Source organism: Ceratotherium simum, chromosome 26 (assembly GCF_057802395.1).
Source record: "Ceratotherium simum simum isolate JZ-2026a chromosome 26, ASM5780239v1, whole genome shotgun sequence".
Lineage (NCBI taxonomy): Eukaryota > Metazoa > Chordata > Mammalia > Perissodactyla > Rhinocerotidae > Ceratotherium > Ceratotherium simum.
This window is the reverse complement of record NC_141925.1, coordinates 863,461-1,002,906: the sequence shown is the minus strand read 5'-3', so window position 1 is coordinate 1,002,906 and position 139,446 is coordinate 863,461. Positions and strand designations below refer to the sequence as shown.

Sequence of the window (139,446 nt, the reverse complement as noted above, 5' to 3'; positions counted from 1 at the left end):
GAAGATGGGAACCTGAACCAACACACACGTCCACAGTGGAGGAGACGCAGCCCCTTGCCAAGAGAGGCCCAGCCCGCCACCCCACAGCTCTGGGTTTTGTAAGACTGATTTTTCAGCTCCATTGAACAATGTGGGCCTGGATGACCATTGCCTAGAGAGACGGTCCCTCCACAGCCATCAGCTGCCACGGGCTGCCGCAGGAGCAGGGTCTGGGACCAGAAGGCATGCAGGGATCCTGGTCCGTCTGAGGGCCAAGGAGATGGGGATAGTCCTCGCTGTTCCTGGACACCCACCTGAAACAGGTGTTTGGTAAATGGAGTCTTAATTGAAACAAGCTAGGGAATTCTGCCCCACTTGGTGTTTGCAAAGCAAAGCAATCCACCTACTATATGAGTTGGGGGTAGCCCACGCAGGTGACACAGCCCTCATCTCAGCCCACAGCCCCCATCTCATTCCACAGCCCCCATCTCATCCCATAGCCTCCATCTCATCCCACAGCCTCCATCTCAGCCCACAGCCCCCATCTCTGCCCACAGCCCCCATCTCTGCCCCAGCTTGAGGGCTCCATCCCGCTCAGGCCTGGGGCCCTTGGAAGCAACCCCTCGGCTGCCCCGTGTGCTCCCTCTACCGTGGAGGCCTGGCTGGCGCCGCCTTCGCTCTGCATCAATATTGACCTGGCCTGGGAGTTGGGGCCATGGCCCCCAGGGGCCGACAGGGTGGTCACACGTGCCTGCCACGCTCCCCGGGCTCCTGGAATGTTTGTGGAGGCCGGAGGCACCCTGGGCACCACGAAGGGCACTCACATTGACGTTGGGAAAAATAACAGGTTTCTTTTTTCCATGAAACGTTCATTAACGGCTTCTGGAGGGAAAGAGACCTTGGGATTACACCTTCCAGGAGTGTGAAACACCATCGCGCCTGCAGCGCAGCCGGCAGGCGCGGAGCCAGAGGCGGAACATTCCGGGGCAGCTTCTCCATCGAGGCTTCTCCTCAGTGTGCAGTTTGCTCAGATTTCAATGCCAAGCTTTGGTCTAGGGGAGGGCCAGTTGTGAGACTAGCCACCATGTGTGTCCACGTTGTGCTTTGCACAGAGTAGTGTCGGCACAGATAGCGTGGAACCCTGCTGGGCCTGTCCCCGGGGAGGGGCTGGTACTTCAGGGGCTCAGAAACCTCTGGAAACCCTCCCAGAACGTGGCCACGGGCTCCCTTAAATCACATGGCACTTGACCTGCAAATATTCTAGAGGCTTCTGTCTGCTTGTGCTGCCATGACCAGCACTGCAGACCAGGCGACCCCAACAGGAGAAACGTATTTCCTCCTCATCCTGGAGGCTGGTGTAGAGGTCAGGTTTCAGCCAGGCTGGTTCTCCTGAGGCCTCGGCATGCAGACGGCCGCCTTCTCCCTGTGTCCTCATGTGTCTCCCTGTGTGTGTCTGCGTCCTGGTCTCCTAAGGACACCAGTCACACTGGATTAGGGCCCCCAACGACCTCATTTTACTTTAATTACCTCTTTACAGACCCTGTCTCCAAATGCAGGCACATTCTGAGGTCCTGGGGGTTGGGAATTCAACATGTGAATGTGGGGGGACACACTCGGCCCATGAGGGCTTCCATCTGACAATCGCCCCAGGCAGTGGTGACAATAAGAATCACTGCCCTCGGCGCAGAGCTCTGCCGTTCACAAATCCTTCCAGCTCCATTGTCCCCCTTCAGCCCCACGGGCAGGGGCACTGACTGTCTCCCCATTTCCCAGGCCCGAGAGTGGGGCATGGAGATGGGGATGCAGCTCTCCAACACGGGGAAGAGTGGAGGGGACACACCCACTGTCCAGGGGAGCCCGGGGGCATGCAGGCCCGCGGGTGGTGGGAGCGGGTTTCCCACCCCTGGAGTCCTGAGGCAGCACCTGGGCTGGATACATCGCCTCTCTGAGCCTCAGTTTCCCCACCAGAGTCCCCACTTGGAGGTCACACCTGTGTCCTGAGCAGGGTAAGTATCCTTCTGGGACAGCCGTTATTACCACCAGCATGTCACGGGTCAGGAATCATATCCAGGGAGCAAGGGCAGCAGAGGGTGTGTGGCCCCGGCCAGAGGCAGCGTCCAGCAGGCCTAGGTGACTAGCGCCCTGGAAAGGTCCACCCCCTGCCCCTCGAGTGGCTGCCCTGCCCAGCCCCAGCCCTGCAGGTTCACCCTGGCAAAGTTGGGGCCTGGCCACAGAGGAGCCTGCCTGAGCCGCCAGGGCCTCCTGGGGCACCAAGGCACCCTGCTCCCCCTGGGGTCCACCAGCCTTTGAGAAACAACAGGGCCGGACAGCACTGGCCCGTTAACAAGGCCCGACAGCGGGCGAATAATGAAAATGGACGTTATGCGTGTGGACTTTCCCAGAGGTGTTGGCCTTGTACAGCGTCCAGGGGCTGCCGTTAGAGGGTGTGGGGCATGTGGGACTCTGGGCCACCAGTGGCCACTCCAGCCCCTTCTGGAGCTGTGTCTGGGTTCCTAGCCCAGCCAGGCGGTGTGAGGGGCCCCTCCCGGACTCCGGCCATCGGCAGCACCTTCCATGAAGCCTGGAAAACCTCTTTGGGGCCTGCTTCTTCCTCGGAGTGTCGTGTGTGACTCCGGGGGTAGACGAGCCCCTGGGCCCCACAGGATGGCGTGGACGTGTGTGGATGAATGTGTCTGTGGTGCTCACTGTTGTGCATACAGCACTTGGGGCCTGGACGTCGGGGGGAGCCAGTGGGAGGTGCTCTGGATCCAGCATTGGCTCCTCATTCTGAGCCGGAGTCCTTGGCTCTGGGCAGGGTCCCCAGGATGCTCACCAGGCCACTGTCCATGCCGCCAGGGAGGCAACGTGCCCTTCTGCCGCCTCTGCAGCATCCTTCTCCACGCCAGCTTCTCCCAGGAAGGGCAGTCCTGGCTCTTCACCCCACACCCCCCTGCCAGGCCGGGCCCTGACAAGGACTTCCATTTCTCCAAACTCCACGCTGTGCCCTGACCTGGGAGGGCCGAGCCTGAGTCCACTGCTTGTGGGATGGAATGTCTGAGCTCCAGGCCCATCTCCCACCTTGGGCGAACCCTAGCCATCGGACTGGACTGGAAGCCATGATCCTCCAGCTCTCCACCCCCCTCCCCAGCCCTCGGACGTCACTTGGGTCTTCCAGCTTTTGGGAAAAGGTCAGATTTTTCTCTAAGTGACCACAATGCAAATGGTCTGGATGAGTCACCCCCAAACCTGAGTCATCTTGGCTGCCACAAATCTTTCTATTTTGATTCATGTTCTTTATTGAGGTGAGATTCACACAACATAAAATTAACCATTTTAAGTGAACAATTCTGTGGTGTTTGGTGCACACACAGTGTGGGGTGGCCATCACTTCTATCAAGTTCCGGAACTTTCTCATCACCCTTGAAGGAAATCCCGTCCCTATGGTCAGTCACTCCCCATCCCCCTCCCCCAGCCCCTGGCGCCCTCTGGTCAACCTTCTGTCCCTGTGGATTTGCCTCTTCTGCACGTCTCATAGAAATGGACTCACACACTGCGTGTCCATCTGTGCCCGGCCTCCTCACTGGGCACGACGTCCTCAGGTTTGTCCAGGTTGTAGGGAGTGTCAGAGCTTCATTCCTTTTCACGGCTGAGCACTGTCCCACTGTGTGGATGGACCTCCCGTGTTCACCCCAGGGCCTAACCCTTGTCGCCCAGTTCTCCCAGGACCACAAGAGGGAACATTTCCGAACCTCTGCGCCTGTCCCAGCCCACATATTCAGCCACCGCACACCCGGGCATCCATTTTGCAGAGTTTTGTCCTCGAGGTGTCCCTGAGGAGACAGGGGACAGGACTATCCAAGCACGGTTCAGATTTCACTAATTTTAAACAGCCCAGGTGTGGTGTGTCAGGGTCCCGGGGGCCTGACCAGCTGCCCCCTCTATATGGAGACACGGACTCCCATTCATGGAGGTCACTCCACGACTACTGTCCCTCCCTCCAAGGGACAGGCCTGTCATCCCAGAGGCAGGCTTGGAGCCAGACTGAAAGAGCTGCCTGTGTTCTGTCACCTGATCCCCCGGAGCCCGGTCTGCACACAGGTGGAGAGACGTGCCTGAGGCCGCACGGTGACAGGCAGAGCCGGGGAGGCCACGTTCCCCGCCCGCTCTACGGTCCGAGCCCCCGTCTCTGCTTCCCCTGACTCCCAGCTGGTCTTCCTGCTGGCATTCCAGGGAAAGGCGAATCCTCCTGGGTGGAAACGGCAATCTGTCCAAATGAGTTTTCTGAGTCTAGTTTAAACACTTTGGGAAGCTCTGGGAGAGAAAATATGGTTTTGATTTCCTGGAGCCGGCACAGACCCTGAGCCCGGCCCACGTGGCCTGGGAGCCGTCTGCCGATTCTCACCCAGACGGCGCGTCACGGAGCGTGTCACGGGGCGAGCCGAGCGGGAGCTTGCTGGCAGGTGGCCTCTCTCCAGAGCCTGGGGCTCCTCTCCGAGGGCGCCGCTCCCTCCAGCCCTGGCCGCGGACACAGCCTGCTGTCTGAGCTCAGACAGGCAGCTTGTCAAGGTCACTAAGAGACTTGGGCGGGGGAAGAATTGACTCCATGGGGCTTCAGGGGAGATCTCGGCCCACCCTGGCAGTCACAGCTTCCTTTTCCAATCCCTGTGGTGGGGTGGCAGGGGGATGTTGGGGGCCCCCTCCCACCAGCGACTGCCGGGCGGGGCAGTGAGCGCCCCTGTGTAGGAAGGATGCGGCAGCCAGGCACGTGGACAGAGGTGAGGCCCTCCTGAGCACCTGGACCCATTTCCCGTCTCATCTGAGGTCAGAGGTGTCAGTTGTGCTCACCTCTGGTTGGGGGGGTCCCAAGCCCACAGGCTGCAGGGGGTGTCCAGCCACCCAGAGTCTACGGTGAGGGGTCCCTGGGGGGCCTCCTGCAGACTCTCCCAGGCTAGGATTTCAGAAGCCCCGGGGAGCACATGGGGGGAGGCTCGCCAGCCTCCCGGGTCTGGGGTCACAGGGAAAATGCCCTCCTGCTCCCAGGGGTCCCTGGAGGTCTACACACCTCCCTGTACTCCACGTCAGCTAGAGAACAACCCAAGAGGTCTCACGGGTCTCTGACGTCTTATAACCCGAGACCCCAGTTCCCTATCAACCCAATGATGGGGACCCCCGCTGGGCAGGGAGTACAAGAGACAAGAGACGGAGATATGTCGTGTGGGGCACTGACAAGCACTCAGCCACTGGGGGGGGGTGCGAGCCAGGATGTGATCCAGTGCCTCCTACCCAGACTCTGCCCCGAAACCCCAATCCACCCCTCTGTCACTTGAAGCTGCTTGGCAGATCACAACTGCTGATGGGCAGCTGCATGTGCCTGGCATGAGGTGCTGGGTCAGCGATGACCAGAGTGGGCTTGCCACTGCCCTCTCAGGGTTCACGGTGTGTGGGAGGGGACGACCGGGACTCTCACAGCCCCACCAGGGGTGGTAATTGTCGACGGTGACAATCATCAAATGGGCTCATTGTTCAGGGCTTGGACGGCTTCTTGGAGGCAGCAGCATGTGAGCTGAGAGTGAAAGGGCCAGCCGGGGAGAGGTGGGAGAGGCACGTCTGAGGCCCAGGACACCCAGGGGCATGGGGCAAGGGACACCACTGGCCTCTTCTCTCAGGAGGGGAGATGTCCCATTATGGCAGCAACTTTGGGGACAGTCTGGCTGGTGTCCTTTCCCCTCCTCCCCCACGCTGGACAAACAGATGATCCGCTCCATCCCCATCCGGCCTCATGGGAAGCGGCTTCCTTCTCTTGCCTTTTCTTTCTTTCGGGTCTTGGGTGCAGGGAGCCTCGTCCTGGGCCCAGGCCTCCTCCAGGCTCTCGGTTCACCTCATTAGCCTTCTCCCTCCTTGCCGGCTCCTCTACCTCCTCCCACGCAGGCATCGGCCTAGAGTGTCCCAGCTCCCCCTGGGGTGTCTCCGTGGAGAACCCGCCAGGCCAGCTGGGTGCTCACTGCCCACCAGGAGCCAGTCCATACATCCCACAGTTCATTGTTCCCCACTGTGGCAAGGAGCCCCACGCCTCCCCCAGGGTGACCTCAGTGGCCCCCTCAGCCTGCTTCGGAGTCCAGGGTCTCCTGTGTGTGCCCCCGGGTCTCTGGGTAACAGCCAGGTGGGCTGGCGGGGCCATTGGGCACGTGCGTCCTCTCTACTGTGGGCGTCTTCCTGGGGGCCACCCAGCCTTAGAGCACGGCCTCAGCACTCATTGCTCCGCTTCTCCACCCCTGACTGTGAGCGACGTCTCCCGTTTCAGTCTGGTGCTCAGGCTCCTCAGGGCCCAAGCCTCTCCTCACTCAAGCTGACCGCCTGGCCACCCTCTCCTTTCCCTTTGGCTCCCTCGCCCCTCTGAGGGCCCCAGGGAGGGCCCCAGGCAGGCAGCACTTGGGTGCCCATTTCCCTGATGGGTAAACTGAGTCTGAGCCTTCCCGGACGTTCCCCGCCCGGGTAACCAGCAGGGACGGCAGAAGCAGCCTCTGCCTGGGGTCCCTCCATCTGTCTGACGCTGTGTCCAGTCCGGGCAGCAAAGGCTGGGGAGCGGTGGGCTGCGTTTTGCAGACTTGAGCTTCAGGGACTCCAAATAGAGGAGGATTTGGGTGGGGACTCTCCGGGGTCTCCATGCAAATGAGCCTGCACTCCGGCTGTTTTGTAAGACGGCATGGAGCAGCCGCGCCCACGCTCCGGATCTGCCGCCTGTTGCCACCCACGAGCCCTCGGAATTAGCCGGCAAATGGGAGGAACAGGTGACAGGGCGCCCGAGAAAGGGGAGTCAGCCCCCCGATCGCACACTCGGGGTGTGCAGAGCGGAGGCGGAGCGAGGGCCCCGCGACCCCATCGCAAATGGAGATGTAATTCGTCTCCTTTCCAAAGACACCGAGCTGGCTGTGTCCCGGCTTTGTGAGAAAATGACTTTCCTGCCAGATGGGAGCAGGACGCCCACCTCCCACAGCTCCAGCTTCTGTCCCCCCAGCACAGCGCCCATTGGATCCTGATGCTGCGCACATTCCTGAAGCAATGAAAACCCCCGCTCCACCCGAGCCTGGGGCCGCGCCTGTGACATCCATTTCCCGGGAGGTGGGGCTGGGCTTGGTGTTTCATGGAAGGAAATACTCCAGCCAGTGCTTCCTGCTCAGGTTGCCTGGCGTCCCCGCTGCTCCCGCGGGGCCCGGCAGTCACAGTGGCAGGGGCCAGGCCAGGCTTGGCATCCAGGACCTCACCCCTGTGTGCACCCCACACCCACTTGCGTCCCAGGCCAGCTCCCAGGGTTTCCTGGGGCCCCCGTGGCCTCAGGGCCGGCCTCAGCATCCAAACATGCCTGCTGCCCTCCCCAGGGGGTCCAGCAGGAGTCTGGAACCTCCATCAGCCTCAGGACTGTCCGCTAACCGAGGCGCCCAAGAATGTGTCCTCTGTGGGTGTTGCCAGTGCGCTCTGGTCACCCGGCAGGCCTGCTTGGGGGCTGATGGGGTGGCGGCACCTCCAGCATGACGTGTGCAGTGGCAGAGCCCAGGAGGAGGGTCTGGGCCCACAGCTGACACGGCAAGGGCCCCTTCCACCTCCCAGAGAGGGCTGGACCCCGCACTGTTCAGATAGCACACAGGTGTGGGCATGCCTCGTTAACGGCAGTGGAGCCTGCCCATCCGCCACCTGGGCCGCCCCCTTTGCTCCTCTGCTCAGGGCTTGGCCTGGGGTCCCGGCCAGCAGGGTGACTGTGGGGAAATCACAGACCCTTCAGGCCGAGTCCCCTCATGTATTAAATAGGGCAAGGACAGATGCCAGCCCAGCAAGCCTCTGAGAATTTGCTGGGATGCCAGCTGAGCACGGGCAGCCTGGACACCCTCCTTACCCAGCGGGCGTCCTCAGGTCATGCTGGAGGTGCCCCCACCCCATCTCGCTATCAGCAGGTACCCCACCCCCTTCTGCACACTTGTCTTGCCCCCGGCCCAGGTGCCAGGGTGCTCCCAAGGTCCCGAGGAGCATCAGCACCTGGTGTTCAGGTTCCTCTAACAGGACGGCGTTCTCCTGCAGGGACGTTCCCTCTCGGGGGGATCTGGGGCAGTGGTGAGTGAGCTCCCATCCTCCTCTCCCCTCCTCTCCTTTGCAGATGAGAGGTGTTCCAGACACCCTGAGAATTTACAAAAGGCTGTCATCACTGCCACTCACTTGTTTTCTTTCCATCTGCTGAATAGAGAGGAATGCTCCAGAATGTGGACCCCCGGGGACATGGATCCCTGGGCTCTGGAGAGAAACGTTCCAGGGACCTGGCTTTCCACACAGTGGATCAATATAACTTGGGACTAATTTTGGAAGCAATCCCCCTGAAATGTTTTTCTCACTGCCCTGCCTTAAAAAACAAAAATAAAACAAAACCCAAAGACCCTGTTAACTTACATAAACAGGGTCAGGGGCTGTGGCTGTGCATGACCTCCACCCATGACCTAGGCTAATGGAATCTCGCAGAATGTTCTCTGCCTACTGGAGGCTCTGTGGTGTCTGCGTTCCTTCTCATGGCCAAGTTGGATCCCAATGTATGAAAAGACCATAATTCATTTATTTACTCAAAGGGCATGCAGGAGGCTCCCAGTTTGCAGTCTACAAAGAACCTTCTAGTCTTGTGGTGAACGTGAGCATGCCTTTCGGCTGGGTGTCCACACCTGGGAGTGGAATTGCCAAGTCGTAGGCCACCACACATCAGCTGTGGGTGGGACTGCCATTTGAAACCGTTTTGAAAGATGAGGCCCCAGTCGCCCACTTCCTCGCTAGCAGTTGATATTTTCCCTCCTCTTAATTTTGGCCATCCTGGAGGTGCCACGCCCTTCAGAGAAGAGAGTTTGTCACATGCTTCAGCTGTTTCTTGACAACTCAAGGTCACAATCACCATTGTTAGTTGCTGTCCTAAGTTAAATAGCTCACAACACACTTGGGCTGAGCAGACCAGCCCTCCCTGTGTCATGCACTCAGCACCCCCCCATTTCACAACAATGCACCAGGCATAGACCACCAGGCGGCCGACCAGAGATGCCCGGCTCCTGAGGCCTCACCTGTGCCTCCAGGCCTGCCAGGGGGTCTCCTGTACAAATGGTCCTTGCCATGTGAAACATGTGAAGAGAAAGCAATGATGGCCCAAGCCTCCTGCTCTGCTGCCCTGCCCATTTCTGTTTCCACTGGGCCTTCATCTGGCTTAATGCTTCGAAAGAGCTGACACTGGGCTTTGTCCCCTCCGGAGTGAGTGTGCCCCAGCTGCACCTTCATTCATTCACAGACTCCTTCACTCAGCAAATACTCCTTGAGTGTCTGGCCTGTGTCCAGGATAGCCTAGGTCATGGGTGGAGGTCATGCACAGCCACAGCCCCTGACCCTGTTGAGCTCATAAGGCCACCCAGGGGCATGTTGCCCACGTTAGGAGGGGATTGTCCTCCACACCGTGCCCCTACCCACACCACAAAGTGAAGGTTTTTCCACAGACAGGCACAGGCCTGCCTGTTTACCAGGGTAACCACCATCTTGGTTCTGCTGGGACAGAGGGGCTTCCCAGGACACATGACTTTCAGTGCTAAAACTGGAAAGGTCTGGACAAACTAGGGTGAGTTGGGCACCCTACTGCTCTCCAAGCCCTGGGACCCAGAGCTGTGAGCGGATGCACCTGGGTACAGGCCAGTGGCTCTGCCTGCCTCGGGCGTGGCTCAGACCTGCCTCTGTGGGCCTTGGTGCTGCTGCTCGCTCATGTCCAGCAAGAAAAGAGCCAGCTAGAGTGGCCCAGGTGGGCTCCTGGGGGCTGAGTGAAGGAGAAAGCGATGATACCATTTACCAGGACCAACACCAGACAAGGGGTGAGCTCACAGACCTCTGCTCAGAGACAAGATGCAGTGGAAACATCTTAGGGAGTTGCAATTTCCTCAGGAAGCCTCCCTGACAACTTGTGGGGCAGGCTTGTCCCTGTGTGCTTCCTACAGTGCCCTACACTTGTCCTGGGTGACCCTTTCCTGCTGGACCAAGGAAGGGCAGGGCCAGGTCAATCTCCTTCTCCTTTAAAGCCCAACACCTGGTGTAGGATAGTCACTGGATGGATGGAAGGAAGGATGGATGGATGGGTGGATGGATGGATGGATGGATGATGGATGATGGATGGATGGATGGATGGATGGATGGAATGAAGGATGGAAAGATGGATGAATTGATGGATGAGAGATGAATATATGAGTGGATGGATGGATGGATGAGAAATGGATGAATGAGTAGATGGATGCATGGATGGATAGATGGGTGGATGGATGAGTAGATAGATGGATGGATGGAATGAAGGATGGAAAGACGAATGGATTGATGGATGAGAGATGGATATATGAGTGGATGGGTGGATGGATGAGTGGATGGATGGATGCATGGGTAAGTGGATAGAGGGGTGGGTGGAGAACATGTCAGCCCTGTCCAGCAGGCCAACTCCTTGCTGAAGTACGAGTCCTATCACTTTAGCTCAGTCACAACTTTGGGTGATGTGTATTTTTTTTTTTAAAGATTTTATTTATTTATTTTTCCCCCCAAAGCCCCAGTAGATAGTTGTATGCCATAGCTGCACATTCTTCTAGTTGCTGTATGTGGGACTCGGCCTCAGGATGGACAGAGAAGTGGTGCCTCGGTGCGCGCCCGGGATCCGAACCCGGGCCACCAGCATCGGAGCGCGCTCACTTAACCACCAAGCCACGGGGCCGGCCCTGGGTGATGTGTATTGAGTGGCTGCTCCTAACCAAATCCTGTGCTAAGCACCTGCCCACATGTATCTCCCATGTTCCTAAGCACTGTTCCTAGGGAGGTGAGCATCGCTCTTCCTTTACAGACGGACCACTGAGGCCAGAGAGGCTGGTAACTTGTCCAAGGCCGTGTACCCTGGGGGGACCCAAGCTACCAGACACCAGGCACCATGCCCCAGGGTGAACTTTGACCCTGTCTTGACACCCTTCTCCCTGTTGGGGAAAGGGTAGAAGACACACGTTTCTAGAGCCAGGGTCACCCAGGACGTCTGGCCACCTTCATCCCTCCCTCCTCCTTTCGTGAACAAGTTCCTCAGAGGACTTGAGTGACCCCAGGAAGTGGGGGAGCAAGAGGGGAGGCTCCTCCTCTTCAGGGGTGATGCCCAGTGTGCCCAGGGCCCCCTTAGTCTCACACACGTGTCTGAGAGGGGACACACACACAGCCATCAAATGGATGGTTGCAAAAGCATCGAAAGTGCTTCCCAGTGGTGTCTGGATCCTCTGCCACCCTGGGGACACTTGTTACCTGGAACCAGGAGTGGCCTCTGTTCCATGCAGCCCGGACTTGTGGTGGAGCACCCTCCACCCAGGGGCACCCAGAGCTTGCCCTCTGCCTGCACGAGGGGCTGTCCTCTGGACAGAGTAGCCCCCTCCCCGTGAGGGTCTCAGCGACCCAGCAGCAGCACCTGGGACGTAGCCTTGCCATCCAGCCCGGGTTCCAGTCCTGGAACAAGGGACACGACCTCGCACTCATGTTTTCTGTCAGTCAGGGCTGCCGGCGCCTCCCTCTAGGATCCATGCAGGTCAAAGGAGAGGATGCTGGCACGGCCTCTGCTGGAGATGTGCCACCCACAGCAGGTGTGAGGCTCTGCAAGGTGTCCCAGTGCTGGTGTCACCTGGCCCTTAACATCCAGCCCAGGGAAGGTTGTTGACTGACTGGCTAACACACCTGGCTTGTTCTCCAACATTCTGATCACTCCTAGGGTAGAGGAGACCCCTCTCCCAATCTGTCTGGGTATTATCCCCTCTCTCCCATCCCCGAGACGACACCCAGAGGGGAGAATGGACCTGTCAAGAAGCAGCAGGAAGCCAGGGAGCCAGGGGCTCAGGGAAGTTTTCAAATCCAGCCCCCAGGTGGCTGCCGGGTCATAGGGATGGGACGGGCTGGGCCTCCCGTGGGCCAGGAGCCGTGGGCAGCAGGGCCCCACGATGTACTCCTACCCCACAGGCTCTCTGCTCTCGTCCCACCTTGAGGAGTTCAATTATCCTGGTGGGAGAGCGGATCTGTGGGTGGCGCTTTTTCCTGGTGACGGCTAAATAACCATGACAGCAGCAGCTAAGGGTGGTGCAGCCCGGTGCTGGGAAGTTTCTTCTGGGTCTTCAAGTCTCCCGGTCTCTCTCCTTCTCCCCCTCCCCCTCTCCTTCCCCTCCTTCTCCCCCCCACCCCTGCCTGCTACTTCTCACAGTATGGGGAGCACCCCTACTGCCAGCCTCTGACCCCCAAGCCGGGAAGTGGAGTCCAGGGGCCAGAACACCCATCCCAAAGTCCTCTCTGCATCTAAATATTTACTGCTGAGTCTGCACACAAAAATTAATACGCTGATTTTGTAGGCAGATCCCCACTGCCCGCCTGGCCTTTGGAGAGTCAGACTGCGGCCGCCCGGGCCGGCCACAATGGCAGTGCCCACAATGCCGCTCAGAGGCCGGCTGGTCGTGCATACAAAGCACCCGGCCCGGCCATTATCATTCCGGAGCCGAAACCCACCCGGCGCACATCTCCTCGGTCATTCAGCAGCCTCTAATGACATGTCAGTTCCTTGCCCTGCTATTTTCTGTCTAATTAATTCTTTTATTGTGCACCGGATAAAGACAGACAAAGACTTCCCGGCAATAATGATTCATTAAAATGCAGCGCTTTCGCCCAGCCCTGGCCCCGCACCAGCGGGCTGCTCTGCCCTCGGTGGGCACGGCCGTGGCTCTCCCCGCCAGGCCTTGTGCCCCTTAACCCTTTGCAGGTCCTCCAGGCCGGGCAACTGGCTGCACCTGTGCATGGGTTGCTGGCCCGCTTCAGCCCTGGGGGAGCAGGCGAGGGGGGCTCCTGCAGCTGCCTGGGAAGAATCCCAACCTGACCAATTAGGGAGCCTCTTAGGAGGGCCCCACGGAGCTCTTGATCTCCCCTGGCAGCCTCTGTGGGACCGAGCCCCGGGTTCCAGCCCCAGCCCCCTGAGGAAGGCTGGGGCTAAGGAGAGTCGGGCGGCTTGGAGAGGGGCATCTACCACACACAGGACCCTGTCAGGGACAGCCCAGCCTTCGTCGGGGGCAGGGAGGCCGCACAGGCCTCTACCTGCTGTTCCGGGGCTGAGCTGAGGCAGGCAATAAGTCACTGTGAAGCTGAGGGGATGCAAAGGGAGAGGAGTGAAGACCCCAGTGGTCCGGGGACAAGTCTGCCAGCAGGATGGGGCAGGAGGTGCCTGTCACATGTGTTCGGGTGCTGGCCTCGGCCACACCAGGTTAATCCTCAGGGTGCCTCGCTGAGGTGTCATCCCATGGTCTTGAGGGGAAACTGAGGCATAGAGAGGTCAACTGGCAGGTGGCAGAGCTTCCAGCCACTGGCCGGGCCTGCCCTGCGGGGAAGCTTGGAGGACATCTCGGTGCAGCAGGAGGGACCCCAGAGGCGGAGGCCGGGAGGGGCGACACCCAGCCCCAGCCTTGGAAGGCGCACTCTGTTCCCAATTCACTCTCACTTCATTTTCTCACCAGCAAACTCACCTTATGTTGCAGACGAGCACAAAGAAGCGACACGTGATTGGAGGCAGGAACAGAACTGCCAATTGCTGCTCTTAGGCATCTGCGCAAAACACTCATCACAGGCAGGTCCTAATGTCCCTGAGTCTCCCCAGCACCCCTGGGGGGTCGTTCCCATCTCACAGATAGAGAAACCGAGGCCCCCAGGGGGAAGCCAGGTGCCCCAAAGGCAGCCAGAAGCAGCAGAAAACAGGATGCTCCGCAGAGCCTGGATGCCGGGGACAGGCAGTGCAGGGGTGGGCAGTGCTGGGGCAGGGTGGGCAGTGCCCGGCCTCAGCCCCGCTCTCTGCTCCAGGACGGTCCTCACGTGGAGGCAGGGCCCACTTTGCTCCTTGCCTCCCCAGCTTGTCTCCTCTGAAGGCTCCTGCAGCCCTCGGGGAGCCCCAGGGTCCCCACAGCCCCATCCTGGGAAGACGTCGTCTGCAGATCTGCTCCCTCTTGGGCACGGGGACCCCAGAATCAGGCAGGCCTCGGCCTGAGTGAGACTCAGCAGCAGTAGGCACTGGGAGATGAAGGCTCTGAAATGCAGGATGCAGATCACGCTCCTCCCCTCCCCCAGCAACTCTTGGGAATGTCGGGGCTCCCAGGGGGAGGGGACCCGAATGGGTCCCTGTGCTCCTGGGCACGCCCTGGTGGGGGGCAGCAGGTGGTCAGGAGGCCACAGCACCCCCATCTGCAGTGGCTAGCTTGGCTACCACCGTGTCCTTGGGACAGAGCCAGGTCCACAGTGCAGGCTTTGGGGAGCAGGGGCAGAGGGCTAACCCAACAGGGAGAAGCAGGCGCCCGGCCTGGGGAGCCCCCTGTGGGGGCAGCGTGTGGCTGGTCTCCTGCCCTCAGGAGTGATTCCTGGCCTTGAGGGCATGGTGGGGGCCCCGTTTCCCTTGCCTTGGGGTCCACACTGGCCCCGGGTGGGAGACTTGGCACCGCTGGCTCCACGGCGCTGAGACTGGGTCCTTGTTGGCACAGGTTTTTCATGAAGCCTGGTGGATGGTGTCCGAGGAGGCCGTCCACACAGGGTGGTGAGGGCTTGTCTAGTGTCCGGCGGACGTGTTCACCCAGAAACATGTCCCCCTAGCCCCGATGTGGTGGCCTGCAGCCCCTACTTGCCTGGTCGGCCAGAGACGGGGTCCACAAAGACCCTCTGTCCTGGGCTGGCCGGAGGCTCTGCACTGGTCACTGAGGGGAAAAGATTGGGGTCCACACACTGGGCTGGGCCCCCGAGTCAATGACGCCCGCCCTGGATGCTGTCACCCTAAATGTGGCCTAAAGCAGCAGCAGGCTGATTGGGTCTCAAGTCTGACCACTAGGACAGGCCTGGAGAGCAGGGGGCAGCCTCTCCCAGCAGCTGCTCCAAGGACACAGGCCCTCCTGGGGTGGAGAGCCACGCTGGCTGTGAACTCACACCAAACAGAAAATCCACTGCTGAGAGCCGATCTTGTCACAGGAAGATCGATTGTGCACAGGACCAGAAGGGGCTTTTCCAATCCATCGGAGGAGGGGCTGGATCATAAACACCATTTCCCCTTTCTCTGACCAGGGCTTTCTGTGCAGCTGAGATCAGAGGCAACGCTCTCTGTTCTGGGTGAGGAAATGAAAAATGAGGAACTTTTCCCACCAGCCCATCCCTGGGGATGGGCCGATGCAATGCTCTCAGTGGGAATGGGGCTCCCTACAAGCTGGGCAAACACCCCTTGGACTTGGGGTGGGGCTGAGGCCAGCCTTGTGAATAATGTTAGCCGGGAGCTTGCCAAAAAACCCTTACCAGCTGGAGGACCAAGGCAGCCCCAGGGACCCCTCCCAGCAGCCCTAACCCCTGGGCATCCACCCCTGGCCCCCTCCTCAGAGTGTCACTGGGGGCCTCACATTCCCAGAGACACCCTTGGCCATGGGCTCAGCCTCTGATGCCTGAGAATGCTCTGAGGGGGAAGCCACCAGCCAGGCCCCCGGAGAGGAGAGGGGAGGGGACTCCAGGAGGGGCAGGGACAAAGTGCAGGACAGCAGTGCCCGTCCTTCCTCTTCTCGAAGCTTCATGAGCTCAGATGTAGGAAGCCCATGGGAGGCTCGCCAGGACCCACGGGGGCTTTCACGGCAGGGCAGGCCACCAGGATAAGGGCTGGGCCCCTGGGAGTTAATACGCAAGAGCCCCGCCAAGTCCAAACAAAACTGGCAGGGCTTCTGGCCTCAGGAACCTGGCAGGGCCAGAGTGAATCCTGGAGCAATGCAGGGGCAGCCATGCCCACTCTGTCAGCAGGCTGGACGCCGGGGGTTTTCCTTGGTTTGGGGTGTCAATGCGCGAGCTCGTTGGGCCATATGGACCTGGACAGCCCTTGGCTGGATGCAGGACGGGCTGGGCCGGTTCCACGCAGGCGTCGGGCTGTGAAGGCCCCCGGCGTCTGTGAGCCTGGCTTTCAGCAGCCGCTCCGAGACCCCGCCTCGCCTGAGTGGCTTGGCACGCCCCGGACCTCATAAACCCAGCAGCTCTCCCCAAACGCTATTCTTGGCAGGCCCTGGACGCAGCTCCCAGGGCGGGCAAGGGACGAAGCTTGAATTGCAGCCACGCGGGCGGCTGGGCGGGCGAGGGGACAGGGTGGGTTCCCCCGCTACCCGGGCCACCCCATTAAAATTGCAGAGGCAGCTGCGTTTTGTATCTGCGTTCTCACGAGCAGCACTATCCTCCTCTCCCCACAAGAGGCATCTCGAGTCTGCATAGCCTGGAGGCGGGTGCCCAGGCCCCGTGACACCCTGCACAGCCACGGGTGCGTGTGCCGGGGAGACCCAGCCCAGGGGTGAGGCTGCCCCTCGCTTGCTGTTGCTCCCCACAACCGTTTCTCCCTAGAAATGCTTTCCGCCAACCAGACAACCCTGTCCGGTTCCCACAGGGCGGCTTTCTTCCAGCTCCCAGCCTGGCTCTGTGCCAGCGCCCAAAAAATGCCGCCAGCCACCCAGAAACCAACCCTGGGATTCGCCTAGAGGAAACCACAGCCCAGAATCTGGCCCATCTGGACCCATTTTGCCTACTGAGGAGGCCCCCTGGGAAGGAAGACGCATTGCCAGCTTCCCAGAGGCTTCTGAGATCTGTCATGTTCAAATTCAGACGCAGCGCCCGAGGCGAGGGTGGTCTGTCTGCCCCCTAGGATGGGGAGCCGTCTCCACCCTCGGTGGGGTTTTGGGTGGGCCGGGGGTTGACGGCCCGCTTCTTCTGAGGGGGCTCGGAGTCGAGCCCTCACACAGCCCCACTCCCGCCTTGGCCGAGCCCTCAAAGTGAGACCCCATGGCACCGGAGCCCCACAGCCCCCCTTACAGAAAGCAACACACAAATTGCAGCCAACGTAGATAAAAAGTGTTTTTTTTTAATTTTATCAAATCGATCTGTACAAAAGTTAGCATTGCTTGGTCAGAAAGTAGCGAAACACAGCAGGTAAGTGACAGCGAAAGTCCAAACTCGACACCAAAAAACAGATGGCATAGAAATGGGTTTGCTGTAAGTTCCCTGCCCCCACCCCCAGAAAGAGATAGGCCAAAAAAACAAAATTTTTTTTCTAGAAAAAGGTAGGAAAAAGTAGAAAAAGTAAAAAGAAGCAACTTCTCAGATGTCTTTAAATTGACAAAGTCTTAAAGGCACAAGTTTCCATGAAGTAGGCGGTTATCTTTGCTCAGCACACAGCGGAAGCAGTGCAGGTAAGTCAGGAGTTACTCATCTAAAGCTAAGAATCTACAATCGTTTAGTGGAGAAGGTTTCAGTTTCACAGCTTGGAGGTGGCGCCCGGTTCCTAAAGCCGAGATTAACGTGTGGTGCAGCCACCACATCCCAGGAAGTTCCCATCTCTACCACTTGGCACAGCCGTGGGTAGGGGGGAAACTCAGCGATGCCCCTGCCCGCTACACCTCGACTTCATCCCTGGTGCCGGGGCGCCCAACCTGATCAGAGACTACAGGCAGATGCCTTCTCCTCCCTCAGGGGCCCAGCACCTCTCAGGGCCCTCTGCGGCACTCCCAAAACGCCCATAGCAAAGGCCCCAACCCATCTGCTGTCCTCACCCTGCCTCGGTTCCCCGGCTTCCGTTCTGTCTTAAATTCTACTCTCTGCACAAATTACTTCACTAATTAAAGATAAAATAATACACAACATAAATACATTTTAACAGCTTCCGAAACCAATCAAACACATGTAAGCTTCAAAAATTAAAATTAAAAAAATAAAATAAAAGGAGAGAAGTATTAATCACAGCCAAACCTTGCTTGGGAGAACCCTAGCTACAAGGAGCCCCTCGGGTCTGACGGGCTGGCCCCAAGAGGTGCTCCTGTAGACACGTCCCCACCAGGCTGCAGGGGCTGTCCCACCACAAGGACGTCATCGGTGATCCTGGGTGTTCTCAGTGCCAGGGCCGGCGGGGACCTCGGAATGCAGGCGGCCGGAGACCCCATGCCCCTTCCCTCCTTTAGTCCTTTGGGCTGTGGCTGCCGCTTTGCATCCACCGAGACACAGAACAAGGTGCGTGTCTGCGCGGAAGAGGGACCCAATGGCCGTCCTTCGTGTCGGAGTCACTAGTCCCCGAAAAGAGAGAGAAGGAAAGGAGGGCTGTGTCCTTTGACGGGAGTCTGGAATCTGGAGCAAAGTGGCACCGGCTACAGAGCCGGCTCCCCGCAGACCCCAGCAGGCACTGATGCAGCCGCACACGCAGAGCGCGCCTCCCCTCCCCTCCCCTCGCTCCTTCCTCAAGGCCTCGGAGGCCCTGCCCGTCTTTGCCAAGATAAAGGCTCTCCTCCACGGACACGGGCCCCTCCACACAGCCAGGGCGCCCTCAGGGTCTGGTCAGGGTGGTGTACACGGGCTGGTCCCAGTTACTGGGGGGGCTGTGGGCGGGTGGCACGGAGAGGCCGCTGAGCAGGGATGAGGCATAGGGCCGGCGGGACGAGTGGAAGTAGGGGTGTTGGTAGAGGCTGGCTGGGTAGCCAGGGTACGGGCTGTAGTAGCTGGGGGCCTGCAGGTCGGTGTAGTCGCACTGTGAGCTGGTGAAGGAGCTGGCGGCTGCGGCAGGGGCGGCCGTGCTGACGCTGGCCTGGGCGCTGTAGGAGCCGTAGTCAGCGCGGCCCGGAGAGCCGTGCGACTGGTCACTGTAGTGGCTGGGGCTCAGCTGCTCCGTCTTGATGTGTGGCCGCGGGGGGCCTGCCTCGGTGGGTGATGACGAGGCCGATGGGGCTCCCTTATGGGCCCACACGGGGGACGCCCCAATGCTGGAGTGCGAGTAGGAGGCACCCCCATAGGAGCCAGCGGTGGTGGGCTGGTCTGTGGGCAGGGCTGAGTGGCCATTGAGAGGCAGGTACTGGTCAAACTCGTGGACGTCGAAGGTGTCCATGTTGCTGATGACCTCACTGCTCAGCTCCGAGATGTCCACGTTGCTGAAGTCGATGTTCTGGCGCCCGCTGTCCACCAGGCGGCGGCCTTCCAGCTTCAGCTCCTGCTTGCCCCCGTGGTGCAGGTCTGTCTTGGGAGTGGTGGGCGGGGTGGGCGGCCCATGGGTCTGCCCTGGGGACAGAGCACATTTCAGGGATGAATGCCCCTTCTGTGGGGGGCGGGGTGGGGCTGCCAGAGCTGGCCAGGCTGGTGAGGCACGCATGGGAGGAAAACCAGCCCGCTAACCGCCACAGGTAGGAATCAACGGCTTTTTGTTCCTGTACGTTTCCCAGAAATTCCAGCAAAGCCAGAGCCAGACCTCACGCCTCAGCAGAAGAAATTCCTTGAAGTACTGTTCTGGGGGAAGACCTGGGGCCACGAAGTCCCCACGGTGAAGACCACGGTGGGGGAAGGAGACCCCAGCCCTGTGTACACAACAACAGCGCAACCCACACAAAACCTGTTGTCCCCGAGGCTCACAGCTTTAGCCAACTTCACCGAGACTGCTCGGGTGACCAGGACTCCACCCAGGTCAGCCTGATTCTGAGCTGGGCACTGAGCACCATGCGGGCAGCACGAGTGAGTCCTGGATCAGAACCAGCAAAAAGGCAGAGCAGGCAGAAAGGCCTCGGGTGGGACCCGAAAGCATCTGGGTCACAGGGCTCCTGGAGGCAAACCAAGACCCTCGGTGCTCAGAGGGCGCTACACAGGCCCCCCACCTGCATCAGAAATGGCTGCCACCGGGGGCTCTGGGGGCTTTTTGGGTACCCGAGGAAGGCTTGGTTCTCTCGGGGGTGTCTGCCCCTAGCCCCCTCGCTCATCTCAGCCACGGCCAGAACCCCCACTTCTCACGCTAGGGACTTCCCGAAGCTGGGGGCCCCGGGAGCCCACCTGTGTGGTCGCCGTGGTGGTGTGCGTCGCCGAGGCCCGTGTCGGTCTTGTACACGGCACCCCCAGGGTGGTGGCCCAGCTCGGCACCCGAGTCCGAGTCGCTCTGGCCTGTCTTCACGCTCTTCCTCCGGCGCGGCTGGTACTTGTAATCTGGGTGGTCCTTCTTGTGCTGGACCCGCAGCCGCTCGGCCTCCTCCACAAAGGGGCGCTTCTCGCTCTCACTCAGCAAGCTGCAGGGCAGGGGCAGAAGCCGGACGGCGGGGGTGCCAGGTGAGGCGCGAGGACAGGACCAGGACGACCCCCACCAGGGAGGTCTGCATGCATCTTTATGCCGTGGTGGCCGCCAGGCAGACACTCTCCCTCGCTGAGGACAGGCAAGCTCAAGCCGGCCGGCTGTTTGGTGAGGTCTGTGCTCACTGGGGTCAAAGGAACGAACTAGAACAAGACCCAGACCTTTCCGTCTCCATCTTCCCCCTCTTAGCTCCCCCATCGCTGAGCTGTCTGTCCCCCAACTTCCGGGCTTTCTAAGGCAGGCGGGGGAGGAGGGCAGGACCCAGCTGAGAACACACTGTGGACAAAGTGAGGCTCCCCAGACCCCTGGAAACACTGGCGAAACCCAGTGGTCCTCACTGAGGCTCAGAACACACGCCGGCCCCTCAGACCCTTCCGGAAGCTCACCTCTAACTGCCTGGGGGACGGGGTATGGGGGCACAGACCCACAGGCGCCAGGGTCCACAATGCCCAAACCGGACAGAGGCAGGAGCACAGAGAACATTCATGCAGACTCTGAGCACCCACTCACGAGGCAAGGAACAAGACATGGGGAACCAGCGCCCCGAACCCAAAGCCATCCATTTTACACCCAAGTAGGGAGCACTTGGTGGAGGTGCGCTGTCCTTAGCAACAGCTCTGCCACTGCTGCTGTCCTACTTTCTGCAAAACCAAGCAGTTTCACCATGCCCAAGTGGGCACAATGCAGGTCGCTGCTGGACACCCCTTCACCCCCACTCCTTCCTTGCTGAGGGGTACAGAGGCAGCAGGGGACAGGGAGAAGCAGTGGGGTAGGTGCCAGCCGGGCGGACATGCACACCCTCCATCTGCCTTCTGGACTCCCTCTGCACAGTGGTTGGGGAGAGGAAGGGGAGCCCTTTCCCAAGAGGGGGCACCTCCAGAGATCAGCACAGTGCCTGACGCTGTGTCCTGCTTCCAGATAGAAGCCACATTTCCTACAGCGGGAGAGACAGGCCACCAGGAGCTGGGGCCACTCACAGGTGGGGTCCCCAACTAGACATGCCAGCCACTGCCTTCAGCAGGCTGTTCCCGGACTCTGTGAATGTGCTAGACAGCTGCACACTCGTCCCGCTGCCCTCTACCGGCCCGGACCGCTTGAGTACCCCGTGCCTGGTCCCGGCTGGCCAGAGGGAGTTTTTCCACGAGGACTTACCCTGGGAACAGCCACTGGGAGCAGGGCCGAGACCGGGCGCGGTGCCAGCTCCCCGAGCCCCCGCGCACCCCAGGACCCGCTCACAGCCCGAGGGGCCGGGGCCACCGTCCCCGCGCCCGGCCTGGGGACGAGCACTCACCGCCACAGCTTGCCCAGCGTCTTGCTGAGCTCGGCGTTGTGCAGGTGCGGGTACTGGTCGGCCAGCTTGCGGCGCGCCGCCTGCGCCCACACCATGAAGGCGTTCATGGGCCGCTTCACGTGCGGCTTCGCCTTGAGCGCGCCGCCGCCGCCGCCGCGCACTGGCATGGGCACCAGGCTCCAGTCGTAGCCCTTGAGCACCTGCGACACGGCGTCGCGGATGCAGGCTGGGAAGCGCTCGTCCGCCGCCTCGGCCGCCTCGCCCCGGCCGCCGCCCCCCGCGCCCGCCGCGCGGCCCAGGCCCTCGGAGCCGGCGGGCGACGGCGGCGCGTCCGAGTCCGAGTCCTCCACGTGCGACATGGAGCTGGCGGTGCCAGACGGGCTGCAGGGCGGCTGGGCGCGGGCCTCGCTCATGTCCAGCATCGGGCCCGCGCTCGGAGGGGCGCGCACCGGGGACGCGCACCGGGTCCGAGGCCCGGCTGCGCTGCGGCCGCTCTGGGACCCGAGGTCGCCGCGCAGTGGCCCGACCTACGTCCCCACCACCGCCGCCCGACCCCTCACTCCTGGGGCTGCCGCTGCCGCCGCCGCCGCCGAGACCCAGTCCCCGCGGAGGGACCCGCAACAAGTTTCTTTAAGCGGAGGCCGCGAGACTCCGCCCCCCGCCCGGCTCCCCATTGGCCGACGTGTGCCCCGCTGCCCCGGGGGCGGAGCTTGGCGCCCCCCGCCCCTCCCCCCACCTTAAAGAAAGCTCCGCGATTCCCGCGGCGCCCCCGCCCGCCCCGCCCAGCGCCGCACCACGTGGGGCCTCGCCCGCCCGGCAGCCGAGGACTGGAGCCCGGGCTGTGCGCCTGACCGCTCGCCACCCCACGCCGCGGGCCCCCCTTCCAGGAGGAGCGGGAAGAAAAAAGGGTCAGAGACGGGAGCAGTGGGGCGCTCTGGTGTGCCCTGCTCCCTCTGCGGGCACGTCTCGGCTCCCGTGCGTCCCGCCTCCGGTCCTGTCGCCCAGCCTCGGGCAGCCCGTTCTGCAAGGAGGCGGGTCCTCAAGGGCCTGCCCCCACCAGCCCGCCTTGAGCCTCGGCGTCTCGCCCGCAGCCCAGAGGCGCCGGGGTCAACTGCTGCCAGCCTGCGGCCCAGGGGAGGGTCGGCTGGGCCGCGTAGCCTCAATGCCCGGGCTTCCCGCCCGCAGGGCCGGCGCGACGTGCAGGAGCCTCCAGCGCGCCCCAAGTGTGCGCGCCGCGCACGTCCAGGTAACGCGCCCAGGGGCCACTGCTCGGAGCTGGGTGATCCCAGGTTCCCCGCCCCGACCGGGTACGAGCGTGGAAAGCGCTGGCGGGGGTGCGGTCTCAGGAGCCGCGGCAGCCGCAGGGGGCAGGAGCGCTGGGCGGGGCCGGAGCTGACCCTAGTTGTTGAGTCCCTGGGGCCGCCCGGCGGATGGCGTGGCCGGACGCGGGGGCCCAGAGCCTTCCGGGCCTGACCCGGGGGGTGGGGGCGCGGAGGCTGTCGGGCGGGGCGGTCCTGGGTGGTCCGGCGGGGGCGGAGGCCACTCGAGGCGCCTGGAGTGGAGGAGGTGGGCGCGCCCGCCGAGGAGGGAAGGGGGTAGGGTGTGCCGCCCTGGGGGGGCGGCGGGGTCGGAGAGGGGACATTTCCCCTGAGGCAAGCGCCGGGTCACGGCTCGGTGTCCCCGCCCGAGGCCGCCCCCGCGAGTTGGCCTTGGGCCCGGCGGTCCCCGAGGGTGGCTCGGATTCTTTGGCCAAACCCGCTGGGAGGCCACGGACCGGCAGCCCAGAGCTTCGCTATCCCCGTCTCGAGCGGCCGACTATGAACACGCGAGTCTCCGAGTTTGTGACCCGCGCGACCCCGGTGACCCTGGGCAAGGGCACCAGGCTCCCCAACCGCACACTTCCGAGTCCTGGACGGCTGGGCGAGTGGCCGCCGCAGCCGAAGGAGTGATGCCGTCTTTCTGGCAGCAGAAGGGGCTGGTCTGTTACCAGAAGACTCCCAATCGAAAGTCGGCGGGTGGTACTGAAGCGTCTCCCACGCACCTTTATCGATCCAGGGGCCTCCACCGCGCATCTGACCTCGCAGGACGCACGTCCTGCCCCCATCCTGGCGACAGCCTGCCCCTGCGCCCGGGGCTGCGAATTCCGTAGAGACGAAGACGCTGCGCACTTTGACGGTGGAGCCAGGTCCTGTCCGGACCACCCGTCTGGGGACGAGGCCTTCGCCTCGCTGGCTCCGGGGCTGCGCAACCTTGCATCTGGAGCGCCAGCGCCGCTGCCTCTGTGGGACGCTGGAGGCCTAAGAGAGAGGGGCCCGGCGCCTGGGCTGCCCAGGTCTCCTGCCACCTGCAGGGTGACCCGAAGGCCTGTGTCTTTGTGCGTTGGGTTAACCCCCTTGCCCCAGGCGGTGAACGGGACCTTCCACCTTCCAGGAAGGAGCGCTCCTCAAGGTGAACAGCACGCTGGGAGGCCTTTCCTGAAGGCCAGGGGCTGGCTGCCCCGGTGGCTTGTTCTCCTCCTCCCTCTGCTGGGTCGCCTAACATGGACCACTTTTCACTTTGGAGGTCTTGCTTTCCACTTGGGGTCCTCACTCTGCAGTTGGAGGACACTGAGGGAGGGCTTAAGTGGGGGCACCCACTGAGTTTACTGGCCCAGGTACCCCTATAAGTGAACCAGGGGGTTTAAGTAAAGGAGCAAAAATGACGGACTTGGCCCAAATGGCCCTGCCCCCAAACCTCCCCTCCCCAGCAGATCCCACCCCTCCCTACGCCCCGTGTGCCATTGGGTACCAGGTCTGGGTTTTTAAGAAGAGTTCTGCTTTGCAGAGGAAAACGAAGCACAGGTTGCATTGGGTACACCAGGCAAGGCAGTCTCTCCCTGCTCCCCCCGACCTACAGAGGCACACTGCACAGCCATGTCCCTAGGACACAGGTGACCGCTGGGACCCTTGGAGGGAAAGAGGCCAAGCTGGGGGAGTCCGGAGCTGGACCCTGGTGGCACAGTAGTGTGGCATGTGCAGTCCTAGGCCCCACCGTCAGTTCTACCGGGCTGCAGTGACCACTCTGGGGACTGGTGGAGGTGCTGGCGGGCAGCCCCTGTGGAATTTGTGCAGGTCACAACTCCCACGGAATGGTGCGGGGGCAGAGCCCTGCCAGAGCATGTGTGCACCCTTCCCGGGAGGTGCATTCAGGGTGCAGGCCCGACAGCCCTGGGCAGCTGTTGACAAGTGGGGTGGTGCCCAGAAGTGCCCCAAAGCCCCTTTGCTGTCTTGAAGGCCTCCAGAATTTGCCAGTGAACTATCCAGCCTCATTCTCCATTAGCTGACCTTGGTTCATGTTCTTAGCTGCTGGGCCAGCCCTAAGTGGACACTAGGACATGGCCTGCAGAGGAGGAGGTGGCCACAGTTGCTTCGTGTGTTCATCAGTGTTGATGAAGCACCTGCTTTGTGCCAGGGCATTTTCTGGACAACACAGTACAGAAACACACTGCACGGTCCCTGCCTGGAAGATGTTGGAGTTGAAGGGGGCCGACAGTACACACACCACGGGCCACTCACCACTGGGGGCAGGAGGGGTCCAGGAAGGCGGCTTTGAGGAGGCAAGGATTATGCAGAGACATGAAGCTTCCAACCTCTCAGAGAGGAGAGAACATTCCCTTTGAGGGGTGGGCAGCATGTGCAAAGGCCCTGAGGCAGCAAAGAGCACAGGGTATTTGAGAACAGAGTGAGGCCACAGTGACTTGAAACTTGAGTGGCAGCTCTTTCAATCATCTCTCAGTCCACCTCCTGGCTCCCCCCTCTTCTCTTAGCTCCTCCTTCCTGCCCCTACTCTCCCCTATCCACATGACCTCACCTTCGTCTAGTGGGCTTTGTGGGTTCAGGGAGATGAACCGATGGGCCAAATTTAGGCCAGGTGCCTGGCCCTGGACCATAGGGCATAGGGAAGCTGATGTAAACAAGGTTTCTAGACCCACACCCTGGCAGAGGCTCCAAGGGCACCTGCAAGGAAGGAGCTGTGGGCTGGCAGGCACCCCTTTTGCCTATGAGACCTGAGACCTGGCTGTCTAGGCCTGGAGGGCTCCTGGGAAACCTCTTCCAGGCACAAAGACCCCGACCCACCCTTGGCTTCTAGGGACGGCAGTTCGGGAAGCCCCCGTGTGTGTGTCAGGCACTGCAGATGCTGAGCGGGAAGGAAAGGGCTGCTGAGGGCTGAACACCACGGAGGAGGGCATCCAGCTGTCACTCCTTGCCTCACCCTGCCCAGCCTTTGCCCAGCCTCTGCCTGGCCCTCATCTTCCACAGTTAGGGAGGCTGAGTCCGTGGTTTGTAGTCTTGAAGAGAAGGGCGTTGGGGGCAGGCCACATGGGCCCACGAGCCCCAGGGCCGGCATGTCCCCTGTGTGTCCGCAGCCCTTGCCTGGGCCTCCAGGAGCCTGCCTGAGGTGGTTGGCATCACATCCTGGGAACCCTGGCTCGGCCTCAGAGATGGATTGGTGCTTTTAATTACTGGCCAGTCTGCAGAAACCAGACAACCAGCACAAAGATGAGCCAGTGGCTCTGTAAAGGCGGCCTCGTCCTGTCCTGTTGGGTCTCCACAGAGAGAGGAGGGGGCTCACGTCCCCTGGTAACAGACTCTCAGGGCTCTGGGCCAGCTGGCACGGAAGTTCTGGTTTGGGTGGAACTCGGCCCGTTGGTTGGGCTCCTGTCCACTCGGGAGCCCGCCGTGTCCGTTCCTCACCCTTCAGTGCATGCAGAGGACACCCAGATTCCTCCCCTCTGCCCACAGGACCAGGATGTTCTGGGCCAGCCTCTGCTGGGCGCTGGTCCCGTGCAGCCTGCTCCAGAGCTGTGTCACAGCTTCAAGCTGGTGCGTCCTCAGGATCCTCCCAGCCTCAGGTCAGGGCGGACATGCTCCAGGCTCGCCCTCTGCACCTTCTCACCCGCTCTGAAGCTTCGTGATAAATGAACCCACACTGCATGGGAGTGACCACTGACAGCCTGGGGGACACCCTGCTGTGGCCGTTCTCCTTTGAAAGGATTTGGTGAGAGGGTAGTGCTCAACCTAGGGAGTCTCTGCTGTGCTGTCTGCCGGGGATGCGTGCTGCGCAGATGTGTCAGGAGCAACTGTGGCCTCTGCTCTGGCCTCCACTCACCCCCTGCTGGTCGCTGTCCCCGAGACCCCGCCTGTGCCCGTCCATCTCTCTCTAGTCCGTGGGCTTGGCAGAGCCGACCACCGGCAGCTGTCAGGTCTCGGCGCATCTCTGAAGGCGGGCAGGGCTGCTTCTGCAGCCAAACAGTGTGCTCAGGCAGGGTCCTGGGCATCTCAACATGCAGCCCCCCTGGGGTGCAGGCAGCACCAGGGGGTCCAGGCCAGGCGCCAGCAGTGTCTTCTACGGGAGGAAACTGGGTCTGCTGAGGCAGTAGAGACTTGGGATCAGGCTGGGCCTCTGGACGTTTCCATCTCTAAGCTGATAAATTCCATTGTTCATGCAGAAGTGCTCTGCGTGATGCCAGACTCCTGGACCCCAGACCCCAGCCCCATTCTGGGCCGTCACTTGCCTGGACCCCAGATCCCGGCCCCATTCTGGGCCCTCACTCTCCTGGGCCCCAGCCCCATTATGGGCTCTGACGACCCCGGACCCCGTCACCATATTGGACCCTCACTTCCCAGGACCTGCAGACTCCAGCCTCACTCCAGATCCCCGCTCCTTCGGACGCTATCCTCATTCTGGGCCATTGCCCCCTGGACCCCAGTCCCCAAGCCCCCTGCCCTTGACCGTCCCCTGGGCCCTGGCACGGTGCACCAAGCTCCCCTGAGAAGCGGCGAGGCCAGGAGAGGCCTTCTTGGCCCACGTGCGGAAGGGGAGCCAGGACGCTGAAGCTGACTCGCACTTCAGAAAGCCAGCTCTCTGAGCCCAAATAGGTCGCCAAGCCCTGTGCTTATCCTTCCAAGCTGGACTTTCAGATCTAGTGAGGCTTCTTGTTCAAGATGTCGGAGTTGAACCTTTCCGAAGCGGAGCCTCGCGTCAGGTGTGGCTGGGAAGCGCCTATGGTGGCTGGAAACGTGTCAGAGAAAATCCTCTTTCCCAGCGAGGGCTCTGGCTGGCTGCAGGCCCTGACGGCCTCTGCCGTGACAGAAGGTTCCAGAGACCCATCATGCCAAAGGCAAATTAAAACACACCCTGTCAGGAGATTTCTGCATCTCCCAAGTATTTATTTTTCTGAGCGTGTTGAAGGAGGGTTTAATTAAGACGTCCTCAGACAGGAGTGTTGGGTGAAGTGGGAGCGAGCCGCGTGGTCCTTGTGCAGTGCGAGGCAGATTGCCGTTATGAAGGAGCCGGCGTCCAGGAGGCTCAGAGCAAGAGTGGCACAGCCTTGCCTCCCTGGGCTCCAGGTGGGGCAGGACCTTCCCGGCTCTTGTTTGTGTTGGTCCCACGTGGCCTGGCGTGGGGAGCAGGTGGGGCGGCCACTGGCTGGCGCAGACTCCGGCTTCCTCGGCTGCAGCCTAACATCCCCTTCCTCCTGGGACGTGGCGGGTGTGGAACAGGACCCATCCCAGGACCTGAGGACTGTGACACATGGTCCAACTTTGCTGCTCAAACTGGGGGTTCCCACCCTGTCACCTTTGGTGTCAGTCTGAGAAGAAATTGGCTCCTGGTCATCAGAGGAGGGAGCTGAGACCTCGGGGAAGGTGGACTGGGGCCTCCTATTTGGGGGTCCATCCCTCCCTCTCCGATTTCTAAGCAGAGGCCAAGTGTCTCCCCAGACAGAGGGACGCTGAGTGGGCTTTGCAGAGGTGGGCGAGGCCTGGATGAGCTGACTAGAAAAGTCCCTGCTGACGTACCCCCTGAGTGTTGGTTGGAGGTGATGGTACAAGCTGAGGGCTAGAAGCACGTTTCTGGCGGCTTTTGACGTGACAGATGACCATCGTGAGATGGAGGGAGCCCCCTCACTCGGCCACTGCAGGTCCATGAGATGAGATCCTGGAGGGTGTGTCTGAGCGCTTTCTGTTCTGTGGCTCATTCTGCAAACATTTCTGGAGCTTCTACGCCATGCCAGGTGCTGGACAGAGGTTGACGGCCCTCAGGGGCTCTGCCCTCCAGAAGCTCGTGCCAGCGAAGTGTTCTAATACAGTGTGACAGGAGGGCCATGCAGTGGCTTGTGAATGGGGCTGCATGCTGGCTGCCTGCCCCTGCCTCCTGCCCTTGGGTGTGGAAAAGGGTAGGAGGGAGTTTGGGGCTCCCCTAAGAAAGGAGGACATTTGAGGTCACAGGACTTGATGTGGTCCTCTATGGCCCTTTGACTTTGGCGAGTCATGGGGTTACTTGGGGCGGCAGGGGGAGTGCCCATCTGTTCTGTGGGGCACTGCTGGGCCTTCATGAGTTGACGTACATACGAAGCCAGGTGTGCAGTAGCCGACACCTGATGTTATTGTGTTTTTTCTGTTTGTGAACTCGTCACCCCAAGCTAGCAACTTTCAGAGCTCATCTCCCACTGGTGGGCCCATCTGTGGACACCTTCAAGGAGAACGTGTACCGGGAATACCCCCACTCTTTCCAGAAATGAATTGTCAGCTTGAGTCACTGGACGAGAGTCAGAGGAAGGTAAGACCTGCTGATGGATGGCGTTGGGCACAAGCTCCCAGCCCATCCCTCAGACCCCCACCCCTAAAATAAGAGGTTTGGGCCAAATCAGGGATCTTAGACTCAGGTGCCTTCAGGAACCAGACAGGGAGGGTAATGTGGAACCTGTCGTGGGCGAGCCTGTAGGGAGTAGTGGGGCCAGAGGATGGCTGAAGAGAGGACCCGGTCATCCCAAGGGCCAGCCACGGCCCCCAGACCTCAGCTGACCACAGATGCATACCTGAGCCTGGCTCGGATGGGCATCACTGCCCGCCAACACAAAGACTTGTGGTTTTGAGGCTGCCTGTTACGCAGCATCATTGTGATGATCGGTAACTGATGCAGCTCTGTGGGCAGAATCCAGCCCTCAGGCCTCCTCTTTAAGACCCACAGCCTAGACAGTTTCCAAGACTACTTCCGCTTCAGAATATGACTCTAATAAAAACCTGCACGTTCTTTCCCCCGGTAGGACTCTACAGCCGAAGACTGTAACTGCACTGGGGGTTTATGTTTTGCACTCTGCCAACAGTCATGGCTCACCAGCTTGCAGGGCCACATGGGCCACGTCTCCTTCTGGGGTGTGGGCGTGGGAGTGCTCATGGCCCAGAGCCGGGGGCGCCAGGAGAGGAGACAGGCAAGCCGAGCAGAACAGCCGTCTGTGAGTCACAGTTCCAGAACAACCAGCAAATGGCCCAGCACCTGCTTGCCCACCCCCACCCGCACCTGCCAGCCTCACCAGGGGGTTTTGGCCGCTGGACAGTCAGGGTGGGACCGGCCGAAACTGACCACTCCTCTAGAAGAAAGTGACGGATGTTAGTGCCAGCGGGTCCTGCCCTCCCATCAACAGATGTCAAGACATGAAAAAGTTGGAGTCAATGAAGGGTGCACAATTAGATTTGGGCCCAAGCTGGGTTCCTGTGGGTGCCAGAGACAGCTGCAAATGCTCGTCCGCGACAATTGCCCTGATGCGGCGGGGCTGCCAGGCCAGGGTGCCCGGGGACAGCTGGGGAGGTGCCGACACGGGGCCCATTCCTCTGTGAAGCTGTCCCGCAGCTGCTGGGAGTGCCGCCAGCCCGCAGGCTTCTGTGCTGGGCTCCGGGGCTGCACGGGAGGAGCCGCAGACGGCCTGCCGGGGACATGGGCTCACCTAGGGGTTCCGGCTTGTCCGTGGCCCGTCTGGAGCTGCGGGCTCTGCTCAGGGAACCCCCTTTTCTCCGCTCTCCTCCTTTTCTGGGCTTTTTCTCTCTGGCTCTGTCCAGGTGGGGCTCAGCACTCCCACCCAACCCCGGCCCTCTGGTCACCAGCCCGGGGCAGTCAGGCTGCATCTCAAGCACCTCAGCTTGAGTTTGTCTCATATCGTTTTTTGCTTGAAGATGGAGGTTCAGGAACCCCCCCCCCCACCTCTGGCCCCTGGTGTGGGTGCAAGGCAGCTCGGGAGGGACCACAGTGCCCGTGGCTTGCAGGTGTTGAGCTGCAGGGTGAGAGGAAGGCGTCTCAGTGCCTCTCTGGCGCAAGGCTCCCAACCCTGTGTTGGCTCCGGGTTTGCATAAAAGGTTTTGTCGCTTTTTCAGGGGAGTGCCTTCTTAGGGCATAAGACATGCCCACATCTAAATATTACTTTAAAACTGTTAGATGCTCCCCAATACAGAGGAAGAGGTGAGTTTGGTGTAAACGGCATGACCTGTTCCCGGTGAAAGCGGTGCCTTCTGGGTGACTGAAACAACAGCATTGCAGGGTTTTTTGTTTTTTTTATTGAGGTGAAATTCACATAGCATAAAATGAACCATTTTTGAGTGAATGATTCAGTGGCATTTTGTGCATTCACATCTCGTGTAACCACCAGCTCTCTCCAGTCCTAGGACATTTTCATCACCCCACAAGGAAACCCCGTGCCCATGATCAGTCAGTTCTTGCCCCCTCCCCCAGCCCTGGGAGCCACCCATCTGCTTTCTGTCCCTGAGGCTTTGCTTAATCTGGACAGTTCACATAAGTGGAATCAGGCAGTGTGCGGCCCGTGGGACTGGCTTCTCTCACCTAGCTTGATGTTTTCGAGGTTCATCCATGTTGTAGCATGTCAGTGCTTCACTGCTCTTTATGGTTGAATAATATACGTGTACTTTGATTTTTGATTATGTTCAGGCTGAAATGGGCAAGACTGAGCCACTGGCCAGCCTTTCCTCCGCCGAGCCCTACTCTGTGAGGTGCACTCCTGTGCCAGTTCCACACCCTCAGATGGACTGGATCTCTGTGGTCAGCTCCCAGGAAGGCTACCCGGAGGAAACATGAGAGCATGAGCTCCCAGCAGACTTCTCCGATGGCCTCGCCCACCCTGGGCAAACCCCACGAGGGAGCCTGGAGTCCGGAGCCCAGCGAGCTGGAGGCTGGACAAGGGGGCCCTTTCTGCTCTGCACAATGCCCCATTGTGCCCTTCCCTGGGGAGAACAATGCAGCCCTGGCCAGGGGAAGCTGAGCACAAAGGGCCCTTTGTGAGGACTGTCCCCACCTAAAAAGCAGCACCCGGGTCACACCTGAGGGCAGAGCTGTCCCTCGCCTTCCATCCCCTGAGCAGCTCTCGCATCCGGATGGGGACCCAGGGACTTGCTTGGGCTGAGGGCGCTGGCTCCTCCCCATTTTCCCCAAATGGCTGTGCTGGCCTGTCCCTAGCGTGGTGCTCGGACAAGGGGGAGGAGAGGTGCAGGTTGTGGGTTCTCATGGAAGGACCTGGAAGCAGGGCCTGGGCCAGGGCTCACTGTTCCTCTGATCCCCAAGGCTGTGAGCCCTCAGGTACTCGCTTCCCTGCTGGGGGCTCACCAGGATGTGGAGATGTTTGCACCGCCCACTGCGACATCTTTTACAGGTCCCACGTCACAGGGGGACTCCGGAGGGAGGGTTTTTCATGGAAAAGGAAAACTTTTTTTTAAAATCACACTGTAAGATCCACACACATGCTGTTTCCCTAACAGTGGGGGGGGGGGTGGGGGGGGTTAGGGAGGGGTTCCAGAAGTTACTGGTCTGGCCTAGATCTGGGGGATCCTATGTCCAGAGCCAGTCCCTGCCCTCATGGAGCTCACAGTACAGATGGTGAAGATATAATTAAACAAGCAAGAAAGACTGATCATTTGACCACACAAGTATTGATAATTCATATGTCAAAATAAAAACAAAAAACCTAAGACAAACATTGGCAATATACACACAAGAATATGATCTTTAATATGTAAAGAGCTCTGACAAATGAATAAGAAAAACCCACACCAACCTCAATGATTTGCTTCCAAATGCCCCTCAGTTCACCCAGTGATCCCTAAGGTTCTAATGCCAATTCTGTCCTGCACACCTCTTCTTTCCTCTAAGGAATGTCCTTAGAGGACACCCTTTTGGAGCCACCTCTCCTGAGCAGTGCCTGGGCTGCTCTATCCTCAGAATGTACAGTTGCTGGTGTCCTCCCCAGGGTTCTGCTTGGGTCATTGGTCAGTAAGTTCTCTCCTCTGAGTCCTCAGTGGACTTCTTTCCCCAGTGGCTGGAGGTCCAGTCTTGACAGCCAGCGCAGGAGCACTGCCTGGCTGATGGGGGCTCTGCTGACCTGAGCTGGAGGATCTGGCTGAATTCCATGGTGCAGCCTGCACTGTCCCTCACTAGCTGTGTGACCGTCACCCCAGCATCCTCCTCGGACAGTGGAGATGAGGAGTCGGGGAGGGGATATCTGCAAGGCGCTTGGCCACACTCCGCGTGCAGGCAGTAGCAGCCTGGAGCCCCGGGGGTGGAGCCACTGCTCCCATCTTTCCTCTGCAGGAACACGGAGGGAGTGTAGTAGCCCCCAGGGCCCTCGGCTGCCCACATCCCAGCCGCCCTGGACGCTGACCAGGCCCACCCTGGTCCTGGCCAGACACAAGCTCTCCAACAGTCACCTTCTCATGGCATTTCTACTTCTGGAGTACCTTCCGCTCCCTCCCTAGAGTGAGGGTCCATGAGGGCAGGCGCCTAGGTCGGGGAGTGCACCGCGGCCTCCGCAACGTTGGCTGATGAAGGAATGAATGCGTGAATGAACGGAGTGGGTCAACCCCTTTCCAGGTGGAGTGACTCGCGCTGTCCTCCCGGGTGCGCAGCCCCCTGCCCTCACTGCTGCACGCCTCGAGCGCGCTCCCCGGGCGTGGGCGGGGCCGGCAGGAGTGGGCGTGCCCTCCTTGAGCGCGGCGCTCCCCGCACATGCGCCCTGGCAGCCAGCGATGGCGGCGCCCGGGGAGCCGCTGAGGAGGCGGAAGGCCGGGAGCGGGGACCCGGGGCCTGGGTCTCCGCCGTGGCCGGGGCGCGACCCCGCGGGCTGCCCCGCCCGCCTCCGCGCGGGCACCTTCTGGCTGACCAGGATCGTGCTCCTGAGGGCCCTCGCCTTCATTTACTGTGAGTCCGCAAACCCCGGGTCTCCGCCAGTGTCGCCCATCCGCGACCCCGCCCCTCCCCCAGGCCGTCCTCTCCCGGCCACGCGCCCCTCCCTGCTGCGGTCCGGGTGAGTCTGGGTATGAGGGTCCTCGCAGATGACTCCGCACCGGGCCCCCGCGTCGGGTCACCTGGAGCTCGGCCGACCTCGGGGCGCCGCGCGGACACCCTATTTCCCAGCCAGGGGGCGACTGGGCAGCGGGCACGTGGGCGCTGCCTGCAGCGGAGCAGCCGGACTGCAGAGGGACAATCCGCTGCGCTTCTGGGCCCGCAAACTGCTCCTGCCCGCGGCAGCCTGCGGGCCCCCGAGCCTCCCAGGCCCCCCTCCGAGTCCTTCCTCCTGGGTCTTACTCTGATTCCTTTTCCCGAGTCCTCCCTCTGAGACCTACCTCTGAGTCCCTTGCAAGCCCTCCCTCCGAGTCCTCCCTCCTAAATCCTCCCTCTGAGTCCTCCCTCCCGAGCTTTCCTTCCGGAGTCCTCCCTCCCAGGTCCTCCTTCCAAGCCCTCCCTCCATAGTCCACCCTCCTCAGCCCTTCCTCTGGAGTCCTCCCTCCAAGTCCTCCTGCAGAAGGGCACGGATGCTCTGAGCCTGGGAGCAGTAGTAGACGCACAAGTGCACACTTCATGAGCCCACCCTGCGGTCGGGACCAAAACCAGACTCTGAGATTCTCAAACAGACCTGGAAGTGGGGGGAGACTAGGGGGACGGGGTGAGTGGGCAGTCACCTTCTAGAGGGTTCCAGAGGGTGCTCGTCCCTGGCGCTGCCTGGGCCTGGCTGCGATTGTGCACTGCGGGCACTGACCATCTCAGCTGCGTTTCTAGTTTCTCCCCTCACACGTGGAAGAAAAAGGGTGGTATTGCAGCTGTTGGAAATCCATCCTTCCACTCTGGGCAGTGGGCACCGCATCTCAGGTTCGTGTGGGAGCCTGACCGTCCCTTCCGGAGGGATCGGTTAACCGTGGGGTTGGCAGCGGTATGGGCTTTCAGCTCAGCCACTGCCTCTCTCTCTTCTGAGTTACTATAAAAAATAGTTTTTGCCGTGTTTTATCCTCCACAGGATTAAAGAGTCATTCTAAACATTTGAGCTGTCACTTAGCAGAAGATGAAGTCAAGACAGAGTTGATCTGTGAGACTTTAATAGACCTTTAAAAGGGGAGCCTGTGACAGTTGGAAAAGCCCCAGTGGCCTCGCGTGCAGAGAGCGCAGCTTTATGAAGCCGGCTCACGGCTTTCACATGAGCGCGGCCGCCTCTGATCTCTGCGGGGATTCTGTTCAGTTCAGAAGGAAATGGTTCTGAGCCACTGGGTCCGGCAGATATTTTAAGCCGGGTGCTGAGCACAGAATGATTTGCTTTGGCAGCTTCATTTTTTTCCATCTTGTAAGTATATTTGCGGTAGAATCTGTTTTCAGCCGAGTGAAGGAACCCGTCTCCCGTCTTCCGGGCTTCCGGGGATGAGGTCTCTGGCTGAGATGGCCCCGGGGCAAGTGGGCAGTCATCCTGCAGGAATCTCTTCCTGGAAGGTCCCGATCTCACTGGGACTGTGAGCTCCCTCAGAGGCCCTTAAGTCCCAGGGGTTTCCCACGATGCCCAGGGCTCTCCACATGCTTCCCTTGATGTTGAATTCTAGTTGCCCTGGTGGACTGCCGACCCCACCACAAGGCTGAATGATGGACCCCTGCCCTATGCTTCCTTCACTGCTGCACCTTTAACAGTGCACCCATGTGTCTGTCCATCTGTGAGCTCCTTGCAGCCAGAACAGTGTTCTGTTTATATTTCTGTTCTCTGTCTTCTAGCTCCATAAAATTTCCTTGACTTTTTGCAGTCTTTATCATTGCTCTGTGTCACCACGGGATAGCTTTCCAAGTGTGTTCCCCTTCCCCCACATCCCGCCCGGTCCCTGGGTGTGGACACTCAGGACACAGACTGCCCACCTGCAAGACCTACTGGTTGCCTCTTGGGTTGTATTCATCATTCATTGGATCTCATGTCTTTCTATTTTTTGGTTTATTCTCTCTCTTTGCTGGAGTGTATCCCCAAACACCTTTTCAAGAAAGGATATGGGGAAGGTGGACTTGGCATGTCTTTCTTTGCATGCACGGACATTATTGGTTTGCCTGGTTCTGTGATTCTGTCTGAGCAGTTTTCCTCAGAACTTTGGGTGTTGATGATGAGAAGTCTTCATGCAGTCTGACTCCTGCTCTTTTGCAGATGACTAAAGGGAAACACTTGCATTTCTTCTGCACACACTTCTGACACCAAATTTGTGGGGTTTTTTCCTCACATTAAACAGTTCTGACACTAACTGCCTGAGTTAGTGCAGACCCCACAGGCTGAGAGCTCAGTCCCACAAGACCACCCCTACTGCAGATGCCACTCACAAGTCCAGGTTGTCACCCGAGCTTCTGATCGACTGGCTATAAATCAAGGTTCCCATGACCCCCCCCTCTGGATCCATAATTTGCTAGAATGGCTCACAGAATTCAGGGAGACACTTTACATAACTGTTTACTGTTTATCATAAAGGATAGGACTGGGGAACAGCAGGTGGAGGAGACGCACAGGGAAGGAGTGGGAGGGGCGTGGAGCTTCCATGCTGCCGGGGAGCGCCGTCCCCCAGCACCTCCCATGGTCACCACCGCAGGAGCTCTCCAGACCCTCCCATTCTGGGTTTTTATGGAGGTTCCCTTACGCAGGTGTGATTGATTAAGTTGTTGGCCATTGGTGGTTAGCTCAGTCTCCAGCCTCTCCTCTCCTCAGAGGTCAGAGGTCAGAGGTTGGGGGTGGGGCTGAAAGTTCCAACCCTGGTATCAGGTGGTCGGTCCCCCTGGCAACCAGCCCCCTCCTCCCAGAGTCACCTGTTAGTGTAAACCCAGGTCAGGCTGAGAGGGGCTTGTTAGGAATAACAAGAGACGCTCCTCTCACATCAGGAAATTCGCAGGGTTTTAGGAGCTCTGTGCCAGGAACCGGACGAGGACCAAATACATACTTCTTGTATGACAGTATCACAGTGACCTGTTTTTCCTTCTGGAAGCTTTTAGAGTTTCTGCTGCCTCACCGTCCTCACGCTGGGTCCTTGTTATTAATGGCGCGTCTACGGGCAAGTCCCCTTCTCGTCCTTTCTCAGGGGCCTCGTGCGCTCCTCAGTCTCCAGGCTCCTGCCCTAGTTCTGGACAAGCTTCTCTGGCCCCGCTCCTGCTGACTTGAGCCCCATGTCTGTCCAAACACCCCAGTGGGTCCCAGGCACGCCCCATTGGGGGCCACTGACCTGTCAAGCCTCCCACTCAGGCTGGAGCCTGGAAAGCACTTCATGAGCTAACTGAGGGTCTGATGGAGGAGAAGGTGGCTCCTCCCAGGCGTAGGAGAGGTGCTCCCATGTAGAAGCCCCCGCTGTGACTGTCATGACCGTCTGAGTGGCAGGGACACCACCGTGGGGTCTCCGGGAGGAACTGAGCATTGGAACGAACCGGGGACTTTGTGAGGTGTGAGCAAACCCGCTCCTCTTGGGGTCTCCAGATCACATGTCTTTAAAAATCCAACCTCGACAGGATCGCAAAGCCAGCTTCGGCCCGGCTCTGTCTTGGTGTTTCTAACCCATCCTTTTGGTGTGGACGCCTTGTGCAGTGTTCGTTGTCGTGTGTACTCGGTGCCTCGCTCTGGTGTCTGTCTCTGCTTATTTACATCACAAATGGTGGAGAGTTTCATTACTCATTTCCCTCACTGAAAGGGAGCCCTCTGAGGTGGATCTGAATTGCATTTCTGGGAGCGGTTGCTGGTTACCCTTTCCTTAAGAAGAATCGAGCCTCCCCGGGACCTGCGCTCAGCTTTGCTCTCAGGCCCCCGCACGCGGGGTGGAAGCGGCAGGGCAGAGCCGTCTGCACCCACGTTCACTAAACTCTTAGCTGATCTTTGAAAACCTTGAGCGAAAAATGGAACCCAAAGAATACTTGAAATCATGCTTCTTTTTTTATGCTGTTCTGAGCTTTCAGCGGTTCTAAGAGCTCATGAGCAATGAGCTCTGGTTCTTTCCTCCAGGCCACTCGAATTCCGATGAAACGCTCTGCCTGGTTTTACAAGCTTCTCTGTAAAATACTTCCAGTTTGTTTAAAAAACAAACAACTGCCCCACCTCAGAGCTCTCTACAGCCCAGACCTGTAGAGAAGAAACAGTGCAGGTTATTGTGGCCAAGCGGAATTTAACCCCAGGCAATAAACACCACGTGGTGGAGAATGATGATTCTGTTTTAATTTCATAGCGGTTTATCTGAAAGGAAGAGAAAACTAAATTTTTTCTGTCTGATTTTTAAAGAAAATATTTGCAGACATCCCTGACAGTGCATACTTAGGTGACCTGGTCACCTCCCCTACATGAGTCTCTGGGCTACCCCCAGCGAGCAGCAGAGAAAGAGTCTCATGCCTCAGCCCTGACTCCTCCTTCCTAGAGTCGGGGTGGGGGGCGACCCCCTCCTTCCTAGAGTAGGGGGGGGTCACTGAGTCTTTAAGATTGATTTGTTGGTTTAGCTTTGAGATCCTATGACTTGTTGAAATTTTTGTTTCTTTTTTGTACTTAGTCATTTCTGTAACAGGAGTGGAAATTGAAATAGGTTTTTTCCTCTGAAATTTAAATCCAATCTATCTTCATTTTTCCTGGTAAGTAAGGTCAGAAGTTTCCCATGCTTCTTGCCTTAGAATTCCTTTTTAAACTATTTAATTGGTGAGACCACATCTCATTTTCCCTCCATGGCCTTGGGCTGTGAGCTGTGGTGCAGGGTGGAAGGACGCCCGGCTCCTCAGCCGCTGCTGCTGAGGTCCCTCGTGGAGGAGCCTGGGGCTCGGGGGTGCCCAGGAGCGTGAGTCAGGAGACAGGCTGGGCTCCGCTTGGGTGTGCACACGCATGCACACACACACATACCCGGCCAGCCTGGGTGGGCACCGCTGTGGCCTCGACGTTGGGAGGAAGGTCCGTGGCACGTGGACTTGGGCAGCTTCTGGAGGCCGGCATGTGAGGGGAAGAGAGCAGGGAGAAGGGCAGGTACGGGCGCTCTCTGCTGCCCTGCCACCCACCCTCTGGGTGTGCAGCCCACGCTTCAGGGGACAGGAGCACTCACTGTCACCCCCCAGAGGGGGCATCTCCGTGTATTCTTTGGAATTCCTCTGTAAGGAAGAATTGCATCTTCTCCCCATTTATTTATCAGTCATCACATTTACACTTCAGGTTATGGTCCAGCGCTCTCACTTACTCTGGTGGTTCTTTCTGCTGGTCTCCTGCATCCCCGTGACCTGCCCCGTCACTGTGTGCTCAAGCACTTCCCTCTTTCTGGTGCCACAGGACGCCGTGGGCTCCTCCCGTGTTGCCTAGCCCTGAAAGCAGCTGTTTCTCCGGGAGTGCTAACTCCTTTCACGGGAGAGTGGGTTAGGAACCCACACGGGGGTGCCGAGTGCCCGTCGCTCCAGGGGCGTGGCTGCTTCCAGACCCTCTTAGGAGACAGAGCTGGGTTATCGTGTGTGTACACTCACGTGTGATCGTCTCTGAGTGTTCGTTAAGGTGGCGTGAGTTCACACGCAGCCCCGACTAGAATGCAGCGGGCAGGTGTGTGCTGCCTTCCCTTCCTGCTTGTCTGGAGCTTCCTTCTCCACTGGGGAGACTTCTTGCGCCACCACCACCATCGTTTATATATTTGCTCAACCTCAGTGCACGTGCAAAGCAGCTTCAGAATTGTTCACCTACCCCGTGAAAAAAACCCACTTGACCCCAGTGTTACATGCGGTTCCTTTGTCTTTGTCCTTACAGTTTCCACTCAAAACATGTTCCTGTCACTGGGGCCGCCCTTCCCTCCCCTCCATTCCGTGTGGTTATGTTACACATTTGCAGTAGAGGGGGTTCGTTTGTCACAGTCTGCGTGCCGTCTTGGCATCCCCTGACCTCCTGGCTGGGTTGCTCTGGTAGTTTACATACATTGAAGTTCGTTTTTGTGATGTATGGTTCTGTGGGTTTTGACAGATGCATAGCCATGCATCACCCCAGGACTGTACAGAGTAGTTCCTCTCCCGAAAACTCCCCCACCAGCCCCTGGCGTGCTCAGATCTGAGTCCTCTCCCTCTGGATTCGCCTCTGCGGTGTGTCGTATGCATGCATTCCTCCAGTTTGTAGCCTGTGGGTCTGGATTCTTTTCCTTAGTAAATTGCATTTAGGATCCATCCACGTTGTTGCATGAAGCCACAGCCCCTGCGTTTTTCTGAGTATTATTCCTCTGTATGAACGTACCAGTTTGTTATCCATTCCCACGTGGAGGGCCGTCCGTTTCCAGTTTAGCAATCATGAGCAAGGCTCACGTCAGTATCCACGTGCAGGTTTTTGTGGAAACGTGTTTTCTGTTTTTCTGGGTGAATACCTAAGAGTGTAATTGCCGGGTCACGTGTAAATCCATATTTACCTTTATAAAAAACTGCCAAACAGCCGTCCAGAGTGGCCGTGCCAGTTTGCATTCCCACCAGCAACGAATGAGAGTTTCTGTTGTTCCGAATCCTCTGGAGCGCCTGGTGTTTTCAGGTTTTTGGATTTTGGCTGTTATGATAGGTGCGTGGTGACATCGCACTGTGGTTTTAATTGGCGTTTCCCCAATAACAGATGATGCTGAGCATCTTCTCACGTGTTAATTTGCCGTCTGTGTATCTTCTTTGTGAGAATCAGATGACTTCAGTGTCTGTTCACATCTTTTGGCCGTTTTAAAAATTGGGTTGTTTGTTTCTTATTGTTGAGTTTTTTTTTAATTAATTAATTTTTTTTGTGTGAGGAAGATCAGCCCTGAGCTAACATCTGCTAATCCTCCTCTTTTTGCTGAGGAAGACTGGCCCTGGGCTAACATCCATGCCCATCTTCCTCCACTTTATATGGGACGCCGCCACAGCATGGCTTGACAAGCAGTACGTTGGTGTACGCCCAGGATCCGAACCAGCGAGCCCCGGGCTGCCGCAGCGGAGCGCATGCACTTAACCGCTTGCGCCACCAGGCTGACCCCTATTGTTGAGTTTTAATGGTACTTGAAACATTCTGGATACAAGTCGTTTGTTAGATATGTGATTTGCAAATATTTTTCCCCAATCTGTGGCTTGTCTTTTCATTCCCTTAAAAAGTGTCTTTTACAAAGCAAAAGTTTTTCATTCGATAAAGTACAATTTATCGTTTTTTTCTTTCATGGATCAGGCTTTTGGTGTTGTATCTAAAAACTCATTGCCAAACCCAAGTCACATAGATTTTCAACTGTATTTCCTTCTAGAAGTTCTATACTTTTACATGGTCTTTTTGAGTAAATTTTTGTGTGAGATGTGAGGTATGTGTTGAGGCTCATCTTTTTGCATATGGATGCACCATTTGTTGAAAAGACTTTCTCCATTAAATTGTCTTTGCACCTTTGTCAAAAACAAGTTGACTACACTTGTGTGGCTCTGTTTCTGGACTCTCCCTTCCGTCCCGATGGTCTCTGTGTCTGTCCTTTTGTCCACATCACACTGTCTTGATTACCGTAGCTTTGAGGTAAGTCTTGAAACTGAGTAATTCTGATCCTCCAGCTCTGATGTTCTTCAGGATTTTTCTGACTCTCCATGTACATTTTAGAATCAGCTTTTCAGTATCTGCAGAAGAGCTTGTTGGATGTTCTGATTGAGATTGTGTTGAATCTAGAGATCAAATCGGGGAGAACCGACATCTTAGGAATACTGAGTCTTCCAGTCTGCAAACATGATGTCTCTCTATTTATTTAGGTCGTCTTTGATTTCTTTCATCAACATTTTATAGTTTTCCACATACAGATTCTGCATATATTTTGTCAGATTTTTATCTATGCACTTTTTTGGGATTGCTATTGTAATTTTTTAAATTCAGATTACAGTTGTGCATTGCTGATATATAGACATACAGTTGACTTTTGTATGTTGATCTTGTATTCTGTGACCTTGATAAACTCACTTGTTAGTTCTGAGAGGTTTTTTTTTTTGTAGATTCTTTGGGATTTCCTATATAGCCAATCATGCCATCTGTTTTATTTCTTCCTTTCCAATCCATAAGCCTTTTTATTTCTTTTACTTGCCTTCTTGCACTAGCTAGGACTTCCCCTACAGTGTTGAATAGGAGCGGTAAGAGGGAGATCCTCATTTGTTCTAAACCTTAGGGTGAAAGTGTTTAGACCGGCCTGGTGGCGCAAGCAGTTATGTGTGCGCGCTCCGCTGAGGTGGCCCGGTTCGGATCCCAGGCGCGCACCGACCCACTGCTTCTGAGGCCATGCTGTGGCTGTGTCCTATATCAAGTGGAGGAAGATGGGCCCGGATGTTAGCCCAGGGCCAGGCTTCCTCAGCACCAAGAGGAGGATTGGCAGATGTTAGCTCAGGGCTGATCTTCCTCTCTCTCACACACACACAAAATAAATAAAATAAAATAAAATAAATAAAATAATATAAAATATAATAATAAAATAAAAATATAGTTCAGTCACTCATCCCAAAGGATGATCTTGGCTGTAGGTTTTTCACAGCTACCCTTCAGAGGCTGATGAGTTCCCTTCTCTTGCTAATTTGCTGAAAGTTTTTGTCATGGATGGATGTTGGGTCTTGTCCTGTGCTTTGTTGTGTGTCTCTTGATACTGTCATAGGGTTTTTCGTATCAAGTCTGCTAGTATGGTGAATTACACTGTGGGTGTCTGAGTGTTGAACCAGCCTTGCATTTCTGAGATGCAATTGGTTGTGATGTATTTCTTCTTTGTGAGTTTTGGTAGTTTTGTCTTGTAAGTAATTGGTCTCTTTCATCTAAGTTGTCAAATTTATGGTCTTAGATTTGTAGTATTCCTTTATTATCTTTTTAATGTCTGTAGGATCCACAGTAGTATTCTCATTTTCATTCCTGATATTGGTGTCTTCTCTCTTTTTCTTGGTTATTTTGGCTAGAGGTCTATCAATTATGTTGATCTTTTCAAAGAACCAACTTTTGGTTTTATTGATTTTCTCTATTCTTTTCTTGCTCTCATTTTCATTGATTTCTGTTCTTGTATTTTAAAAAATTTCTTTCCTGCAGCTTGTTTTGTGTGTAATTTGCTCTTTTTTTTCTGACTTCTTAAAGTAGAAATTTAGATTTGGGACCTTTCTGTTTTTCAAACGTGAGTATTTCACTGTAAATTTTCCTTTAAGCTTCAACAGCATCCCACAATTTTTGATATGTTGTGTTTTCAATTTTCATTCAGTTAAGAAATATCTTGTAGTTTCTCTTGTGCCTCTTTTTTTTTTTTTTTTTAATTCATAGTTTATTTAGAAGTGCGTGGTTTAATCACCAAAGATTTGGATATGTTTCCAAGTAATGTCCTATTACTGATTTATAGTTTAATTCTATGTGGTCAGCTAACATACTTTGTAGATTTCATTTCTTTTTGATATATTTGTTTTATGAGTCACAATTTGGTGTGTGTTGGTGACTGTTCCACGTATACTTGAGAATTATATATATTTTGCTGCTGGGTAGAGTGTTCTAAAAACGTCAGATAGTTGTGTCTTCCTTTTGAGTACTACACGGCAGTCCGTAGTGTCAGCTAGGTCAAGTTAACTAATCCATACATAGAATATGGACCCACAGGGATCAGGTTGTCCGTTTCCATATACGTAGCTTTGTCGTCAGGTTCGTGTCCGTTTGCTGACCCGTCTCACATGCACTGTCCTTTTGTATCCCTTGTAGTACTCCTTGCTTTTATGTCTATTTTATCTGGTTTTAATATAGCCATCTAGCTTTTTTTGATTTGCGTTAGCAGGATGTATCTTTTTCTGTGCTTTTCTTTTAACTAACCTATGTCTTTATATTTAAAGTGGATTTCTTGTAGACAGCATAGATTTCAGTCCTGCTGTTGTATGCAGTCTGACAATTTCTGTCTGTATTCCTGTGTTTGGAACTTTCCCGTGTAGAGTGATGGAGTAAAATCCACCATCTCGCTAGTTATTATTCTTTGTTCCTTGTGTTCTTTGTCTTTTTTCCTCTTTTCCTGCCTTCTCTTTGGCTAATTGAACGTTTATATGATTCCATTTTAGTATCTGTATTGATTTATTGCTTAGAATTGTTTAAAAATTTTTTTTGCTCCCCAACAGGACTTAAGATATACCTTTTAAGTTAACTGAGTCTCCCTTCACGTAGTAGTGTGCAGGCATGCCCCACTTCATGGTGGTCCCCACTTCATGGCAGTAGTCTGGACCGGATCCCACAGTAGCTCTGAGGTGCGCCTGTGCTGCTCTCTGTGTCGTGGAAGGTCCTTCTGAGAGCGTAGTCCCCATGTCTCCCGCCAGCCTCTGTGCTTTGTCTCCTGTGTGTCACTCACATTGCTACAAGCACAGGGTTCGTTGTCACTGTTCCTGCTCTAGACCGGGAGTCGCATGCTCTCCTCCGAGGGTGGATGGCAAATGTTACACCTCTCAGCCTGAACCCCCACCGTGTTCCCTACCTCCACCTCAGCCCTGCCCGTGGTGCATTTTCTTTTTTGTGAGGAAGATCAGCCCGGAGCTAACATCCATGCTAATCCTCCTCTTTTTGCTGAGGAAGACCTGCTCTGAGCTAACATCTATTGCCAATCCTCCTCCTTTTTTTTCCCCCCCCCAAAGCCTCAGTAGATAGTTGTATGTGATAGTTGCACATCCTTCTAGTTGCTGTATGTGGGACGCGGCCTCAGCATGGCCGGAGAAGCGGTGTGTCGGTGCGCGCCCAGGATCCGAACCCGGGCTGCCAGTAGCGGAGCGCGAGCACTTAACCGCTAAGCCACGGGGCCGGCCTGCACAGTACATTTTCATTTGCTGTGGAAACGCACAGCATTGTTTAACTTTCTACAAAGCGCGGCTGTGTTCACGGATCCACATCCCCTTCAGTGTGAGTGCTTTCCACCCGGCGTGTCTCCACGGTCGTCCCTGGCGTAGGGAGCTGCCCCGAGGCCGCCTTTGGTCCTGCCTCTCCTCTCTTGGGCCGTGATTTCCCTCTTCTGCACGTTCACAGACAGAGTGCTGCGCTCACTCCCGTAGCCTCTATGTGCAAACATGTCTGTGCAAACACTAGAGCCCAGGGCACGTGGACATGCTCTTGTGGGGGTAATGAATTCAGAAACTCGTGGTTTGAAGGGAGGGCAGTCCTGCCTCACATGAAAGCAGTATCGTGAGCTTCAGGCACGTCCTAGGAGCAGCACTGCCCGGACCCCCAGTTATCAGGAGGTATTTTACGGTGGCGAATGCTGAGTGCCATCTGGATGGAGACTAACCACTTAAACGTGACCGGGCCCATGTTCACTGTAAATGCACGCCTGTTTTATATGTATGCACGCAATGAGTACGAGCAGATACAACACATCTAGGCATATGTACATGTCCATATACACGGTGACTCCCCCCAGATCCTGAGACATACTCAGACCCCTTGAGTCCATGCTTGGATTCCAAACCATTGGTCACACTCTGCCTCGTCTTCTCGCCAGCCAAGCCCCCTGCTCATCTGAAAAGCGCCCATGGGTGCCCACAGACAGTGTGTTCCTGCCTGCATTCCTTTTGTCTTCTTTTTCTTCCAGTTGTGGCGTTCTTGGTGGCCTTCCGTCAGAACAAGCAGCTGATTGGAGACAGCGGCCTGCTGCCCTGCAGACTGTACCTGAGGAGTGTGCAGCAGCACTTCCAGGGGTGGGCCGGCTGGGACGCCGTGAGCTATGCCCCGACACTCATCTGGCTGCTGGACTGGTCACACATGGATGCCAATCTGGACGCCATCGCGCTTCTCGGGTTGGGCGTCTCATCTTTTGTCCTGGTCACTGGCTGCGCCAATATGGTTCTCATGGCTGCTCTCTGGGTCCTCTACATGTCCCTGGTCAATGTGGGACAGGTCTGGTAAGTAGGAGGCACTGGGCACTGTAATCCAGGCATGCTGTAACTCAGCGTCCGGGGATATTACACCCAGAACGGACGGCAGTCTCCTGGCAGCTGGAGAGACTGCGCTAGCTTTCTCTTACATTAGTCCAGAAGAATGTCGTTATTTTAATTAGGCGGTGGTGGAGACTGCTACTCGAAATCAACCCACATCCTTCTGTGGGAATGATCACAGTACGGCTGGGAGCGGCCTGACCGCACCTGAGACCATGTTGCTAGTCTCGTGGGGCCGGGGGACCGTGAGATGGAGGTGGACGTGGCTGAGCGAGCTCTGGGAGCACCTGGTGGCGGGGCTTGATCTGGAGGCTTACTGCTTCTGCTCCTCCCCTGCCCCTTCCTTGTCAGGAGGAACCATTACCAGCTCGTACCGGGGGTCACAGATCGGGCCAGCCCTGCGGGGCAGTAGGCTCCAGTGCCAGACCCATCAGAGATGGTGGTGGCGCTCCTGGAGGTGCCCTGTGGGAAGGCAGGCAGGCGCGTCAGGCAGGGTGGCTGGGGGCCTGGATGAAAGTCCGGGGGCCATGAGGTGTTGTGGTGTGTTTGAGTGGGTCAGAGGAGGGGGATCCATTCTTCATTCAAGTTTGAGTTCCAGAACAGGGAAGAACCACCTACCAGAGGAAGCAGAGGACTCTCTCAGGGAAGATGAAGCCTCTGCGGTCGGGGGCCGGCATCTGTGTAGACGTGCAGGAAGCAGATGTGGGGGTCAGTGTCTGTGTAAACGTGGGGATCAGTGTGGATGTGTCGGGGTCTGTGTAGACGTGCAGGAAGCAGACGTGGGGGTCAGTGTCTGTGTAGACGGGTGGGAATCTGTGTAGACATGTGGGGGTCTGTGTAGACGTGCAGGAAGCACACATGGGGGTTGGTGTCTGTGTAGACGGGTGGGGATCTGTGTAGACATGCGGGGGTCTATGTAGACGTGCAGGAAGCACACATGGGGGTTGGTGTCTGTGTAGACGGGTGGGGATCTGTGTAGACATGCGGGGGTCTGTGTAGACGTGCAGGAAGCACACATGGGGGTTGGTGTCTGTGTAGACGGGTGGGGATCTGTGTAGACATGCGGGGGTCTGTGTAGATGTGCAGGAAGTAGACATGGAGCGTCAAGATCTGTGTAGATTGGTGGGGATCTGTGTAGATGTGCAGGAAGCAGACATGGAGATCAGTGTCTGTGTAGATGGGTGGAGATCTGTGTAGACGTGTGGGGGTCTGTGTAGACATACAGGAAGTAGACGTGGAGCGTCAGGATCTGTGTAGATCGGTGGGGATCTGTGTAGACATGCAAGAAGCAGATGTAGGGATCGGTGTCTGTGTAGACACGTGGGGATCTGTGTAGGTGTGCGGGGGTCGTCTAGGCGTGCGGGGGTCCAGGTAGACATGCAGGGGTCCGTGTAGACGCGTGGTGGTCTGTGTAGACGTGAGGGGGTCGTGTAGACGTGCAAAAGCATCTGCTGTGGTGATGTCCCCGCGGGGCCCATCTGTCCCTGGGAGAGAGGCTTTTGTCTTTGGTCTGACTGTCTGCGGAGCTGGCCCCAGGTGGAGGGGCTCGCCCAGGCCTGGGTCACGACAGCCACGCCTCCGAGACAGCTTTAACCCAGGCAGTCTTGGTCTGGTTCCTGGGCTGACCTTCAGCTCCACCCTGCTGGTTTGTTTCAAGTGGTCCATGGCTGTGGCTGTGGGTGGGACACCGTCTGGGGTCCCTTCTCAGCTCCTGTTGCCTGCCCCCTGGTCTCCTGGTCCCGTGGTCCTGTGTGCACATGCCTGCCGGCTTTGATTGGGAGTGTGGCCATGGCTCTTGCCGGCCTCCTCCTGCTGTGGGAGGGCCACTTAGTGCTGGGACTGGCCCGCTTAGTGCTGGAACTGGGCTGGCTGGTGCTGGGCCTGGGCCGCTTGGTGCTGGGCCTGGGCTGCTTGGTGCTGGGAGTGGGCCGCTTGGTGCTAGGCCTGAGCCAATTGGTGCTGGGCCTGGGCCGCTTGGTGCTGGGCCTGGGCTGGCTGGTGCTGGGCCTGCGCTGCTTGGTGCTGGGAGTGGGCCGCTTAGTGCTAGGACTGAGCCAGTTGGTGCTGGGACTGGCCGATTAGTCCTGGGACTGGGCCAGTGGGTATGGTGACACTTCCCTCGATCCACTCGGCAGAAAAGAAGACTTGCGTCTCCGTCACCCCGAAACCCCCTGCACTCTGCTGGTGCCCGCACCCTCGTGTCAGTGTGCTACTGCTGACGAGCATGCACCGTGTTGGTCAGAAGGCCCGAGTTTCCGAAGGGTCTCAGGGAAACTTGGGCACCGCTGAGTCGTGGCGTGAGCTGCGTGTGGGAAGGAGAGCCCAAGGGCCAGGCAGCAGCTTCCTCACCCGTGGGTGCGTCTGCATTAGGTGTGTACACGGGCACAGGAGACAACCTGTTGTTGGTTGGTTGGTTTCCTAGAGAGAGGTTATTTTAAATTTGATTTATCACATTTTCTTTTCCTAAAGAGTAGGGTGGTGAGGTGGAGGTAGGGCCAGGGCACGGTCAGGTGGAGTGTGCTGTGGCCAAGCCTCACGCCGTCCACCATCTCAGGGGCTGCCCTGCAGGCCTCGCGCTCATCAGGCAGCTGTGAGGTGACTGAGGCTTCCTTCACTCCCACCTGCTCCTTCCCACATGTAATTCATGGGGTGCTGCCACCTCGGGGCGTCTGACCCCATGCCGGCCACAGGCGGTCACTGCCGCCTCCAGGCTCTCCTGGTCAGTAGACGTCAGCCAGCACAGGAGGACTCTGGCTGGGTTTCTCTGTGATGTCTAAGAGGCTGCTGTTTCTTGAGACAAGTGATTTTAGTCCACGCCAGAGGAGGGGGAGTTCTAGGTACCTCCGTCCCAGGATAACAGTTGAGTTACAGAGAGCAAGAGGTGACGCGCTCCGCCTGTACGTGTGGCTGGGGCCACCCTTACCGTGCCTAGCAACCAGGAGAAATCATATCGCCTTGAAGTTTTACTTTAAAAAGTATTTCCCAGTATGTCTAGAATACACTGTTCAGGAAAGATTAAGCCCACGTTTAAATTTTTGAAAACCAGTCTGTGTGGCCAAAAATAGTTTTGTGTTTTTTCATTGGAAAAGAGATTCTGCTCCCCTCCCCTGGGGAATGTTAAAAAATGTGATTTGTATTAATTTAAGCCTGCTAAAGCAAAATGAAATAAAACCATATCTTCTCAGAAATGATGCATGAGATGTTTTAAGTGAAAAGTGTAAAAAAAAACAAACACTGTCAGTGGAGACCAGTGGTGTATTTACCGTGTTCCTGATGCCAAACGTCCACGTCACGGCTGCAGCGCGCGCTGCTCATTTTGGCATAGCCGTGGGGGCCATGGGGCAGATCACGTGAGTACCCGCTGAGGTGGAGAGCATGATCCAGGCCCCTCTACCTCAAAGGTGTTCTCAGCTCAGCCCTGACTCAGTTTCCCTGATGGATAATAGTGTTTGGATTGTTAGTGTGACACTGAAAACGTACTGAGGGTGAGGACCCCTTGAATGGAAACAGGCTTTCTTTTTCTTGATACCCCAAAATGAGAGTTAATCACAGTCGGTTCCTTTCACGTCCTGTTTATTTTAAGTTGAGAGAAAAGAATCTTTGTTTGCGATGAGATGCTCGGATAATGGACACCGTTGATGGAACGTCTTTCAAGTCTTGTCTGGGTGGCGTCCCGCGGCGGGGACAGGAAGCCCCCATGGGGCAGGAGGCACTGGGCAGGTACAGCCCTGCACTGGGGTCATGTGGCAGTGGCACCACATCCGCCCAGCTTTGCGCATGCGTGCAGTGGACCCTCTGTCTCTCCCTTCTCTCACGTGGGAGCCTCTCAGCTTCTGCCTGACTCGGACTGGGTCCGTGCCGCAGTCCCAGCGTTGGAGATGCACGTTCTCGGTGGATGTGGGATCCTGCGTTGCTGCCGACCGAGGAGGTGAAACCTCGTGCTCAGTGGCACCGTGAGACTCCAGGGTTGGGGTCGCAGGGTGGGGCCAGGTAGCCTTACAGGACATCCTGTACGATCCAGAACCGTGACTTTCCTTCTCTTGCTCTCCTGGTGAGGTCCTGACACTCCGCTGGGAGCCTGATGAGTCCACTTTGTGACGGCAGTGACTGAAAGTCTTCTGTTCCGAGGAGAGTGGCTGCACTCATGCAGACAGTGCTGGCAGGGTAATGACCCTGTCCTCAGGTCGGGAAGCAGAGGACGCGTGCTTTCAGAGGAACCCAAGAAGACTGATTTTGTGAACTCCTTGTCTCGTGGTGGCAGTAGGCGTGGCAGGAGGCCCAGCAGGAGGGAGAGAGTGGGGACAGGCGATAGCCAGGTGGACACAGCGCTCCTGCCTTGTCGGTAGGAACAAGGGAACCAGATGGAGGGCCAGCTGGGGGCAGCTGCCCCTCGGCTTGGTTTCAGCTCTCTCTGGTGGGTCCTCCCCCAAGCTTCAGACCCAAAGGCGGTGTGGCATGTGGTCAGGCATGGGCCGGGCCGTGAGCTGTAAGTGCTGCCACGCTGGTCACTCTGCTGCCCTGAGGCCCAATCCCGGCCCGTGGACGCCTGGCCTGTGGTTGTCCCCGTGGCTCTGTGTCCCCAGTTCCACAGTCAGCACATCACGAGGTGGGACCCAGGGAGGCCTGAGACCCGTCCATGACTCTCCCCACTTCCTTCATGTCTCACCAACTCCACATCCTCCTGATTTTACCCACCAAGTGTTTCCAGAACCTTCTTCCGCTGCCAGCATGAGAGTGGCCCCAAGTTCATGATAGGCCTCAGCTCTCCTTCTCACATGCCGTTGTGGTTTGTTGAGGACACATGTGCCAGCCTCTTTTGGGGCTTCTGCCGTTCAAGGCACGGGCAGTTAAAACATGGTATTTTCCTACGTTGGCCAAATCTAAGATGATGCAGTGTGGTCTCTTCATTTACCTGGTGCCCTCCCTGTTCCCCTGCCCCTGCCCTCCTGTTGAAGACCAGGGCGGGCACGTTCTTGGCCCTTCAGGCCCTGCAAGCCGGGACTTGTCGCCTCTCAGACCAGGGCTGCTGCCATGCCCCTTATAGGGAATGGGAGTGACCCCCATGTCCCCGGGAAAGTGGGCTCTAAAGGTCCTGGTTTGAGTAGACGACGACTTACAAAGTGGGCCTGGGGGCTCAGAGCTGCGGGCCGGGTGAGGGAATGCCTTGGACTTCGCTGGGGCTGTGCTAGCTGGTGGGCGGGAAAGGGAAGCATGTTCACTTCCTTTGTAGCATTTTCTTTTTTTATATGTATATATATTTTTTTTTTCAAGGAAGATTGGGCCTGAGCTAACATCTGTTGCCAATCTTCCTCCTTTTTCGCTTTTTTCTCCCCAGAGCCCCAGTAGATAAGTTGTATGTCATAGTTGTACATCCTTCCAGTTGCTCCATGCGGGACGCCGCCTCAGCATGGCTTGATGAGCGGTATGTAGGTCTGTGCCCAGGATCCAAATTGGTGAACCCTGGGCCGCCGAAGCGGAGCACGTGAACTTAACCTCTACGCCACTGGGCCAGCCCCCTTGGTGGCATTTTCTTAGGCTCTGGTTTTCTTCTTGCTTGGTTGGTTGGGAAGCTCTCTACCTTCCGAAGGAGGGGTGCAGCAGACAGCTGGGGGCCTTTCTGGCACCCGTTGTTTCTTCTCACGTGGGACAGGTGACTGCACTGCGCTCCCAGGACAGGAAATGGGAAGGTGGCTCGGCACCCCGGTGGCAGACACTCTGGGGGCCTCCACCTTGAGGAAGCGTTGGCTCCTGTGAGCCAGTGGGTAGAACGCCCTCACATCCATCGGGTCCATGCTCGTTTCTGCTGGTGTCGCCTGGTCTCCCGGCCGAGGCGTCTCTCAAGTGTCTCTTCTGTCAGAGCTTCTTCTGTCCCAGGTCCATTCTGTGCGTTCTCACGTGGAGAAGTCATGACGCACAGCCTCACGCGAGGACTCCTGGCAGCGGCGCACCTCTGCGATTGTGTGGGACCCCCCGCATGGGGATGGCCTCCCGTCCCACAGTCATTCAGTCACTGGTCACGTCAGTGTGGACTCCTCCGTGTGTCTGTGCTGTGGTTGTCTGTCCTCTTGCTGTAGGAGTTTAAACATCTCGAGGATCAGCGACACTTAGGAGAGTGAGAACCAGGGTTCACTAACTGTTGTTGCATAAAATTTCAGTGATCTTAAAGATGCATCTAAGGATGAATAGCACCGTCCTGTCGAAAACAATGGAACCTCACAGAACCGTGGGGGCTGCAGTTGTGACTGCTGCTCATTTCTTCAGTTAGCATCAGCTTTTCCAGAAAGTTGGATTTCTGGTCCTTTCATCTGTGCTTTACTTTGGCAGTAATCCTAAAGGGCTGCTTTGTTGCTATTAAGGGTGGCTGTACAACTGTCCTTGTCTCTTCCTCACCTTCCTGGCCCCCCAAAAAGAAGAAAGGATTATCTCTAGAAACTTGGACTGGAGGTCGGGGAGGCGCAGGGGGTCCCTTCCTGCAGAGGAAGCCGCCTCTGGCACTTTCCTCTGAGAGAGGGGACAGGGTATCGACTTTAAAGAATGCTGGGAGCAGATGCCAGCGGCCGCAGGAGATGCTCAGGGGACAGGGCCAGTGCCACGGGACATTCTGCGTGGCCGCTCCATTCCTACTATCAAGGATGGAAACCTCATTATGGCTCCAGGCCTTAAACACAATGACGTTCTGTGAGGACCCGCAGCGCTGTTTCCACCGCTGTCCCCACCCTGGTCCAAAGCCCGGGTAGATTTTACCAGGGGTAGATAGATTTGAGGCATAAAAATGAATTCCTGCCTCCAGGACACACTCTAAAACATTCTGTTTTAGAGGTTCTGGGGAGTAGAATGGTGCTGTTTCCATTCTGCGGTAGTGGCGGTCTTGCATACCCAGTGCCACGGGAGCCCGGTCCCCACGTGGCGAGGGAGGAGGGCGGAGCTGTCCCCTGCACTTGATAGGCAAGCCCTTGTACCCTTGGCCAAGGGGTGCGGTCACAAATGTCCACTAGTCCCAGAGCCCCTCTCCTGGGACACAGCTGTGGGAGGGGCTGGTGGTCTTCGCTCTTGCACAGTGGTACCAAGACGTGGCCTTGCTGGTGCCGTGGTGGGTCCCACGTCCTGCCGCCTGGATGATGCCCCACACCCCGTGGTCCTGTGACACTGTTCAGCAGAGGTGGAGGTGGGCCTGCTGACAGCTTGGGCACGCTGAGGCCGCTGCCTCGGTTCCTGGGGCATTTTCATCCTGAGCTGCTTCTGTTTGGCTGTCACCACGTGACAGGGACTTCAGTGTGGGTGACGTGATCAGCCACAGACATGGATCAGGAATTGGTGTGGCTGAGAAGAACACGCTGTATTGCGAATTCCCGTCTCCCTGCTTCCTGAGCGGCCCTTCCAGGAGCTCTCCATATCAGGCAACAAAGTGGGAGAACTCTAGTGAGTTCACAGCCAAGGCAGCGTCATTTAACACATATCTGTCCATGAAGCCTTTTACAAAGTGAAAAGTGGATGTACTTTTTCAGTCAGAGGCTCTGTAAGAATAGGAGCCTCGTGTGGAAGTTGCTGGGGTAGAACGAGCAGAGGGGCCGTGGACGACACTGCTTTGTGTGGAGGGCAGCTCTTCCCCTGGGAGGCCGGCGGCTCTCAGGGCTCCTGCCTTCTCGGGCCTCTCCTTCCTTCACACGGACACACGCCCCCCACGGCTGGGAGGGCCCTGTCCAACAGTGCCAACACAGACCATTTGGGAGCAAAATCGGGGTCTCTCAAACAAGGAAGGACTTGAGCTTCTTTAAAGAGGAAAATAGTAGTTCCCCAAATAGCTCCATGGGTGGCCATCTCTTCTAGAATAAGTTTCAGCTACTAAAAAAACATAATATAAGCTATAAAAGTAGTGAAAACATTTAGTTTTTCATATCATTAGGTACAACCTCCTATATATTAGGCAGCCTTGAAATTCAAAACTCAAAACAGGGGACGTTACAAAAGAACGTATTTTCAAACACCCTCAGCAGAGATGACAGCGATAGCACCACAGGCTGTCCCTGTTTCCCACGGGGACGCTGTGTCCATGGGGCCCAGGCTGTGGGCAGGAGCCTTCAGTCTCCTCCCATCTGGGCTGATGAAAAACGTGAAATATTCATCCCTCATGAGTGTGTAAAAATCAGCCCCTTTTCCTGTCTGCAGTCAACAAGATTATTTATTGGGAGAATTTACCACGTAAACTTATTTCTTGCATTAGCCGGTGCATACACTGGCTGTTTTAGAGGTTTTATTATGGAAACTTAGAAACCTGTTCAGAAGTACAGAGTGTACAGTTGTGTGTCACTTAATATCACTTAATGACAGGGACACATTCTGAGAAATGCGTCACTGGTTGATTGCATCGTTGTGCGAACATCATGGCGTGCACTTACACAAACCTGGACAGTGCAGCCTGCTACACGCCTGGGCTCTATGAGGCTACTCTTCTGGGACTGCTGCCGTCTGTGTGGTCCTCGTTCACCAGAACGTCCTGGTATGGCCGTGACATCACTGCAGAGAGCCCCGTGCACACTTATTCATGTGCTCTCTCCCTCCCAACTTCTCTTTTCTGGAGTGCAGAGCAGATCCCAGACATTGTGTTATTTTGTTACCTGCATAGTCTGTGTCTCTGATGGCCCAGGCCGCCAGCACACCCGACTCTTAGCGAGCGGCGTTTGGCACTCAGTCCCTCCCCATGCCCCCGTGTCACACAGGCCGCGTCCGGACTTCACTGAGCAAGATCACGCACGTGCTCAGAGCAGGTGGCCGCAGCCCTGGAACTGTGCCCACGCTCTGGGCGTTGCTCTGCCCCGGGTGCTGCCTCTCCTCACTGAGGGCTCAAAGCAGATCGCAGGCTCCGTATCCTTCCATTCACATTCATACCTATTTCATTAAACCACCATTTTTTTCCTAACATTTTTACTGAGGTATGGTTTTTTTTTTTTTTTGTGAGGAAGATCAGCCCTGAGCTAACATCCATGCTAATCCTCCTCTTTTTGCTGAGGAAGACCAGCCCTGAGCTAACATCTATTGCCAATCCTCCTCCTTTTTTTCCCCAAAGCCCCAGTAGATAGTTGTATGTCATAGTTGCACATCCTTCTAGTTGCTGTATGTGGGACGCAGCCTAAGTATGGCCAGAGAAGCGGTGCGTTGGTGCACGCCCGGGATCCGAACCCGGGCCGCCAGCAGCAGAGCGCACGCACTTAACCACTAAGCCACGGGGCCGGCCCAGAGGTATACTTTACATACCATAAAATTTAACCATGCGAAGTGTAGAGGTCCGTGGTTTCATATGTTCACAGGGTTCTGCAACCATCCCCACTGTCTAAGTTGAAAACATTTCATCACCCCCAAAAGAAACCCGTACCCCTTAGCCTCACACACCCCTGCGCCCCAGCCTGGCACCCACTCCTCGGCTTCCTGTCTCTGTGGATTCTCCTCTTCTGGACGTTTCCTAGAAATGGAGTCCCTCACCCAGCCTGAGGCTTCTGGGGTTCATGCAGGCTGTGGCGAGTCAGGGCTCGTTTCTGGTTACTCCTCAGTGACAGGTGGCAGTCTGGGTTCCAGGTGGCTGTGGTCATTTTGTCCCTGAGTCCAGGTGGTGGATCTGGTGGTGAACGGGATGGGTGAGGAGCAGTTGTCCAAGGCTGCATGCCCTCCCACCCCGGGTAGCTCCGTTTTGTTGTAGGGACTACATTCTATGATTTGGGTCCCTGAACATGTCTGTGCTGACTCTTCCTGTGCCAAGGGCGTGAAGTGAATCAGCACGTGGTGGAAGCCCCCACGCGGTGGCGAGGACCCCGATGTTCTAATAGGATCCACAGGGAAGACAGACCTCTCCCAGACCCTTCGCCCTGCAGACAAACCACCAAATTCCTTTTATTTAGAGTCTCTTTGCTAATAATCGGTGCTCAGGATAATGGAGTATCCTTTAAACTTGCAGGTTCTAGGGTAGGACATTTTTATGGTGTTTGATGGAAATTATTTTCTGTAGGAAAACCAAGTATTACGTTTACTTTTTCCCAAAATATTTTTTGATTGGCCTGTTGTGGGCGTAGCCCTGTGCTGGCTGTGTGGGGTGAGCAGCCTGCTGGACCTCAGGGCTCCACCCCTCCACTCAGAGCACCTGGGGACGGGTGTCCCCTCCACCCGCACCTCCACTCAGGGCGCCTGGGGACGGGTGTCCCCTCCACCCGCACCTCAGGGCACCCGAGTATGGGTGTCCCCCCACCTCTCACCTCATTTAATGCCCATAAGCTCTGTGCCCTGACCCCACACTGTCCTGGCATCACTGGGGTGGCTTTATTAGTGGGATAACGCTATTTAAGATTGAATTCTAACACTTTAATCTTAAAAGTTTTTGTACAGAGGAAACCAAAATTTTTATATGTTTTTCTCCTTTTGTTTTTCAGGTATTCATTTGGTAAGTGAAAATCATTAGGAAAAGCTCTGCAAGAGTTTAGCATTTCGTGTCGGGGTATGTATCTACATTTTCCTGCTTTCTCGTGGCTGAGCGTCTGTCATCAGCTCTGCAGGTTTCCCTGTTTTGTTCTGACACCGTGTTTGTTGTTTAACCTGGAATCCTAACCCAGCTGGCTTCCCCGCTCAGAGCAATGGACTCAGGCAGATGTGGGCCCACGTGATCCCAGGTCCGTTGTGTGTAGAAACCAGTCTCCATGTGACTGGGCGGAGCAGTCCCACAGCAGTGACGGTTCCATCGCATTGTCACAGCCCCCATTCCCTGTGACATGCGTGCTCGAAACTGTCCCACAGGCCTGCCCTCCCCTCTCCAGGACACACTGAGTCCCCAGTGGACACGAGCCTGTGGACACCCCTGTGCAGAGGAGGGTTCACTCTGGTGCTAACGCTGGTAGGGTGCCCCACAGGCGGTTGGATTTCCACTTGGTTTGGTAGGGGGAGGACTTCAGGTTCCCCAGCCCCAGAGGCAGTTCTCCAGGCTGAGGGGAAGTGATGGAAGTGAAAACTCAGGTGCCCAGGCATGATGCAAGACTTGGGGAACAGTCATATACGGGTGAGCGCAAAGGACAGTTCCCTCCCTTTAAAAGGTGTATGACTGTTTAAAGCAGAACAAATCACTTGTGTCTGAGGTTTCTGGGACTTCCAGAGGGGTGCATGTGACAAGTATAACACGGAGCACTGTGGGGTGGATGGACCTGTGGTTGCAGATTTCCACATTTGATATGACACAGCACAATCCTAACTTAAGTCCACAAGTTAAGTATGTATATTGTAATCCTAGAGCAATCACTAGAAAAATGTAGAGGTATAGCTAAAATGCCAATAGAGAAATTAAAGTGTTCTAAAAACGTTCAGATGATCTAAAAAAGCAGGAACGGTGAACAAAACTGAGGGTTTAATTAATTAGAAATAAAATATCAGTGGTAACCTTAAATACCATATCAGGAATTACATTAAATGTTAATAGACTAAGCACTCCAATTAGAAGACAGAGATCAACAGAATGAATGAAAAAGGAAAAAGTAAGATGCAATGATATTCTTCTAAAGGAGATGCACATTAATATAAAAACACAGAAGTTTGAAAGAAAATGGATAGAAAAGATTGATACACCATGGAGACAATAGTGAGAAGGCTGTTAACACCAGATGAGACAGAGTTCAGGAGCGAGTATTCCCCGGGATAAAGAAGGGCGTGAGTTCATGGTCAGAGAGGCAGTCCTGAGGAAGACGTAACGGACCTCAAAGTACCTGAAATTAAAGGGAGACAGAGACAGTCCGTGACAAGAGCAGAAATTTCAGCACCACCTCCCCGAGGCCGTCTGAGTAGTGCTGCCAGCACTGGCCCACACGGATGGGTCTCAGGCACTTCACCCGGTTCTTTTGTAACCACACTCTGTTCAGGTGCGCCTGGTACAGCCCCTGAGCTACAGCAGCCACATACCCGGCCGTAAGCACACACTACATTCAGAAGACATTAAATTCTACAGAGATTGCCTCCCTGAGAGCGTCGTCCCCCTCCTGACAGTGAGCAAGAGCTGGGTCATCTGCAGAAGCCACAATTCCTTATGACTGCATCAGGGAGCTGAGTTTACGAAGCAGCTAAGGGATCTGGATGCCCAGGTGATCAACTGAGCAGAGTTGGGACTTGTGACCAGTGTCACCTTTGGCAGAGCTCAGGAGGAAGAGGGTAAGGAGGAACCCACCAACGTGCTAACAATTGTGTAGGGGGACATCTGTCCCCAGACACGGGGAGTTCTGCCTCACGGAGCTCCAGTCTACAGGCCTCCACTGAGGCTTCAAGAAGGCTGGGGCTGGGCAGGGGACCACAAGGGTCTCCTTGGGGGTACGGTGCAGGAAGTGAGCGGCTGCCAACAGAACCCCACCCGCTCCCTGGACTGTCCTCCAGGAGGAAGCAGAAGGCTGAGCCACTTGGAGGGGGCATCAGCTGTGCACCCAAGGCCCCTAGGGGAAGGGGTTGAAGCAAAAGCTTTCTCCCTGAGAGGGGCCCGGGTCGTGCACATATACAGCAGCTCTGCTGCTACTGGGGGCCGAGGGAGAATCGCGGGAATGCTGGGAAGGTCCCACCCCAAGGCCGTGGGTTAGGCTGGATCAGGAGCTGGGTCCCTACGAGGACGGGTACAGTGTGCTATGGGGAGAGGCCAGTCCAGGCCAGGGTGAGAGTGAGGAAATCCTGGCCCCTAGGACCCACGCCCAGCATGGCCGGTGACAGCAACCCCTGCTGAAGGAAGCCACAGCCTGTGGTCACTGAGGGCGATGATGAGAAGGACAAACCCTAACTCAGCCTGTTTTCGGCTAAAGTGTCCCACTCCGCCCCCACCCCTCCCTGCCCCAGCTGACAGCCTCGCTGCTCATGCCCCTTTCTGGGTAATTGTGTTTCCCTGAGGAGCTACTGTTTTTCTACATACAACGTTTGACATAAGAAAAAATTACTAGATACACACATACCCGAAGAAAACAGACCTGCTGACAATGGATTGCCCAGAGATAGAGCAGTCAACAGAGGTGACCCAGGTATTGAACTCTTGATGAGGATTAAAAAGAACAGCGATGGGCGTGTTAGAGGGTCTAGTGGAAGAGATGGATGGCCTGCAGGAATGGGCAAAGAGGGAAGCTGTCCAGGTGAGCCACTGGAAAGGCTAGAAATAAGACACAGTCAGCTCTGGACGGCCTTCCATGGGTTTGCAGCAGAGTGGACAAAGACACTCTGTGAACTTGAAGATACCCAAAATGAAAAATGAATGGGAAAAAGAATTAAAAAGCAGAACAGAACAGAGCACCCAAGGGCCGAGGGACAGTATCCACCAATTTCACAGAAAGGTAATTGAAACCCAGGCAGATGAGAGAGAAAGAACAGGTGAAGAAGTGTTTGAAGAAATAAAGGCCAAGAATTTTCCAAAATGAGTGCAAGGCAAAATGCCCCAGATTCAAGGCTTTCAGAGACCACTAAGTAAGAGAAACGCTCACCACACACATTCCTGGATACGTTATAGTCAAATGCCAAGGACCAAAGAGAAAGAGAAAATCTGAATTGCAGCCAGAGGTGGGAGAGACACACCCAGAGGGAGGAAGCTGATGGCTCCGCACACTTCTCCTTGGAGACTCTGTGGCCAGAGGTCAGGGCCCGGCATCCAAAAGAACCAGGGAGAGGGAGGCCCACCCAACCCAGAATTCTTACCCTGCAAAACCGGCTTCAACAGCAAACGCTTTCCGGGGGGCGGGGTCGACTGCTGGAATGTGGAGGAGGGTCTTCAGGCAGAAGGAATTTGACATCAGCGGAAATTGGGCTCAAAGAAAGGAAGAGCATCAGAATTTGTTAAGATGAGGCTGAATACAAAAATGTTCTCCTGATTTAATTTACCTTAAAAAGTAGGTACCAAAGCAAAAGTTCAAATCAACTTCCTAACCAGCGGAGCGGAGGCATCCAGGGAGGCGGCCGCACCACTCAGGAGCCCCAGGACCTTGGGTCAGTGTGGTTACACCCGCTCACCACTCTCAGGGTTACACTGTTGTTTTGTTTTGTTTTGTTTTTGAAGCAAGAAGAAACAAGCAATGGAATTACTTCAGGAAATGTTCTCTTTTCCCATTTGCAAACCTGCATGGCTTACACATAACAGTCAGTTGTGACCTGTGGGTCGTGTCCACTTGTGTCAGGAGAGGCGGCGGTGGTGAGTGTGGGGATGAGAGGACTGTGCTGCCGCCTCCTGAAGAAGCATTTATCTGATATCCGAATCTAAATTCTTAGAGACACCTGCCGCTCCAGCATTTAGACAGGACCCCCTTCTCGGTGAAGTTGATTTGATTTATCTGGAATTGCTACAGCACTCTTGTTTTCTAGTCCTTGGGACAGACAAGACCGTGAGGCCCGAGCCCCCTACGTGGTAAGCGAGTCCTGGGCAGTTACCGTACAGTCAGCTTTGGTGGAGCCGACCAAGCGCACCCCAGGGGCACCACTGCAGGGCCTGGGAGTGGACGGGTCGGGTGGCGGAGGCAGCAGGAGTAACCAGTGCTCGAGCACGTTCTCATCACTCCCTGTCTCAGCAGGGATGACAGGGTCTTAGAGGAATCAGTGAGCACCAAGACCAGTGGTGACCGGAGAGCCCCAGGTCTCTGACGTGGAGACCACGCCCTCTCTTTGCGCCTGGGGCCTCAGGTGGAATGTGGGCGTGGGGAAAGGCAGTGAGGTGGCCTTGGACCACGGAGAGAAGCGCGTGCAGGAACCTGTGCTGTTCATTAAATCGCATGGTAAATCCGAGTAAGGCTGTGTGGCCACGGATGGTTCTAGATGGTCCTCCCCGCACCCCAGCCCCACAAGAGCCTTTGTGGGAGCTGCAAGGCTGCGCTGCAGGAGGGCTCTGTGGGCTGTGTCCCCCGGGGCTGGTGCTAACTGGAGACTCGGGCTAATAGCTACTGTTTTGCTCCGAAATGAAATGCATCTGGCTTCTCTCTGTGCTTCCCCGGTGTGGTCTGGGGTCCTTCACAGCGTTGTCTACCTCTCTGGTAGCCCCTGATGATGCTGGAGACTTGGAAGCACACTGCTGACTTGCTCACACATTTCCCTCCAGAGGGTCCCTGCGTAAGGCTGGGTTCCATGTGGTGTGCAGCCCGTGCAGCAGCTCGGCAGGTCATTCCCACCCACTGTTGAGGAGCAGATGGTCAGAAGACCCTAACGGTCACAGCAGCCCACTCGCTGCCTGCTGACCACCATGCCTATGGACTGTCTTCTCCTTCACCCACCCTGGAGAAATGAGGCACCCAGTTGTTGTGGTGTGACCCTGGGTGCAGGCCCCGGAGCAGCCAACGAAGGGACCCCAAGCCTTCTGGAGGGGTCCCTTCCTCTGGCCTCTTCAGGGTTGCCTGCGAGAACTTAGTTTTCACCATGACCCTTCATGCTATCCTGTTGTACTTCTTCTCTGTGTTCATCTTGATTGTATTTATTGTCTTTATTTTGCAAAATGGACTTTGATAACAGTAAAGCAGCTCTGTGGATTCCGTACTGGGATCCTGAGCTGTGCCTTGCACAGTGTCTCAGAGATGCCATGCTCCAGGGGCTGCTGCAGCCACTCTGCTCGATACGGTGGTCGCTAGCCACACGTGCTTTCCGACTCAGTCAGAATAAGTGGAATAAAGAGCGCGGCTGCTTGGTCGCACCTGCTGCCGTCAGGCACTCAGGAGCCATGTTGGGCCGTACCAGGCCACAGACCATCTCCATTGCTGTAGAAAGTTCCGTGGATGGCGCTGGTCAGAGGATTCCCTCTGTGTAACCAGCAGGCACGTTCATTTTCCTCTGGGCGCTCCGCCACCCTGTCTCTGACCCTCGCCGACACGGTGCTGTGAGTACAACACCTTCAGTGTGGGAGTCGTGGCTTTCTTGTGGATGTTTCCTGGGACATCTGGGCTTCTGTGGACATTCCCCCGTCTTGAGAGGACCCCTCTCCAGCATGGGTGTCACTGCCGCCATCCAGCGGCCTGTCCCTGGGGTCTTGCACTCCAGTGTGCAGAGGGGTGCGACTGCCGGGGACGGTGACAGTGTGAACCGGAGGCCGTTCCTCCAGGACACAGGAAACCATGGCGCTGGTGGTGAAGCCGCCCTGCCGGCCGCATCTCTGCTGCAGCGTAAGCGGGGCTGCGCTTTGAAGGCACCAGTGTGATAACTTGTACTTCAAAGAAGGACTCTAGGGTGTAATTAATTCGGCGCCCCGTTAAGTGCTGACTGTTTCCTGCTCCCCCACAGGAAGTGTGCATCGTGGTAGCTGTGAGCCCAGGCTGGGAGCCATCTTCCAGCTTCACGCTGTCCTTGTGCTTTTGGAAACAGTGCAGGATCTGCAGACCCTGCTCAGCTGGGGCTTCCGGGAAGAGCCTTCTGGTCTTTTCTGCCAGGACAAGGCTGCTCGTGGCCCACGCCCTCCCGACATTGCGCTGAGCCTGTCGCTGTCCCCCCTGGGGCTCCGGGCTGTGTGCCCCAGCTGGCTGGCCATCAAGGAGAGGGAGCTCTGGCCAGGGGGCTCCCGTCTGCCCATTTGCTGAGGTTAGGATGAGCGAAGGGAGTCCTGTGACTTCCTCCAGGTGCTTCTGCAGAGTCTGCACTCAGAGGCAGGCCCCTGCCAGTTCTGGGGCAGCCGAGAGGGCACTGGAGCAGGGAGGCTGTGGGCAGGGCCCATGGCATCAGCCTCATGGAGGTGACGGGCAGGGAGGCGTCCTGCGACCAGGAACTGTGCTGGCCGACCCTGTGGGAGGATGTTGATTCACACTGGCGGAGCTGACTTGGGGTTTCCTCTGGCTCTCAGCCATTTCACAGTGTCCTGGTGCCCAGGCAGACAGACACGGGGAAGACGGGCGCCTTCCTGAGGCCTCACTCTTTTGAGGTTCCTGAGGCCTTTGGAGTGTTTCCGCCCCAAAGAGCATTTTGTAACTTCTTGGATCGTGTGTTTAGCTTGGTGCCCTGGGTGTGTACAGGGGTTGACCTCTAGGTGGTGTCCCGGGCAGGTGAAAGCACACCTGCTTCCCTGTCTCCACCTCCCCTGGCGCAGCTGTTTCTGTCAGGAGCTCAGGAACCTTGCCATTCCGGGTCCTCCTGGGTTAGACAGGGAGCCTGGGCACCTCTCCCTGGGCCCTGGGGCTTCCACAGACGCCAAGAGCAGAAAGAGCACACCGACACTTGGTGTCGGTGGCCTTTTCTCTGCCCGTGGGAAACAGGCCCAAGGGGCGCCGCCCAAGGCCACCGTGGTGGGAGGACGTGGCCTGGGGAGGGGACATCCCGCGCTCTGGGCGGTGACGAGGGTGGACGCCCACGGAAGAAGGGGGTCCAACTGGAGGACTCCAGTCTGCTGGGGGTGGACCTGCTGGGCAGGTGGCTGGACTGGAGGGTGGAGGTCAGGCTGGGCCTCTAGGAGGTCGGGGCGAGAAGAGTGAACTCATTTCAGGGGAGTGGGCATCCCGGAAGACAGCTGACAGTAGGAAGCTTCTGTGGGATGGATTCCAGACTGTCCCTCTAATATATTGGTTCTGAATCGATCCCTCTAGTATGTCTGTAATTGTTTTAATATCAAAAGGATGCCGAAATAACTGTCAGTAAAATTGATGCCTCAAGGGGCCAGCCCCAGTGGGCTAGTGATTACATTCAGCGCGCTCCGCTTTGGCGGCCTGGGTTTGGTTTCTGGGCGTGGACCTACACCACTCTGTTAGCAGCCATGCTGTGCTGGCGACCCACATACTAAAAAATAGAGGAAGATTGGCACGGATGTTAGCTCAGGGTGAATCTTCCTCAGCAAAAAAAAAAAAAAAAAAAATTGATGCCTCAAGATGAGCTAAATTTAATCTGTGGTTTGGGTTCTCAGTGTAGTGTTGGGAGCAAGGGTGGGAGGCAAGGAGGCTGCAGGGCGTCCTGTGCAGAGGGGGACTGGGCTGGTGCAGAGGAGTCGGCAGTGGGGTCTGAGGACAGACCACACTCCAGGATGGAGTGAGTGCTGCAGAGGAGTGAGGGGTCTGGAGGGAATCTTAGGGAAGGATTCCAAAAGGCTCCATGCTTTGGGACATTCCTTTTTAGGAAAAGAGCATTCCATTCTTTACTGCAGGTCCATTGGGCTAAGAAATGACATTTTAGGGATCTTTCGTTTCAGTAAGAAGCTCAATCGATGAATTATTGATTTAGCCTAATGTTGTGAAAAGCAAGTGTGAGCTAGTCTAGAGTTTTCCTTGGGGCCAGGCAGGTATCAGCAAATCATGCCAGGAACCGCAGAGTCAGGGAGCAGGACCTTGAAGGAGCCATTGGGGGCTGACATGGATCATGCTGTGTGAGCTGTGCACACACGAGATCTCGGTGAGAGCCGTCCTCATAGTGGGTGCAAGGAGCGAATTGCAGCATTTGAGATAAACACACCAGGGCCACAAGGGGAGGTCCACGGACGAGCCGAGCCTTGGAGGCAGGTGGGCAGCGCTGTCCTGGACGGTGGGACAGTGAGGTGTGTGGTGGGGAGCTGCTGTGCAGGTGGGGCCCACACCTGCTCTGCAGGGCGCGGACAGCCTGCGCTTCACTGCGGGACTTGTACCAACAGGCTGTGTTCTGAATTCTGTCGTTTGTCGCAACACTGAGGGTGTTGGTGCTCTGCTCTCGCGGAGTGGGATGCCTTTGCTGCTGCCTTATTAAGTGTGTGTTTCAGGCAGGTCCAGGGCCAGCGTCAGATGTTTATGTGGCCCGGACACTTGAACCCGCTATTCTCTGTCACAGCAGCACCTCCCGCCAGCCGTTGTGAATTAAGTGCTCCCTGTGACCCCTGACCCTTGCTGCTCTTAAATTCATGCTTTAAAAACAGCTTAATGAGGGGTTTACTGGCCCAATTGGAAGTTTTTATTAAAACCTATTAGTGCTGTAGCGGAGCCTGCCTGCAGGAAGTGATTAGCCAGCCCGGAGCTCGAGCCCCCGGCTGCAGCAGCTCCCACAAACCGTTTCCAGACCCCGCTGGCCTGCACCACGCTCTGCCTGCTTCTCATATCCTCTGCTTTAATTCATGGTCTGTCTAATGCTCTTCCCAGCCCCTATGTCTAGGAAAGCAGTTTCTTTTAATTCAATTACTCCCATTCTCAGAGGCAGCCTCGCCCACCCCGTCCTGTGAGCCCGCCCCGGGCCTTGAACCCTTCCTGGGGCTTCCTTCGCTGCTGTTTGCCAGGTGCTCGGGTTGACTTGGTCACTTTCCAGAAGTGTCCCTTCCTCCCTACCCCCCGGGAATGTGAGTGGCCACTCGGCAGTGTCTGGTTTTGGTCTCCTGTCTGGTCACATCCCTCTTAGGAAGGACAGAGGAGCCTTGGTCGGTGACTCTCAGAGCTGCTGTGTGATGTGTGCTGGGCGTGAACCAGCCCAACTCGTAGAGGTGGTCGCTCCAAAGGGAGAAAAACAGGCTCGGGTAGCAGTTCCACCCTGGGCGGCCCTGGTTGGCCGTGAGAGCCAACCCCACCCTGCCCCGTGGCCCAGCCACCTCTGGACTCTCTTCTCCTCCATGCCCAGGGCTTTCCAGAATCTCTGGTGCTCTCTCACCCAGGCTTTGGGCTCGTTCTTGATATGGGGGTAGTATCTTTGCCTTGTTTTTCCTCTGTCTCCACCTGCACCTGCCTTCTCGGGTCACTAGGAACAGCAGTGTGGGGTGACGTGCTCCCAGGGGGTGCTTTCTGTTGCTGGAAGGCATGGAATGAGCAGGTGAGGGGCTGGGGGCTGGGGAGGCGACGTCCCAACAGGGAGCACTTGGCGCTCCTGGCTGTCACCACTTGGCACAGGTGTCCACAGGTCCTCAGGCAGCGAGTCACCCAGGTTTCAGGACGAGCAGGGGTGCGGCGTCTGGACCTGGATGTCACAGGGGAAGAGTCGGGTCTGGGCGCGGGCCCCTGGGGAGTCTCCAGCACTGGCTCTACTCCTTGGGCTTGTTTTCAGTGTGGCCTTTCTCATCCAGTGTCTGTCCTCCCCCACGTTAACCACCTACCCCATCGTATCCTTACCTGGACACCCGCTCACATCTGCATCCGAGCATAGTGCACGCGCGCACACTCGCGGGGTCAGGGTCAGTGTTTGCCCAGTGGGGCCGAAGCACGTGCATTTCTGCCATTCTCTTTTCACTGAGTAATATCTGATGAAGATTGCTTAGTTGAACCTAGAAGGAAATATTTTTTAAAGACCATTTTTTAAATTTACATGATCATTAACACTTTGCTTATTCTAAATTTCTTTTGTCACATCTAGTTACCCATCTCTACTTCTAAAACACGCTGATCTCTGTAATATGCAGAATTCTAGAATACTGAAGAAGCATTTTGTTGCTGTAATTCACACCTCCAGCCCTGAATCCTTTTGGGTGGCTTTTGTCTGAAATGCTTCTAAATCACCTTTTATTTTTATTAAATTGTGTAGATGTGGATGTCTGACTAGCATTTGCTTTTCAGTTCACAGTGTAGTTAATAATGACGGTATTGCAGTCGACTGGTGAGAGTTTCCTGGGGGCTGGCCTGGCGGCTGAGGAAGGGCGTTTCATCAACTCCCCTGATGTGGTGTGCCCCTCCCCTGCGCCCTCCTGCTGTGCTGTCCCTGGCCTCTCCACACCCCCACTGGGGTTCTGCCTCGACTCACCGCATGTGCTGAGTACACGTTCATTCCCTCCTTTTCCCCGTGGTCAGAACAGCCATAGGTTGTCCCTGTTATGGGTCTTTTCAAAGAACTGGTTTTATTTATCAGATTTTTTTTTTAAATGTGTTGTAGCTCATTAAGTTTTACTTTTTATCGGTTGCTTCCTCCTTCTGGGAGGAAGGGGTTTATTATTTTCTAAGATCTTGAGTTGATGGTTTAACTCATTTATTTTTCATCTTTTCTTATCTGCTAATGAAAGCGTGGACGCCGGTGTCCACTCCTCTCTGGCTGTGCCCCTGGCCCACCCCGTGTCCGCTCCCCTCTGGCTGTGCCCCTGGCCCACCCCGTGTCCCCTGACAGGCAGATGGTATATTTTTATAACCTCAGTGCTGCTGCCTCTTTGGTCTTCTTGGTCCAAGTGCTGTTTAAAGAAGAGCTTCAAAAATCCCAAGCCCTTAGGGTTGTATAGGTTACCTTTGGTTGATCAATTTCTGATTTTATTACACTATGGCCAGAAAATATGGCCTGAAGATTGTTCTTTTAATTATTAAAAAAAGATTTAGACATGTGCATGGATTAGGAAGTCAAACTGTATCATGCAGCTTATAACAGGTACAGCAGCACCCTCTTTCCTGTTCTCCAGAGTAGCTCTTTCTTCTCCTCTAGCACTTCTGGTGTTTACCTCCAGGTTTCTGAATAATATGTTGATATACATGATTCTTGGTGTCTCACTTTAGACGTTATCTATATACTTCCTATTAAGAATGATAAGGATTATTCTCCCCCATCCCTAACACTCTTCCCCTCACCATCTCAATATAACTATATCACAAATATAATTTTTTATTAAACTAATATTCAGTCTTTACATTATTGCGACTACGTAAATTTTGTTGACTGCTGAGCCAATAGCGAAGTATGATAATTTTTTTCTAATAACTCTTCGTTTTTCCTGGAGCTAATAGTTGCCTCTTCTTTTTTGGTTTGCTTTGTTTTTCATCTTTAATCATGTTTCAGCAATTCGTTCCAAATTCACTAGCGCAACTGCTGGACCCCTCCCAATACTGTTTTTTTTACTGAATCAAACACATTAGATAATCTATCAATTCTTTCTCCCCCATTCCTAGAGATTTCTGCTTGGGAGCTCTCTGTTACTGCCTGGAGCGGATGCTTTTTAGGCCTCTGGGTTTGGAGATTGTGGGGCAAGCTAACTCTTTGCCGGATCGGGTGCCACTGTCCCTCTCCCCATCCTGGGGATCCTTTTGGTTCACTTGGCAGGTGCCTGGTTGTGCTGGGGGTAAGGCTCAGAGATGCAGCCGCTTCTCCACTGCCTTCTTCCCGTGCATGTTCCAGAGTGGTATTCTTAGGGAGGGTCATTCCTAGGTCCTTTTCCTGATCACGTTTATATACAGATAGCCAAAAGCAGTGGTGGGACGGGCCCTTCTCTTTACTTCTCCAGCATCAGCTGTCGCCTGTCTGAGGCAAGGTGAACCAGGCTGATTATATCCACATTGCCAATGCCTCTTCCCTGCCCACTAAACACCATGTGTCCTGGATCGCAGTGAGCAGCTGAGAGGCCAGAGAGGGCTTTTGGTCTCATCAGACACCATCGCAGCCGCTGGTTGGCCTGGAACCTCTAGAATCTGGTGTGTCCCTGGAGGTTCCTCATTCCAGTGCCCCATTGCTGGATCCAAAAGGAACACAGCGTCGGCGAGCCTGACCTTTGCCAACGCAAGTAACAGGGAGAGGCATTGTTAGGTTAGCCCTGGAGTAACAGCTGTGTGCCAGTTTTTTGTAAATGCTTTGATATTTTAAAACAGAAATTCTAAGCGAGGAAGCCATGCTTTGTTGCTGTTACAATAGCGGCTCTTGTCTGTGTGGATTCACTGAATGGAGACACAGATACCGATGCGGTTTTAGTACCATTAATGGTTCCCAAGCACATATAGCAAACCTCTTCTTGTTGGCTGTGTCCTCCTCTTATCAAGAATTTTGTGCGTCTTTTAAAGCAGGACCCTGTGTTTATTCCAGGCATGTCGGCTGGTCTAAGGTTGATATCTCTCTGATAAGGCAGAGTGTGCTGGTTTTCCATTTGGTTTCAGCCTGGATGAATGTATCTTGAGCGTTTACGAGCACTTGCGAGCCTTGGGCTGGCTGCCACTGCTGTGGGACCCGCCCCGGGAGCTGCGTGCCTCTCACTGCCCCCGGCCCCGGCACTTGCATGCGGGTGCACCCCAGCCCCTGCATGCGGGTGCGCCCCAGCCCTGGGCATGGCTTGCTTTTTCTCCAGCTTGCCGCCTCTGACGTGCATCTTTACTTGTATGTCGGTTTATCATCTCTACCTGCCCCTCCTCCCACCAGACTGTCAGCCCCCTGAGGGCCGGGGCTCTGCCTGGTTCTCCGCTGTCCCCGCAGCACACAGGACAGGCAGGGGCTTGTTTGCGGCGTGGCTGACCCGTGACGAGCCTGCACGTGGATTCCAGGGACTGTGGGTCCACATTGCAGATGTCAGGAGAAGGCGGATGGTCTGGTGGCCGCCACGTGCTCTTACATCATCCCTCTTGAAAGAAACATCCCACCTTCTCAAGGCCACCGCAGCTTGGGAGGCCATGCTTGGTGGTGAGTCACACGCTGCATCGAGAAACCTGGTTAGGTGTTTTCTTGATGTTCAGCCAAACCTCTCCCAGCCGGCCCCAGAGCTGCTGGCAGACTGCAGCACACGTTCGGGTGTTTCTGAGAGACAGCTTGTGTCGAAGCCACATAGCCCTCCTCAGGGACGTCGTTGGCCTCCGTGGCAGCCCACAGGTCTGGGAATGTGGCACCTCTTCCTCCTCTGCACCGCGAACCAGGCACAGGGGAAGTGATGAGCAGAACGTCCGCAGTCAGCTGATGGAGCCCAGCCACAGGGGGCGGCAGAGTGGAAACCACAACCGCAGAGTTGCATCAGCGGGCGATTGCAGGATTGTCGGCAGCCACAGCCACACTTTGTTCTCAGGTTACCAGAGTAAGGGGTGGCTCGTGTCCAAGGCAGAGCCCGCGAGTCTCCGTCCTCTTTGTGGCGGTCAGCTGCGTCCTCGTGCTGGGCAGGGCCAAGCCAGGCGCTGACCGGGGCTTCGGCTTCTACTTGGTGAAATGGCATCAACGGCACTTTAGAAAGTTGATCTGCCGTCGTTTCTGAGCTACAAAGGGAGTAGGGAGTCCCCGTGGGCCTTCACCAGCCTCCCCCAGTGTCCACGTCTTACACGACCAGAGCACTGACTGGTGGTCAGGACAACCGGCGGCACTGGCACGGCTGTTGGCTGAACTGAGAACTGCTGTGGGGTTTCCCCAGCCTTTCCCCCCAGGCCTCCTCCGTCCGGATCCCTCCCGGGACCACAGTGCACTCAGTCGTCACATCTCCGTGTCCCCTCTGGACTGTGGCAGTCTCCCAGACTCTCCTGGTTGTTCATGACCTCGACTGTATTGAGCAGTTCTGGTCCTGTATTTGGTAGAGTGTCCACAAGTTGGCTTTGTCTGGTGTTTCCTCGTGATTAGGCAGATCATGGGTTTTGGGCTGGGTGCCATGGGAAGCCTGTGAGTTGGTGCGACCTCCCTGGAGGACAATGTGGCCTCACAGTTACACGCTTTAGAAACATCTGTGCCTGTAGGTCACCAGCCCCACTTCAGGGTTTTCTCCAGCAGGGTCAGGACTGTGCAGAAAGACTCAGGTATGAGGGTGTCGTCACTGTGTTTGTGGTGGGAGGAGATGGGAACATCCTGAAGGCGTAGCCCTGGAGAATTAGTTAAATAAACTTATATCTTCTCCATGGATTATTATATAATACAATTTAATAACTACAATACCATTTGATAAGCAAATATAATTATATGTTAAAGTGGGTCTTAAACAGTGTGTACTTATTCTATTTTTGCCTCTAAAACAATCTGTCAAAACTGTTTTGAAATCCATGACCAAGGGGTTAACGAGATTTGTCTGTGGATGATCTGATCACTTTTCTTTCTTATCTCTAGTTCCAATTTATCTTCACTGAACGTTTTTGCTTTCAATTAAGGATTAATTGGTTTTAATAAAATTAGTTTTAATGAATTGGTTCTAGTAAACTGAAATCAGTGTTAATAAGTTAGTTTTAGTAAAATGAAATCAAAGGTGAACAGATGTGGGCTGGACGCAGAGCAGGTGGAGCCGGTGTTGGCGATGGATAGGCTTCCAAGATCGGGGGTCGAGTGGGCAGGGAGGGGAGGGGAGAGGGGTGTGGCTTTGGCTGAGGGGTCTGCACCGAGGCGGGGGCTCGCTGGCCAGGCCGTCAGGCTGAAGAGGCAGTCCCTGGGCCTGGTGGGAGGGCCCCGCCTTCCCTGGGACTGGGACTGGGTCTGAATAACCTGTGGACGGCGGCAGGGTGCAGGCAAGGTTCAGGGGCCTGCTCCGAGTCGGGGGACTTCGGTGACCTGCCAGTGCTGGGGATTCGGGAGGGGTGGAGGTCTGTGGAGAGCAGCAGGGTGTTGAGCCACCGAGAAGGACCCGTGGATCCGTCTGGGGCCAGTCCCGAGGTTGACCTGCTGTCTGCCCCGCTCCCAGCAGGAGGCGCTGGATGCTGATTGCCTGGACTCCACAGCGGGTACGTGGAGACAACTGATAACTGAGAGAGCAGAGGGTCCCAGGGGTGTCATCTGTGAGGTGTCGTCCTGACTGGGCAGGGAGCTGGCTGATGAACTGGGAGGAATGATGGTTTCATGATTTGAGCTTCCCATGAAGCCCAGCTGTGGGGCATGAAAGCCCGGGTGGGGTGAGTTGGGAGTGTAGACCCTGGAGAGTGCTTTTTTTTTTTTGCTGAGGAAGATTATCCCTGAGCTAACATCCGATGCCAATCCTCCTCTTTTTCCTAAGGAAGATTGGCCCTGGGCCAACATCCATGCCCATCTTCCTCTACTTTATATGGGATGCCGCCACAACATGGCTTGATAAGCAGTGCGTAGGTCCGTGCCTGGGATCCGAACTGCGAACCCCGGGCCACAAAAATGGAGTGCACGAACTTGACTGCTACGCCACCAGGCCAGCCACCTGCAGAGTGCTTTTTTTTTTTTTTTAAAGATTTTATTTATTTTATTTTTTGCCCCCAAAGCCCCAGTAGATAGTTGTATGTCATAGCTGCACACCCTTCTAGTTGCTGTATGTGGGACTCGGCCCCAGGATGGACAGAGAAGTGGTGCCTCAATGCGCACCTGGGATCCGAACCCGGGCCGCCAGCATCGCAGCGCGCGCACTTAACCACCAAGCCACAGGGCCGGCCCTGCAGAGTGCTTTTTAACCAGTCGCTTCTTGTCTTGTGCTGAGAGTGCTTGGGGTCTGCAGAACTGGAGTGGGGGGGGGGGTGCCACGGCCCGTCCTGCTCGGGTGTTGGGACCTGGGACCTGGCCAGGTGCTTGGCGCTTCCTCAGGGCCTGGTGAGCTTAGTGTCCTTCTCCCCATTGTGTTTGTGCTGTGTCTTGGGTTTTGTATCTTTTGATGGCGAGAATCTCCTTTCATCTGACTGAGAGCTGTTTGATGTGCCTGGAAAGGCAGCAGGGCTCGGAGGATGAAACGGTGATGCAGGAAACGAGACCTTGATTCTCATCACACCGCGTAGCTGTGTGAGTGAGGCTCCCTGCCTCGGGGTCTTCTGGGCCCCTTCTTCCTAAATCCTGAGCGCGCGCGTGTGTGTGTGTGTGTGTGTGTGTGTGTGTGTGTGTGTGTGTGTGTGTGTGTGTAGTTTTGTCGAGAGACCTATGTGAGGGTCTTACATCAGTGTGTCGTGTTACAGCCAGCTGCCTGTTAACAGCGACAGTGGGAGTGGGTCTTGCGTGGTCCCCATTTACATAGAGAGACAAGTGTCAGCGTTTCAAAATAGACACTATTATGCAATTTTCGCTGATGAAATCTTGCCCTCCGCATGCAGTCACTTGGCTTCAGGACCCAGATTAGAGACAGTTGGTGCCATTAAATCCGTTTGGCTCATCTTCAGTAAATAGACAACTCTCTTCCTTTTTTTTTCCCATTTGATTGTGCCAAAATCAGCAATTATAGTCATAATCCCCAGTGAAAATGACAGCTGAGAGGTGTCGGGGGAGTGCGGGTGGCCGGCAGGTCTGCCGTGGACAGGGCCAAGAGCAGAGGCTGTGCGCATGCAGGTCTGGGCCCTCTGGTTAGGGAGCAGAACGCCCCAGCCAGGATGCACCCTCCCACACGTGAACGTTGACCTGGGGCAAACCATACAGATTTCTCAGAGGATGTGGCTGCTGTGCACCAGAGTCCTCTATCCCTGCCTTTCCTCCCTCAGGCCTGCATAATGCCCCCTCCCTCGGAAGGGCTGTGCTTCGGTGAGCGGGGTCCGGCGGTGGTCCCGGCCTGTGGAGCCTGTGTCTCTGCTCGTTCCTGACTTCCACATCAGGTCAAGATTGGTAACCTCTAAATCGGAACCCAGTCAGAGAAGTTCCCATCAGTCCCATTTCAGTCTCCAATTCTTAGCCTCCTTGGGGAAACCAGTCACTCTGAAAAATAGATCTCCTGTCTTGTTTTGGAAAAGAAAATTTTTTTAGTTGTTTTTAGAGTTAAGCTGAATAGTTTTATAGACTCACCACTTCAGGCAGGGGTGTCCCAGCTCCCAGAGATAATGACTTTCAGCTGTTCTTACAGTTTCTTCCATAAACTGCACGCTCATTCTGTTGTTTTTTTTTTTTAATCCTTTGTGTCCTTCTATAATGTTTAATGGTTTTCTCCATAAAGCTTTTAAATATCTTTTTAAAAGACTTATTCTCATATTCACTATACGTTTGGCTTCTAGAACAAGTGGCAGTTTAAGACGTGGCATTTCACAATTGGTTTATTATGGTTTGTGGGAATGCCAGTGGTCAGTTTTAAACATCCCAGGCAGAAGAGGGGAGAATTCCGTCCTTGTTTATTTTTCTTTAACTTTTGATTATGAAAAACTTCCAGCACACGTGAAAGTGAAGAGAATGGCATCCTGACCCTCAGCATGCCGTCTCAGTCACAGTCGTCAGCACGTGCCCAGGCTTCCATTTGCTGACCTCCCCTTCCACTGTTACAGAAAATCCCAGGCATCCTGTTATTTCATTGGGAAATACTTCATTACATACTTCTAAAAGATCAAAGTAACTACAACACCATCATCACATCCAAAAAATTAAGACAAATTCTATCAAATATTTTCTCAGCATCCCAGTGTTGCCAGTTGTCTCATAAGTAAATGCCTTTTCTACAGTTGGTTTGTCCAAGTAAGGATCCGACCCACTTGATGGACATGCCCTAGAGTCTCTTCAGCACCCCCCCTCCCCTGCGTTGGCCACGGAGTTGTGTCCTGTTGCAGAGTCAGGGAGACCGGGCTTGTCCCGCCCTGGCTGACGGCTCCCTCCAGGCCTAGTGTCCCAGTCCCCCATCCCTGTGGGCCAGCTGCATCAGTGGGCTTTGCTCTTGTCAGGGACACCTTGCGAGTGCTGCCTGTCTGGTGCAGCGGTCAGAGGGCGCAGGCAGCCCTCCCCTCTCTTGCTGCCCTGGGAAGGTTGCTGAGGGGCCAGAAAGCTCCATCAGAAAGCTCTCTCTGTCAGCCGTGCCTGAGGGGCCCGCAGCCTTGGCGGTCACCGTCTGGGTTCATCCACAGGGTCTGCAAGGTGGCTTTTGTCTGTCACTGCTGGCTTTTAATTCTGTCACTGCTGGCTTTTGTTATCAGGGGTTTTATATCAAAGTAACTTGCCCTCAACTGGTTGCTCCAAATCCAGTTTCTCCAGGAAAGTCAGAATAAACCCTTTATTCTTTCACTTTACTTACCAATTTCCAGAATGACTTGGTTCCCAAACACCCCGCAGGACTCCTTTTAATGTCATTTCCAGTCTCTCTGTTAATGCCACTCAATACGTGAGTTCATCTTCTGTAGATTCTCTTCTTTTTTAAAAAAATTTCTGTGTAGGAAATCGTATTTTTTCCCACTTCAAACTTTGTATCTTTTATTTCTTTTTCTCTTTTTTGCAGTGGCTAAGACCTCCATGTTAGTGTTGAATAGAACTTTCAAAATCATGTAATTATGGAAAACTTCAAGCATACAATGAAAGTTGAAAGAATTGTGTAGCAAAAACCCATATATGGGCCACCTAGATTTGACAGTTTATATTTTACTGCATTTTCTTGTTATATAGCTCATCTATTCATGTCTCTGTCCATGCACTAAAATCCATCATATATTTGATGGATTTCAAAGTAAATGCCAGAAATCAGGGCATTTGCCCCTAAATACCAAAGACTTCCTCGTGCGGATCATCAACCAGAGCTCAGTTTGTGGAGGTCCCTGATGAAGAATTCATACACGATGAAGACTGCAGCTCCTGAGTACACGTCTTTAGAGTTTTGACAACTGCATACACCTGTGTAGTCCAGTCTCCTGTCAAGATATAGAAATGTGCCATCACCCCAGAAAGTTCCCTCCTGCCCCAGCCAGGTGCTGCTCCCACTTACGCACAGTAGGACTGCGTCTGCTCTATCCTGAGATTGGGTCCGTGTAAGAACTTACAGGACTTCTTATCTGTTTGCCCCTGGTGCTCCCCATGAGGACGGAAGGTTTGCTTCAGGCGAGCTGCTCAGCTCACTTTCCCGAGGGCCCGCCCAGTTGACACCCCACTGCGGGACACTCGCTTCCTGTCCATTCCACACCGGAGAGCCTTGGTTTCAATGGCCAGAGGGGAGGGGCCGTAGTTACCTGTGTGAATGGCAGCTAGAGGATTCAGCATGTCTGAAAAGTGAAACCAGAATGCAGATCTTAGAAGGTTGATATTAGGGAAGCCTCTGCCTTCTCATATATAGGCTACAGCGTTTTTATAACAATGGTAGTACTGTTTCCATCTGTTTTTTGTTATTAATATAAGGCACTAAGTCACAGTCTTACCTCTTTGATTTATGTCCAAAAGAAAATGGTCTGTGTTTTTTACTGCGTGCCTTCTAAGCCGAGTCTGGGATGACGACCAGCGTTCTGCCCATGCGTTGCTGAGGCAGACAGCCTGTGTCCTGCTAATTGAGGGCTGTGCCTTTCCCTTCACACTTGCACTGGAGTCGCTCGAATGTATTTCCTCTTAAATCTCTGATTGTGCTCAATACTCGCCCTGTGCAAACAGTTTGGGCATCTTGCTGTCTGAAAAGCCGATGGACTTGTGAGCTCTGAGCTCTGGACAGACAGCTCCAGCAGGGGAAGGCTGCCCCTTTGCTCGAGGTTTCCCCACCTCCGTCGTTTTGCAGGAAGTCGGCTGTCATGCACCCTGTCGGTGCTCTGAGTGGAAAGTCCAGTTTTTCTCTGACTGCCTTGGAGGCTGTGTCCTCGGTTTACAGCAGCTTGACTGTGATGTGCCTACATTTGCATATTTAGGAGGATGTTATCCTGCTTATCATTCCCTGAGGTTTTTGAATCTGTAATTTATGTCTTTTGCCAAATTTGGATAACTTTTGCCGGCATTTTTCAAAGTTCTTTTCTGCCCCATTTCTCTCTCCTCTCCTTCTAGGATTCCAATTACATGTATGTTAGACCTTTCCATGTTGTTCCACCAGTTCCTGAGGGTCTTTTCTTTTGTTATTCGATCTTTTTTTTAAGTCTCTGTTCTTCAGATTGAATAACTTTGAGCTATCTTCATGTCCACTGCCTTTTTATTCTCTGTCCTCCAATCTGCTATTAAGCTTATTTAGTAAAATTTTAATTTCAGATTTTATTTTTCAGTTCTAGAGTTTCATTCTTTTTTTATAGTTCTGTTTTTATGCTGAGTTTTCTCATCTGTTTATGCCTTATGAGCATATTTTCCTTTACACCTTGAACCTGCTTATTATGGATGCTTTGTCTTGTCTCCTTGCAGCTTGCGTTCTGGGTGCAGAACGAATGGAGAATGGAAATGGGTGAGATACGCAGTGTGTGTGGTGAGAGTCTTCCTGGGTAGGCAGTGTCGGGATGGACCAAGGCCCAGTTGTAAATGTTATGTCCAGGGAAGGCCTCCCTGCGAAGGGGCATCTGAGCAGAGACTGGATGAAAGGGCTGTAGGGATGGGTGCCGGAGGCAGAGACCTAAGGTGGGCCTGGGCTTCCAGCAAGGAAGGAGACCCTAGGGCAGAGCAGAGGGGTGGGCGAGGCTCTCAGTGGGGCTCTGATTAGCTTCATCCTCTCCCTGCAGGTCTCTCTGGGGGTCACTCATGGCATTTTCCCGTGATGACTTGCGTCAGCTGATTTAGCTGAATCCTGATCCTCTGTTGTACACTGATCCTTCTAGAAGAAGTGTTTCTGAAGTTTTCCCTGATGGCATCAAGGTGGTGATGCCTAGGGATATCACTGGCCCCCCCCCTGAGTTGCTGAGCCACCACCCAAGGCTCTTTGCGAGTGACCTCTGAGTGAGACTGTGGCTGCTGATGGAGCCCACTGGCTCCTGGTTCTGTGGCTGAGACGCCTGCCCCTCCGTCCTCGTCCCATGCTTCCTAGAGTGGGTCTGTGGGGTGGGCTGCCCTCAGCAGCCATCCTGGCCTCCGGCCCCAGCAGCTGCCTGTCACCGCTGACCTCACTGGAGGGCCAGACACAACTCTCTTTCAAAGGGGTGTGAAGCCCGTCACGACGATGCGTCCACTTACAGGACATGTGGACAGATAGCAGTGTAGGGAGGGGGGAGGACGCTGGTGTGTCCACTGCAGTGACCCCAGTGGAGACCGCGTCTGTGTGGGGCAGAGGCTGGAGGGCCGCCCTGTGCTGTGACCTGGGCATCTGCCAGGTGGAGGAGTGTGCGTGGTTCCTTCCTACTCTCCAAATGAGCTGGCCCTGCCCATCGTTTCTGACGAGCGTGTGTGTTTGTGTAGTAACTGGACATGCTGGCCTCTCCCGTGAGCCAGGCCCAGCCTCCCTCCTTTGACAAGGGCGTGCCCGTCAGCAGCACGCAGGATCCCTGGAAGCCACGCTCACCCAGTGAGTGGGGAAGGTCTGGAAAAGCTGCAAGTGAGAGTGGGCCATCCTCCAAGACCACCTGGGTGAGGGCGACACCCACCTCAGCAGGCACGGACGCCCCGCGTGCTGACAGCCCACGCAGATGTGGGGTGAGGGCGACACCCACCTCAGCGGGCACGGACGCCCCGCGTGCTGACAGCCCACGCAGATGTGGGGTGAGGGCGACACCCACCTCAGCGGGCACGGCCGCCCCGCGTGCTGACAGCCCACTCAGATGTGGGGTGAGGGCGACACCCACCTCAGCTGGCACCGATGCCCCGTGTGCTGACAGCCACTCAGATGTGGGGTGAGGGCGACACCCACCTCAGCTGGCACCGACGCCCCGTGTGCTGACAGCCACTCAGATGTGGGGTGAGGGCGACACCCACCTCAGCAGGCATGGGCCCAGTGTGCATGTGGGCAGGAGCTCGCCCAGCTGCTGGAAGGGTGCTGGCACAGGCTGCCCGCTCCACGCAGGGCCTGTGGACACACGGTGCCTCTGAGTAGACGCACCTCTGGGACTGGCTGAGAGCAGGGTCCAGGTCTGCCCCATCCACCTCGAGCCGCATTTCAAGTGGTTGATGGCCCCGTATGGCCAGCAGGCACTCACTGCACAGGCAGATCCAGAACATTGCCGTCGTGTAGATAGTCCCATGGACAGCGCTGGCCGGCACTTCTTTAGGATTCTGACTGGTCACTTTGAGACAGGCCTCGGCTACTTTGCATGCACGGGAAACAAAAGACAAAGAAACGGTTATGCAGCCTGCCCTTCAGCCTGATGTATGTTGAATATTTGGAATACATTAACCCTAAAAAATCTCTGGTGCTACATCTAATTTCCGTTGACAGGAAGCATTTTCGTATTTATCCAAAACCAGTAAAGCCAACTCAGGTCATTACCGTGGACTCTGTTTTGGGCCAGCTGGTGACACCTGTGTAGATCTAAGCAACAGGGGACACCTGGGGCTAGGAAGTCTGGTTGCCATGGCAACCGAGCATTAACCAGGACTGTGGACTGAGGGTCACCGTGTGGGTGTGCGGGCTACACGGGTCACTTCCTGTTCCCTGCAGTGCCCAAGGACATCCTTAAACATATATTCACAATTTGCTAAACGTTTCGTAAGTGGGAGCATGCAATTTAAAATGATTTTATTTAAAGCATGAAGCCTTTAACCAGCTCTTTCAAAAATATCTACTTGCTAGAAAATGTACTCCTGTTTATGATCTGATCTCTGGCTTAGATCTCGCCAGCTGAAATGTGAAGTCCCCCTGGCTGGCTTCTCCTTTTAGCGGTCAGGCTGTGTCCATGTGCTTCTCATGGGATGCCCAATAGCAAGAACAGCAAAGCCAGCCTCATTCCACATTCTCCTGATGCGCGAAGTGACCAGATGGCCAGACAGAGGGGGCTCGTGTCCAGAGAGACCCACCCAGCTCAGACTGGTTCTGGAGGATTCCTAGGCAGACCTGGCTCCCAGCGGGTCCTAGGGGTTGGGCTAGGGTTGGGGAGCACAGGAGGCTCCAGAGCAAGCCCAGCAGGAGTGAATGGGGCCGAGGCCAGGGAGGCGGGCAGGAGCGTAGCCTCATGTCTGGGGTGGGGCCAGCGTCAGTACCTCCCTGCCCCTAAGGAAGAAGGACAGGCCCCAGTCTGTCCTCTTAGGGCAAGGGCAGCTCTGCAAGGTCATTCTGACAACCAGAAGGGGTCCGTGGGCCTGGGCAAAGCCTCTGCAGGCGCTCGTGCGGCACCTCCTGGCTGTGGCTGGTTGCCATGGTGACCGTGTGTGGAGGGGGTGTGAGATGGACATGACCGTGCGAGCAGGCCGGGTAGGGATTCCTGACCTCAGCGGGACAGGCGTGGGCAGGTTACATGGTGGCTCCCGTGACTTGCCAGGCGCACACTTGAGAATGGGAGGCTGTTTCCAAAACTGGCAGGAGTTCACCTTCACATTTTATCTCTGCCTCCCTTACGTTTTTTTACCTGATCTCGTTTTGTATTTTGTCTCAGTGAGAGAGGAAAGCGTCTTAGCCCAGTGGTTAGTGTGGTGCACCTGTCACGACAGCGGTGTTTGTAGCAGGAACCAGGCAGCCCGCGGCTCTCCCAGCTCCTGTCTGGGTGATGGCCGGGTGGGCAGTGGTTCATGGACAATATTGGCGGGGCCCTCCCTCCCCTGTCCGGCCCTTGGGGAGACACACGGCAGCGAGGACTGTCCTCTCACTAATCGGTGGCTCCTCCCGCAGGAGTCGGCGCCCCAGTGGGCCCCACGAGAGCCTCCTGCGGGCCCGATGTGGGTGGGGTTGCTTCTACATGAATGCCAGGCACGCGCACTTGACCATCGCTCTGCTTTCAAAATGTACTTTCCTTGAGCAGCGTTTCCATCACACATGCTAAGCGATGGTGATTAGGACTCTCAGATGTGGCTCTGCAGGACAGTGATGTGATGGGGGAGCATAGTTGTCAGGACTCGTGAGAGGCACACCCTGAATCTCCAGCTGCCGCAGATGTTCCAGCTGCGAGGAGGAGGCTCTGTCCTCGACCAGGACTTTGTTTGCTGCTTGGAGCCCGCGAGACCTTCCGAGAACGGGCCTCAACTAGAGGCAGGCACTTTGCAGACATTAATCACAGAAGTTTCTTTCACCGGAGTGAGAGACACATGGAGAAGTGGGGTCCATAGGCCGTATGTTCGTGGACCACGGACAAAGCCAGCAATGTTCCTGTGACTCGGGCCCAGCGCCTGCCGAGGTTCGGGTGGCCCAGTGGGGGTGGCCTGCCCCCCTCATGATGGCATAGCCTGCGATGGCGGGCCCTACGTTTGGACACAGACCCAGGCAGCCCTCTGTAGCTTATCGGTCTGCAGAATCTGAGCTCCTCTCCTGCTGTCTGAAGTTGACCGGGGGGACCCGGGATCAGAGTGACCAGCACCTGGTGTCACAGCACCTGAGGAATGAAGTCTGAGCTGCCCGCCTAGTCCTGGCGCCATGCTGACCATGCTCTCTGCCTGGGCTTCCCAGCCCCGCACCTTCCCCAGGAGCCATTGCTGGCCCCTTGGACCTAGGCACATGCCCACCGTGAGGCCCCAGGTGGGGGTGTGAGCAGGACCCAGAACCATCCCTACTGATGCCAAGGACAGCGGGCCAGGACGTTGGTGCTCCCGCGGCTGGCCCGTCACCCTCAGTATGCACCCCACATCTCACGCGTTGGCTCTCCTGAGCCCTCGTTCTCGTTACGGCAGGTTCTGACCACATTTCGGCAGAGGTCCGGTGCTCCGTGACAAAGAAGGTGTTGCTGCCTGTGAGGAGCAGGGTCACCCCGGAACTGTGTCTGGGGGCTTTCTTATCCTGGAGATATAAAAATGGCCCCTTGAGTTTCTGCAGCCAGTAGCCCTCCTTTGCCATGTCACGACTGTGCAGGCAAGGTCTGGTACGCCTCCATAACATCCCATCCTGAGACGTAACCTACGAAGATTCAGAAAGTCACTTCTGAGAGCTCCAAGTGCTCTCCAGGGCGTCATTAGGAGCCCCGGCGGGCTGCCGAGGGTGGCACTCAGTGCAGGAGTGACAGCCCCTCAGGAGGGAAGCGCTTCTCTCCGTTTCCCTGTTTTTAACTGTGAAGCTAATGGGTTTCCTCTTCTAACGTGGATGGTGGCTGTCACTTTTGAAGGATCCGTACATGCAATATTTAATTATTCGTGCTAAGTAACTTTAATAGTTTCAAGGATGGTAATGAGGTCTTGGTTGGTATGTTCTTTCTGGAGCGGCCACCTCTGAAACATTGTTTAGGTGACATTTCCCTCCTTGGTCAGAGGTGGCTTAGCCTGTGTGAGTTGACCTTGACTTTGGGTGACCTCCATGGTGGCTTGGGCAAGGCCACCCTCTAAGCCCCCATGGCCCAGCGGCCCCCTTGTTGGCCGGCTGTCCACTGGCCTCCCCATCTCCACTCTTCCTGCCCAGAGCAAACGGTCAGCAAGACTGTCCCGGTAAGGAGCAGCCAGGCTCCCACCTTGCTGTTACCCTGAGGGCATGACACCCCTTTGCCGCATGCCCTGAGTCACCGGGCACAGGGCAGGCCTCTGGGTGGCGAGTGTCCTGGATCTTCAGTAGAGGGGCATCTTCGCTCTTCACATGCCCCTGAGGAGAGAGGAGAGATGGAAGCACCGCTTCCACGCTGGTTCATCTGGGGATAGGTGCCCCAAGCAGGGCAGAGGAGGAAGGGACCCCAGGTCCGAAGCTGGGCTGGGAGACCGAGGGTCTGTGTTTCTACTGTCTAAACGTGCTGAGGGTCCAAACTCAGCCTGTGCTATGGGGGCCTTTCCTCACACTTCGTGTGCAGCTGCCTGGCAGACACAGGCCAAAAGCCCCATGCCCTGGAGTTGTAAACGGTGGTTCAGGAGCATAGGCCAAGAGAGCTAGAGCAAGGAGAGTGTCCGCTCGTTCTGACCGCTCACATCTGCTCGTCCATGGCTGATCCAAGCCTTCAGGGGCCTGAGCTGCCGCTGTCCGACCTGGAGGCCCTCGATGGACCATCCCCAAGAAACATCCAATAGAGTGGAAACTTCCAGGGCCATCTTCAAACTGAAATTGTTACATGGGCGTTTATACGCCGAGTGGAAGAGTCGGTGATCCTTATTCCTCCAGAAGTGGATGTGGGTACAGGTGGGACGGCACAGGGGTCCTCCTGTGACTTCGGCTGATCAAAGGCTCCTAGTGGAACCTGTTGACTCTGTTCAGGTTGGCCTTGTTACTGTTGGAGCACTTCCTCCAGAAGCCATCGCCTGCCCAGCCCAGTAGGCAATGTCCTGGCAGTGAGCTGAGCCATCCGCAGGCACACAGCCTCTGGGCCATGGGAAGCCACCCGGCCGCGCACGGGGCATGTGTTTTCCTGGGGTCGCCTCCCCCACGCCAAGGCAGAGAACAATGGTGTTCCTTGTGTGAGCAGCACAGCTGCTGAGATCCGACAGGATCCAGGCGGAGAAAGCAGGAGCAGGTGGGTCTAGGCGACCTATTCCTGCCCAGCGGTGTCAGCCAGTGCTGGTGGCCGCGCTTCAGCTTGGGTCTGCAAGACAGCTCTGGCGAGGTGGGGGTGGGGTAGAGGCAGGAGGCCCCGCACATCTGGCTCCGTGTACCCCAGGAGGGTAAGGAATGTTCTGGTAGGTTTAGAAGGAGGCAGGAGGGCCAGATGACCCTTTGCCAGTACACATTCGTCCCTAAGGTGACAACATGTCCCTCGTCACCTGCTTCCTGGCGCTTAGGTGGGTCTCTGGGCTCTGCCATTTGCATATCACTTTGATTGGTGTCACTCAGACTGCGTATTAAAATTCCATTCCTTGCCTCTGTGCAGAGCGTGACAGTTGGAGAAGGCAGGCCTTGGCTCTGGGGAGTGCTCTGCTCGCCCACGTGAGCGTCTCGGGCTGATGAGGGATTTGCAGTGCGTGAACAAGGCAGGCTTGCCCTGTGGAGCTGAGCGAGGGTTCCGCCCTCCAGTGGGTGCAGCGGCGCCTCCAGGCTCCCTGGGTGGCTGTTCCGACCTGGCTCTCTCTGTGCCTGACCCGGCTCTGCCCAGATACTCCGCATCCACCTGCTCTGCCCACAGAGCTGAGTGGCGGCAGGCCCTCTTGCTTCCTGAGTTTTCTCACCGGCAGGTAGAGGATGGGTGGGAAAGGTGGCCTTTGAGGTACTTTCTCAGAAAGCAGAAGTGTCTGTCCCTGAGTACGCTCGAGCCGCGGTGATAGCCACGCCATGTTCCGCGGTGTCCTGGGGCCGTAAGATCACGTTTATCATAAAATGTACCCCAGTGACGTGAGTCCAAACTCCATGAAAATTATCTCTCAAGATAAAACTAGGGAAGGTGTCGTATCAGGAACAAAGTCCATTCTTTCCTGTTTGAAACAAGAAGGGGAGTTTGGAGAAGTTGTAAAGCAGAGGTCTCCTCTCACCGTGAAGGGGAGGGAGAACCTTGACTCAGAACACGGCTCGGTCTGGGTCTGAAGTCTCATGAAATAAAACAGCTACAGACGCTTCCTGCATTTTTCTCTCCTGAAGTTCGGGGGAAGTCGGGGTGTGTGCCTGGTTCTGGGTGGGGTGCAGGTGGGCCCTGGAGGGGCTGGACTGAGCCCGCGTGGGCATCCCACGCATCGAGTCCCGGCAGAAGGGTGGTACCGACGCCTCCCCACCCAGCCTTGGCGAGATCACCCCGCGGCTCTGTGCTCTCCTCTCCCATCGGGTGACAGCTCTGCCAGCAGGCCCCCGGCCGTCATCATATGGGCTCGGCTGCAGCGTGATGGTGTTGTGGGCTCTGGCTACCTGCCTCGCATCACTCCCTCCCGACGGCCCCTCTTCCCCAGCACCATCCAGGCTTCTTTCTGCTTCTGGAATCATCTCCAGACAGGTGCAGGGTGCACACTGGTGCCTCCAGAGTCCCCAGCACAGTTGCACGTCGTCAGCCGAGGCAGTGAGCCCATGGAGATGCCACGCTGGCCCATCCAGGGTGAGACTCGCTGCCCCTCGGGCCAGATGACGGTTCCCCTGTCCCCCCTGGCGCCGGGCACGGCTGCTCTCCTTGCAGCAAACTGACCCATTTCTCTCCCAAAGAAGAACTGATTTGGACCTGGGGTTTCAGAAATCCACAGAAGATATGAGAGTAAATGGGATTTCTACCCATTTTATTATGACAAATTTCAAACTACAACGTTTCAAACAACTGTACGGTGAAAACCCATAAACCCCCACTTAGCTTCTAGGGTGGCTGGGCCCCTGGTCTGCTGGCTGGATCACATATCTTTTTGTTCCTCATCCTGATGTAGTGCATCTCCACATGAGTTGCAGACATCAAGATCTGTACATCCAGCCCTAAAAACTAGGGTTGGTTTATTCGTTTTTTTGAGGAAGAAATTTACAAACAATGAAATGCACAGACCTCAGGGTGCCTTGATGAGTCTTGGCAAATGTGCCCCCGTGACCCCCACCCCCACCAGGCCGCAGTGTCACCCCAGCCTCCCCTACCCGCACTCTCCAGGCAGCCGTGTTCCTCTTTCTCTCACCTGCCTCAGTTTTGCTCATTCTAGAACCTTCTATAAATGGAATCCTGCAGTATGTACCCTTGTCTAAAGTGTCTTTCACGCAGCATAATGTTTTTGAGATTTGTCGAAATGGGATGAAATAAGCAAAATAAAGTGCAGGTGCCTCGAAGGGCTGAACTGGCAACAGCCTGAAACCTGTTCCCAGCCCTGGGTTTCCTCTGACGCCGTAGGAGCAGTGTTTCCACGATGGGGGCTGACTCTGAGTTTTTACCAGAACTTGGAGCGCCACCTCTGCTGTGAGGATGAGAACTCAGGCTGAGCTCACCTTCACAGCCCACGTGGGGTTCCCAACGGCAGAGTTAGCTAAGGCCAACACCCAGCAGTAGGGCTGCTGTGGTGCCAGGCTGAGCCCGTGTGGGGCCCACAGGAGGCGGTTTCATTTGGAGCCGCCATCACCTCTACCTGCTTCCTCCCCTGGCTTCCTCCCTCACGTGGGGCCAATAGGGGCCGTGTCACCTGTGCCTGTCCCGTGTCTCCCTGTGGCTTCCTCCCTCACCTGGGGCCGACGGGGACCAGAGTCAGCTCTGCATTCAGAACCTCACGTTGAGGTTGTCTCGCCTCCTGAGCGCACATTGTCCATCCTGGTAGATGCTTCTCAGGGAAGGACACACGAAGCTATGATTTCGCATGCAACCCTGTTGAATCGGAAAGCCTTCCGGAAGGCCATTGGCTGTGTGTGTTCAGTGTGGGGCCCTCGTCACGTCTCTGCAGCGCCCTGCAAAGGGCAGGAGGCGGTGGTCTGATTTGGGAGGGCCCAGCTCAGGGCCCTGCCACACAGTCCCACTGCTGCCACCAAGAGGCGCCCTGACTCAGGCTGAGATGTGCTCTCAGTGGCACCATCTGTCCTGTTGTCAGGCCTGTTTAAGTTGACCTGAGTTTGGTGGGCTCGTTTCTTTGGAAAATTCCCGGCTGTTGTTCATGTGCCTTTTGTCTCCTCCTGTCGTTCCAGGATGGGAGTCCCAGCTTCTGGAGACGGGATTCCTGGGAATCTTCCTGTGCCCTCTTTGGACTCTGTCTCGATTGCCCAGAGGGACACCCACATCCCAGATTGTTGTGTGGGGCTTTCGGTGGCTGATTTTCAGAATCATGCTGGGAGCAGTAAGTAGAACTTTTATTTGTTATATTTGGGGGGAAATGTACTAAAAACGAGTTGCTCTCCTCGCTGCCCTCTAGTCGGCCCAGGGGGCCGGCTGTATCCCTTCAGCTGTGATGTTCGGAGGCCTCTCTGAGCACTGGAGCTCCCTGGCCCTTTACACAACCATGTTCTGTGTTCACAACCATGACTCTGGATCCGTTTCACAAGGAGACTCGTGTGGGAGAGCCTCTCGGTTGCCTTTCTCCACCACCCTCCTGGTGTTTTCTGGAATGCGGAAACATTTCACATCATTTTATATGGGAAGAGCGTTAACGGGTGAGGACACACCGTCACCTGTGATTCTCACCCGAGAAGGCCACACCAGCTTCCTTTCTGTCTCCCTGCCTGTTGGGTCTTGTCTTCTGGACGCCTTGCCCATGTGGTTTGGGGCACGGCTTGTCAGAGCCGGCTGTGCTCCACTCTCTCCCGTTACTCCAGGCGGCTGCCGGCAGCCGTGTGCTCTGCGTCTGCTGGCTCAGCTGCTCAGCTATGCCCTTTTCTTCTCACGCTCTCTTGCTAGGCCCTGGAGACGAGGGTTCCTCCGCTTCTGTCTTCCACAGAACCTTGGAAGGAGCACGTCCTTCACTAACAGTTGCCTGTAAGTTTTTCAGAAACATCATCTGACCCTTAAACTCAGGAGTTCCTTTTGGCTGCTTCTTTTTGACTCCGACTGTACTACAGAATCTGTCAACTTGCGCTCGCTTTCTCTTCCACTCTCACCATTGTTAATAAGATCTTCATTCTTACGCTAGAATCCTTATAAAATATTGATTTCTCTTCCCTGGGAACCTTGGTGTTCGGAGGTGCTGAGGGGTCTGTTTGCTTTGTTTTCCTTGGGGCTCACCACAGAGAGCTCATTCCTGGCCCGCCCCAGAGCAAGCTGCTTGTCCATCAGGCCTGCCTCGCTGGGTCCCCTTCGGTCCCGATGGTCCTCGGTCTCCCCGTGACCCCGACACTGGCTGAGTGTGGTGCCCTCCTGACCAGCCTCGGGTCCTGCATCCCTGCTAGGAGGCCCTTCTCACTCTCCTCCTGGGGGCAGCGTCCACCTGGCCCGGCCCTGAGTCGGGCGGCCCGGCTGGTCCTCCCACGAAGTTGCTTTTCCCTGGGTGATTAGTATTTGCAGCGAGGTCCTGTGCCATGATGTGGCTGTCCCGTTCCTCACCGAAGGCTCTGTCCACCCGGCGTTTCTGATGTGAGAGTGCCCCCCATGTCCCCCCATTCAGCACGGCACTGTCGCATCCCCCAGCCATTGCTGATTTGGTGCCCTTACTCCCTGCATCTGGCCAGTGGGCCTGTCTTGTGCCCCTGTCGCCCTCGCGTCCTGACCAGCACCAGCTCTTAACTGGCTTGACGGGCACCTGCTCTGTGAGGGTGACGTGTGTCCTTGAGCGGGACAGGTGTCCAAAGGGCACGTCTTCCCAGTTCCTTTTGTTTGTCAGGAGCCCACTCTCGTATCGGGAGCATCATTCGTCCCGGCGTGATCACTGTCTTGGGTTTGGTTAACAGCCATGTCTGTGGCTGCGTGGCCGGAGGCTCCGAGGACACTGGAAGTGGCTGAAGTACAGAGGGACGAGCTCGCCCAGGGCAGCAGCCCTAGGGCCAGGGCCCGGCGTGAGCCACCGTGTGCACTCATGTGGGTGGTGACAGGCCCCCAGACTGCTTGCCCAGGGGCCACAGTGGCGCCAGCGGGAGGGGCAGACAGGTGTGTGTGTAAGCCTCAGGAGCAGGCCGTTTGGAACTGGCATGGTCAGCAAGGTGCCTGCCCCGGGCAGGCTGTGAGTAACTACAGATACTCGGAGATACTGTGTCGGAGTGACTGTGTGTCCCGGTTCCACAGTAAAGCGTGATGCTTTCTCTGAATTCATTTTTCCGTTTTATCAAAAGGGTAGGAGTCGTTTTCATGGTTCCTATTAATGAGACCTTGAGGTCAGTGGTCGCCTCTGGTCCCTGGGCAGACATTCCCAACAGGCTGTGCTTCCTTGTCCATCTGGGCCTCAATTTTGGACTCTCTCCTCACCTGGCTTTAAAAAGCATAAAAACGTACGAGATGTTTCAAAGGACTTGACGAGGGACCTTACCGGGACGACAGTTCTGTTAGGTAGACATGAAGCTGAGGGCCCTGGTGGAGCGCCAGCCAGGTGAGGAAGCCTGCGTGGCGGGGCCGGTGGGCTGCTTTGAGCAAGGCCGTGACACCACGTTGCATAAACCCCACAGTGCCTGGCAGAGCACAGGCCTCATTACCACTCTCTAAAGCTCCTTTTATGGCATTTTGATTGAGTGTTAGCACCAGCTGGATAAAAATTACCAGGTGCACTAAAAGGTGTAATTACTTGCTTTAGTCTGCATGTTGGATATTGTTAATCTTCCCTCACTGGCAAGCGGAAAGACAGAGTTGACCTGATAAAAAGAGTGATGGCAGCACACTGTCCATCGGTTGAGGGAGTGAGAGGAAAGCACACCAGGCCTGCTGGGGATGAAGCCCCGGCCCCTCATCTCGTGCTCCGTGGTCAGAACTGCTGCCTTGGCATCAGCTGAGAGCGTGCCATTCTGACACTCAGACCCCGTGTATGGTGCTGTCGTCTGGCAAAGAGTCAGATGCCCTGAAAGACGGCTGGGCCGTTTCGAAGCTCAGTCTCAGAGGGACCCCCAGAGCTGTGTGCGTGAGGGTGCCCACAGAAGGCCTGGTCTTCCCGGCACCTGAGTGGATTCGGCACAGCCTCCCCTTCCTAGGGCTTCCACGTATTTAGCTCTTCTGACCCCCTGGAATGCTGTGTGCGCCGTGTGGAAGTGGCACTGGGCTACCCTGCTCTCTGTAAACAGCTGGAAACTGGGCACAATGCTTGACACAGCTGTCCTCATGTTGGACAACAGACAGTGTGGGACGGGGGTCCAGGGGGAAACACATAAGGTGAGCCCCTCGACTGCCTGGCTCTCTGAGGGGAGGCCGGGGCAGGCAGAGAGGGGAGAGCCAGGAAGGCGGGGGTACAGGCAGAGTGGGGAGACCCAAGGAGGTGAAGGGCAGGCGGAAGTGGAAGCATTGCCGAGTGGATGGAGTGAAGGTTGGTGGAAGGCTGTAGGGCCTCCCTCAACTTCGAATCCTGCTGGACTTCAGGGCAGGGTACAGAGAGGAGGGATCTGTGCACTGAAGGACAGTCTCACTTCTGTTGCAGTCTTGCGAAAATGCACAGCTCTTATCTAATCGTGAAGAAACATCAGACAGACCCCCACTGAGAGACATTCTTCAAAATTACTGACCAGCGTCCTCAAGTATCAAAGTCATGAAATGCAATTAAAGGCTGAGGAGCTGTCGGGCTCTGGGAATGCGACAGTTAAATGTGGCACCCTGGACCGTCCCTGGTATAGAAAAAGGACATGCGTGGGAAAACTGGGGCAAGCCGAGTAAGCCTGGCAGTTTAATAGTATTGAGTTCATAGTGACAGTCGTACAGGGACTCCAGACTAGTTTACAGCTTTTCCGAAGTCGGAGATTTATAAAAAGTTAAAGAGAAATCGTATGAGCAATTTCATGCACATAAAGTAGGCAATTAGATGAAATGGTTAAATTCCTTCAAAGACATAAATTACCAGCACTGACAGAAGAAACAGAAAATCTGAATAGTTTCATAGATTGAGGTCACTAAAACAAACAAAACGCAGCTGCTCGTGAGAAAACTCTGGGCTCAGAGCACCTCGCTGATGAGCTCTGTGAGACACTCAGGGAGGACACGGTACGGACCCTACGCACTCATTCAGAAGAGAGAGGAGAGGGAGCCCTTCCCAGTCGTTTTTCTGAGGCCAGCGAAGACAAGGACGTATCAAGAAAAGGGAATTACAGAGCAATATTCTTCAAGAGCGCAGAAAAAAAGTCTTAAGGAATTATTAGCAAATGAATCCAGCAGAACATGAAGAGCATAATGCATCAAGACCAAGTGGGATTGTCCCCAGCGTGCAAGACTGGTTGGACACGAATGAGTTGATTAATTCACCAAATTACCAGATTACGGGAGAGAGAGAAAAAATGATGTGATCATCTCAATCAATGTAGAAAAAGCATTAGACAAAGTTAAACACTCATTCGCAATGAACAAAAAAAATTATCAGCAAACTAGGAATGAAAGGAAACTTCCTCAACCTGATAAAAGATAACTATATAAACTGTCTACAGCTAATACCATACTTGATGGTGAAGGACTGAACATTTTTCCCATAAGACTGGGAACAAGGCAGGTGTCCACCCTCATCACATCTGTTTGACATTGTAATGAAGATCTTAGCTTGTGCAGTAAAGCAAGAAAAAGTAATAAAAGCCCTGAAGATTGGAATGGAAGAAGTAAAATCCTCTGCATTTGCATGTACGTGGGAGATCATAGGGGCCCTGGAACTAAGGTGTGAATTTAACCAGAGTGCAGGATTCAAGGCTAGTGTACAAAACCAATAGTATTTCTGTATGCTAGTAAAAACTGTTGGAAAATGAAATTTTAAAATATAGCATTAATAATAACATCCAAAATCATAAAATACATTGGAAATTTTAACAGAAGTGCAACATTTGTACCCTGAAAGCTACCAGACATTGCTGAGAGAAATGAAAGAAGACTCGAATAGATAGACGTACCATGTTTGTGGGTCAAAAGTCTCAATGTTCTTCAGCTGTCAGTTGTCCCCAAATTGATCTGTAGATTTCATGCAACCCCAAACATAATCCTAGAAGGATTTTCTTTTTAGAAATTGAGGAACTGATTCTTAGATTTATATGGAAATGCCAAGGTCCTAGAATAGCCAGAACAATCTTGAATAAAAACTAAAGTCTTGGGCCGCCCCGTGGCATAGCGGTTAAGTGCACGTGCTCTGCTGCTGGTGGCCCGGGTTCGGATCCCGGGCGCACACCGACACACTGCTTTTCTGGCCATGCTGAGGCCGCGTCCCACATACAGCAACTGGAGGGACGTGCAACTATGACATACAACCATCTACTGGGGTTTTGGGGGGAAAAATAAATAAATAAAATTATTAAAAAAAAAAAAAAGACTAAAGTCTTGAACAAGAATAAGAACACTCCTTGTTCCAAGACTTCCCAGAAGACACAGTCATCAAGAGGGGGTGGTATAGGTGCGAGGATGGATAGCTATAGCGATGGCGTGGATTGGAGAGTCTGGAAACAGTCCCACACTGAAATCACGGTCAAATGACTTTTGGACAAGGCACCAAGTCAGTTCAACTGAGAAAGAAAAGTCTTTTCAACAAATGGTGCTGGAACATCTGGAAATCCACACGGGGTAGACAAATCCCAGCCCCTTCATCGCCATACACAAAAGTCGCTTTGAGATGGGCTGCAGACGTGAGAGCTGAGACTCACACACGTCACGACGATAACAAGGGAGAATACTGTTTGCAGTCTTGACATTGGCAAGATTTCCTACAACACAGCAAACATTAACTATAAAAGAAAGAAGTGGGGGCTAGCCCAGTGGCATAGTGGTTAAGTGTGGCCTGCTTCGCTTTGGCGTCCTGGGGTTCGTGGGTTCGGATCCCAGGCACGGACCTACACCACTAATCAAGCTGTGCTGTGGCAGGTGTCCCATGTACAAAACAGAGGAAGATTGGCAACAGGTGTTAGCTCAGGGCCACTCCTCCTCACTGCAAAAAAAAAAAGGATAAATTGGACTTCATCAAAATCAAAATTTTCTGTTCTTCAAAAGACACCATTGATAAATGGCAAGTCAGTTTGGGAGAAAATATTCACAATACCATGTACCACATACCACATACCTGACAAAGAACCTCTATCTGGAAAACGTAAAAAACTCATAAAACTCATTAATAAAGACAAATCAGCCTAAAAATGGCGGAAGATTTTAGCAGACACTTCACAAAGGAAGACATGCAAATGGCTGTTATAAGCACTTGAAAAGTGGCTCAGCTTTCCTGGGCTGTTAGGGAAATGCAGGTCAGTCTACAGTGAGGTACCACTGTGTTCCCACAAGAAGAGCTCTACTTGAAGACTGAGAAAACCACATTTTGGCAGGTGTCTTAGTGTGCTCGGGCTGCTATAACAAAACACCACAGGTGGGGAGGCCTAAACAACACTTGTTTTCTCACAGTTCTGGAGGCTGGAAGTTCAACATCAGTGTTCCAGCTGATTCTGTTCCTGGCTTGCAGATGGCCAGCCTCGCGCTGTAGCCTCACCTGGGGGAGAGAGAGCAGCTCTCCCAACAAGTGCACTAGTCCTGTCAGGTCAGGGCCCCACCCTCGTGACCTCGTTTAGCCTCATGACTTCCTTAGTCCAGATGCAGCCACCCTGGGGGTCAGGGCTTCAGCACATGGCTGGGGAGGACACAAACGTTCAGTCTGTCACAGCACGGGTATGAGCAAGGGGAACTCACCTGTGGCTCTCCTGTGGGCTGTAAGGTGGTCCCACCGTCATGGGAGCAGTCGCAGTTACTCACGAAGCTAACCCTACTCACCCTGTCGCCCGGCGTTCCCACTCCTGCACACCTGCCCAGGAGAAACGGAAACAGGTGCTCACGATGGCCTTTTACACATGCGGCAGCATTGCCCACAAGCACCAGGGACTGGAAACCAGCCACCATCCACCCATAGAAGGAAGGTGGACAAGCTGTGGTGAATACCCCTAGTGGAAACCGCTCAGCATGGAGAAGAACGAGTCCTGATGCTGAACGGCCTGGGTGACCTCGCGGTGTCACATTGAGTCAGGGAACCCCGGTACAGGGGGGTGTGCACCATCCAGTCCTCGTGTGGGAGGTTCTAGAACCAGAGCCAGAACGTGGCCGCACACTCAGAGAAGCTGTGGCCTCAGGGATTTGGGGTGGGGGTTGACTTGGGGCTCATGCAGGAACTTTCAGGGTAATGGAAATGTCCTGTGTCCTGATGGGGTGAGGGTCCCACAGGCTTGTGCATCCACAAGAGCTCCTCAGCCACACGCTTCAGGGCGGGACATCAATAATTGTTTGAAAGCCAACGAGAGGTTAACAGCAGGGGGGGAGTCTCAGGGAGGTGGCCCGTCAGTCCCCATGGAGCAGAGACATCTGTCTTCGTGGGCAGTGCTGGAGATGGACAGCCCCCACCAGGCCGGGTTTTCCTCAGCGTTCCTCCGTTGAGCACCAGAAAAAAGCCATGTGCCTTCAAGCCCCGGAAAGACCATCAGCCCTGCCAGACGCTGCCACTCAAGACAGGCCCACAGGATGCACTTCCTGCCCATCTGCCTGCACCACTGCGGGCCTGGCTGTGCAGGGTGGGACGGCCTTTCTCTAGCTGTTGCTGCCCGCTGATGTATAGGTGATGCAAGGGCCCAGGACTGTCACCACACGGGCCTGCTGGAGGCCGGGGCGGTCGCCCCACTATTGATGTGATTGGAATTCGAGCTGCGTCGGGAGTGGTTCCCTTGGCTCCCTCCGTGAGCTCCAGGCCAGCCTCAGCTGAGGCTTCAAGAACTGGCAGGTTGTTCTCTTGCGTTCTGGCATCCTGAGGCAGGCTGACAGCCCCATGGCGTTCCCACGTGCTCCACGGACAAGGTGGAGAGCCCCCCGTTTCCCTGGCCTCCTCACTTCCAGTTGCTGGGACAGTGCAGAGGGGCCGCAGGGGCCCAGATGACCCCATTCGACTTCTTCCTCGGAACAAAGGCGCAGGTCTGCCCAGGATGCTGGCTGTGCCTTCCCCCTCGGGTGGGGCAGACACATACTGACACTCCTGTGGAGTGTTTCTCTGATGTTTTGACTCAGTTTTCTGCTTTAAATGCATAGATTTCAGTCATATAGGAGTGGAGAATCTCTTTCACCTGCAGGAAATGGTAAATGGCGTGGTGTCCACGTCACTGCATTTAAGGCAATAGGGTGCCTGTAATTATGCTTTAAGAAAGAAACAGTTTTCACTTTTTTCTCAACCTCAGTTTTCGTCGAGACAGAGTATATGTGTTTGTAGCTGAGTTCACGTGGCCCAAGTTTCCATCCCTGAGCGTGTCAGATGCCTGTCACTGAAACCTGGAGCCCTTTGCTCCTGGTCCCCTGAGCTCCTCTGGGGAGCAGAGGATGGGTTTTCCACACGGCGCTTTGGAGCCGAAGCTGTCCTTGAGTATTTCGTCCTGTGGTAGGCTGCTGTGCTGTGCTCAGGATTTAGGTCTCTCAATTGGTAAAATTCCGGGAATCGAGCCAGTTTCCTTGTTGCTGGGACTTCTCAGAGCTAGACAATACCAAGGGGAGACCACTTGGTTTCAGTCTGACCACTGGAGAATTGAAAAACCGAGACCACGTGTCTTCTCTGTGCCTCTTCCTCTAGCTCTCTCGCTTCCTGCAGCCGGGCTGCTGTTGGAGCATGCTCGTGGCTATCGGGCTGGGCAAGCAGCAGATGTGCAGCGGCTCTGTGCTGCCGTCCCCCCTTCCTCTAAGAACCTGCTCTGGCATAAGCATTACCTTGCAGAGGTGCCACGGGCCAACGAGAGGAGAAGTGCAAACCTGGACAGCGGCAGTGAAACACGGCGGTGTCCAGATGATCTTCAGAGTCGTGAGAGTAAGGGAAGGAGGTGTCTGGAATGCGGCTGCTGTACAGTTTCCCTCCTGGGGATCGTCCCTGCCGCAGCTACTCCTGCCGTCTGTTAGGGCGGCTTTTCTTTTCCAGTTCTTCCAGCATCTCGTACTGCATTTCTCCTGATGTTCAGTTATTTTTATTATCGGTTCACATTTTAGGAGTTGAGAATTTAATACCGTAAATTCTTATTGTGCAAAATTGCAACCAAAATCAGCAGTTTTCCTTGCGAGGTGCATATTTGCTATGGCTGGAGCAGGTCTTTTTTATATAAAGTAAATGGAGAGGATGCAACGTAAAAGGAGGAACAAAGGGCGGGACCCTGAGAATTCGAGTGTGAGCGAGCGCCCCCGGAAGCTGACATGAGGATTAGCTCTCCTGTTCCATGCGTTTAGGTGGCCCCACAAATAACCTGCAGGCTGCAGAAAGCAGTGACAAGATGCTGGCACATTTCCCACGTGGCTTCAAGTCCCTAGTCGTTAATCAGTGGGGCCTGACTGCCACACAGCTGTGCCACTCGCGGGTCTGTGCTCCACCTGTGCTGCACCCACAGTGGGGCCCTTCCAATGCTCCTGTGTGCGGAGCATCCCGCTTCCTTGTTAACACGAGAGAAAGAGCCGTACCTGAAAGGCAGGAGTGTAGGCCATCACACCCGCGGTTTCCAGGTCGTCTGCAGTGTGGCCAGACGCGCGGCCAGGCTGGGATTGAGGGCACTGGGAGAAAACACTTCCCTCCAGCGCCTGGCAGCTGCACCTCACCTCTGCCGTAAAGAGTCTCCTGGGAGATCACGAAGGCTTTGTGCCAATCGGTTCGACAACTTCGATAAAATGGACAGATTTCTTGACAAATGCAGCTTATCAAAACTGAGACAGAAGGAAACAGGAAGTCTCGGTGCCTCCCTGCCTGTTAAATAAATTGAACTTGTAATCAAAAACCATCGCAGAGAGAAGAGGGAGGCCCAGACGTCTTCACCAGTGCAGCCTATCAAACGTGGAAGGAGGAAGTAACGGCAGTGCTGCACAGGCACGGAAGACAGCAGAGGAGGGGACACCTCCCAGCTTGTCTTATGTGACCAGTGTAACAGTGGTACTGAAGCCTGATGAGGACATTACAGAGGAAACAGAGACCAGTGTCGCTCGTGAGCAAAGGCACAGAGCCTCAGGAAAACATCAGCAAATCCATTCCAGCCACAGGAAAGGCGGAGATTCTCTCAGGAATTCAAGGCAGTGTGACATGTGAAGATCAATTAATGCCGTTCACTAGAGTCACAGAATAAAGATGAAGATCAGCTCTACAGATGCAACAAAAGCACACAATGCAATTCAGCCCGCACACATAATGGCATAGATGACAGAGGCATCTATGAAGGCTCCGCTAGCACCGTTGTTGATGGTGCAGGAACAGAGCGTTCACACGACTAGGAACAAGGCCCACATCTGTGCTCGCTGCTGCTCTCACACTGCACTGGATGTCCTAGCGCAAGAAGGCAGGAAAAAGAAGTAAAAGGCATAAAGATGGAAAAAAAGAAATGAAACTAGTATTCACGGACATGATATGTATGTAGAAAACCCAGTGGAATCTAAAAAGAACGGCTGAAATGAATGCACAGTGTAGCAAGGCTGCGGGATACGAGGTCAGTGTAGACATGTCCTTCATGTCCCACCAGGAAGTCAGTAGAAAGCACGATTTGAAAACTCTCTCAGTTGCATCAAATGCCTCGTGGCAAAGCTGATGAAGGGTGTCTGAGACCTGTACATCAGAGCTGCGAGACGTCGCTCATGTTGCTGTAAGAAGACCTCCCCCGGCGGAGAGGCGCACATGTTCATGGCCAGAAGACGCAGTGTCGTTAAGATGTCTATTAAACTCAAATTTATATAAAGATTCAAGGCAATTCCTATCAAACTCCCCGTGGGCTTTTTTGGAGAAATTGACACGCTGATGCTAAAATTTGCATGGAAATACAGAGAATCTTGAAAAAGAAGAACAAAGTTGAAGGACTTTACTTCCTGATTTCACAGCTTAATTTAAAACTGAAGTATGGTATTGATCTAAACTAGAAAAATAGATCAGTGAAAGAGAATAGAGTCTGGAACTAGACCTATACTTACTCTGCTGTCAATTAATACTCAACCAAGGTCCCACGTCATGACTTGAATGGAAAAAGGAAAGGCATTTTTTACAATTAGTGCTAGAATAATTGGCTATCTGTCTAGAAAAATAACATGAGCTCTAACTGCTATTTCGTCTATACCAAACTCTAATTTGAGATAGATCATGGACCTAAATGTGAAAGCAAAACCGTGAAGTTCTCAGAGGAAAACATAAAAGAATGTCTCCCAGAAAGAGACCCACATAGCACAGTCAACTGATTTCCAGCCAAGGCACTAAGTCAGCACTGCGGGGCAAGGAAAATGTGCTTTTACAAACGTAAAAGCTGGAACCATCAAGTTTTCAAAGATAACATAGACACTTACCTTGGGGTAGCAAAGATTTCTTGGACGGGGCACAAAAGGCACTAAACATTAAAGAAAAAATATTGATAAATTGTACTTCATTGATATTAAAATTTTCTGTCATCAAAATACAGCATTAAGAAAATGAAGGAAGCCACAGACTGGGAAAAATACTTGCAGTGCATAGATCCAGCAAAAAAATTAATATCCAGATCATGCAAATCACAATAAAAAGGTAGACGTAGGACTGGAACATACTTCACAAATGAGGACATGGGAATGGCGATGAGCGCGTGAGGAGCCGTGAGCCAGTGTCCTGTGCCCACGAGAAGGGCTGCATCTAAGACTCTGTCAGCACCACCTGTTGGGGGTGTGCAGGCGACTGGAAGTCCACGTGGGGCACGTCCCGCGTGGGGCGTAAGATGGGGCAGCCACCTTCAAGAACTGTTGGCAGTTTCCTACAAGCAAGAAGCATGTTCCGCCCTGTGAGCCAGCCTTCCACTTCTGGGAATTTGCCCAAGAGAAGTGGAGACCTGTGTCCATGCAGAGGCTTGTGCGCACATGTCCAGGGCAGCCCTCTCATAACACAGACCCAGGAAACCACAGATGCCCGTTGACGGGAGGGCCAACCTGTGATTCATTCCCACAGGGACGGCGCTCAGCCGTGGAGGGAACCTACTCCTGGTGCCGCCAGACAGACAAGCCCCAGAGCATGCTGAGCACAGCCCCCCTTAACCAGAGCCAGGAGCACCTGGTGCATGTGTCCACGTGAGTGACACCCTTGAACAGGCAGAGCTGGGTGCCGTGCCTCCTGGACAGTGGGTGTGGAATTGCCTGGAAAGGGGTCACAGAGAATGCTCTATGGGATGGAAATCTGCATCCTGTTCCGGATGGTGGATATCTGATTGTAACAATTGTCAGGAAGCATTGAGCCGAACACATAGATGTGTGCGTTTTGCTTTATGTAAATTGAGGCTGAGCCCTTTGACTTCAGAGGGTATCATGAGTTTGCTTTTTACACGCAGAAATCGCTGTAAGGTGCAGCCCAATTAACTCCACATGCCATGGGGATAACAAGCGAGTTGGTCATTACCGGTGTTCGGAGAGCCTGTGCGGTCACCCCAGCTTTGGGGAGCCCCCACCCCCAGAGAGAAAGAGCAGCTACGCAACTGCTGACTCCTCTCCTCAGCGGAAGCTGCACCGGGGCACAGAGGCGGGAGTCCACAGTGCCCCTCCTCGTGTCCAGATCTGCGCACGTTTTTGCTGGGATTCAGCAAGGCCCTGACACTGCTGGCAGAGTGGCAGCCATTCCTCGTGTGCAGCACGGTGCGTGCCCATCTGCCCACCTCAGAGCAGAGCTGTTTGTGCCATAGCGTCAGCGCCACTTCTCCCCGCCTGAGGCTCAGGACTCGTGTCTGATGGGAAGAAGGTTCCTGGTTGAGATGGGCTTCTACCAGGAGGCTCAGCGAGGCTGTGTTTGGACTCTGTTCTGTCCCTTGGAGGCTCAGTGGCTGCTCTGAGTGGGGGAAGCAGGATCACTGTAAAAGCCATTTTCGTGTTGGCGTGCTCCACTCGTGCGCGTCCCAGTCCCAGAGGTGCTGCGGCCTGCAGAGGCGCCGGATCATGGATGGCACCGACAGGTTAGCGAGTAGGTGAGATGCCGTCAGCCAAGAAGAGTGAGGAGCTAAGGAACAGAGGAAAAAAATGAGGCTTTGAAGCTGGGGGCTCTTTCTTGGAGTTAGAATGCCTCCAGTAAAATTGTATTAAATGTAATGAAATAAATGTCAGAATGCTACAGGCCCCTATGAAGACCCAAATCAGGCGGATGTGTTGTCATTTCCTTGACGAGCCTGCCCTGTCCTGGAGTCCCCGCTCCAAAATGAGAGCAATTATTCTAATTTGTTTTATTGCATTAGCGTGGGCAGAACCAAAGAAAGGGGCTTTCTTCCGCGGCTCTGTCATCCTTCCTGCAAGAGCGCCCAGGAGGCCAGACCCTGGACTCTGGAGCGGGAGTGTCATGGGAATTTCTGGAAAGTGATGTCTGCAGCCCTCTGACCTCTGGCCCCCAGCTGCGGCCCCTGCTCGCGGCGGGCCCCATGCTTGGCTCCTCGGCACCTCTGTGTGCCTCTGTCTCCAGCCACTCCTCTCGGAACGGCCTGCAGCAGGAAGATGGCCATTCCCATGGCCCAAAAAGGCATCAAGCTCTTAATGCCACCATGGAGCTGTAACCATCCTTTCCACCCACTCCTTGCAACCCTGCATCAGCCTGTCACAGGCAGCCGTCATCAGGGCCATTTTCAAAGGGTCTCCAGGATTTGGGGAGGGGGAAAAATAAAAATCCACAGAACAGCTTCGGTCATTTCTCTCCCTGGCCGCACGTTTCAGTCCAGACCATCTCCTCCAACTGACTGCGTGCTCACTGTGTGCACATGTGCACACCGTTTGTGGGTTGAGGTTGTAGGTTTCTGTTTAATTGCACTTTGGGGCCGGAAAGTACAGACATTACCCAGAGATGCGGCAGAGGAGCCAGGCCAGGTGGTGACCAACCAGGGGTCAGCGGGCCCTTCAGGTGGAGACAAGTCGGTCTTGAGGGATGCCCAAGCGTTCCTGTGCTGACTGACGTGAAATATGGGGCGCTAACAGTGGACCTCAAATGCGGCAGTCAGCACACGCCCTGAGACCTGGGGTCCCCCTCTGCCTGCTGGTGAAGCACATGGGGTCCCAGAGGAGAGAAGCGGCTGGGTTGGTGCAGAGCCCAGGGCGCCCAGCCCCCTCCCTGTGGCCTCTGAGTGGCATCCAGACCAGTGCACCTGCTAGCAGAGGAAGCCTGTGCCCCCGCCCCTGTGGACCGCTCATTGGCGCTCACGGCTCCTGGGGCAGCTCAGCTTCTCTGTGGAAGAGGAGCCGGCGTAGGACGGATGCCCCGTGTTTGCAGATGGAGGAGAGAGTGGGCAGAGACCGCTGACTGTGAGAGCACGGGGTGCCGAGTGCGTTCACAGTGAGGCCGCCCCAGGCAGAGCTCTCTGCCTTAGCACATGTGGCCCTGAGGGAGGGGGCCCTCGTCGCCCGGCGTTCGTGGGCCGTCACCCTCGCCCCGCGCAGGCTGGGGAGCCACTCACTGGGGTGTGAAGGGACTTGTGCAGCATTACAGAAACGATGCTCTTTCTGTGGCGAAGGCCTTGGTTTTCCCATGTTGAGTGTTTTTAAGAAGCATGTTCTCCGACCAGGAGCTTCAGAGAGAAGCCGTGTGCCTCCCCCACAGCTCGCCTTCATGCTCCTGCCTCCCACCTACTGCCCGAGGCCTGAGGCTTCCTCGTCACCCATGAATGTTCCAGCATCTTGGCACTGTCCCTTTCCCAAGCCAAACGCAGGGGTTGTACGGACAGCTGTAGGTTGCTCGGCTCTTTTTGGGTCTGGCATGTTACTGGCCTGTTTGTGCCATTTTTTCAGAATTAATTTTGGGCTGAAAAAGGCTCAAAGAAGGCTTTGTTCCTTTGACACTTACTCTGGAAGAAAAAAAAATCCGTGGAAAATCTGACATCTGCATTGTAGGGAGAAATCAATAGATGGGGAGGAATATAATTATCCTCTGCTCCTGAAAGAATGTTTCAGATTTTTAAGTGTCTCATATCAGCTTAGAATTTGAATGACATTTTAATTACTTTGTTTTTTTCTCCTTTGCCTGGTTTGAATCTCCGAAGAGTACCACTCTCGGATTCAGAAGGGATGCGGGAGTGGGCCCGCGCTCGCGGGGAGCTCACATGACAGCAGGGCTGAGTGCTCCTGCCAAGTGAGCAGGTGCGTGCTCCTCAGACACGAGCGGTCCGTCCGCGTCAGCAGGGCAGGCTCGCTCAGAGCTGGTCCACAGGACACCCCTGCCTCTGAAGCGCTGTGTTCATACAGACGTGACCGTGCACAGCCGTCCAAACTGGAAGCCGTCTCTCTGGCTCCTTCGTGATCCAGAGAGCCTAGCTCTCTTTTCAAAGTGACTCATTCTGCGAGTCTGAATAGCAGCACTGGGGCCCTTGGAGCACAGCTGACTGCTGACGGCACACAGCCCCTGCGGTGGTGGTGCGGCAGGAGCCGGCTGAGGGCCGGGGCGGGTTCAGCCCCCGCTGCGGTGTGCGCAGGATCCCAGAGAGGCGGATGCTGACGCAGGAAGTGGCCCCCTCCAAGCCAGCTTCAGAATAACCGCTGGGTCTTCACAGTGCTCAGGAGAAATGAGTCTCGACATCCTTCGGGACACAGTTGTAGATAACCATTAGGTGGGCGTGTAGCTCATGCCCAGCCCTGCGCACCGCAGGGGCACTGTCAGAGGTCTTTCTGTGGAAGCCAGCGTGGCCGCCACACGTGACTCTGACTTCCTCATCATTTCTCACCCCTGCTCCTTTGGGTGTCACTGCGTCCATGCCACCCACCAGGGGCCCAGGCCAGGGGTCTTGGCTGCTCCCTGCCCCACACCTGCTCCAATCCTTCAGCCCATCCTGTGGGCTCCACATTCCAGACACATTCCCCGTCCTGGATGGTCATTCTGCCTTGTTGGCCCCATGTGCACCAGAGGACTCATTAACTCACACCGTCCATCCCTGGGTCAGAGCCCTCAGCTGCCCCAAAGTCCTTCCCTGCGTGAAGGTCAATTTTGTGTGTCAACCTGGATGGGCCACTGCCCCATGCCAAACACCAATCTTGGCGTTGCTGCGAGGGTGTTGCACAGATGTGATTGATCCATGATGAGTTGACTTTAGTGAGAAAGGTTGTCCTGGACAGCCTGGTGGGTGGGTGGGTGCGTGGTAGGTGGATGGATGGTAGACGGATGGATGGATGGATGGATGAAACTGAGGGAACTTGGCCCGGAACCGTTGTAGCTGCAGAAACCACCATCACAAGAGAGAGCTGAGCTGCACTCCAGGCTTGTTTCTCTGTCGGTGCGGTTTCTCACCTTATCATCCAGCTCTTATGGAAGAGTCAGAAGTTGGCACTGCCTCTCTGCATCTCAAGCAGCATTTCAGTCCTGGCAGGGGACAGTCTGTTTGTGACTTGTGCCGAGAAGCTCGCCCACAGGCCGTTTGGCGGAGCCCCTCTCTCCACAGCCACTTTCCTGGTGGACCTGGCCACGGAGCGGTTCCCTGGACACCCTCAGGCCTGAGCACCGGGGGCTCCTGTGCCGTGAAATGGCAGTGGCCGCTCCCAGTAGGTGTGGGTGTTTGCATCCAGCCCGTCTGAGCCTCTGCATGTTCGTCAGGGTGGCGGTCGAGACGTCCTCCCTGTCAGGTCTCCCCTGCCGTCTGTGGAAGGGTCAGTAAGGTGGGCGTTTAGCTTTGCAAATTGGCCCATTTTCAAAGCCTCACACTTGCATCGCTGTGACGATGCGCAGAGCCTGGAGACTGAGTTTTAAAGACAGCACAGACGGGGCTGACTGTAAAAGGAAGCCAGCATTCCCTGTTGCGTGCGGTGTGTATTTGCTGACTTTTAATCAACAAAGGACCCTGGATGTGCCTTTTCTGAAGCTTTGTTTAAATTCTACCTCTTACCTCACTCCATGCGTGAGATGAGCTCCGTCTGTTCGTCACTTAAAGCCCCTTGACACAGGTTCTCCCGCCTGGTGGCCAGGGTACCTGTCCCAAGGGACCCATGCCATTCTCAGGGAGTGGTTCACGTTCTTTCCTCTCTGTCTTGCCTTGGCAGGGCCTGATCAAGATCCGGGGGGACCAGTGCTGGTGGGACCTCACCTGCATGGACTTCCACTACGAGGTGAGTAGCATGGTGGCCGTGCGGTGATGCGGTGACGCAGACGTGAGCTGAGCTCTCCTGTCCCCAGTCCTGCCCCATCCAGGGAAACCAGCCACCTGCACTGTAGATGCAGCCTCTTGGGGGCCGCAGCTCAGCTCATTCGACGTCCCTGCTTCCTCTCTCAGGGGGGTTAGGTCACAAGGTGGCTCACAGAGTATCCTGCTTGCGGGGGCTGGCAGGATCGTGTGTCTGGCCACTGTGGTCGTGGGTCCAGTGGTTCATTTTGGTTATGGGCACTGGGTCCCTCTGCTTCTGTCCACAGTCCTGCCCAGGCCCAGACACCAGGCCTGGGACCCTTCCACCAAGAGTCTGAGCTGGCCCTTCGTGCCCCCAGGGAGGGTGCAGACTCGGGGGCTGCTCTGCTCTGCCCTGTGCGCAGCCCCCAGCCACAGCGGACATGGTGCAGGTGTGTCCCCGCTCTCCCAGGGGGCAGGCGCCGGTCCTGCTGTGCTCAGTCCCCCACAGCCCCTCCCCACCTCAGCCCAGGGCTTTGGGCACTATCGTCCATCCCCCCACACACACCCCCAGGCCCAGGCCTGAGTCCCTCCGGATGTCCCGATTCTGCTGCCTGCTCATGTTCACAGCAGGCCTGCACGGTGATCCAGGGTGTCTGGCGTCAGAACAGCATTTGTCTTCTCGGTTACATCCGCTCGCTCCGTGTACACAGTACGTTCCTGTCAGGTGCCCGTGTTCCTCACTTGGGCCCGTGTCGCTCTTGTTGGCAGTGAAATCCTTAACGCGCCTGGAGCGCCACCTGTCAGATGGGACGTTTTCTTCCATCTTCCCCACTCACTGCTTACAGCTGGAACATGGGAGAGGGATTTTTATCCGCTCTTCTTATCAAAGGCAGCTCGCTGACAGTCTTACACCACGGGCCGGGCCGGGGGCCCCTCTGCTCGTCCTGGCCCGCACCCAAGCCCCCAGCCACCCGGTTTACATTGTCCCGATGTGTGAGGCCATGTCCCCCTGAAGGGGGTCAGAGCAGGTGACCAGGGGCGCATGTCAGAGTCCCCATAGCACGAACACCTGTCCTCACCCTGCATGTGGCTCTCAGCCAGGATGGGGGCCCCGTGACTCCTGCTTTAGGTCAATGGAAGGAGCCTTAGTGAGCGGAGAGGGGGCCGGGTGAGCCCAGAGGGCAGGGCTGGGTGCTCTCTGGCCGATGGTGCGCGTCTTCAGAAGGGCCGGCGTTAGGTGCATACCAGGGCGGGGCTCTCCGTCCCACGGCCCTGCACAGGATTCAAGCAGGCAGCAGGCCTGTGACCGCTGTAGCGCTGGCTCGAGAGCCGTGTCCTGGCAGTGGGGCCAGTGGGCATGATGTCTGTGTGGTGTGAGGTCAGGGCCACTTGGAATCGACGTCCCAGGACAGGCCGGGTCAAGGTTCCTTGAGCACCAGAGAACCTGATGGTCTAATGGTCACACAGGATCCAGAGCCAAAGCCAGCAGCTGCCAAGAGGCCTGGTGGCACAGTGCTGCCGTCACGGAGAGCGGGAGGCCATGGCATCTGTCAGGCCTGGGCTGACGGCTGTGCAGGCCCCCTCCAGGGACGGAACCACCCCTCACTCTTCCCAGCAGCAGGAACTTTTCCTTGGTGGATCTCGTTCTAACACCCTCACAGCTCTGTGAGCTAGGGTGGAGTGAGGGCACCCAGCTGATGTGGGGAGTAGGGCCAGGACCCCTCATGCTGTCAGCTGAGGTGGTCTGTGCCCCGGGTGCAGGGACAGTGGGCCACAGGGCCTGTCCTTGGTGACCTGGACTCCTCCAGTCTGTGGCCAGCGGCAGCAGGGCCCCCAGGTAACAGCAAGACCTGTGGGAAGAGAGAGGGCACCTCGTTTGCTCTCATGGCTCCGCTGGCGGAGGCCTCGGGAGAGGGACGCACTAGGGAAGGTGGCAGAGCCGTTTGGGGGTGTCAGGAGCAGCCTGGGGCATGCAGAACAGCAGGGGAGGGGCTCTTGGCGAGAGGAGAACTTAGGCCCCTCCTCCTCCTCTCAAGCGTTGCTTCCGTTTCACCTCGAATTTGGCTGTTGACGAGGCCATGATGAGGCCCCATGAGGGGATGGCAGGAGCCGAGCCTTGGCACTATCTGGGCGCTCAGGGTCCCTGTGAGTTCTCCCCAGCAAACGCCCTGCCCCTGAGAGCCTGAGCTATCATCCTCCTCTACCCATGAGGAAGCAGACACGGAGCTCCGCCCGCACCAGGCCCCGCCAGTGAGTGAGGGCTGGGCAGGAGATGCGTCCCGCCTCGCCCTCCTGCCTCCCCCACTGCGGCAGCTCTTCCAGCTCGTGGCGCGATTGGTGTGGGGAGACCTGAGGCCCTTGGTCTTTGCAGGTCCTCCAGCTGGACAAGGCATAGGCTGGAGGATGCGTCGTGTGTAGGAGCCCCGTCCCCACCCCTCGTGTCTGGTGACCCAGAGGCTTGGCAGGAGCCTGGTAACACTCCGCCCGAGGTCTTCCAGCAGCACGAAGTGCGAGCTGAGCGGGTGGTGCCGTCGTGACTCGTCCTCGGCTCCAGGAGCGCACACTCTGTGAGGGCTCCTCCCCCGCCCCTGGTGGCAGAGGCCTCACGGCCACGCCCAGCCTTGGCCTCTTGTCTTCCTCTCCTCCTATCCAAAAGGCAGTTGCTGGTGGATTCAGTCGGTCAAATCAGAGACACGCTGGGACAAAGGTCCTCGAGTGCAGATCGTGGGTCCCAGCAAGAGAAAAGGCAGGGACCTCCATCTGACATGCCACAGCCAAGCCACGGTCCCTGCAGATCTCGTGATGGCTAGACCTACAGCCACGCAAAGCCAGTGTTCGTGAAGTGCATCCGGGTCAGAATCACCACCTTGGAGCAACGCACTGAAAGCCTTGGTCCACACGGTAGCGCTTCTGCCCAAATAGCTGTTTCTAACCCCAGGCATGCGGGAAGTGGTCTACAAGAATGCCCAGGAGCGCATCGGCTGTCAGACTCTTAACGGGAGGAGGAAAAATGACTGCATTCTACCCACTAGCAGTTTCTTGTCTCATCCAGTTAGCGTTAAAGCATGCAGTGTGCCAACTGGAACAGCAGGAAAACGCTCAGCAGCAAACGTGCGTTCCTGCGTGGTCCTCTCTGCTCTGTACGAGTTCATCACAATTTGAATTTTTCGACTTTGGAATACTTTGATTACACAGATTTACACCTTAAAATTCCTCCATGTTGGACGTATGGCTCTTCAGCCCACACTCGGTGCTTCACTTGTGAGGAGCATGTGCTTTTGGTCGCTGAGCTGTCAAAGGTCTTCTGGCCTCACCGAGCCACCGCCCACAGTCATCGGCGGTCCTCCGGGGCTGGGTCTGCGCTTGAGGGTGGGGCCGGCTTCAGGTGGCCCGTTTCTTTTCTGTTTCTCCTCCCCCCAGGGGTGCACGAAGGAGTTAATACACGTTTACGCTGCTGTTTTGCTCCAAAGTCCTACAAGCAGAGCTGCCCTCTAGTGCAGGGATATAGATCACTTTCCACTCCTGTTACTGGTAAAGTTCCGCAGCCTCGCAGCACAGAAAAGAGGCCTTTGTGTCGTGTTAATTGAGTTTTTACGCGAGAGTTTCGTGCCTTTCTTGCCTGTGGTAGGAACAGCTGACTTCCAGGGCACCTCCAGGATCCGTCTCAGGCCTTGATGTTGAGAGGTGGGGGGCTCCGGGAATCAGCGCCGCAGGTGGGTGCGTGCTCGTGCACATCGTCACCAGGTGCCCTCCTGCCTCTCACGTCTGCCGGTGGACGTGAGGCAGTGCCCACAAGGCACTCACCCCGAGGGTCAGCTGAGCACCAAAATCCTCGTTACTCTGCTTCTCTGACCGGGACACGACGGGACTGTAAGGGCAGCTTTCACGGCATTTCTAGGAGATTTTTGGTCTTTTTCTGGGGATCAGGAAGGCCTCTCACTTCCTGTCTGGCACACGTCTTCAGAGCCATCAGGCTGGGAAATGGTCCCTCACTGCAGCGAGCCCTCAGCTCACACCAGTGCTGTGTACTCCTGGGCAGGCCATCTGTGGCCGCCTGTCCCTGGACACTGCTCGTCCCTCCACAGGCCGGGCAGACAGCCTGAGAGGGGCCATCTTCACAAGCCCCTCAGCCTGGGGCCTGCGGGAAGGGATGCGGTTAGCTCAGTGCTCCAGTCTCAGAGCCAAGTCAGCAGGAGGAGGGGGCAGCAGGAGGGGGGCGGGCGTGCGGTGCCCTCCCCTTAATGTGCTTTGCTGTCTTCGCTGCCAGTGCCGCAGACCTTGTGTCACCTGTGGCGTTTGCCAGTAGGTGCTCCCGTGCCTGGTCATCTGTTCAGGCACAGTGTCCCTGCACCCGCCCGGCAGGGACCTCTGGCTACCGTGGAAGCGCTAAGCCCTGCACATCTGGACGCCCAGTGCCTCGAGGGTCGATGCCAGATTCCAGTCGGGTGCGGTGAGCCTGCTCCCGGCAAGGAGACTGGGATAGGTCACACATCTCCCATCGAATTGGACCCATTTCCCTTTAGTCCAGAACAGCAGTTTGAGGGGCACACGCTCGCCTAGGGCCTCTGCCAAGCTCATGTCTCAGCCTCCCCCGGTGGCAACAGCCCTGCTTTGCCCATTTTTTTGTGAATTCCGTGTAAGGCAGGTTCTTGTGAAAACTCGGGAAGTGGATTGCAAATTGGAGATTTCGAGGATCTGGAGCAGGCGAGTCTTGGCAGACATCTTCAAGGATCCAACAGATCACAAATACGAGGAATCAGTGAACTCCAAGTCCCCCCTCCTTTCATCCTTTCAAGCAAACTGCTGTTCCTGAGAGTTCAGAAGGCAGCATCGTGCACTGCTGATATAACGTGGGACACTCAGAGTGCCTACCTCACGGCGATAAGGACGTGCGGTGCTTTCTAAGGTGGCCTGCGGACCTTCGGGGCTGCTGCCGGGCTGCCGAAGGGGCGCCTGTGGCCGTGAGAGGACGTGTACATCCGGGAGCCCAGCTCCCAGGGCGCGTTCTCCACCCCCTGTTCAATGTGTGAATTTGGGCACATCGGTTTTGTGGGGTTTTTTTGGTTTTTTTTGAGCTTCCTCATCTTCAAAGAGACCAGTAAGCTTGCTCTTTGAACTACAGAGTGTGAACTGGTTGTTAACAAAAAGCCAGAATGAGGAGCCGTGGGGGAGCGCGGGGCTGCTCCTCTTGCAGACCATTCATTCCAATGTTCCTCTACAGATTCTCTCCCCTAGAATTTATGGAGCTATGGTCAGAGAGGTCCCAGAATCCTCCCCCGTCATGGCCAAAGGGCCACCCACCTGTTGTGCGTCTTCTGCTAAGTGGGCGACACTCAGACGGGGCGGTGCGAGCACATCTCCAGCAGGCAGAAACGCCAGGTCACGTTCTTCCAGGCTTTTTTCTCATTGGTCGTATTTCATCACAGTTAACTGAGAATACAGCATCTGTGTGGGATCTTCCGCTGCTCTGGGAAACACGAGGAGGCTGATAAACAGGGGACATGTCCACCTCTCCGAGCTTGTGCGCCCATCCACACCCACACGTGTGCCCTGTCCCCGCCTGTCGACGTGTGTCCAGCGCCGTGGGACCGTGGGCACACGCAGATCCACAAGGCACAGGACACATGGAGACCCCTGAGGTTGCAGGGGCGTGTCTGCGTGCTGACCTGTCCTGGTGGCCGTGTCCAGCCCTGCTCGGGCACCAATTATTTGCAGTTGGGAATAAACTGTAGCCTCGGGTTTGATTGCATGTTTCTGCTGAAACCTGGTTTTCTGCTGTTGTGCTTTATTTCTCGCTATGGGAAATTTCAGCGTAGACAAGTATGTGACAAACCTCCAGCCCTACCCCGAGTTATCCTGCGCAGACCCAGGTCACGGCAAGGACACAGTGCGTCCTGTGTGCCATCCAGCGGCTGTCACTCAGCCTTGCCGACCTCATGGCACAGGTGCGAGCCCACGGGCCCTGGAAGAGACGGGGTGAAGCCAGCACCACATCCTCAGCCCGTCCCCAGGGGCGCGCCCTGCACCAGCACAGGACGGTGGTGACGGGGGCGACCAGGATGATGACAAGCTCACACCCCCGGTTTCTACGTCTGCCCTGTCGGTCATCTCTGCGTGCTGGGGGGAAGCTGTTTCGTTCTTCCTAACATGTGAGTTGTCTCCCAACATACATGAAACTGCTGCTTTCAGAATGCCTTCCTTTAGCGGTGGGGACGTCAGCACTAGCTGGTGAGCAGCTTCCTGTGGAATAATCCGGGCTCGTCGCTTCAGTTTTAAGAAGTCAGTTATCACGGAGAAGGAGCCCCCGGGTGGTTTGGTCCCAGAGGAGATATCCTCAGCTGGGGCCTAAGCGAATCAACCACAAATGTTGCACTTATACACGTGCTTGTTAGGGAGTTGAATTTAATTGTTGCTGGAGATTTGGGGAAATTTAACAGTCTTTTGGTTCCACAGCATGAAATGGCCCCTCCCACGCCAGCCTTCTGGGGCCTTGGGAGGAGCCGGGGGCCGGGGAGTGGGCAGGCCCTGCACTCCCCGTGCAGCCAACGGCGCCCCCTCAGCCTTCCCGTTCACGGAGCTCCACGCCGTGAGCCACAGTGGGGGCCCCAACAGCCTGGCCCGAGCTTGGGTTTGTCTGCAGGGACTGTGTTTACATCACGGAGAAGCAGAGTTGTACCCACTGGGGAGACAGCTCCTGTTCCGGCTACCAGAACCCCATCCCCGACTGCCGGTCAGCACCAGGGACCGTCCCTCCTAGGAGCAGCCGAGTGGCAGGGCTGCAGGCAGAGAAGCAGCTCAGGACACACCTAGTTATTTAAGACAGACCCATGGGGGCGTGCCCTGGGGCTTGACCCCCCCGAACCCAGAGCGCCCAAATCTGCCCTGAGTGGGCGTCTCCGTGGCGCACATAGGGCACAGGCGGTCCTAGGCGCATGGCTCAAGGCTGCCTCCGAGGGTTCTGGAAGCACCCGCCTCACGCACTGAGCACTGCAGGGACGTCGCTCCCCAGCTGCAGCGGGCCCCGCCCCGCCTGTGGTCATTCTCAACACGCTGACCCCAGGGCCCAGCCTAGGCGCTCCTTCCCTGGTGCCAGTGATCTCAGCAGCCACGCCAAGGTGCTCGTGGGGGTGACCGAGGTGGGCTGAGGCCTGCTGCCCAGGACAGCAGTGGCAGTGGGAGCCCCCAGCTCTTCCCGGCTGTCCCCCCCCGCTAGGTGGCAAGCTCCCCCCAGTACTGGGCGTTGGGTCCTGACCCTCTGGGCCAGCTGCAGCAATCCGCGTGTAAACGCTGGCCCGCCCAGCCCACCAACCTATGACCAGCGTGTTTCACGGCCCCTGTGCCCTGGGCACAGCAGGGGTTGCTCCACTCACCCCACGCACAGGCACAGCAGAACCTTCTTCCTACAGCGCTCCAGACCCGCCCCCAGCACGAGAGGCTTCCGTTTGTGTCTCGGGCCAGTGGATCCTGCTTTTAATTGTGACCCCGGGACATGGGCTACCAGCTGTTTTATACTGTAATTGGATGGGGGTCACCGAGTGCCCTTAGAGACACGGTCCTGCTAATCTGCAAACAATTTAATCAAGGGTGATGTGACAGAAGCTGGGACTGGGTTACCTGCAGTAGGCTGTGGATTGTAGCTTATTTGCTTTCTCCATGGGCTATTTTATTGATTTTGTGAGAACAAAATGTTTTATGTGCACTGGGGCCTGGAGGGCAGGTCAGTGCTGGGCCTGGGGAATGTCAGGGCCCTCAGGGGGACACGGCCTGGCTGGGTTACTGACCGCAGGGTGGTTTTGGTGGCGCCCACACCCTGGGATCACCCGGAAGGGAAGCCCTGCCACACCAAGGCTAAGTCCAGAAGGGTGGGGGTGTGGCCTGAGGGTCAGTGATGGTCGGTGCTTTCCAGCAGAGAGCTCCAGATTAGGAGCACCCAAACTTGAACCCAGGTCCACATGACTGCCCGCTCTTTACACAAACTCATGCTGCCCGCCCTCTCGGGCACCCGTTTCTGGTTTATATGATCCTGAGCAAGTTACCTAACTGTTCAAATTCTGTTTTCTCAACTTTAAATTAATAAGAACCCAGGGTTGTCGTGAGAATTGAGTGACATAATATACACCAGAATGTGAACTCCATGAAGGCTAGTTAGAGTGTGTGACTGAGTTCCCAAATATGTGGGAATTTTCCAGCTATCTTTCTGTTATTGATTTCTTTTTTTTTTTTTTTTTGTGAGGAAGATCAGCCCTGAGCTACCATCCATGCTAATCCTCCTCTTTTTGCTGAGGAAGACCAGCTCTGAGCTAACATCTATTGCCAATCCTCCTCCTTTTTTTGTTCCCCAAAGCCCCAGTAGATAGTTGTGTGTCATAGTTGCACATCCTTCTAGTTGCTGTATGTGGGACGCGGCCTCAGCATGGCTGGAGAAGCGGTGCATCGGTGCGCGCCTGGGATCCGAACCCAGGCCGCCAGTTGCGGAGCGCGCACACTTAACCACTAAGCCAGGGGGCCGGCCCCTGTTATTGATTTCTAATTTAATTCCTTTATTGTCAGAGAACATACTTTATGTGACTTGAATCTTTTAAAATTTATTCAGGGCCGGCCCCCTGGCTTAGTGGTTAAGTGCACGCACTCCGCAACTGGTGGCCTGGGTTCGGATCCCAGGCGCGCACCGATGCACCGCTTCTCCAGCCATGCTGAGGCCGCGTCCCACATACAGCAACTAGAAGGATGTGCAACTATGACACACAACTATCTACTGGGGCTTTGGGGAAAAAAAGGAGGAGGATTGGCAATAGATGTTAGCTCAGCGCTGGTCTTCCTCAGCAAAAAGAGGAGGGTTAGCATAGATGTTAGCTCAGGGCTGATCTTCCTCACAAAAAAAAAAGAAAAATTTATTCAGACTTGTCTTGTGGCCTAGAATATGGTCTATCTTAGTGAATGTTCCATTTGAGCCCAAAAAGGAACGTACACTGTGTGTTCTAGAAATGTTCGTTGTCAAGCTGGTTGATCATGTTTTCACATCGTCTACATCCTTACTTATTTTTTGTCTATTCGCCCTATCACGTATTGAAGGGGGATTGAAATCTCTGACTAGAACTGTGGATTTGTCTATATCTACTTGCAGTTCTGTCCATTTTTGCTTTGTGCATTTCGAAGCTCTGTTATTAGGTGCATAAATGTTTGAGTGTTGTGACCTCCTGATGAACTGACCCCAGTAGCAGTAGGAAATGACGTTTTGTTCCTGATGATATGATTTGCTCTGCTTTGTCTGATGTTAGCGTGGTCACTCCAGCTCTCTTTTGACTAGTGTTTGCAGAGTGTGTGCTCTTCCAAGCGTTCATGCTTCTCCACATGTCTTCATATTTGAAGTGTCTCTTATAGGCAGTGTGTAGCCGGGTCTTGATTTTTATCCAGCATGACAGATCCTGCCTTTTAATTGTGTATTTGGGTCATTTGTATCGGATGGGACTTTGAGCTGGTGGTAGTCCATCATCTTGCCATTTGTTTTCATTTCTCCCACCTGCTCTTTGTTCCTTTTTTCATCTTTTTCTGCTGCTTTTGGGTTATTCTAATGTTTTTACGACTCCTTTTTGTTTCCTTTCTTGGCTTACTAGCTGTAACTCTGTGGTTTTATTTTTGAGGTTGTTTGGGGTCTGCAGTTTGGGGTCTTTGTCCATCAAGCTCACCCTCAAGCGATAACTGTATGTTTCATAACAGGTGACAGGACTGGACCCCCTCCCGGCCCCTTTGCCAGCGTGTCACCATCTGCTTTACAGAAACCATATGCCATGTCATTGTTGTTCTGTTTAAACAGTCAAATTGCCCTCTGCAGGTATCTCACTAAATTGGAAAGATAACCTTGTTTGTTTATCTACCTGCTTACCTCTCCCAGGCTTTTCCCCCTCTGTGTAGACCTCATTTCCCTCTGTTACCATTTTTCTTCCCATTTCTCAAGTGTGAGCTTGCTGGTGATGAATCCTTTCAGCTTTTCTGAAAGACTCTCCATTTCCCCTTCATTTTTGCAGAGCTTTTTGGCGGGTATAGAATCCTGGGTTGACAGGTTGCTCTGGTCCTTTAAAGCTGCCGCTGCTTCATTGTCAGCTCTCTGGACCCACTCCCCTCTGGTCAGATGGGTGTGCGCCCGGTGGGTGGCGGTGCATGGCAGCTCTGGGAGCCCAACCACGGAGGACCTGATGGCACACTGTCCACTCTCCCATACATGGGTGTTGATGGCCCCAGCCCATGTGCGCTGCTGATTATCGGCACCTTTCCAACTCCTTTCTCTGTTTCCTCCATTCCCAGTCACCCTGGAGGGGAGTGGAGCAGCCTTAGGGTGGCTCATGTTCACGAGATGAGCACCCACGAGGCAATGCCACAGTGTGTCTCTTTGGTCTCCTGGGGGAAGAGCCTTTGGCCCCCGACACTGAGGCCCTGCCCTCCCGGTGCCCATGGGGGGCCACTACCAGAGCTGTACCTGAGAACATACAGGTCTTAGCTTTTTATCCAGAGCCTTCACTTGAGAAGTGTAAGCGATCTCCTCTTCCCCTCCTGTCGGGGAGCCACAAATGCACAGACACCTCCACATCCCCAGGACGCTCATCAATACCTCCAGCATCCGAGGAAACACCCCCACCCCGAAAACCAGACCAAGGACTTGGACTTCGGGGCATGTTCCCGGCACCTGGCGATGCTGCCTTCCCATGGACACCTCACCTCCTGGCTCTGTGAGGGCCGAGGGGCCCTGATCGGCAGGGAGTGGGCGCAGGCCACAGAGTTTTCTGTTAAAACAGAAAACGGAATATGTGGAGCTTGCAAGTTTTAAGAAACTCATTCTCGAGACAAGAATCACTGTGTTCCCTTTCTCAATAAACCCCAAACACGTAAATTCTTAGTGCCTAAAATGGGAAACTGGCTGAAAACTGTTTCTGTTCTGGGACCTCTCACCGGGGGCCCAGGGGCGGGCACTGGAGGCGGGCTGGTTCCCTGCAGGAAGTCACATCACTCCCCCAAAGGTTCATTACCTGCCAAGTCCCCAGACGGCTGTCATCATGCTTCACGTTTTTCTTGCTCGAAACTGTCTTTGTTTAGGGGAGCCAACCGTAAAAGCTACGGGTCCGGGTCGGCCGCCCCGGCGCCTGGGCTGGGCTGTGCTCCGGACGCACGCATCGTGGCCATGAGTGAGCATGGCCGGCAGGGCAGCACCAGGCACTCCTTCCCTGTGCTTTATGGGGTGCGATGTTTCAGTCGCCACTTCCATGGTTCACAGCCAGATTTTATGACCTGGTGTTTTTCTCCAGCTTCAGTGCAAACAAAAATAAAACTCTGTCCTGGGCTTGCAGGAGAAGTGAGGCCTCGGGACCCTTGCCGGCAGGGTACGGCCCAACCTTGGTGCCTTTAGAGGTCAGTGCACAGAGCAGGCCCCGTCCTGACACACCCACCCCTGCAGGTGGTAAATCCCAGAAGGAGCCTGACCGGTGCCCCCCAGGGAAGCGGAGCCCCTCGAGGGTGGTGCAGACCCTCAGAAAATAGAGCCTCCCTTTCAAGGAATTCCACATTGGAGGATATGGCCACCATCACAGTCACCGCATTTGTTCTTGTGTGTGGCCCAGTGAAGCCCCACGTGGGCCGAGGGCATGGGGCTCATACCACAGACGCGGGAGCCGCTGCGCCCGGTCTTCCAGCCCCTCCCTGACCACGCCCGTGTGGGCCCCCCTGCACCATTGGGCCACACCATCGAGCAGGTCCCTCTTCTTCACAGCACCTCGCCCACGAGAGCTGAGGAGCCCCCGGAAACTTGAAGTAACACGGATGTGCAGCTGCTGCTCCGGCTTATGTTCTTCCCCTGTTTAAAACCTGACATCCCTCCTTAGCACCCAGGTCCCCACAAAGTGGCTGCTGCCACCCCTCCACCCAGCCTCCCACCGCTAGCTGGGGAGTCGCCCGCTAGTCGGCCGTCCCCTGTGGCCCAGGCATGCCAGGCCACCTGAGAAGATGTGTCTTACTCGGTCTCCCCTGAAGAACACAAAATTACTCACAAAACCCAGGGCAACCTTCCCTGATTCAGGGATGCGATTCCTAAAAATCTGCCCCAACTGCAGAAACATGCATTGAAGTTCAAGAAACGAAAAAGGCTGAAGCCCCCCGGGAACGCGGGTGGAGGGGAGGTTGCTGCTTGCCGACGGGGCCTCTCATCAGGGTCCTGCTGGGTCGCGGGGAGCCCGGCTTTCTCTGCTCAGACCCAGACTCTCCACTTCTGTGGGGGAGCATCTCAGAGACGGTGCTGAGCCTGCTCTCTGCCGCCTGCTGCCCCGTCTCAGGCGCCCTGCCGACTGCGCCCGCAACCGGCAGGGCGCCTCTCCCTGCGCCTCGTTCAGGAAAGAGCAAAGAGCCTGGCTTCCCTCCCCGGCTGCGAGCCAGCGAGCACACCAGCGAGTGGTTTGTTTTTCTTACTTTTGTACACGTCATACAAGTAGCGGGGGCTGCCCATCGGGGAGACGCACCTGGGACTTCTACTCAGGCTCCCTGAGAAGCCCCCACGGGATGCAGAGGGCCCCGCTCCTCCCAGACGGGGGATGGCGCTCCTGACGAGCAGAGGAGACCATCAGTGCAGTGACCCCCGAAGGAGTGGCTCTGCTCCGAGGATGCAACAGAAACCCGTCCTCTCCCGTGCTGTGGGCTCCTTCCCCTCACAGACCATGTCTCTCTCCTGTTGATTCTCGAGAGCGTCCTGTCGCTGGCTTGGAGCCGTGAGCGAGGAGGCCCCACCACACACACACACCCACGCAGCTTTTCGGAAAGGGCCCAGCGGAAGAGGCTTTTCTGCACAACTGGCACAAAGTCCTTGGTGCTCGTCGGTCAGCCTTGGACAGCCCACTCCAAAGCGGGAGGGGCCGGGCCCTCTTGTCCAGAGGACCCCGTGGGTGGTCAGCGCCATGTGACAGTGAACGGGGAGGCCACGTCTAGGGGCATGTGCTGTGCTCACCCATGAGCAGGTGCCCAGGGAGCCCCACCTGCATGCCTGCCACCTCGGGGTGAGGACCTCTGCCATCCAGCTCACCCGAGTGTTGGCCAAACCTGGGTCCCAGGGTTGGGGGTCTGGGGTCTCAGCGTGGCAGAAGCCTCAGGAGAGAAAACAGGGCCCAAAGGCAGCGTGGGCAGGTGGGCCCCGTGCCCGGCTGGCCGGCAACCTCGGCCCAGGACCAAGCTGGACGACGCCCTGGCTCCGGTGAACTCTCAGCCACCGCGTGTAGGCCATGCTAACTGCACCCCCGGTTCTGGCCAGATCCCCAACAGGGCAGCCGGGTGCCACGGTGAGCGCTGCCACCTCACCTGCAGTTCCTGTCACAAGGCCCCAGCCTGCCTGTGGCTCTCCTCACCCGGCGTCTCGAGGACCTGATGGGGACAAGGAGGACTGTCGGGAGCGTTTCTGCTCAACGTCTGCATTTTCCTGCTGGCTGCCAGCCAGCCGCTCCCAGCCCCTGGTGCCCCCCACATCCTTGCTGCATGGCCACCCCACCTCCAAGCCAGTGGAGAAGTGCCCTCCCTGGGTGGGTGATGCCTGCCCTGGGCCGGTCTTTGACTGGATCGATGAAATCCGGTCTCTCTGGCCCGGGAACGTGGTGCCCTTTTCACCGCAGGGCCTGGGGTGAGAACAAGAGAAGTCCTGGGGCCACGGCTGGGCCAGCCGTCCCCACGGAATTCATGGTCTCTGCACAGGTAGGTGGGTCAGGGCCAGCTCAGCCTGGAGCTGGGGACAGACACTAACATGGCAGTGGACGCAGCGAGCACACCGTCCCACCTTTCGTAACCGTGCTGCTGCCTTTGTTTACCTGGGGAGGGGGATGCAGAGGGTCCGGGGCCTCCCCCCTCTCTCTGGTGGGCACGGGCGGAGGAGCTGTGCTGATGACAGGAGCCCACAGGGTAGGGGGGGGCTCCCATTCCAGCCTCCACTCACGGTGGGCAGGGTGCAGCCGTCTTGTCAAAACGTGCTTCCTCCGGGGCCTGTGGCTGTTGTAAGAGAGAGGCCTTCAGCCCCGACCAGTGCACCGGTCACACGTCCCTCTGCCCAAACCCGGGCAGAGCCGGCGCGCTGCCCTGACCTGTGTGTGCCACCAAGAGTTGGCCCGCCACCAGCCACTCACTGAAACCCAACCCTGAGGTCTAACCGAGGGCTCGTGGACTCGGGGAACAAGGCATGGTGGTTGTGTACCTCCTGCCCATTGGGGCGTTCTTCCAGGTCTGCAGAGAAGGAGCCTCTTAACAGGGTCCCCCTCCCCACAGGGTTCCCACAGGAGGGGCCGCCGGAGCACACCGAGCTGTGGTCGGCTGGCCCCATGCACAGGGCCCCCTGGGCCCCCTGTCAGCCGCGCCTTCCTGTCCAGGGCATCTCGCTCTCACACACCCACGTGCACACATACACCAGGCTCTCTCACACCCGCGCACGCATACCTTCCTCACACGCACGCGCACACACCTCGCTCACACACCTGTGCACGCGCCCTCACCTCGCTCTCACACATCGACGTGCATGCACACATCGCTCTCACACCTACTCGCACACACACCTCATGCTCGCATGCACACACACCTCACACTCGCGCGGGCACACATTACACGCACACACCTCTTTCACACTCATGCACACATACCTCACTCGCGCGAGCACACCTCGCTCTCATGCACACGTGCACGCACACACCTCGCTCACACGCTCGTGCTCTCACGCGTGCGTGCACACACCTCACACTCACCCATGCGCGCACACCTAGCTCTCACCCGTGTGTGCACACCTTGCTTCCACCCACAGGCACACACCTTGCTCTCACACACCCATGCACTCAAACACTTCGTGCACACACCTACGCGCGCTCACCTCGCTTTCACAAATGTGCGCACACCTCGTTCTCACACCTGCGTGCACACACCTCGCTCACGCCCATATGCGCACGCCCTCACACACCTACACGCACACGCTCACCGTGCACACACCTCGTTAACACACCTGTGCGTGCGCGCACACACCTCGCTCACACTCGCGTGAACACACACACCTGGCTCTCACATGCACACACCTTCCACTCGCGCGTGTACACGCCTCGCTCACTTGCGCATGCACACATCCTCACACACACAAGCACATACCTTTGGCGCATACACACACCTTGCTCACACTCGCGCACACACACCTCGCTCTCACTGCGTGCAGACCTCGCTCACAGTCGCGCGCATGCACGCCTTGCTAACACTTGCGAACATGCACATACCTCACTCACACTCACGTGTGCACACACCTCAGTGGTCACGCGCACACACAACTTGCTCACTCGCGCGCACACACACCTCGCGTGCGCGCACACCTTGCTCTCACACCACAGATGCGCACGAACCTTGCTCACCCACGCGTGCACACACCTTGCTCACACACCTGCGCGTACACACTTTGTTTACACACCCACGCGTGCACACCTTGCTCCCACAGAACCGTGCACACACACCTCGCTCTCAGACACCCGTGTGCACACACCTTGCTCACACCCACGTGCGCACACGCATGCGCACACACCTCGCTGTCACCCACATGCGCGCACACCTCGCTCACATGCGTGCACACACCTCACTCACACCTTCACACGCACACACCTTGCTCACCTGTGCGTGCATGTGCACACCTCGCTCTCACAACTTGTGTGCGCACACCTCACGCACACACAGACACCTCGCTCTCACACGCGTGCACACACACCTCACTCTCACAAGTCACGTGTGCACATACACCTCGTTCTCACACACGTGCATGCACACACACCTTGCTCTCACTCGCACGCATACATACCTCGCACTTGCACACACACCTCACTCGCACCCACACACACCTCTCACACACACCTTGCTCTCTCGCACGCACACACACCTCTCATACACTCGCATGCACGCACCTCACTCACACCATCACGCATGCACACATTTCGCTCATGAGCACATTTCGCTCTGTCGCTCACACACTCGCGCACACACACCTCGCTCCTACAGACGCACACACCACATCCAGGAAAAGCTCTGCTGTTTAGGAAAAGCTGAAATGTTTGGACTTGCTCTTGATGCTGCCTGTTTTGTTGATTGAGGTTGCTTGCTGACCACCAGGACATTTCCAATCTCAGATCATGGTGGCTTCACTCCAGTCAGGCCCTAACTGGCTTGTGGCAAATCCATGGTCAGGAAACACGGGCCTTTGAGCAAGGCTACCCCACAGTTCTGCTGCCCGCCTGCCCACCATGTCGCCCTCCACAGCCCTGCATCCCCTTGCTCCTCCATCGTCGACCCTCCACGTTCACAAGTGGACACAGGCGTTAGTTGCTGGGAGCTCCTGGGGAAAGATGTGGCAAGGCCTGCTGGGCCCCCCAGAGCTGCAGAAATCTGCTCAGAATACAGGTAGACACAGACGTCTGCAGGCCAGATGGGTGTGGATGTGGAACCAATGACACAGGCTCACACGTCTCCCAGCTGTGCCCACCAAGGGACCCAGAGACAGCAATGCCTGGCCCAGGCTGGGTTCCTAATGCAGCTTCCAGGCAGAGGGACCAGGGCTTCTCAGAGAAATGGCTGTGCCAAGGGCTGGAGCGGGTGGGGGGGGGGTGCAGGTGACCCCAGGGCACCTTTAGTGCCAGAGAGTAGGGAAACTCAGAAGGTGGTATGGACACGTCAACATAAATGACGGTGAAGGATCACCACCCCCTGAATGAAATAACCTACACATCCACACCGGCACAAGCAAGTGCGTGGGGAGGAGGGGCAGCTTCTCCTTACAGCGAAACACCAGCTCACAACTGCGGGAGGAGCAGCGGACCCGGACCTCAACCGTGCAGATGCCACAGACCACCCGCAGGAATCATCGAAGGACTCTGAAACTGCCAAATCGGGGGGGACAGGTCATCTCACAGCCTCGAACTACTCAGAGGGCACGTGCAGCTCTGCCAGAAGGACCCTGCCGACACCCTCACCCAGAGATCCAGGCGAGACCCCTGGGCCCCAGAAAGGACACGTGTCATCTCTGGGGTCTTCCTGCCAAACGTGTGCCCCAGAGCCACCGCGAGGAACGAGCTGCCAGTGAGCTGTGCTCTGGAGCGTCCTGAAACTCAGGTTAGGGGACTGGACGTGGGAGCCAAAGGCAGCGTGATAAAGAGGTATCATTTAGGCACCTGCAGGAGTCAGGCCCTCGGGGCAGGCCAGCGTCAGTCCTGAGTCCCCAGTCGTGACCCTGCGCCATCAGAGCCCTCCTGGTTGGGAGTGTCACGGGGGAGCATCAGGGCGCAGGGCTGCCCTCGGAGGGCCCGAATCACATGCATGTGAGGGGTGGAGCATGGGGGTGGAAACACGGGGAGTCGCGCGTCCAGGGCTTTTCTGTACTGTTCTAACTTCTGTAAGTCGGAAATCGAGTCCAAATGAGAAGTTAGCAGAAAAACACTTTCCCGGAGGGGACGGTGGCCCTTCCCCCTAGGCTGTCCTACCTGGAGCCACCTCCGCCCCTGAGCTGTGGGGGCCGGGGCCACCTTTTTTCGTCGCTTTCTCTCACTATCTCTCATCTGTTCCCGCTGCCCTGAGTGTCAGGTGGGAGGCTCTTCAGGGCACCCAGGCAAGTGCACTGCGACCAGTGTCCCTGTGGATTCAGCCGTCACCTCCCCGTGCCCACCGCACAGCAGGCGCTTCCTTGTGTCCACAGCAAATCCAGGGTCGGGCTGCAGCCGTGCCCGTGCCTGGGGCCGCAGGGCAGGTGGGAGGACAGATGGGGGGCCGTATGGGGGGACCCACGTGGCTGTGGGGGGGATGGTGCTGCAGTAGCAGCTGCAGGAGGGCACTTCCTTCTGCTGGGATCTAAACCGTCTATGACACTGAAGTCCATTTAACATTATCAGAAACATTGTTAGGTTTCAAAACTGGAACCATGCCGGCACAACCACTGTCAGCCACTTGTCTCCCTCTGACGTGGACGTCGCCACCCCACACAGCGGCCTTCGTGTCTGCGGGGTGTGCATGTGCTTGCGTGTACGTGTATCTGCGTGTGTGTGTGTGAGATTGCCTGTGCAGAGAACATAAGTCCCAGGAAGGAGAAGTGCATCTCAGGAGGCCTGTGCTCAGACTGTGCTCGGCAGCGTAAGGAGGAGCGAGGCCCTCGGCAGGCTCCCCCGCGTCTGCTTTCAGACCCCCAAGTTCCCAGGCCTGGGTGGTGGGGGGCACGGTGGCCGCACACCCTTCATGGAATCGCAGATCTCTCCGAAGACGGGAAGGCAGGTCTGTGAGGGCAGCTGCACAGGGAGACCACGCCCCTCACCCACAGCAGGCTGTCCACACCAGGGAACGTGCCCCAGCCCCACACGGCGTCAGCACAGTTGGCCCCTCTTGAGGGTAGTCGGCCGCGTGGCCTGCTTCTGGTCTCAGCTGCTGCTGGGTGGCTGAGGGAGGACAGGGCCCTGTGGTCAGAGGTGCAGGCCTGTCAGCTGGGCTCTAGGGCGGCCAGCATCACGGCTGAGTCAACACGTGGGCCTCCTGGGACATGCTGCACCCACCCACCCCACACTCATGTGCTGGCCGTTCCCAGGAACACACACGCGGGGCCAGGACCCCGCTCACCAGGCTCCCAGTGGAAGTCCGCCACGTGGGCATCGGCCTGAGTCGTGGGCTCCCTCAGAGCTACCCCCTTCCCACGTGCCCTGCCCCTTCACCCAGGGCTCTCCGGGCTCTGACCCCGCATGTGAGCTCCCACGTCACCAGGGCCATCAGGGGCCGCCTGAAGGGGGTGGGGGTCAGTATCAGAAGTACAGGAAACCAGGCAGGTAGAGAAGGCCGAGACACCATCGTCCCGTCTTGGTGACTCACCTCTTGGCATTGGGTGAGCTGCTGGAGGAAGGGCTGTGGCGCCAGCCTCCTTGTGCCTTTCCCGGTCAGGATGGCACCAGCCATGACCTTCCTGCAAAAGCCCCCCTTGCCCTCCTAGACCGGCCGGTGGGTACCGAGTGGGCAGGGCTGGAGTGGCAGGGTCCCCTGGGGGGCGGGTTCCCAGGCTCAGCTCACGGGCCTCCCTCTCTCCCGCAGACGCAGCCAGTGCCCAACCCCGCGGCCTACTTCCTGCACCGCTCTCCATGGTGGGTCCACCGCCTCGAGACGCTCGGCAACCACTTCCTGGAGCTCGTGGTGCCCTTCTTTGTCTTCCTCGGACGGCGGATGTGCATCCTCCACGGGGCCTTACAGATCCTGTTCCAGGTGAGCCCAAGGCCCACTCTACACGTGAGCATCCGCCTGTCGGTTCCCAAAACATACATGTTGGGATCTTCAGTTTCTGTGTTGTGTTTATTGTTTTTATCAAGGTCTAACCCACACCCTGTGAAATGCACCCCGGAGCACCCTTTCCAGATGAGAGGTGCCCGTGCTGCTCCACACACTGGGCTCTTCCTGCCTGCCCTGGACCCCAGTCCACGGGCGCAGAGGGTCCCTTGTGCTGGAGCTGCCTCGCTGGCATCTCAGCTGAGGTCGCCTGTGGTGTTCGCCTGTGTATCGGCTGCTCCCTCTTTCCCGAGCCGTCCCGTGTACGAGTATCCCGCTGCTGACTTACCTGCCCCTCTGTCGACGGACATCTGGGGTTTGCAGGTCTCACCGTGACGAGTAAACCTGCCGTCTTCCAAGGGGTCTGTCACAGGGCAGGGTGTGTGACTGCGGGCTGCCCCATTGTCCCCTCACCCTGCAGCGTGCCGGGGAGCTGCAGGCGGCACGTCCTCGCCAGCACCGCCGCTGCTGGTCGTCTTCGCTGGAGCCGTGCTGGGGATGAGGGGTGGTCTGCTTGTGGCTCATGGCGTTTCCCTGATGCAGACGAGGTCGCGTCGAGTCTGGCGGGAAGAGCCGACATCCCTACAGGGTCGTCTTCCTGTCCAGGACCAGGGATTTGCCACTCCAGCTGTTTAGGTCCCTTTAATCCCCCAGGGGACGTGTGACATCCACATAACGACGTTTCCATACACACTGGGGCAGCTTCGTTCCTAGGAACCTTCTTTCTGTTGTTGGTGCTGTACACGGAAGGTTTGAACTGAACTCCTTCCTCTCTGTCGCCTGAATGTGACTGTCCGTGCTCGTCGTTCCTCCGCACCTCTCAGTCCCAGCCGTGGCTGCGGGCCCAGAAGAGTCACGTGAAGAGTGGCGGCACCGCGTCATCTTGCGAGCTGTGCTTCTGTCTCTCTTCCTTCCCTGTCTGGGGGTCCGATTGCAGGTGCAGCAGGCACAGGCCTCCCCCGATTGCCAAGGAGATGCTTCCAGCATCCCAGGGCCTGGTGGGAGCCTGACTTAAGCTGTGGGTTGGCTTTTTGTGGCCGCCATGATCAAGATCTTTTTTATTTCTGGTTTACTAGGAAGTCAAGTTTTGTGTTGCTTGTTTTGGGTACCTTTAGTCATGAATGGATGTTGGACTTTAGCAAATGGTTTTTTCTCCACCAGTGGTGAGATCACAGTTTTTTCCTTTAATTTGTTAATGTGGTGAATTACACTAATTCTGCTAATGCTGTGCTGGTTTACACTCCTGGGATACACTCCACTCCCTCACACTGCGTGTCTTCATGTGTCGCTGCGAACCACTTGTACCATCTGGTTCTGGGTGGTCGTCAGGGGACGTGACCTGTCTGTGGCATTCTGTCCTCATGGCCATGCTGGCTCTGCTGTGTCAGGTTCTTAGTGTCACCTCAGAAAGCTCATCGAGGGCAGGCCTGTCCCTGAAGGCACTCACGGGACAGACGGTGGCTCCCGCATATGCCGCCGGGCGTCACAGGGCCTTTGTGACACGGATTCAACACCTTTCCCAGCTGTCAGACACGCAGGGTTGGCATTTCTTCTGGAGGCAATTTTATTTTATTTTTTATTTTTATTTTTTTTTATTTTTCCCCCAAAGCCCCAGTAGATGGTTGTATGTCATAGCTGCACATCCTTCTAGTTGCTGTATGTGGGACGCGGCCTCAGCATGGCCGGAGAAGCAGTTCATCAGTGCACGCCCGGGATCCGAACCCAGACCGCCAGCAGCGGAGCGCGCGCACTTAACTGCCAAGCCACGGGGCCGGCCCGGAGGCAATTTTAATAGCAAACATTTTCCTGGGAATTTGTCTGTTTCTTCTGTTTCCAAATTTATTGTCCAAACAGAAGTCGTGATGTCCTCTGATTTCGCAGAGTCTGGGTCTGTGTCCCGTCTCCGTGTGCCTCGCTTGAGTCATGGCACAGAGCAAGACCCTTCTTCAGACTGAGGCTCGCATCCCCCTCCCCACCGGTGCATCTCGGTTTATTTCCACATCCCTGTGTTTTCCTCTTGTCCATTTTAGCTTTCTGTTGAGATTTTTCTCATTCCATTATTTTCCCTCCCTTCGTGAGTAAGTTATACGCTCAGTCTCTTTCAAGGGAGTCCGTGCCTGGTTAGAACCGAGAGTCTGATTAACCCCCATCTCTGCGCCTTGACGGCCTGAAGGCTTCAACTCTTTTCCCCGCCTCTCCCCGCCTGCCCTCACCGCTCCAGTGTTTCAGCTCTAATTTGCTTTGTCTTTTGCTTAATAGACGTCTTTTCAGGACAGTTTTAGATTTACAGAGAAACTGAGCAGAGAGTGTGGCGTTCTCATTGCCCCCGCAATTTCCCGTCGTGACCGTCGCGCGTTAGTGCTATACGTTTGTTACAGCTAACCAGCCAGCGTCGATACTTTGTCACTCACTGAAGCCCAGAGTTGACATCTGGGCTCCGCCCTGCTGCTGTGGGTTCTGGGCTGTCCGGCATCCACCGTTAGAGTGTCATACAGAGAAGTCACTGCCCCAAACCCTGTGCTCTGCCTGTCCACCCCCTCCTCCCGAGCCCCTGACAGCCACTCATCTATTTACTATCTCCTCAATCCTGCCTTTTCCAGAACGTTGTATCCGGAATCCTGCAGGCCGGAGCCTCTTCAGACTGGCCTCTCTCACTCAGTCACATGGCCTGGAGGTTCTGCATGTCTTTCCGTGGCTTGAGAGCTCAGTCTCTTCCTTGTTGAGTGACATTCCATTGTCTGGATGCACCACAGTTTATCCATAAACAGTCCGGACTTGGCTGGGGGGCAGAGCAAGGTGACCCTTGCTCCTTTAGCCTCCAGTGGGGGACACCCCCAGGAGGCCAGGGGTGCCGTGCACCATGCCTGCCCTGTGCATACTTTGGCCTCGTGGCTCCATGGTCCGGAGCCGACGGGACGAGGCTCCAGGCTGAGGCCCGAGCATCCTTGCAAGTGTCCACCAGTATGGGCGCCGCCTCACGCTGGACCTCCCTTTGTCGTCCAAGGATACCTAGCCCGTGACTCCCGCCTTCCCCTCCTGATGGAGAACGTGGATCCGGTCTCCGAGGCGGCTCAGAGGACCCTTCCTGGCACACAGCCTTGGCAGGAATGCAGGTTTGCTGGGACCTCACGGTTACCACAGCGACCAAGAACCGCATGGAACTGTGGGGTATTAGCCAGCCGCTGCTTCGGCTGCTTTTACAGGCCAAGGACCAGTGGGATCTTCTCGGGCCATAAATTTGACTGGGCCTACAGGGACCCAGGGCTGCGCTGACTGGTTTCTGCCTCCTGTGTTCTCTGAAATAATCCAAAGCCCAGCTCTAACATGCTCGAATGAAAAGCAAATGGTCATATCACTTGAAAAGATAACTGAAGGAAGACTGAGCTACTAATGCAGGTGGGAAGGGTTCAGCTACTTGCAAATCGGATTTAGGAAGATATTTGTGTTGACCATTGAACCAGCGACCTCGAAATGCCCTTGCTTGTTGACAGTGCGCTTGGCACAAGTCTCAAGGCGAGGCAGGACAAGGACCAGCTACCTGGACCCAGCCCGGCAGCAGGTCAGAATCCTAGCCCGGGAACCGCGCCTCCACTGCAGGGGGGCCGCCCAGAGGTGGGGCTCGGGGCTCAGGCGTAGACAGCTCCCAGCAGCCTCGGGCCACACAGCTGGGTCTCAGCCCAGCTTCAGGGTCTGCTGACCGGACAGACAGTGGTGGATGATGCTGGATGGCGGTGGTGCAGGAGCACTTCGCAGGAGAGGGCCAGAGCTGGACCTCGAAGGGCGTTGCCACCAACCTGTGGCTCTGGACATTATTCTGGAAGGCTGGCCCACACACTCGCCCTCCATTCCCTGAAGGCCCTGGTCCAACTGTGTCCCTGGCATTGTCCTCCCCAGCCCCACACTGTGCCCAGGACAAGGCAGGAGAACTCCAGGGCTGTGGCTCTTCTCCGAGGCCTGGTCTGATGCCCCATTAGGGGCCGGGCCTCAGCTGCTAGTGCGGAGAGGACGGATGGCCGGCTGGCCCAGCTGTGATGTGTCTGGCCCCCTTGCAGGCAGTGTGGGGGCTGCAGGGCGCAGTCTCTCAGCGGGCCTGCAGCACTGGGCCAGCGTGATGGTCAGTTGGGGAGCAGCGCCATGCCAGGGGCACCATGGGTTCATGTGATGCCCTGATGGGGCTGCGCTCCTGCCTCTGGGCCCTTGACCCCGAGGGGTGTCTCTAGTTGTTTGCTTCCATTCATTCCTTCGGGAGAGGATGTGAGCGTGCTCACCTCCCACGCTCGGTTTACACAGCTGTTCCAGGGGGTTCTGCAAGGCCACGGGTCCATTGTCTACTTGGAGAGGCGCACGTGAGAAGCGATGGGAGAGCTATACCACCACAGCCTCGGACCCCCACTCTCACACCAAGGAGAGACCCTGGAGGGGGCAGTGATTGCTTCCCCCGTGGGGCTGGGTGGGGCGCCCCATCCTAGGTGGGAGTGGGCCTTCGTCAGTGTGTGGCTCCTGGTCGGAGCAGATTTGTCTTAGATCCCAGACCAGACTCTCCTTCTCCACCTCCCACACATCCTGCTCTTTCTAATCTCCGTGACTTTGGCCAGAGGCCTGGGGACAGCTCACAGTGGGACCATCTCCACGGCTGCAAATGCAGAAAGCTACCTCCACCAGCCGCTGAGCGGCCCACCCGGAGCTGGGGTCACAGGATAACTGCCTGGGGCTCCTGGCCCCAGAAGGTGCCTACGAGCACGTGTGCGTCTTCTGCTAGGCTTGCGAGCTGCGAGCCCGGCAGGGGGTTCCAGAAACCCATCCCCTTCCTTTGTGGGTGAGGTCGCTGTTGCCTCATCCCGGAACATCTGCAGCAGCGTCTCCCAGGCCCGAGATTCCTCCCACACAGCTCATCCACCTGCCCAGTCTCAGGGCCCCCTCCGCCCGCACCGTGCACTGTGGGCACGTTGAAGCTCACTGGCCGGTGTAAACATGGATGGACGGGGTGATGGAGTCATTTCCCTCTGAGGAGACACTGCAGCGATGCTGAGAAAGAACAAAGAAGATAGGATCTCCTCAGCGCACGGGGGCCACGCGCTCACCGCCACATTCCATCTTCCTTATTAGGATATAGCCATCCAGCTGGATGGGGAGCTGGAGGGAACGGCCTGACAAGGGCTCCCAGCACAGCCCCTGACATCCCCGTGGCCACACTTCCAAGTCCTCAGAGCTCCGGATGCTTTAGTAGAACCAGTGTTTTGTCCCCAAACTGCGCTGTTGAACCCTAGTTCTGGGTCAGGCCCCGCTGGGCTGACGTTGGAGTGACCCAGGGGTCTGTGGAAATGCGTGCGTGCCAGGGCCCCACCTGGACCCACTGAGGTGGGACCCGCAGGAGGGTCGGGCGTTGCTCAGAAGGCGTGTAGGGCCTCATGGCCAGTGGGCGGCTTTTCGGCGAGCGCTCCCGAGTTCTCACCCGGATAACACTGTCAGGCCTTGAGAATCCTGTCGTGCCAGAACATTCTGGATGGTGGGCGTGTGGACCAAGCATCAGGGGCCTCAGCCCTCCCGCTCCACAGGCCCCCCCCACCATTTAATTCAGAGCCATGCAGCCTCTTCCTGCCGTGTTGGGGGGTCAGGACTGCCAGGCCACCGTGTCTGGGAGGACCTCCCCTCACCTCCACGGTTTCCAGCCACCAGGGCCTGCAGGACACAGTCTCACGGCACCCCACCCTCGGCTCCAGAGTGGTCACTCCAAGCCAGCGGCCAGGGGGACAGCACCAAGGGCAGGTTGGCCGGACATGGACCTGCAGCAGAGGAGGCTTGGCGGGGGCTGGTGCTCCTGCAGCTGGTCAGAGAAACGACCCTCGCTGGGCCGGCCCCACGCAGCTCCTGCACCCAAGTCTGCAGCGGAGCTGAAGGTCCCCAGGCAGAGGGCTCAGGCCGGACTGACACGACCTCCTCAGGAAGCAGGACCCAGGTCACCGGGCACAGGAAGCGGCTTGACTCCCGGGCGCCTCAGCCCCGGGCTGTGCCGTGTGTCCTGCTCGTAGGCCCCAGGCCTGCATCTCCCGCGGTGTCGGGCCTCTCTCTGGTTCAGGGGGCTGGCTGTTTTTCCAATTCTCTTTTTCACAGGCTGGAGAAGTCCCCTCTCAGGAAAGCGTGGAGCCACTGAGTTGACTTCGCAGCAACAGCGAGCTCTGCACAGGTCCCAGCCCTGCTGTGCTGAGCAGGTCCCTCCCCTGGGGTCTTCCTCGGCCCCCCAGACCCTTTCCACCAGCCCCTGGAGTCTCCAGTGCACCGAGGGCCCTGGTTGGGTGGGATTGTGGACCACGGGGTGGCCTGAGCCATCTGTCCCTCCAGAGTCTCTGCAGCGTCATCAGCTCAGGGGCTCTGGTGCTGGCTAAGGGCCGAGCGTCAGTACCACTGGGGGGTGGCCCTCACGTGTCCGGAGTGGCCAGTGGAGCCTTCACCGGCGCCAAGAGTGCCCCCCATGGCACTTTTTCTTGTTTTAAATGGAAAATAACTATGATTTGGAAAAGAAGAAGGGGAAGAAAAGGACCCATCCTGTGCCCCCTGATGACCACACGAGTGTGTGCCCAGCTGTGGTCACAGCCTCCACGTTCCCTGGGGACGTTTTCACTCTTGTCCTCTCTGCAACCCTTGTCAACAACTGCAACCGTGACACGTGGTTATTTTATTTAAACAGTCCATTATCTTTTGAAGAAATTTAGAAGACTTTACGAGTGTTCACCATTAACCTCCACGTTTACCGTCTCCGACACCCTTGGCGCAGACCCGGGTCTCCACGGGAGTCCTGTCCTTCTGCCAGGACGGGCTCCTCTTGCTTCTTCACGTTGCTCAGAGGAGGTGGCTGCTGACCGTCCTTCCTTCGACCGTCGTCCTCTGAGGATTCTTCCGCAGCTCTGGTTTCCTAGCTGCTGGGATTTTTCTTTTGCGCAAATGCCGTCCGTCATCTCTGCCTTACGGTGTCTCTGCTGTGGATTTGGGTCGTCCTCGTCCCCGCCTGTCACGTGACTCTCCCTCCGGCTGCTTTCAGGGTTTCCTCGCACACTGGTTTTCAGCAGTTGGGTTTGGCTGCTGTGGTGGGGTTTTCTGTGCGTTAATCCTGCTGGGATTTCTCCGGCGTCTCTGATCTGTGCATGTGAAGTTTCCATCCCGTTAGCAGGATTTGGACATCGTTTCTTTTTGTTGTTTCTGCCACCCTCCCCTTTCTGGAAGCTAAGTCTCACATACAGACCAATGTGTGTCCCACAGGTCGCCGAGGGCGTGTTGAGCTTTGCTTCTATCTGTGCTTCAGTTAGAAAGGGGTGTGTGTGTGTGTGTGTGTGTGTGTGTGTGTGTGTGCGCGTGCGTGCGTGTGCGCGCGCGCTGTCCTTGTCTGGTTTTGGTATCAGGGTAATGTGGGCCTCAAAAATGAGTTAGGAAGCTTCCCCTCCTCTTCAATTTTTTGGAAGAGTTTGAGAAGGATAGGTATTAAGTCTTCTTTGAATGTTTGGTAGAACACACCAGGGAAGCCGTCTGGTCCTGGACTTTTGTTTTTTGGGAGGTTTTTGATTAGTGTTTCGATCTCTTTACTTGTGATTGGTCTGTTCAGATTCTCTGTTTCTGCTTGATTCAGTTTTGGAAGGTTGTATAAGTCTAAGAATTTATCCGTTTCTTCTAGATTATCCAATGGGTTAGCATATAGCTTTTCATAGTATAATTTTATAATCCTTTGTATTTCTGAGGTGTCTGTTGTAATTTCTCCTCCTTCATTTCTGATTTTATTTGAGCCTTCTCTCTTTTTTTCTTGGTGAGTCTAGCTAAAGGTTTGTCAATTTTGTTTATCTTTTCAAAGAACCAGCTCTTAGTTTCATTGATTGTTCCTATTGTTTTTTTAGTCTCTGTTTCATTCATTTCCACTCTGATTTTCATTACTTCCTTCCTTCTACTGATTTGGGGCTTTTTTTTTTCTTTTTTCTAGTTCCTTTATGTGTACTGTTAGATTGTTTGAGATTTTTCTTGTTTCTTGAGGTAGGCCTGTATTGCTATAAACTTCCTTCTTAGTACCACTTTTGCTGCATCCCATAAGTTTTGGTATATCATAGTTTCATTTTCATTTGCACAACATGGATGGACCTTGAGGGTATTATGCTAAAAGAAATAAGTCAGACAGAGAAAGTCAATTACTGTATGATCTCGCTTATAAGTGGAAGATAAAAACAACAGCAGCAGCAGCAAACAAACATATAGACACAGAGATTAGAATGGTTTTTACCAGAGAGGAAGGGGGAGGGGAGGTGACAAAAGGGGTGATGGGGCACATGTGTACGGTGACGGATGGTAGTTAGTCTTTCGGTGGTAAACATGATGTACACAGAAATCGAAATATAATGAGGTACACCTGAGATTTATATTATGTTATACACCAATGTGACCTCAGTAAATAAATAAAAGAGCCAATGGGCAATGATTTAATCAATCGTGCCTATGTAGTGAAGCCTCCAGAAAGCCCCAAAGGGCAGAGTTCAGAGAGCTTCCGGAGGGTGAACACGTAGAGATTTGGGGAGTAGTGCTCAGAGAGCATGGACACTCCTCACCCCTTCCCACACACACAAAAAGTTTCCATTGTTCTGTTCACCCTTCCCTGACTTTTTCCTCCTACTTGTCAATTTTGTCCAAAGCCCATCCAGTAAATTTTCCATTCCATAAGTTACCTTTAAGCTCTCAAATTACCATTTGGCTCTTCTTCATATTTCTCTTAGTTATGACCATGTTTTCTTTTAAATCCTTTAATTTGTTGACAAGAGCTGTTCTTACATTCTTATCTACCAGCTTCAGATCATCTCCTGTTTCTGACTCTGCTCCTATTGGCCTGTTTCCTCCTGGCTCACCCGCGTGTCTGTTCCCTCTGGATCAGATGCAGGCCGCTGTGGTGTGTGACGTTGGACTCTCTCCTAACAAGCGTTAATGTACTTGCACATCGGCCTCATCATCTTGACAGTTGATTTCAGACCCTCTGGCAGGTCTAGGACAGCCTTGCACAGGCTCGCACAGGACTGGGCCTTGCCAGGGCCTCTGCTGCCAGCCTGGCTCCCACTGGGTCTCTCCACACAGGCTTGACAGCCCCCAAGAGTCCCCCAGCCCACGTTACCTCCGTGACTGCTCAGCCTCGAGTCCTGCTCTCTCCCTGGCCTTGTGGAGGCGTCCGTGCCGGTGGCTCAGTGGGTGGGGCTTTGTGGGCCCCTGTGGGTTCCTGCAGCTCTGTCAGTGCACTGCCCTCTCGGCGCCTGTGTGGTGAGTGCCAGCCTCCCCAGCCGCCCCAACTTCAAGCTCTGCCCTCCGAGGGCTCCCTCCCTGTGCCGGGTCTGCTCAGCACCTGCAGACAGAGAGCTGAGGCTGCACAGGCCTGGTGTTCCCTTCTTTTGGAGTCAGTCCTGCCGGACTCACAGCCACGTGCGGGCGCTTCCTCTGCTGTGCTCACCATGCAGTCGTCGGCTCAGCAGAGGAGGTTCCAGCCCCACTTCCTCACTCCTGAGAGGCCTTAGGCAGAAGTCACTGTGGAGTTTTAACCTTGAAATCCCAGTCATGCCTGGACGGCGAAGTCAGAGTGTTCTTGGGCCACCGAGCGATGAGGCAGGGTGGCCGTGGCCATGGGCCCCCAGGGGCCAGCCCTGCTCCCCGGGTGGAGGCCCGGAGGTGGTGACATGCTGGCTGTCGCTCCCTCTGCGCACAGTGCTGGACCCCGCGTTCTTCTCTGACAGGCTGTGCTCAGCGCCCCAGAGGGAGCGCACACCTGGGGTGTGACGGCAGGTGCGTCAGGGAAGCAGCAGCGGGAGGAGGCGGTGAGGGCGCTTGGGGTGGGGCTGTCTCTGGGGCTCTCCTCTCGTCCTTATCCCCGGTGGTGGGCGTTTAAAAGGGGCTGTGGGGAGCGGCCGCTGGGCCACGTGTCAGGTCAGTTCTTCATTGGCAGCCAGACCCAGTGGCTGTGTCCTGATCGTCCTTTTCCCAACGTTCCCACTGCTGCTGAGAGACTGTGTGACCACAGATCTGTCCTCTCATCCTGACGGCCCCGCCTAGCTGTTGGGGAGGGGTACATGGGCAACCATCCAGCTGGAGCCCTCTGTGTCCGCACCCGGAACCCCATCCACGAGGACTTAGAAGAGCAGCTGAGGGCCCTTCCCTCGGAGCTCACGAACTCTGCCCCGCGGCCTCGTGCGCCCATTTCCAGACAGAGGCTTGGCCGGCACCTCTGGGACCTCCTTTCCCTCATTTCTCTTTTCTTTGTTTTTTTCTTATTTTTTTCAGTTTTCATTCTAAATGTTTACACTGTTTTTACTTCTAATTCATCCTTGGAAACGAGAAACCACCAGAATAGGTATGGGCCTGTGTCTCGCTCTGGCGGTCATCCTGGGCCCTTGTCCTCGGAGGCTCTTCCTGGAACATTGATCGTGAGGCTGTCAACTCTGCTGGATCTGTGTCATTTCCCTCAGGAGTTCTCTCATTTCTGCACTACATCTGGAAGGACTCTCAAGCGATCTTCTAAATCACTAATTCAAATTTCAGCAACATCTATCCTGCTTTCCACCTGTTATAACTCTTTTAACACTGTGCGTGTTACACACAAGGGTCATTTCCTGATCGGGTCCTCTCAGGTCAGCCACGTTCTGGCCAGGGTCTCTCTGGGCTGCTCTCCCTGCGCTGGGCCTTCTGGGGGCAGAGGAGGCTGTCAGTGGCCAGAAGGTAGGCCTGTGCCTGCACGGAGCGGGCAGCCTGGTGGCCTGGCTTCCCCTGGGGAGATTGGCCCCACAGGACCACCAGGCTGCCCACTCCGTTTTGTGGTGGGGATGTCCATGATATGAGCGTTGTCCATGGTATGAGCATTGGTGGAGCGAGTGTATGGCCCAGACAGATCCCTCAGGGGTGGGGGCGTGCAGATGGCTTCTCCCAGAGCCCGGTCTCTGCAGGGGACACAGCCTCACAGGCCGAGAGGGCCATTCAGGTGGACAGTGGTGAGCAGAGGGCAGCTGGCCAGCGCCCATCAGCCATCTGTGGGTCTGAGTGTCCTGGCTCTGAGGGGCAGGTACGACTGGCCCAGCAGCCCGCGAGCCGGCACAGGAGGAGAGCCTCCTGGCTAGGCCAGAGGGCAGCCTCTGGAACATGCCTCCCTGAGGGCTGTGGGGACGAGGGCGGGAGCTGGTCACCCCCTCCATCCTGCCCTGGCTGTATCTTCACGGGAACCCGGGGTCGGATGTGCAGGTATTTTCCAGTGGGAGGGCTGCAGGGCGCCAGGGTCTCCTCAGCGGTGACCTGGGGCGGCCACAGGCACTGGAGCATGCTCTTGTCACCCCCAGGGCCCCAGACAGCTGCACCAAGATGGCCAGCCCTCCAGAGCGGTCTGTCCTTGTTCTTGGTCGCCACCTCCTTGCGGCCTCAGCTGCCGTACAGCTGAGCCTCAAAGAGAAAGGGGCTCCAGACGCAGCAGAGCAGCCACCCCCAAGGAAGCTGGCGAGACGTGACAAGCACTTATCAAGGGGTGTCAGAGCCACCAGGTGGCCGAGATCCCAGAGGGGGGCACAGAGAGGGAGCCGAGCGCCCGCGACGCTTCCCCTCGGTCACTTGCTGCTGCAGCTGGGAGTGCCTGAGGGGCAGGCGGAGAAATCAGAGGTCAGAGCCCACAAGGAGAAGGGACGGCAAGAGGACCCGCTCCAGTCCATCCTGGTCGAGCTCGGCCCAGGCCCACCACAAGGGGAGCGCAGGGCCCGGGCGTCCCACCACAACCCCCCAAAGGGCTCAGCCCCCAGCCCCGTGCCCTCCCCTCTGCACCACCCCAGCTGCCGGTACCGCAGTCCCAGCGGCAGACCAGGTGCCCGTTCCCAGGGCCCCAGGCCCAGTGGACTTCAGGGGGAAGCCCACGCCCCCAAGAAGCTCCAGCGGCTCGGAACCAGAGGCCTGGGGACTGACAGCCGAGAGGAGCTGGCGGGAGAGAGACTGCCGGGCGGGTGTGGGCTGGGCCGTTGCTGGCACAGCGGTTTGTTAACATCGTAGACAGTGAAGAATAAGAAATAGTTATTTTTGGGCTCAGAATCAGGAAAACTAGTTTTCCAAATTAATCCAGGGAGAGCCATGAATCCGCGACATCTCATGTCACACGTCGTAAAACTCTGTCGTACTCCACAGAACTGACACGCCCCTTGGCAGCCCGGCCCTCATCGGGCCGGCGTCTGTGACCTCGCATTCCTCCCCATCACCGGGATCAAGGCCCGGCTTTAGTTAAAATTCAGGAATTTAGGGCTGAGGTGTCACCTGTGTTTTGCTCAGCTGAGGCGGGTCCGCTCACCGAGACCTGGGGCTGGGCCACACAGAGATGCCGCATCCCTGCCCACTGTCCGAGAGGACATGCCGGGGAGTGCCGCTGGCCCAGGAGCCAAGAGGTGGGGCCCCCCGTCCATGTGTCTGTCATCGAGACTCCCCATGTGCTCTGACCGTCTGCCCACCAGCCCTTGGGCTGTGAGGCCGCAGCATCCTCCTCATGTTCATCTGCACGACAGCACAACTGGTCGTCTGCTCTCGGGGCAGACCTCCTGTCGGGTCCCGCACCGTGGCCAGCTCTGCATGTCCGGTGACGATTGCTCGCTAAGGTCTTATTTCTTCTAGAAATGTGTCCGTCTGGGGAGGTGTGCAGATATACTTACACGTTGAACTTCATGAAGTTCTCTTTATTCCCCCGTCTCTGTGGCGATTTTCCCGTTTTCCTGGTGGACTGTTTACGTGTCGTTTCCTCTCATTCTCAAAGTCTCTCCTGAAGTGTCCATCTGGCCGCTATTCTCAGGTGCCCAGCTACCGGCTGGAATCACTGTCCCCCGTCTCCCTCCGGCTGACCCTCGGCTCCTGCTGTCCTGTTTCCTCTTTCCTGAGGCAGCTCTTGTCCCCATAAACACCTGAACTGTGCCTGCCGTGGCCCCGCGTGACCGCGCCCCAGGTCACCCCAGACCTCCTGACCCTTCCCGCCGCCCCGCGCTCTCGAGAGTCTTACCTCCCCCTCGTCTGAAAGGCGCAGCTGCTCTTTCCAGGACCCCTGCTCCTCGGCTGCTGGCCAGCAGCCCGAGTCCCTTGTGCGGTGACCCTTGTGGGAAACACCCTATGGGTCACCTACTTAGCACCAAGTCCCTAGCAGTGAGCCCAGCAGGTCTGGGACGTGGGGCAGGCCCCAGCCTCTCTCATCATGGTTTTGGGATTTTTCCCGCATGCCGGTTTGTCAAGAGGCATGTTTGGGTTTCCTGGACCCTGCATCGTCCAGGCTCACCCCAGCCCCTGCACTGGAACCAGCTGGGGCCATTCAAGGCCTCTGAGGAGGGGCAGTGACTGGCCTCGTGGGCAGGCGCCCCGCAGACAGCCCTGGGCTAGCCCCATCCTTGTGGCCGCTATCAAAGTTCAGGAAGATGGGCTCCATATACTCAACGTCCAAGGGAAGGTGGGCTGCACAGACCACCAAGGACCACCACACCCGTCCCCACAGATGCCCAGGCCCAAGGGGCGGCCTTGGGTGTGGTCACTTGGGTGTGGAGGACAGGGCGGCAGGCAGACAGACAGATGCATGACAGACAGCTTCCCCCAACCCTAATCCAGGAGAGCGGTGGGAGCCTGTCCACCCCCCACGTGACTCGGGCACGGTCCTCAACATCCAGGGGCCAGAGGTCCCCAGGCGCCCCATCTTCTAGTGGCAGAGCCCCTCCCCGTGCAGGCACCCGCCGCAGGGTCTGTCCATGAGGCTGCCCTGGGCCTACACTGATTAACAGTCACCACGGCAATTGCCACAAACACAAAATGGCATCAGACAACACATTTCTCATCTCACGGTTCTGTGGGTCAGAAATCTGGGCAGCCTTGGCTGCGGCCTCCAAGTGGGGACTCAGGCTGGAAATGACGTGTGGGCAGGCTAGGTCCTCACCAGAGGCTCTGGGAAGAATCTGCCTCCGAGATCATTTAGGGTGAGGATGTCCTTGGGGCTGGTCTGAGAGAGGCTGGGCCTGCAGCCTGGGAGGGGCATGGGGCCTGGACCACATGCATCAGCATGAGCATCCCGCGTGTGCTCCTGGGAAGGGACAGGACACCTTGGCCCGGTGCCTCTGGGTGTGGAATCTGGGCGTCGCTGCCAAGTTGCTCAGTCCTCCTGGAGCAAGTGAAATGCGGGCAGCTGGAGGGGGTCAGGCTGCCACCGCACAAGTGCCCCGAGCCACGGTGTCCTGGGCAGGGTCTGCCACAAGCAGCGGTCCTTGGTTCTCTTGCTGCCTGTCCCCTCCAGGTGGTCCTCATCATCAGCGGGAACCTGAGCTTCCTGAACTGGCTGACCATCGTGCCCAGCATCGCCTGCTTCGATGACGCCACCTTGGGGTTCCTGTTTCGCTCTGGGCCTCGTGGCCTCAAGGACCGAGTCCTGAAGATGCAGAAGGAGGAAGCCCAAGGGGCCCGGCCCACGCTGAGATACGGTGGGTGGATACCTGAAGGCGGGACGTGGCTCGGGCAACCCAGCCAGTCTCCCTGTCCTGTCGACACTGGTGTTGACAGCACCCAGCTCTCCTCCTGCCAGCCCGGCAGCGCTCAGAGACAGGACAGCATCTCGCACTGAGCGTGACTCAGTCCCATCTGCTCCATGCGGACCTCACGTCCTGGTCCCTGGGAACTGAGGCATGGTGACCTCAGGACGCTGCTCCATCCCCAGGACCTGGACAGCTGGCCCATGGAGGTGCTGGCACATCCTTAGCAAGAGATAGCCAGGCCCACCTTAAGAGGGCAGTTGTCGTGCCTCAGTTTCCACAGCAGCCTTGGCTTGGGGAGAGGGGGTTGCGGGCAGGCGCCCCTTCCCAGACTCCGGACAGGGATCCAGCAGCCCCCCCTTGGCTTCCTTGAATCTGGGGGGCCGGCCCAGGCGCCTGCCTGTGGTCGAGGGCCAGGCCTGGGGGCTCACCCCCTGCCTCTCCCCCTCCGGCTAGGCTGCATGGTGCGGCAGGTGGTCAACCTCGCGCTGGGCATCCTGGTCGCCTGGCTCAGCGTCCCTGTGGTCCTCAACTTGCTGAGCCCCACGCAGGTCATGAACAGCTCCTTCAACCCCCTCAGAATCGTCAACACATACGGGGCCTTTGGAAGGTAACGCGCCGAGGGTTCTCACCTCACCCCGTCCACCCTGCGGCCATGCGGGTCCCAAGACCTCTGAGAGAGACTGGGCTTGACCAGCCAGGCGGGCGATTTCCATTCAGGGTGGGGTCACAAGGTCTGCTCTCTGTCCCCTGGGGCCACCATGACCCTGTCCGGGAGGCGTGCAGTATGAGGGGAGGCCGGCCCCCCCCGCTCCTCCTCCACCTGCAGCTGCAGCCCCCAACCTCGCCCTGGTCTGCTGGGGCCGGAGGGGACTGGGGTGGACAGGAGCAGTGTCTGCCCTGACTCAGTCTCTCTGGCAGCATCACCAAGGAGCGCACGGAGGTCATCCTGCAGGGCACGGCCAGCCCCAACGCTAGCGCAACGGACGCTGTGTGGGAGGAGTACGAGTTCAAGTGCAAGCCGGGCGCCCTGAGGAGGCGGCCGTGCCTCATCTCCCCCTACCACCACCGCCTTGACTGGCTCATGTGGTTCGCCGCCTTCCAGGTAGGCCCTCCCTTCCCCTCGGCCGCGTCCCAGGTGTTCTCAGTGGGCAGTGGACGGCAGGCTTCGGTCACTCCGGTGTCCTTGAGGCTGCAGTGGCCTCGTGGGAACACCCGGGCCCTGGAAACGCCCACCGGGGGGCTGGTGGGGAGACAGGTGGGGGTGAGGTGAGACCCCACGGAGGTGACATCGGAGCCCACAGCACACGCAGGCTGCGGGCACCTATACAGCCCGCCGACCTGCCTCACAGGGCCCCCGCGGCCTCGCTGACGCGGGAGATCAGGCTGAGGCACCGGTGTTGAGCGTCGACTGCGGAGAATCTTCCTGGGTTCCCCACATGCCAGCCGAGACCCAGGGCCTGGATCCAAGGCTGGGCAGTGGCGTGTGGCGACCTTCCAGGTTCCCGCCCGAGGCCAGACTCCCTTAGGGTCTTTCCCTGTGCGTCCACCACGCACACGGGCTCCGCCCTCTGGACAGCAGTGGTTACCACAGGCAGGTGTGCCCATGTTGCTCAGACCCTGGCTGCATCCCAGGGGCCTCTCGCAGATACCCTCACGCAAGCATCTCTGGGTGCCAAGGGCTGGGGTGCCACAGCCAGCTTCTCAAGGCACTGGCACCAGAGATGACAAGACAGGTGTGGCTGTCACCTGGGCAGCCAGCATCACAGAGCGTTTCCTTGAGCCAGAGTGAGCCTGGGGGCTCCTCTTCCTCCCACTGGCCGTGCAGGACTGTCACTGTCCCATCTTGCCCATATGGACAGTCTCAGGAAGGCCTTGTCACTCACCCAAGAGCCCAGGGCAGGCAGGTGACAAAGCTGAGGGGAGAGCTGGGACAGCCAGGCCCAGCGCCTGCTCTATCCGAGTCACCCGAGGACAGGACAGCACAGCTGGGGGTGCCCAGGCAAGCCAGTGAGCAGGGCCGGGGGCCCGCCACCCAGTCCACAGGTGTCTGGCCAACAAGCAAGAAGGGGAAGCAGCGGCCCCTCTGGAGAGGAACCTGAACCAAGGAAATGGGGGTGGGCCCAGGGCAGCCCACCATCCAGGGAGGCCAGCCTCAACCACACTGCAGTCAGCTGCACCCAGGCTGACAGACTGATGGCTGGAGTGGCCGGGCAGGGCTGTCGGGAGGGAGGGAGCAGAGGGCACCCTGAGGGCCCTTGCGGGCCTTGTCCAGAGGGCTCTCCGAGTGCCCGGCTGTCTCCGTGCCCTGAGCCGCAGCCTGAGTGCCCATCCTCTGGTCACCCCCAGACCTACGAGCACAACGAGTGGGTCATCCACCTGGCAGGCAAGCTTCTGGCCAACGACGCCCAGGCCCTGGCCCTGCTGGCCCTCAACCCTTTTGCAGGCAGGGCCCCCCCCAGGTAAGACTCCCCTCACAGACAGGACCTCACCACCTTGGCCTTAGCTGCCTCCCAGGGCTTCCCCCGCAGAGGCAGGAGCCAGCCCCACGCCCTTTCAACAGCTCCACGCACGTGCTGAGGGGACACAGGGGAGGGGTCTTCTAGGGAAGGGATGGGGACCTGGGGGGTGCTCTGGACACCTTCCGGTGAGCCTTCCTTGGTCACGGCGCGGTCCCTGCAGCATCTTCTCTTCTGGAGCCATGCCTGCCCCCGCCATCATCTGGTCAGGCGCCTGGGTGTGATGGGGACCCCATGTGGGCCCTTCTGGCTTGCCCTGGGCAGCCTCTCCCTCTGAGGGGGCCCTGGCCCCTCTGAGAAGCCCCAGCTCCAGGCAGAGACGGGCTGCCCTGGGGGGGCTGGAGGCTGACGGCGCCCTCCCTCGCAGGTGGGTCCGGGGCGAGCACTACCGCTACAAGTTCAGCCAGCCCTGGGGCAGGCACGCCACCGACGGCAAGTGGTGGATCCGGAGGAGGCTCGGCCCCTACTTCCCCCCTCTCAGCCTCCGCGACCTGAAGGACTACTTTAGGTCCCGGGAGTGGCCGTACCCAGAACCAGAATAGAGGTGGCCCAGGCCTGTGCCCAAGGAATAAAGCAGGAGGCCGCGCCGGCTGCTCTGAGTGAGGTTTCCGTACCCAGTGCCGCCGCCCTGTGCCTACATGACCAGGAAAGCAAACCCGGTGAGGAGGGGGGCGTGCGGGGAGCCGCCGGGGTTTCCTAGTCGATTAGAGACCCCAGGCGGGGTGGGAGGGCCACTGGGGTCCCCAGTGTGATCAAGTTCGTGCACCTACACACCCCACTCCGGACTGGCCTGGGCCCTGCTTTCCCCCTCAGTGACCAACGTGCAGAGCGTGGACAGAAGCCCTTTGTCCTTCCTGGGGTGGGCCGCCCCTGCCCCTCCTTCGTGACCACATCCCCCCAGTCTCATGCGTGGGGACTCCTGCTCCCTGACCCGCAGAGGGGAGGGGGGGCTGGGCGCTGGGGTGGTGGGGATCCCCATGGCCACGATTCTGAGGCCCGGCTGTCACAAGTTAAGGTAGAGTCATTGTTTTTTGCTTGGCGGTCTTCCGGGGCCCTGCTGCCATGAGAACTGGGTGCGGCCCAGAGCCTTCACTGCACGCATCAGCGGTGAGGGAGGAGAATGCCCCCGAGGGGTGGTGCCCTGCTGGACAACA

The 139,446-nt window shown here is 56.4% G+C and overlaps 3 protein-coding genes across 5 annotated transcripts; 2 read left to right on the top strand and 1 right to left on the bottom strand.

The window, feature by feature from the left end:
- Positions 1 to 16,904: 16,904 nt before the first annotated feature.
- On the bottom strand, positions 16,905 to 22,000 carry SOX8 (SRY-box transcription factor 8). Of its 2 annotated transcripts, XM_004438218.3 has the most exons (3): positions 21,444 to 22,000; positions 19,861 to 20,090; positions 16,905 to 19,101 (listed from the first exon to the last, which is right to left on the bottom strand). In XM_004438218.3, the coding sequence occupies exons 1-3, from the start codon at positions 21,863 to 21,865 to the stop codon at positions 18,377 to 18,379; spliced, it is 1,377 nt and encodes a 458-aa protein (XP_004438275.1). In that variant the 5' UTR covers positions 21,866 to 22,000; the 3' UTR covers positions 16,905 to 18,376. The 2 variants fall into 2 exon arrangements, with proteins under 2 accessions (XP_004438275.1, XP_087305458.1); XM_087449332.1 differs by lacking the exon at positions 21,444 to 22,000 and having other exon boundaries at positions 19,861 to 21,435.
- Positions 22,001 to 33,286: 11,286 nt separating this feature from the next.
- LOC147913509 (lipase maturation factor 1-like) lies at positions 33,287 to 65,109 on the top strand. Its single transcript, XM_087449331.1, has 3 exons — positions 33,287 to 33,458; positions 45,065 to 45,374; positions 55,823 to 65,109. Exons 1-3 carry the CDS (start codon positions 33,287 to 33,289, stop codon positions 55,839 to 55,841), a joined length of 501 nt encoding a protein of 166 aa, XP_087305457.1. The 3' UTR covers positions 55,842 to 65,109.
- A 19,911-nt stretch (positions 65,110 to 85,020) lies between these two features.
- On the top strand, positions 85,021 to 138,889 carry LOC101399153 (lipase maturation factor 1). Of its 2 annotated transcripts, none has more exons than XM_004438219.3 (8): positions 85,021 to 85,169; positions 101,882 to 101,947; positions 121,030 to 121,197; positions 135,542 to 135,725; positions 136,230 to 136,383; positions 136,695 to 136,878; positions 138,123 to 138,235; positions 138,660 to 138,889. In XM_004438219.3, exons 1-8 carry the CDS (start codon positions 85,158 to 85,160, stop codon positions 138,832 to 138,834), a joined length of 1,056 nt encoding a protein of 351 aa, XP_004438276.2. In that variant the 5' UTR covers positions 85,021 to 85,157; the 3' UTR covers positions 138,835 to 138,889. The 2 variants fall into 2 exon arrangements, with proteins under 2 accessions (XP_004438276.2, XP_087305456.1); XM_087449330.1 differs by lacking the exon at positions 85,021 to 85,169 and adding an exon at positions 85,732 to 85,804.
- The last annotated feature ends 557 nt before the right edge of the window (positions 138,890 to 139,446 follow it).

Bases quoted from the DNA above. Each gene is read 5' to 3' on its own strand.
- SOX8 (XM_087449332.1), bottom strand. From the start codon at position 20,635: ATGTTCTCTGTGCTCCTGCCTCTGTCCGGTTTGGGCATTGTGGACCCT. The intron at 19,102-19,860 runs GTGGGCTCCCGG...CTCTGTCCCCAG, and splicing joins CCACCACGGCGACCACACAG to GGCAGACCCATGGGCCGCCC.
- LOC147913509 (XM_087449331.1), top strand. From the start codon at position 33,287: ATGGCGGCGCCCGGGGAGCCGCTGAGGAGGCGGAAGGCCGGGAGCGGG. The intron at 33,459-45,064 runs GTGAGTCCGCAA...TTTTTCTTCCAG, and splicing joins GGCCCTCGCCTTCATTTACT to TTGTGGCGTTCTTGGTGGCC.
- LOC101399153 (XM_004438219.3), top strand. The intron at 135,726-136,229 runs GTGGGTGGATAC...CCCTCCGGCTAG, and splicing joins CCGGCCCACGCTGAGATACG to GCTGCATGGTGCGGCAGGTG. The intron at 138,236-138,659 runs GTAAGACTCCCC...CCTCCCTCGCAG, and splicing joins GCAGGCAGGGCCCCCCCCAG to GTGGGTCCGGGGCGAGCACT.